Genomic DNA, 144,179 nt, shown 5'->3' on the forward strand with positions numbered 1-144,179 from the left:
CCCAGCTACTTTTGTGAAACCTAAAAACATCACTGCTTGGGGCCAGATGTAATGTGCAATAAATAATTTAGCAACAGGGCTCTTTTCATTCTATTTACAGTAAGTTAGAATTCATCTCCATGGCCAACGTGAAACACCACTTAGTGGATGGCAAAATTTAAATATATCTCCAGTGTAACCGGATGCTCACTGAAAGGGCTCCAAGAGTTCCAAAGATACATTGGAGCTTGGGATTTCTTCTGCCCTCACATCACGATCTGTGTCCTCTTTTTCCTCCTGGATGCGTTGACTCCAAATTACCTCAATGCCTGACATGTACATCAATTTGTTTGTATCTTCAAATGCATTTTTCACCTCCTAAAATGCTTTGCCTAGAAATTGTGGCACCTCAGTCCCCCACAGTGTGTTCATGTTTTGCATCTAAGGAGCTTTCAGATTCCACAAGTCCTCACCATAACAGTACAATTGGCCAGGGAGATCCTTCCTTATTTATGGAAAGCAAGGCTCAGAGAGCTGAGGGTTTCCCCGAGGTGACTTCATTTGTGCCTTCTTTCATTCAAAATATTTTAATAAGCACCTTCTACATGTAAGGTGTTATAATCACAATCGATCCTGGGTCCCAGTGTTAAAAAAGATGAGATTATCCCTGACCTCATCAATTTATTTATTTTTTTTAATTAATTTTTTTTTTTTTTTTTTTTTTAGCAGAGACATAGAGGGAGAAGTAGGCTCCCTATGGGGAGCCTGATGCAGGACTCAATACCCAGACCCTCGGATCACGACCTGAGCCAAAGGCCAACGCTCAATCCCTGAGCCACCCAGGTGCCCCCTCATCAAACTTAATCCTAACGGAAAGGACATTTACTAACTATTTATGCAAATGATAATTTGGTCACAGCTGTGCAGTGCCAGTGGAGATTCATGGGGTGACATCTAAGCACAGAGCAGGAGACCTCAGGCAGTCCTGGAGGCCTGGGGAAGTAGCAGGTGCACTTAGAATTAACTGGTTCAAAGAGGGAAGGGGAGAGTATGTCAAGTAGAGAGACCAGCAAGTACAAAGACCTCGAGGAAGGACTTGTTTGAACATGGAAAGAAGACTTGTATCAAGTGGCAGAGGTCTCCTTCAGATCCATGCCTTCCCATGCCTACCGCCAGCCTCTTCCACTGTTCTAATGGAAAGTTTTTGTAGTTGCAGCTGACCTGCCTGTGGTCTGAGAAGAACACCTCTACCTCCCAGAGAAAGACTCTAACCTCAGCTTTAGTGCACAGGCTGATCTGTTACGGTCAAAAACAGTTCATGGCAAATGCACCTGGGCTATATGAATTAAATGTATTTCCTGGAATGGGATGGAAGCATTAATGTGATAACATTACCCAATGAGTAACATTAGCTCACAGTTTGATTGCATTTTCACATGTTGATTGCCTCTCAGCCTCTCAACAACCATAGGAATGGATACAATCATCCCCATTTTATAGTTGATGTTCAGAAGGTTAAGTTTCTTGCTCACATGGCTCCTCCACTGAGAGGCAGAACTTTGAATCCAATCCCTTTGCCTCAATGATTTTATTTTTTATAATCCAGTGTGAATCCTTGGGCTCCCCCATCACAGCTCTGTGATGTTGCAGGAATTACTTAACCTCTATGCACATCAATGTTCAGTTTTGTGGAAGAGGATGGCACCAATACTGACTCACAGGGTTAGTGTGGTGATTAAATGAGTTCGTATGTGATAACTAGGACTTAGTGCTTAGGACAGAGCTGAGCACATAGTAAAAGCCAAGCAAGTGTTAGCCATACTATGGTTACTCATTGCTGCTATTATTGTTTCCAGAAGAACTTGGTTTAATATTTTAATTTTATACTGATAGCATCTGACCCTTCTATTGGCTCACTCTGAAACTAAAAATGAATTAAGATGATCAGGGGAAAAAAGGTATTCTTTCTTCTTTTTTGATAAATGGGATCTATTAAAATTGGATTAATGGACCTTGAACTTCAAGAAAGGTGTGAGCCTTTCTGCTGAAGTGATTGCTCTGTTTTCTAACAAAACTGCTAGCCACAACACAGGTACTTAATGCCTCTCCTCATCCATCCATCCATCCATCCATCCATCCATCCATCCATCCAACCATTCCTTCTTCTACAATCTAACATACATGGAATAGCTAAGGTTTGACAGGTGTTGTTCTAGATACAGCAATGAGCAAGACAGGCAAAATTCTTGCCTTTGTGAGGCATACATTTTAGTCAGGGAGAGAAAGAAAGAAAAAGAAAGAAAGAAAGAAAGAAAGAAAGAAAGAAAGAAAGAAAGAGAAAGAAAGAAGAAAGGAAGGAAGGAAGGAAGGAAGGAAGGAAGGAAGGAAGGAAGGAAGAAAGAAAGAAAGAAAGAAAGAAAGAAAGAAAGAAAGAAAGAAAGAAAGAAAGAAAGAAAAGGGGGGAGGAAGAAGGTGGGTGAGAGGGGGAGGGAGAAAACAATGTTACATGATAACAGTGGCTTCAGAGAGAAATGAAGCTGGAAAGGAGAATGTGGAGCATAGGATGAAGGTACTGTAAATGCAGTGACCAGTCTACCTACCAGGAAGGTGACATTTGGGCCAAGACTTGAGAGGTTGGGAAGTGGCCCACACAGCTCCCTGGGTTAATAGCATCCTAGTCCAGTAGTCCCCAGTGTGTTCTCTAATGGCTTTATATTGATTTCTCTGGGGAAAGAGCCCTACCTTTACACTTAATTAATTAAGTAATGATTTTCATTCATTTATTAAGCATTTGATGATTACCTGCTTTGTTCTAAGCCTTGCCCTGGGTGCTGTGGCTTTGGATGAACAATGTACCATCCTGGCAATTATTGTGTGACACACAGTGTAGCTAGCTGGGAGGCAGAAAGTAAATCTTCAATGACCATGTTCTATGATGGGGTCTATGGTTCAGGGAACAAGGGGAATGATGGGAGATATTCCTAAAACCCAAAGGTGAGGCTGAGAGAGCCAGGGCCTTGGGCCCGGGAAAGAGTCACAAGGAAGTGACAGTCAAATGAGCCTTGATAATTGAAGGGGACTTTATCAGTAGGACTCAGGGAGGAAGAGTATTCCAGGCAGAGGGCTATGCACACTCAGTGACACAGTGGTGTCCTCTGGTGGCAGGAGTCAAAGATGAGAGGAGTGGTGTGGTAGGAAAGAGTGTGGTAGGAAAGAGGCCTAAGACACAGGGGCTGGAGCTCATGGGGTCTTTGCAAATCATGATGAAGGGTGTGACCTCTTTCCTGGAGCAGGACAGGGGCAGAGAAGATTTTGAGCAAGAGTAGGGTGTGATCATGTTTGTTAGAACGGCCACTTCCATGGCCATGAAGGGGGGAAGGACTGGTTTTCTGCCAGCACCAGGCCATAGGACTGGAGACAAGGTCTGCTGGCAATGTGAAGGTTCTGAAGCCTCCCTGGCAGAGGGATGGGAGAGTCAGTGTTGGGTTCTAGATGTCATGAGGAGGTCAGTTCAGCAGGACTAATGATCACTTTGCTCAGAGCATGAGACAGGAGACCAGGAAGTATCTTGGACTTCTGACATGGGTGGCCTATGTTGTCCCTGACCAAGGTAGGGACTCTGGAAGATTATGGGTTCAAATCTGGACATGCTGAATTTGAAGTTCTCCAGGGGCATCTACCAGGCAGTTAAGGACAGCTGTGGATTAGGGTCTGGAGCTCATTTCAACAAGCAGCATCACTGTGTGTGATGACTGTATCCCACAGGAGCAGTTTGCCCTGACCCGGGTCCTGTTTAAGGGTCGTTACAAAACCCCGTGGCCTGGTGCCTTCTCACAGTGTGAAGGTGGAGGAGGCCTGTCTTAAATGTTCAGGCGTTACTTTCACAGTGACAGTTTGTAGAGCATTAGGCACGTGCTGGACACTGTTTTGAGAACTTGACATTAACTTTACATTTTGATCTTCAATTTCTCTCCGAAGGGCAGGTACTCACGTATTTCTATTTTATAGATAAGGAGACCAAGGCTCAGAGCGGTAAGTTAACTTGCCCAGGGTCACTCCACTAACAGAGTTAGGACTTAAGCCCAGATCAAGTAATAGGACCTACACTCTTAGCTACACTTTACTACTTAAGATTTTGTTGTTGTTTTGTGTTTCTTTTTTTTCTTTTTCTTTTTTTTTTTTTTTGACAGTTTCCCTTAAAAGCAGGGGGCAGAGTAGCAACTTCCATTATGTGAAAATGAAGTGTCGTTGAGATATTCACTAAAGAAAGAGCACTTAAAGGAATATTAGTCTCACTTAACAAGGATTTGATATTAAGTTCATGGACTCAGAACATAAGGCTTTGGTTTCCTTCCAGGGTTTCCCCAGCATATTTATTAATCAGCAGGCACGAGGTAATGCTGGAAATAGAGTAGTAGACAACCTAGACCAGCACTCATGCCCTTACCAGAATGAGAAACCAAAAGTGAGTTTATTGTATTGTCCCCAAGATGAGGTCCTTTCTACTACATTTAGAAACTGAAACCTCAAGACCAATTTCCCTAGATTGTGCTTGGTAACCTAAGACCATACACCATTCTCTGACAGGCCTAATGTCAAGGGTCACTGTCCAAATCCAACAGACCTCTGGCGGGAAGGTGGAGTAGGCAGGGAAAAAGAATCTGGAATGGAAAAGATGATATTCAAATCGATGACTGTTGTTTTATTATCATTAATAATGATAATGAACACTTTCATTATACTTCAGAGGTCACAAAAAAAGGGCATTCTCTTAGAGCAAGGCTGTAGGATTGCTATCATTCCCATTTCATGGATGGGGACAGTGAAGCTCACCGATGTAAAGTGATTCACTAGTTAGTAGCAAAGCTGGGGTGCAGGTTTTACATCCCCAAGCCCCTTGTCCTGGCGGGGTACCTGGCTGCCTTTCTGTTCCAAAGGTCTTGCTGAGGTTGCCTTCCTATGCAATGCTTTCAAGGCTGTGAGGGGGAGGAAGATGTGTGAGAAACTTTTGAAAAGTTTGCTGGGGAATGTTACCAGTACTTTTCAGCTTCCATGGCCCCAGCTCCAGCCGCCCACATAGAAAACAAAGGGTGTTGGGAATAAGTTGTCTCCACTGTTTCAGAGGCTGACGACAGAGGAGCATCATGTCTCTGGCCTTTATAGTTTTTGCTTTTTCTTTTCTGGAGAAGACATGTTGACTTGCTCTGGGGCAGATATTCCCTTGATGAGGTATATCCCACTCCAGGAAGCTCATGGCTCAATTCAGAAGCAGGGTAGGCCATGCAAAATGAGGTATATGATGACTCTTCCTGGATTGTCACAGCAGGTGCTTGGCTTCTCCTGAAGATGCCACCACCAAGACTGGGAAAGTAGCTGGGGTCCCTCCAACCAAGATCTGTCACATCATGTACCACTGTGGCTAGATCCAGGGAGGCCCCTGGAGCTGGCACATCCCCCCTGCAACCAGGGGTGTTGGGAGGACAGCTTCTCTGTGGTGTTACATGGCAGGGGCCTTCCCCTAAGGCACATGAGGCAATGCACAAGGTCTCAATTTTCCTGCTTTCAGAATAATAGGAAACTCACTTCACCCCAGAACTCTATTCTTGGTGGCAAAGGGAAGCAAGAGTTCTCAGTTTTCCATTAAAATGTGGTTCTTTTTTGTCTTTTCTCTTGCTAGTGTTCATGAATACATATGTATGCTTGCTGAGATGGAAGAGCTGGAGAAGCTTCAAAATTGTGTTACAATCCAACACATAAGCCAGAAAAATCCCCAGGGAACAGTGGGAGAGTGCCACAGGGCAAGGCTTCATTCAGCAAGAGTTTGGGTAGAGCACATGAAATTTATCGTTCCATTCCTGTGCTAAATATTTCATACCCAAATATATACCAAGAGAAGTCCTCCTGGTGGTTATGTTCCAGATAACAGGGTGATTCCCCTTGTTTTTCACTGTGTGGCTGCTGATCCAACCCAGCAGCAGAATGATAGTCTGGATGGGCAAGAATTATCTGTACACCCTCTGTGTCCTGGCAAAATAAGAATTGCTATATGAGCTGGTGAAGAAGTGGAGCCCACAGTCCCCACAAACAAGATTACATCTGGTTAGAATTGTGCAACCCGCTCTTAGAAAGTCATTACACCAACTCTAAGTCCCTGTAGGTCAGGACTCACATCGTATTTGCATTTATATTCTCAACAGCTAAGGAGGAAACTAGATCCTAATTCACACTCAGTGACTATTCCTTGCATAAATATACAGTGAATGAGAACCTAGCATGTTAATGTTATATTCAACACTGCTTTCTACTAGTACGCTACATTTAACATTAAAATGTTGAAAGATACAGTCCAATCCGAGTGGAGACACACAACGGTTTAACATAAGACCCATAATAGTCCTCTGATAAGAATCGTTATAGAAAGGCTCTCAGGGAATTGGATATTTGAATTGATTTCTAAAGGGGTATGTGAGTTTTGGTATATTGTTCCAATTTGGGATGGATTTATATATGTTTGCCTGTCCCAGTTGACTGTCATTTCCTGGGAGGTGAGGAATTGAATGTGATTTAACTTTTTTTTGTTTCCAAAGCACCTCCCAAAGGCAGCCCTGTGAGTCAGTGTGTTGTACTAGAAAGAGCTGCCATTTGAATCATACTTCCACTGTGTCCTGGTTGCCAGTTGTCTTGTCACCACCAAAATGGGTTCTGAATGCAAATACAAAGATTGTCGTCTTCTCCATTTTGGCTAGTTTTTCCTGGATTTCTGTCTTAAGTACTGTCACCTTCCCAGGGTGAAGGACACCAATGACCACTTGTTTCAATTGAAGTAGTTGGTTGGTCATGAACTTCCTGGTCCAGATGGTTACTGTTTCACTCATGATGGTGGCCAAGCTTCAAGCAGCCATGAAGGAAAAGAGCTGAATGGCATTTATTTAATGATCTATTTTTTCCATTGCCTAGAAGCTCCTCGAGGGTGGCAGTGACTAGTTCTGATGAAGCTCAGCAACACCCTCCACCGTTTGCTTAGGAAAGGCCTGCCATCCAGCACATATGCTAATGAATTAAGTTTACGATATCATTTACGTTCCAGTTGACCTATAGAAAATAATGATGGGGTATCCATGTCTTCCATCTTTTTCTCCTAGAAATTTAATTGTAAGGTTTTTTTGTGTGTCCGAAAGAGGAGGGAGTTGAAAGGACAATAGCTTTTTCCCTAAATTTGGAAATAAATTCACAGACGTGCTGTAGATGAATAATTTTTTTAATAATGGAAGTTCTCCACTGTTAAATTGAATAATGTATAGTTACTGACAAAGAAAGGTTAGAAATGTTAATTAAATCCAAATCTAGATATTCAATCAGATACCTATTATGTAAGCTTAATTATTTAACTTTTTTTAGTTACCTCATGCTGACTCATGTTCTCCATTAGCTGTCTTTCAAATCACAAGCTCTTCTGCTTGTCAAACTTTTCAACGCCTGGAGACTTTTCTATTTCATCTGCCTTCTCTTGTCAGATTCTTTGCAGTTTTCTCTGTCTCCCAATTAAGCACTAACACTGATTCTTAGATAATTCATTCAACTGCACAGGAACTCAGCAGTCTAGGAAGGAATTTTAATGACAACGGAACACAATCCTCATTTTCTTCCTCTCATCTCTGAACATTTGGATTCACCAGGCTTTCTGTGAAACTATGTGGCCTTTCCTTAATGCTGGAGAGTTGGTGCCTAACGACATGAGCTGGAAGGGAAGAGAGAAATGAAAATGACCCAGTAGTTAAAAATTCAGAGAAATGCAGATCTTGAAACAATTTCAGAGATTCACTGGTGCAGCCTCATCTTTTAAAAGTAGGTTGCTGAGACCCCACTAGATGGAAAGATATCCAGGCTCACACAGGATTTCTAATTCTCAGCCTGGGGACCTTTTGTCAACCAGCTGTTGTTTTGGTGCAGTGGGGGTGTAATATTGGGCCTCTTGCTTTGAGATCTTTTATGATTTTCCCCTCCATCTTTCATCGTGTCTAGGATCCCTTTCTGGAGTAGTATTCTGTGGTCTAGACAGAGCACAGATTTGAAACTCAAGCTCAGAAAAAAAACATTCAGTTGAAACCAAATAGATAGCAGCCATGTTGAGAAATTATCTCCAGTCCCCCCTGGAGCTGACAACTTAAAACTTTTCATAAAGTTATTTTACTCTTAAGCACCCAACTGAAAAGACTTATTTTTAAAAGATGTTTTCATTTAAATAGTTCAAAACAGAGTTGGCCTGAGAGAAGTGAACAATGCCACTCATCCACCTGCTACTGGCTATTGGCTGAGGTTCCTTGAGTACAAATTATTTAGAGAAATCCAAGTGGTGACGGACATAACTTTGGCTGTGAATTGAGAGCTTACCTGGGGCATTTCTGAGCAAGACCAGAAAAAGTCATTTAAATAAAACCAAACATAAAACTTCTTAAACTCACTACTAAATTTTCCAATATTTCACACCGTTTTATAAAGACAGATTCTGATTTAACATCTTTTAAGACCGTTGAATGAATAAGACCCATCTTTTATTGAGCATCTATTTACATGCCGGACACTGTTGGTACTTTGTATAAACACGAATCCTTGTAAACTCTTTAGGTAAATATTTTCTTTCCCACTGTCTAGATGAAAAATTTGAGGTGCAGTGTATTTCATCATTTCAGAGTAAAGAGGCCTTGCTGAGCTGGAGCTCAAACTCAGATCCCATCTTTCTCCAGAGTTATCTGATGTTAGCATTCTTTCCATTGATAAGACTTAGTCTTTTCCAAGGCAAACCTCCCCTGTGGCTCTGAAATTTCAGGTTGGAGGCTTTTTTCTCAAGAGAATCTCAAGTGCATGTTTGGGTCACTTATGTGTTACTTAACACACGCATTCACAAATCATTCATTTATTTGCTTTCCACAGAGTGTGTGCATGTTCCCGCCACTGTGCTAGATTCCAGAGATGGATCAGAAATGATTTCTGTCCTCAAGAAGCTCAGTGTCTTAAGCTGGATTAGATAAAGTTTCACTTTTCATTCATTTTTTTAAAATTTGTTCATTTGTTCTTTAGTTTGTTCATTCACTTGTGGCCTCTGGGTGTCTAATTGCTTCAGAAATTATTGAAAAGTCTCTCTCTCCTTTATTGATTTGCTTTTGCCTTTCTGTCAAAAATCAACTGACTCTCTTTGTGCAGGTCATTACAGGGTTCTCTGTTCCATTCCAGTAATCTACAAATTTGTCCCCTCACTAGTACTGTACTGCTTTAAATACTGTAGCTCGTTGGTAATCCTGATCATAGGGAGGAGTGGTTCCTCCCACTTTATTTGTCTTGTTCAAGATTGCTTTACTTGTTCCAGGGCTTATGCCTTTCCATTTACATTTTAGAGTAATTTTGTCTAAGTCTACAAAAAGCTTGCTGGAATTTTTATAGAGATTGAATTAAATTTATAGATCAACTTTTGGAAAATTGACATTTTTACTGAGACTTCCAATCCATTTACATTGAATCTTGCAATCCATTTATTCAGGTCTTCTTTGTTTTTTTTTGTTTTTTTTTTTTTTTCACTAACAATTTACAATTTCCAGCATGCAAGTTCTGTGCTTAAGTGCATGTTTAAATATTTTATTTCCTTTGGGCCAATTGTAAATAATATTGTGTTTGTATTTGGCTCTCACATTTTCATTGTTAGTACGTATAAATATGATTTTCTTTCTGTTGATTTTGTATCTTGTGACCTTGCTGGAATCACTTATTAATTCTTTTTTTTTTTTTTCTTGTAGATTCCTTGGGACTTTCTATGTAGAAAATAATTTCATCTGCAAATATAGGGAGTTTCCTTTTCTGATTTTCCAATTTGTGTGCAAGTATTTTTTTCTTATCAATCATATTGCAGAGAATAGACCTTCTAGGACCCCCTTACGACAGATGTGCCTGTAAGCACCCAACACCAAATGCTGGTGAGGATTTGGAGAAATTGGATAAGCATATATTGTTAGTGGTAATGCAAAATGGTATAGCTGCTCTGATAACAGTTTGGTAGCCCCTTAAAAAATTAAACATGCAGCTATCAGACAACCAGTAATTGTTCACTAGGCATTTCTTTCAGGGAAATGAAATTTTATTTTCACATAAAATCAATATATTAATGTTCATTGGCACATAATTTATAACTAAAAACTGAAAATAACTCAGATGTCCTTAAATAAGTAGATGATTATACAAACTCTTGTTCACACATGCCATCATAGCCATCATATATGCATCAATAATTAAAAAAAAAAACTGTTGACACATGTCACAACTCAGGTGCATCTATAGGGAATTACGTGAAATGAAAAAAGCCAATTCCAAAAGGTCGTGTACTATATATTTCCATTCATATAAGATTCTTGAAGTAATATTTAGAACAGATGAGTGGACCAGGGGTTAAAAGGGGATTGGATGGGGTGTAGTGTGGCTATAAAAGGGCCTCATGAAGAATTTTCATGGTGATGGAAATGTTTGTGTCTTGACTGTATCAACGTCAATATCCAGGTTGTGATATTGTACCATTGTTTTGCAATGTCATGGCAAAATTGTAAAGTCTTGGGGAATAGTGGGTAAAGGTATATGAGATGAGATCTCAGAATCATTTCCTATAATTGCATGTGAGTCAAAATTATCTTAAAATAAGGGTGCCTGGGTGGCTCAGTTACCTAATTGTCCAGCTCTTGATTTCAGCTCAGGTCATGATCTCAGGGTCGTGAGATCAAGCCCCATGTCGGGCTCCATGCTCAACAGAGAGTCTGCTTGAGATTCTCTCTCTCCCTTTGCTTCTCCCCCCAACTCAGGCACTCTGTCTCTCTCCCTCTCTCAAATAAATAAATAAATAAATAAATAAATAAATAAATAAATAAATAAAATGTTTTTAAAAATTATTTCAGGGGTACCTGGGGGGCTCAGTCAGTTAAGTGTTTGCCTGCAGCTCTGGTCATAATCCCAAGGTTCTGGGATTGAGCCCCACATTGGGCTCCCTACTCAGTGAAGAACCTAATTCTCCCTCTGCTTCTCCCCCTGCTTGTGGTCTCTCACTTTCTATCAAATAAGTAAATAAAATCTTTAAAAAATATTTCAGATTAAAAGTTGAACTTGGAAAATCCAGTGTCTGAATGTGATAAAATTGTACAATGCAAACATTAATTATAGGTTTTTCTTTTATCACTGCTACTAGCACAAGTAACATTAAAGACAGGGGTTATGGAGAGTAAACATTAAGAATGATAAAGAATTCAAAGTACAGATACCATCACAAAGCCTTGGGATGACATTTTTGATAGATGGTTGGAAATGGAGGGAGGCTAGCTGGAGAGGTCTTCTGGAGTTGGCTGTGGTCTCCTGAGGACTCCATGGACATTCCTAGTTCATGGGAATAGAAACTCGTGAAAGGTGGGCTTAGGGTGCTCATTTTTAATTAAGCCACATGAGGAATGCTAATAAAGTTTGCCCAGACATTTCTTTCCTAAAGTAAGGGAAGGAAGGTATGAATTAACAAAGGCATGCATGTATTCAAGCATGGCAGTGTCAGATCATATGACAGACTCTAAGAAGTATGGGCTTTTGGAGACAATGAGGAATGACAGAGGCAGGGAGTGACCCAAGAAAACCACATCCCGCAGTCTGTGCTGTGAAGACAGAGAGTGGACAGGAGCAGATCTGAGGGTTGAGTCATGAATCAGAGATTATGCAGAATTCAGGTAAGTGATAAAAGGGGATGGGAGGTTTCTGTTTCTGAAGAAGGGGACCTGTTTCTTATAGGTGTTTGTAAATAGACAAAGGAGAGAGTGAGTCTATTGCATGTTGAGGAGATTATCTAGGATTTCTTACAATGTTGGGGACAGGGAATTCCAGAAGATTCAATTAAAAGGCAGATATTAGAAGAATTAGAAAGGGAGGTGGGTAGTTAATGGTTGGGTGGGATCCAGAGTTAAGAAGTTGGGTTAATCTAAGACAAAAAAAAAAAAAATGCTGTCTCTTCCTCTGGGAGATGGAGGATGCATGAACCGTGAAAGATAACCCAGGGAAAGGCTGAAGTTGGGTAAAGTAGGCACTAGATGAGATGGAGACACTAGAACAGTGTTCTACATCATCTGTTCTTCTACTGGCAGACTCTAGCTTCTTCAAAAGATCTGAATATTCCAGTCTGAGATGCTCCAATCAGAGGAAGGAGGAAATATCATAAGAGAAATGCCTCCCAGTGGACTAGGACGATTCATTTTTCCTTTAAAAAAATAAATTAGTTTACAGCTTGTGACATTAAGAAAATCAAAGCCATTTATCATGTTTGCATAGCATTTGCTTAGATGAATAATTCTCCAGGGAGTGAAATTTCTTCATGATGAATTTGATGAGAGACATCATTAATTCAGAAAACCTTTCTCTTACCTGTCTGATCTCCCTACTTCATAAACTCAGTCAATATGGAAGCCAGAACTCAAGGTTTTTTTGAGTTCTGGCTTCCATAGCACTAGAACCTGGATTTCCTTTCCCTTTTATGATTCTTTGAATCAGTAAATTGGAAATGATTCCAATTTAATGCAGTCATGCCCATATCCTAGTTACTGACCCCTCTCAGTGAGTAAGTCCTGGGACCTCTGGGATCTGGACAATAAAGAAATGAGATCTCAAGGAGTTGGAGGTGGTAAAGGTTTCAAGGTCCACATAAGAGACATGGGGCAGCAGTGCGAAACTGGAAAAGCCAGTTGAGGGATGCATTTTGGGAAAATGAGTTCAGGGTGAAGAGGTAGAGGTTGGCATGGATGAGAGCAGGAAAACAGGTATGAAGACTTTGAAAAGTTTGTGTGTACTGGGATCCTCCTTTCAATTTCTCTTGAATCCATAAGATAGACGCTGCAGGTATAAGTCTACGTATTTTGTGCCTACAGTTTGCCAAATTTGTTGATGGTGGCAGAGAACAAAGGGCATAATTCTAGAGAGCATTAAACATTTGATTCTCTGGTTCTGATGCCTTGTTATTTGGTACAGTTGGGCAGATTTAAAACAGTCTTGGACACTCTGGGCAAATGGGACTAGACTGACCTCTGCCGCAAATTTGCTGGGTGACCTTTGGTATTTCTTTTCTCTTCTCTTGGCAAAGGAAATGAAGGTATTAAACTGGTCCCTTGGGATCTATTAATTTCTGGAATGCTCTCATTGTTTCTGGACCACAGGGGTCAGGCTGGTGAATTCCATAAACTTCATTTCCTCTTTCCCCAGGTCCCAAGTATTTCAGCCACCTTCAAGGTGATCTGGAGTGTCACCAAAAAGGGCACACTCCTCCCCCATTTTGATATTCCTCAGGGGGATTCAGAGAGCCAGCAACCTTTCTGCCCTCACTGCTACAAGGACATATTTTATTTTCCCCATGTGCTTAAAATCCTCAACGCCAGCCTCCTGAGCTGGGACGAGAGGCAGCTGCGCCCAAGAGTCAGGTGCAAGGTGTGGCTCATGCCTGATCTTTGCTTCTGCCCAATTTGCACAGGATGCCCCTGTCCTGACATCGTGCTATAGTGAGTGACCTCTGAAGTCTCCTGGTCAAGGCACAATTACATAACTGGACAAGTGATGGTGAAGGGGATGAAAACATAAGGAGAGGCACCTAGACCCTGGGATGGAGAAGTAGTGCGCACAACAGAGGGATGACACATGTCACACTGTGGATCTAGCATCCATGACATAGCACAAGTACATTTTTTTTAGGAAAATTTCCAGCATATCCAAATATGTTCTCCTGTGGTACCTCATCGCCGCCTTACTCCAAGAATACAAATGCAGTGATTTTGAACTTATGCCACATACCTTTAATTTATATTATAAAATATTAGAATTTTAAATTGTCCCTCGGATGAGATAAGTTCCTCACCATTTAACATAACTGAAGAAAATTTTTTTCAAATATTTTATTTATTTACTTGAGAGAGAGCATGAGCAGGGGAGAGCATGAGCAGGGGAGGTGGGAGAAGGAGAAGCATACTCCCCACTGAGCAGGGAACTCAACTCAGGACTCCATCCCAGGACCCTGAGATCATGACCTGAGCAGAAGGCAGACGCCCAACCAACTGAGCCACCCAGGCACCCTTGAGGAAAATCCTTAATAGATTAGGATATATATATATCTTTCACAGTTGCCCATTCCAGGCATCTAGAAATAAATTCTGTTCTGGCTCTATTGACAGGGTGATTCTGGTCAAGTTGCTTTCTCTCTCTGGACTTCAACTTCCAAATTGATGAATTAATTTATTCTCTCATTTGTTCATTTATTCATTATGTTTCTCTGGAGTGTCATCCATGTTTTAGGTGCCAGGGAAAATAAAATAAAGCTATTGCTTTCAAAGATAGTGATCTTCAATTAGGAGATGAGAGGCAGTGACAGCTAGCTTGAGAGCCACTTCTCTAACTGAAATCAAGAAGTGGCTGAGGGGTACCTGGGTGGCTGAGTGGCTCAGGTAATGATCCCACATAGGACTCCTTCCAGGGAACCTGCTTCTCCCTCTGCCTATGTCCCTGCCTCTATCTCTCATGAATAAATTAATAAAATCTTTTTTAAAAAGTGGCTAACATTATAATATTATTTTAGGTTCATAAGACATCAGTGAGCACTGAATACTATGGAAAAAAAGAGAGGCTTTGTCTCCAGGAGGGCCTGAGTTCACTCCTGGCTCTGACATCTGTTAGCAGTGCCACCTTGGACAAGGCTCATGGGCTCTGACCTGCTTTCCTTCCGTCAATCATCTGTGACACCTGCCTACCTCACAGGGCGGACATCAATGATTATGTGTATGAAAGCATCTCATAAACTGCAAAATGATGTCAAATGGCACAGGCTGTTCATATAGGAATAACCTGCTTATGATAGAGGGCAAATTGGTATCTAGGAAACGAATATCTTCCCGATTGTTAAGGTTTCCTTAATCTGCTGTGAGAAATCATCACCAATATGGTGGCTGAAAACAGGAAAAAATTTATTCTATCACATTTTTTGGAGGGCAGAAGCCTGAAATTCAGTGGGGAATGTTCTCCCTCTTGGAGCTCTAGAGGATAATCTATTTCTTGCATATTTCAGCTTCTGGTGGCTTTGCTGGTGTTCCTGGGCTTGTGGTCACCTCCCTCTAATCTCTATCTCCATCTTCACAATGCCTTTTTCATTGTATGTCTGTTTCTGTGTTTTTATTATGAGGACATTTCATTGGCTTTAGGACACATCAGAAGATCTAGGAAGATCTCCTCAAGGTCCCCAGCTGAGTTACTTCTGCAAAGATTCCTCTTCCAATTAAGGTAACATTCACAGGTCCTGGGAGTTTGGATGTGAGTGTGTATAGTTAAGACCCATCATTTAACCAACTGCAGAGTGTGTGAGGATAAAATATGTGAGCCTAGTGTCTGGCAGGTCTTGATAGCGCTCCACAAGTGTCAGTGGTCTCCAAGCCCAGAATTTACCAAAAATCTAGTTACCTAATTTTCTTTAAAAGTAGAAAGTGATTTTTACTTAGATAACTCGGTTAATGTTGAACTCAAAAGCAGCTCCTATTTATTAAGCAACTCTGGGAAGCTGGAATTTTGCACTCATTGCCCGACTAAATCTTCACAATTGTCAAACTAGAAACTGATGCTCGGAGAGGCCCAGTCCCTTGCATAGTCACAGTCTATGAGTGGCAGAGCCTAGAGTCAATCCCTGGCCAGACTGCCTACTGTCTGTGGTGGACCAGGCTGTCTCTCTCACTTAGGGAAGTAACCCATGGAACAGATCAAATAATCAGTTACTTTAGGTCCATCGAAGAGCATTCCTCCCTGAATACCTTCAGGTGTACAAATAAGGGTTCGCTGTCTGCCTTTTTATTCTGATTTCCAGAACTCCATTCATCCTAAATGGAGGAAAGGCCTCTTAAAGAATTCTGAGCTTTTTCCTGAAATGGTTATGCATCCTCTAGCTCCTGAGTCACCTGTGTGTGCAATGATTAGACAATTAATAGAATCCTTAATAAAAAGTTTTCTGAGAGAATGCACACCATGAATTATGGAACACTTGCTTTCTCTTGCCTCATCTTATTTAAAAACATGAAGCCATGATTAAACATCTCTTCCATGAGCAATTGGGCTTTTCAGAAGAGGACTCCAGTGATATTTATTGAAGTGTTTGGAGGAAATTCTAATAAAACAGTAAACTGTGGAATCTTCAGCTCAAGGAATTGAGCGGATGGAAAAAACATTCAGATGTCTGTGGGTTCCGAGGCTTGGGATAATTTTCACATCTGATGATTCCTCTCTGTATTGGTGTGCCTTATCCTCATTCTGTCTTTGGGGCCTAGTGAGTGTAAGGGAGGTACTTGTGAAGATGGGAAGGAACTACTTTAGACTAAAAGTTCATCTTCCTGGAGTCCTGTTGGCCTGAACTAGAGAGAACCATCCAGAACAAGGCAGCAACAGTTGGCTGAGCTCTGCTTTGGTCAGTGAAATGTTGGATAATTGTATATGGAGCTGAGTTCTGCACTTCTGTAGGGACATTGATGAGTGGAGCATGTTCAGAGAAGAAAAGATCAGGATTGGGTAGTAACTGGACCAGGTTACAGAAGATATCCTTGAAGAGTATGTTGGTGGTAGTCCAATATCCAAGTTCAGGAATCTGAAAGAGTAGCCAATCTGCTAAATCTCATGGGAGAAAAGGAGGACAAAAATAGATGAAAGAAAGAAGACCACACAGGGTAAACATCAACATCTGGCATGAAGGTCACACACAATTGGACCCAATGAATACTTACTCACTTAATACATTAATGAATATAAATAGAAGAGACTTTGGTGTGAAAAAATTAGGCTATGAGTCAAATAGATTCAGCTTTGATCTGCCATGACTTAGCTGGATGTACTTGGTGAGTTCCTTCAAGCTCGTAGACTCGATTCCTCTTCTTTAAAATAAGGACAAAGTTACCTCCCAATACTATGGTGAGGATTAAGATTAGACAAGATCAAGCGTGAGAAGGCAGTTTTTGAGCCATTAGGTTTGATAAGAGCACACAGGGAGGAGCTGAGGGAGGACATTCATGAGTAAAACAAGAGCAAATGTGACCAGTGTAAGAGCTGTTCCACCAGGGACACTTCATGGTGGGTGAATGGCTGAGACGGGGTCCACCAATTACTGCCACTACTAAGTAACTCATGTGTGTGATAATGTCTCTGTGCTATTCAGAAAATGTGATATTATGGCATTTTTTAACCAAAAAGAGAAACGTGTGGAATGCATGGGGGACTATTTTGTAAAAGTTGAGTTTTTTAAATTTGATTTCTTAGAATGCCTTTCATTTAGTTCGTTATTTATGCCTTAGCCCTAAACAAGATAAAAATAAGTTTTTTAATACATTTTTTTTTTTTAGGTATAACGGCTCTTCTCCAACTGAGGACTGAAACCTCAATTGTTCAATTGACTGGTTGGTGTCCACTATGATTTTGTGAGGCCAATCACTGCTTTAGTGGAATAAATGGTTTCCGTATCATGAGTGTGAAATTAGAAGAACATACTGTTAATTCTCAATGAACATCAATCACAAAATCATGTAGGTTTTTCTTTTCCTCATTAACACACGGTCAGAGTTAAAATGGAATCCAGCTAAAGGTAAGATGGTCAAGATTAACGCAGCAACCAGAATTCTTGACGACTCTACCTCCCCAGACTCAACCCCTCTTTCTGCTTGAGCTCTATACTTCAGAGATTTGAGCAGCTTCTTCTTGCCCCCTATTGGTTCTGGAAAGCTTTTCCTGACTCTGCTGAGCTGACTTAGATCCTTCTTTTCTGTTGTGGTGACTGAGTTGCCTGCCCATTTCTATTATAACACAAATAAAATAATGGTAGTTCTCTTTTACTGAGTGCCTAGGATATAACAGACACTGCATCAAAGGTTCTGTATCTATTGACTCAAGAAAGCCTTTCAATGACCTTGAGAAAATATATTATTTTCATTTTACAGATCTAAAGCCTCACAGGCTTAGGAAGCTTGCTAATAATCACTTAGCTAATGAAAGGCAGAGCCTGAATTTGAATGAAGGTTTGTCTGAACCCAGAGTCATTTTCCTCAACTTCTGCATTATACTGCATCTCTCTCCACTAGGCTGTGAACATTTTTCAGGGCAGATACTGAATCTAATTTACTTCTGTGTTCCCCGGAGGGCCTGAGTTACATTAGATGCTTAGGAAATTTCTTTAGTATCATGAAAGGTCCTTCTGAAATAGATGGTTCCTAGGAAGTTGCTGAAACACGCACACACACAGAGACACACACACAGACATACACACAGACACACACCCAAAGACAAACATATCCAAATACACACTTGCATTCGAGCATGGCCCATTAAGGGAACTTTCTGTGTATAGCCTTACAAAAGAGTATAGAAAGTCCCCGATGTCTGTCGGTGGGTCCCAGATGACTCAAGGACAGGCTTTCCGACCAGCATGGCACCTGTGATGGGAACAGGGCTACAGCACTAATGAACCTACATCACCAACCCACTGCATCCAAGGAAATATGTGCTTTTTATGGGGTGATCAGTAACTGGGAGATTTCCCTGGAGAGCCGGTGATGGAGGCTCCCATGAGAAAGAAGTAGGTGTGTTTATGTGTAAGACTGTCTATCCACATGGCCACTTCTAGCACCAGAGAGCAAAAGCAGCACACCCTGGAAGCATGTGCAGAGGGTATGCAGGGGAGGAAGAAGGTACTCTGTTCAGAGCTCAGCCTAAGACAGGGCTGGACTCCAGCTCGGCTTGGAAATTTTCTTTATGGCTGTACAATTTGCTGTGCTCTTTCTCAACAAACTCCTTCTAACAGTTGATTAGGTTTTGTTAGCCTCTGCCACCATTTCTCCTACCTCATGAAAGCAAACAAATGAAAGACAAAATTGTTGTTGGCTGGTGTTTCAGTCTCCTAGGGCTGCCGTAACAAATGGAAAAAGGTAGTTCACAACACCAGAAATGTACTCTTTCCCAGGGCTGCAGGCCAGAGGCAACAAACTATGGAGCAAGTGGGACCTCATGTGACCTGGAGGCTCTAGGGGAGTTGGTTCCTTGTCTCTGCCTGGTTCTGGTGGTCCCCAGATGTCCCTTGGCTTGTGGTCACATCACTCCGATGTCTACCTTCACAGTCAAACTGTCTCCTCCTGGGATCCCTGGGTGGCTCAGTGGTTGAGCACCTGCCTTTGGCCCAGGGTGTGATCCTGGAGTCCTGGGATCGAGTCCCACGTCGGGATCCCTGCATGGAGTCTGCTTCTCCCTCTGCCTGTCTCTTTGCCTCTCTGCGTGTCTCTCATGAATAAATAAATAAAATATTTAAAAAAAAGTCTTCTCACCTCTTGTCTTTCAGGGTATGTGTACTCTCATATAGGGCCTATCCACATAATCTAGGATAAACTGCAATGATCCTTTCTCCAAATAAAGTACCCTTCACAGGTCAGGGGGTCCAGGACATGGACATATCATTTTGGGGGGCGGGGAGAGACCATTAGGCCCACTTCAGTTATATGACTTTTTCAGAGTTACCTGGGAGCACGTTCAAAAGGCATATCTCTGGATTCAGATGTAGAGGACACAGAGTCCAGGAATCTGAATTTAGTACAAGCTCCCTGAATGATTCCAACAGTTCTGCCAAATATGGGAAACCCTGCCTTGAACTTTTAACAGTGCATAATTAATTGAAGAAGTCTCCAGGATGATCTTTCTAAGACAAAGATCAAATGCATGTCTCTTCTCAGGTTCAAGGTTCCTTGTCCCACTTCCCTCTCAGCCTTCCCCTTGACACCCCAGGTGCAGAGTGTACTCTAGCCATGCACTGCTCTGAAGGTGCAAAGCCTTCTCTTACCTCAAAATCTTTATATTTTCCCTCACCTCCATTTGGAATGGATCCTCCCACCGTTAGCTTTATTTAGTCTTCTGCATAGTTCAGCATTTATTTCAGGTAATGTCTCCCTGGTCCCTGGTGAGGTGAGGGGACCCTCCTGCTCACTCTCCCGCTCTGAGTTCACATCGCCATCACAGACCTTAGCACAGTGCGCTGTCATGACATGGGTGCTCATCCCACTCTCTCTGTCTCTCTCTGTCTCTCATCAGATTGTGAATTCGTTGAAGGCCACAACCAGTCTTACCTTCTTTCTCTAGTACTTGGCAAAGTGTGTCTGACACAAAATAGGGGTTCAGTACGTGTTTCCATGGAATAAAGAATAAATGATTACTACTTATGTACAGTTTCTCTATTTATCAAGGTCTTCACCAAATTTTCTTAACATGCTCATCCCAATGATAATTTTGTTTAAAGAGAAAAAGATCACTGAGTTTCGGATTGCACTGCATTAAAAACAAAAGTTTTATTTATTTATTTATTTATTTATTTCCATTGGTGGCTCTGTATCCTTTTCATTTGAATGGGGTTTTTTAAGTTTATGGAAAGCATTTACAAATTTCATCTCATACCAGTCAAATGAGGTAGGCAGGGTTATTAGTATCTCTATTTTACAGATGAGAACATAGACCCAAGCATCAGTGATGAAACCCATATGAACTGCCTCAAAGCCAGCAGAATTTATGCTACTCGAGTATGGAACTAAAGTTGCCTGTTAAAAAGCATATTCAGCAAATGTGACTGGAATCAAAGTGATCTGTGGTGAGTACAGAATATGCAGTAGCAGAGACCATCTGGATGATGCAAAGGGGGACTGATGATGGGTCTGAGTGGGCCATGTCTGGGCCTGTGACCCAACCACTCCTCCTTCCTGTGAGGGCATGAGGATCAAAGTAAAGGGTTGTCAACAAAGTGTGGTGTCTAGTGAGAGCTTGAGTAAGCATGTGGCCTAACACACATGTATCTTTAAGCCCCTTTACCCAAATCTACATATCTGGAGTTAGAGAAGAAAGGGAGAAGGAAACTGGTCTGTCTGAGGTCAGGCTACTACTCCAGCCAGATGTGGACAAAGCAGCAAGAGCCACACCCATGTTATACTCTTACTACACAAAGTGACCCACCCACTAGTAGAGCTGACTCAATGCATGAGCAATTAGATTAGCACCACCCACTCCTCAGAAGAGAGACAAGAAGGGGGCATACTGGGGAGTTTCCCCAACACATGCTGGATCCCAAAGACCAGTGCAGAAATTCCTTCAGTCCTGGGGAAGGTAATACCATCAGGGACGGTGCACCAGCCTCTCCCTCACAACTGTGCCATAAGTGACAGAACAGGATAGGGGACTGGGATGCAGAGGTTTGATTATGTGCCCCTTGGTTCCTTGCAACAAATAATATTCTTGGCCTCTGGAGCTATGGTCTTGAAGACGGGGTGCACTCACTCACTCAGGCAGTGTGCTCGCTCAGGATGACCCATTGTAATGGAAGGACACTATTGGAATTCTACTAATTCTTATCTTACACTCTCTCCTGTTTAAAATTTTGATATTTTGTAAAAGATTTTATTTATTCATGAGAGACAGAGAGAGAGGCAGAGACACAGACAGAGGGAGAAGCAGGCTCCTTGCAGGGAGCCTGATGTGGTACTTGATCCCAGATCCGGGAGCATGCCCTGAGCTGAAGGCAGACGCTAAACCACTGAGCCATCCAGGTGTCCCATAAAATTTTTACTTTTTTTTTTGTTTGTTTAATAATGAATATAATATTTTGGGTGCAGTAGTCTGAGCATATGATTTATAAAAAAATAAACATAGGTTAAAGCGAAGTAAAATGAAGTCATTTATAGTTTATTAGTCTAGAAATATTAATCCGGTCAACCAAGTATTCCATCTAAGCCAGGATGCCACTTCTGTAAATTCCATAGGTTCAGAGTAGGAGCCAGTCATCATTTCCTATCATCTTCCAGCTGATCAGCACACAGCCAGGGGTGTTGCTTTCTGGGCCTTCACTTTCCTGTACAATAGAGCCACTGGGCAAAAGGGAGTAGAAAGACCTCTGTGACCTTGAATCATTGTGATTCTATTAATTTGACTGACATGGAAGAAAGAGCATTGCGCCCAGAGCCTGGAAAGCTTGAGGCAGATTTCTGCATTTCCATTAATTTACCCTCTGACATTGCATCTGAGCATCTCAGTTTCCTTATCTATTGAATAGAAATAATGAAATGATTGTTGCATTTACTCAGTTCTTACTAAATGTCAGTCATTCTAAGCAGTGAATGTCTAGCAACTTTTTAATCCATCAACTTGATGAGGTCACTATCACTATTTCATAGATAGGGGAATGGAGACAGAAAAGATGAAGGGGTTTACCTAAGGACCCACAGCTGATGAGTGTTTTGTCCAGGTTACAAACCCTGTGAATTGGCCTCCAGAGCCTTTGTTCTGGGTTACAGTGGTATCAGAAACATACAGTATTAGACTATAGGAAAAATGGCTGGGCCACACCCACTCATAGAATCCAGTGGTTCAAGAACTTTGTGATTTCAAACTAAGGGAGAATAGGAAACTCTACATGCCTGTGGGATTTTCTGAGTCAGATTCACCTAATAGCCTGAGTGGGATACTGTGGGAAGGAAACAGGGCTGGGCATAGGCCCTGGATTCTAGCCCTGCCATGTCATAAAATTGGACACTCCATTGTTCTGCCTTTTAGCTGCTCTATCTGTACGACACAGAAGGTGCTTAAGCATCTTCTGGCACTAAGGCCTTCTTCTGTGTCTGATACCTGTCAGTGATTTATTTTTTAAGTGCTCATTTTAGGTGGAAACAGTGACAATACCAGTCACAGCTGGGTTGGCTTTGCAGGAAGATGTCGGACATGATTGCATATACCCATGACCAATGCCAAGATGGCTCAGGTCTGAAGCCTTGGCCACGTGGGCGTCTGCGCATCACCAGTTCCCACCTGTCAGTCTCCGTGGGGTGCAGGGGACCACAGGGCTTTAGGCAAGTTCAGCTGGTGGAAGGTGGGGCCGTTGGGAGAGGTCATAAGCCTGGCTTGTATCAGTCAGGTCGCCTGAGGCCTAAAGTCCCTTCTTGGGAACATATCCCATGATTCAAAAATGATTTTACTTTGGGGCTCTCTCTTTGTTTAACAAAACCCTTTGTCCAGTTTTGACAACGAGAGGGAGCTTTAAACCTGTGTGAGGGATAAGAAAGAATCATAAAGGCAACACTGTGACTTTGAAGAAAGAGATGTTCTGAACTCCACCATGAGTTTGAGCTTGGGCTGATCATTTTTCTCTTCTGGGCTCATAATCCTTGTAAGTTAGTAACATTTAAACAAAATAATAAATGAAGAAAGACACAGACCACGGAGCCCCGCCATCACGTCGCATACCTGTAACACAGACATCATTAGGCACACTGCTGGTGATGAAATGGGGCTCCTGCACTTAGCTGACCTAGCTCAGGCCACCCAGCAGGCAGGTAGAGATGGACGTAAGGCCAGACCTTCCCGATTCTCTCTGGAGCTTTGTCCACTGCACTCTGGCTGCCTCCCTGGAACCGGCGGGGTCAGCGAGGCCGCAGCCGTGCGCCAAGCCCTGTCTTCCCTCTCACGGAGAGGTCAGCGTGGGATGCTGTGTCATTTGACACAAAGAGCTCTTTCACCAGCTGCCCCCTCTGAGGACCACCCAGGATCAAGTCTGTTTCTGCCACAGCTGGACAAATTTAGGTCAGATCTGTAGAAGAATTTCCCGGCAGGGTGGTTGGACGATGAAGCCAGCTCCTGAGCAAGGTTGTAATTCTCATCTTTGGAGGATGTGAAAATCACAGCAATTTCCCTCCGTGTCTGAGTAGCAGAGGCATTCCCTCCACAACCCTAGATGTGGACTTGCTGCCCAGGAGACACAAACTTGCGCCAGGAAGGAAAGAAATTGCATGGAGTGGAAAGAGGTGAGTCTGCGGGTATTTATCAAACCCTGATTATATATCCAGCACCGTCTAGATGCCAGGGATGGAGCAACGAATGAGACAGAGTCCTCATCCGAACAGAGATTTGATCCCAGTGAGGGCAGACAAACCCTTAGGTAAGTAAGATGATCTCCTGTACTGGGAGAAGGGGAAGATAACTTGATAGACTGGGACTGCTTCAGCGGGGTGCTCCAGAGCTCTAGGCCCTCCACCTCGGAGGTCAGGTGCACACCCAGGAAAAGAGCATCCTCAGTAGAAGGGACAAGAAATGCAAAGATTTGAAGCCAGACAGACTGAGGATTGTGTATTCCACTTGCCAGCTGACCATAACTCTCAGAGCTTGGATTTTCTTCTTTCTTAAAAAAAAAAAAAAAATAGTGTTATTATTAAGATGTAAGTGGCATACAATGTTATATTAGTTTCAGATTCACAACATAGTGATTCAACGATTCTATACTTTATGAAAGACCCCCATCACCATATGGCATTTTTTTAAAGATTTTATTTATTTATGCATGAGAGACACACAGAGAGGCAGAGACATAGGCAGAGGGAGAAACAGGCTCCTTGCAGGGAGCCCGATGCGGGACTTGATCTCTGGACCTCGGATCATGCTCTGAGCCAAAGGCAGACACTCAACCGCTGAGCCACCCATGCATCCCTGGGGGTTGTCACCATTGTTACAGTATTATTGACTATATTTCCTTACTTTTTATCTCCATGGTTTATTTGTTTTATAACTGGAAGCTAAATCGCCTTCACCTGTTTTACCGATCTTCACAATCCTCTCCTCCCTGGCCTTTGGCAGCCCCTAGTTTGTATTTATGAGTTTGCTTTTATTGTTTGTTTGTTCATTTGTTTTTCTCAGAGCTTTAAATTCGAGATTTACTTATTTATTTCTTTACTTGAGAGAGAGAGAGGGCAAGCGAGCAGGGAGGGGAGAGGGGCAGAGGGAGAAGATCTCAAGCCGGCTCCTTGCTGAGCATGGAGCCTGATGGCAAACTCATCCCTGAGATCACTACTTGAGCTGAAGTCAAGAGTCAGCTGCTTAACCCACTGAGCCAGCCAGGTGCCCTGGCTCAACTTTTATTTCTTTATCGGTAAATGGGGACAAAATCAATATCTGCTTCATTGGCTAGCTGTGAGGACAGAGCTGACGCTCAAATATTCTCTAACTGTAGCATTTGGGCATGTAAAGGTTTGGGTTGCAACTCTGTAAAATCTGGAGTCAGAACACCAAATGGGGAGTCAGACCTTGAATTTGGGGCAGCTGTCGTTGTCAGGGTAGTTTTCTCCAAGTGAATGCTTCTCTTCCATCCTCAAATACCCCTCCTACAAAACATTGCTTTCCTTCTGAGAGTTGCTGAGAGGGATCCATTTATTTACTCAATGATTATCTCTTGAATGCTAACTCTCTGGCAGGCCCTGTTATATGAACTGTGAGGACTCAGCAGAGAAACAAACAGAGCTTCCCTCCCCAACAACTTTCCTGAAGCTTTTGTTCTACTGGAGAGTAAGAGACAAAAATAAGAAAATGCAAACGTGAGGAGATGTTCATGATCATTTTTCCCAGGGAGTGGCCTTGGGAAGCGGTGTGTCCTGGTCAGCACTCATCACGTCTGTTTCCTCCTCTGGGTGATGATGTCCACTCAGAGCTGCTGCCAAATTTCTCCTCCCCAGGACTCAGGGAGAAAACAGATTGCCTTGCAATACGCAAGTTCATGGTCGTATCCTGGCCTGAGCGCAGAGGTCAGCAGGATGGGGGCCATGCTACAGGAACTGGAGAAATGTGGTAGCTTGAACCCTGGAGCAAAGGTGAAGTCCATTTATTAGGATGAGGGTATGTGCATAGAGGGGGCAAGCTGCCAGACGGAATCAGCACCAGTGGATCCAGGCAGTGGATACGGGAGGTCCATCAAAGGCCAGAAAGCGTAAGCTGCCCCAAGCTAGGGTTGAGGACTAGACCACTCTAATTCAGGTGTAGAAGCTCCTGAGGAGGTGGGAGTAGTGCTGTGTAGGGTGGCAGCCATGGGGTGGGGGGTGCACCACCAGGATCTCCCGTCACAAGAAAAGGGCTGGTCTGCTTCAAGTCACCTTTCAAGATCTGCCTCACTTTCCAAGTCAGGGCTGTGCTCTTCCCAAGCAGCCCCAAACAATCTCTGAGCAGGGCTGTGTAGCAGGGTCGGCCCATTCTTCTCCACGCAGAATGCATCTAGAGACCATCCTTGCTCTGGAGCTCCTCATCGGGTAGCCCAAAGTGGTCAGATCTACAGCTGTTCAAGGGTGGCAAGTCTGTATCAGGCTCCTAAGGCTTCAAGGGGCCAACCCAGCATCCCCCCAACTCTTATTCCTTTTGAGCTTTCCCCTATATATTTCTGGTACCTCTAACTCCCTCTCAGAGTGGGCTTTTGCAGCATCCAGCTGACACAGGTAGAGATTGTGCAGGTAATAATCGGACCCCTGCCCTGGGTTTCCCAGGCGAGTTGGAATAGATTCATCTATCACATGCCTGCCAGGAGAGAGTAGGCCTTACTCTGTGAGCCTTCCAAACTTTCTCCTCCAGTGCTGCTCTTGGGGCCATTGGTGCCTCATTAGGCATTGAAGTAAGTGATTTTTTTGTTGGGATCCAAATGATTTCTAATGGCCCTATATCCTGGTATGTGGGAGTCTTCTTGCAAGATGGTTCCATTTTCAGAATTTCCAGAATTAGGGAACCAGAAAGACCATCCCTGCAATTATTCACTTATTTGCTATTAAAAACACTCTGTGTCATTTGCCTTTTCCTCACTTGCCTAGGTGTCGGCGAGCTCCAAATCAGTATTCAATGACCGCGTCAAGCATTTCCCCCTCTGGGCAGCCTGCCCCATCCATTTGGCAACCGTAGTTAGGGCCTTCTTTCTATTTCCAGTGTGCTCATGCATATATCTGCCCCCTCTAGGACTTCCTGGAGGGCAGGAAACTTGAACTCCTAGGATAGTGTCTGACATAGAGCAAGTGTGGTTTTAATAAACGTGTCTATTTTTAATATAAAGAAATCCAGCATTAATTGAGGGCCACTACGTAGTAGGCCTATGCTGCATGTTGAGAAATGAAAGTAAGGCACAGTGTCTGCCCTTTGGGTATTCGCAATACAGATGTTGAGAAGGAGGAGGGTCAAGCAATGAAATTTAGAAAAACACAACTGAAATATATAATCAGGAGCACCTGGGTGGCTCACTTGGTTAAGCGTTTGCCTTCAGCTCAGGTCATGATCCTGGGTCCTGGGAAAGAGCCCTGAGTGGGGTTCCATGCTCAGCGGGGAGTCTGCTTCTCTTCCCTCTGCCCTATCCTTGCTCATGCTTTCCCTTTCTCTGTGCTCTCTCTCAAATAAATAAATAAAATCTTTAAAAATGTTTAAGAAAATGTATAATCAATTATCATATAATAAAATCAATAATAGTAATAATCAGTAATTAAATCCTAAGTGCTGGTCTCTCCTTAACAAATAGGCCTACTATTGTAATCTAACATCTGCTTGTCTGAGTCACAAGCCCAAATTCTATTTGGGAACAGCTCCTTCTCATCATGGCCCGCACTCCACCCTGGGCCATCTCAAATATTCTCTCTCCCTATGAGTATATATAAATTTATATATATTCCAAATATGTAAATACACAGACACATATAGATGTATACACACAGGTACACACACGTGTGTATTTCCCAGTGTCTGTACTCCTACGAAAGACTAGGACAATTACAAAAATATATTGAAAAGCAAGAGGAACCTAAAAAAGAAGGAAAAGAAGCTTTAGCCATAAGCCCCGGTGTTTACAGTCCTAAATGATCAGCACACACTTTTCTGTGCTTCTATGGATGATCACTGCTGTCTAGTGCTTCATTTTCAAGAATGCCTCTCACCTGCCCAGGCAATTAAAAAATCTATAGTTCATGCTGATTATAGGTTTATTCTAGGGGATCCGTGTTTTAACCGCCCCAAACGGGGCATATTCCATCTTTGGATATACATGATATGACTTCTTTTGGGGGCAGTAACGAATGTCTTTATGAGAGCCTGCAGCAGTCATGGCCAGAGGGATTATATACCAGGGAGGACTGTGAAATGAACTGAAGAGTAATCTCGGAAAAACAGTGCTGCTGTAGAAGGCGGTGTAGTTGGCTGTCCTCAAATAAAGGGCCGAGCTCAGGCAGTATTTGGATGGAGAACTTTCAACCCTAACCTTGTGTGTTCCCCACTCTGGTGTTGGTGCATTGTCCTGATGGTGCTGCATGACTGCTCAGCACAGAAAGGGTCCAGGTTGCCTCCGTGTGGGCCACCTGCTTTATTTTTCCTGCACACCACCTGTGACCTTGACAGGGCCCTCCCCACCAAGGGAGGCCATGGCATTATTCCTACGTTGCTGGTCAACAACTGGAGACAGAGAGGTACGCTGGCAATGATCACAGGGGTGGTAAGGGGAGAAGCTCCTTCCTAGGCACTGTTTGGGTGTTTTTTTTTTTTTTTTCCAATGATGCAGCATTAGGATTCATATGCTAGACTATTTTGAATAAAGTGTAAGACTCAATTTAAATGCATATAAGGATGATGATAATTTAATAGGTACTATGATTGTACAGCTACTTGGTCATTACCAAGATAACTTGATCCTGTTCTGAGAATGAAAATCTTTTTCGACATGCTTTAACCGTAATTGCCTCTTTACGGGAAAGTTTTCTGTGCACTTATACATATCATCCGCTCTGCCTGACATGACCTTTCTCCTGGTACCCCTGCCTTCTGGTAAATTCATCGTTATCTTTCCTAAAAACTTCCAGGTATAGGTAATCACTCTAGCTCTGTTCCCAAAGAGCCCGCACTGATCATCACTTTGAATTGTGTGTCTTCATCATCACATACTTCAAATCCTTATAACTCAGTGACCAGTCTGCTTTGAGGTCCAGGACGGGGGCTAGTTCGCCTCTGTTTCCACATTGTCTCCTCAGGGCCTGTGCACAGAAGGCACTCGGTATGTGCTTGAAGCTGAAAGAGGGGGCAGAGGGAAAGAGGGCGTACGGTGTGTTCACCTCCTTTGTCCGCGTGGAGAGTTTAGACCAAAGACAATACCACCAGGTCCCTGAAGCGAAAGGTGGCCAGGTATGGGAACAGAGGGGTGACCAGCATATTTCAGGGTCTGCAGGAAAGCTGAGAGCCCACAGGGCAAGTGCATCCTCGGGCCAAAGAATCGCTGCTTTGTTCACAGCTGTTGACCAAATTCCAGGATGACAATCCTACAGATTGTCTATTCCAGTGGGTTTGTTACCAACCTGCTGGTGGTAGAGAAGCAAGCGAAAGCAGGTGGCCTCTATTCCTGGGGGGGCTGTTACAAATGTTGAGCACCAGCTGAGTTCTTCAAATGCATTCTCTGCAACAAAACACCATCCTTGAGCACTGTGAAGTGAAAGTGGGGAAAGGCTCTGTCTCGGAGTCCCCTCCCTGCCGGCCACCGCTGCTGGGCCCTTTACTGTCATGTGTGTGTGATCCACAGCCACCCCTGAGATGGGGATTACCAGCGGCCTGGTTTCTTCTTTCGGAAAGGGACATTCATAGAGCTTAAGTGAATCATTGCAGCTACCCAGCGAAGTCAGAATTCACACCCGGATCTTCCAAATTCCCCTGTTCTTTCCAGTTTCCCATTCGATTTCTTTGCTGGAAATGTTTTATTTCCTTTCTTAATTTGGAGGAAATGTAGTCACTAAATATTCAATGATAAAGCATTTTCTCCCAGTTCAAAATGTGTTTTTCATAATCTACTATGAGAAAACATCAAAGACATGAAGACATATGAAGACATCAAGGCACTTGGTGTTACAGTCACTTGATATGGGCTCTCCCTTTAATGTACTTACGGTAGAGGTCGGGCTTGAACAAAAGAGAGAAGATGGGAGACAATGAGTAGAGATCCTGGGGCCTGGGTCTAAGCCCCAGGAATGGGTTCAGAAGAGGTCAGTTGACAGGAATTGGAGGCCAAGGATAGGCTTCCAGAAGATCAGGACAGGCAGGAGGATGCCACATCAGGTGCCTGGCTCCATCTTCATTTTCTTGACAGTCATCAAACATTTAGCTGTTGTCATTTATTTCATTTTCCTGTAACACATCTTTATTATTTTTTGTTGTTGTTGTTTTAAAAGGAAAATACAATGTCAAGAGTGTGCTCAGAGCTTTAGGGGAAAAAAATGATTTCAAATTGTTTTGGGTTTTGCTTGGTGGCCCTCAAAGGTGGCATGACTGGTGCAGATTGTGGTGGGTTGGGTTTAGTAAGCTCGGTGGTTCTCTTTGACTCCACTGTTAGCCACCATCAGGACAGGGGGGCAGATGCCCCAAGGGCTCCACCCACTTTGGAATGTCATCTCATCCATGCCAGTAGAGATTAACTTCATTTTACAGGTGAACACAGAGCTCCAGAGAACTGACTGGCCCGAGGTCCCTCAGTGATCTTTGATTTTTATTTATTTATTTATGAGAGACACACAGAGAGAGGCAGAGATATAGGCAGATGGAGAAGCAGGCTCCCTGTGGGGAGCCCGATGTGGATGGGACTCAATCCCAGGAACCTGGGATCATGACCTGAGCCAAAAGCAGACACTCAACCACTGAGCCACCCAAGTACCCCCCCCACACACACACACACTTAGTGATCTTCGGTTCCAACCTCAACAGTTTCTGTTAAGGAAACTGAGGCCCAAAGAGAGGCAGATGCAGAGTCCAACTCTTGCTCAAGACCGTGCTACGTGCTTGGTCACCTAAAGTGTCAGTTAGACATTGTTGGCATCTGGAATGCTGGAATAAGAACTCCCCGTGCCAGTTCCTGAATCTTTGGGCTCAGAAAAGTATAATGTATGTGTATTAGCTTTCATTCCAAATTATTTTCATATTCACTACTAATCAACTCATATACATATGTATATGTGAGCGGATTAATTTATATATATATGAAACACTGAAAAATTTCATAGTTGTAATGTTGCAATATGCTATGTGCTGTTTGTTCAGACATTCTGGGGGCAGAACGATGCTTCCTGAAAGTGGTAATTTTCTAAAAAATTTGATATGCTCACATTCCTTCCTTAGGGTAAATACAACTGGATCAACTCATATTGAAAAAATGAGTACAGGCAGCCCGGGTGGCTCAGCAGTTTAGCGCCGCCTTCAGCCCAGGGTGGGAGCCTGGAGACCGGGGATCGAGTCCCACATCGGGCTCCCTTCATAGAGCCTGCTTCTCCCTCTGCCTGTGTCTCTGCCTCTCTCTCTCTCTCTCTCTCTCTGTGTGTGTGTGTGTGTGTTTCTCATGAATAAATTAATAAAATCTTAAAAAAAAAAAAGAAAATCTGAGTACCTATACAATAGAAATTGTCATGGATTGAGGTCAGAAGATCCTAGAATATATAGATTCTAGCAGAACCACTGCCAAAAAACCCCAAATCAAAAAAAAAATCAACACATTATTCCTGGAGCTCTGTGTTATCTCACAGGTAATGAATTCTTACAGTGTGTAAGCCCTTGGGTTAGGCCCTGAGCACTGATTTGGGAAGAAATATCAGCAACGAATACTGCTCATTGCATGAGACAGGAGATCTGATAATATGATTGAGATAATACGATATAGTACTAAGTAAGCTGTGCTGCAAAATATCATCCTTTTCCAAGTTAATTTTCAGATTTAACACATTTTATATCATACTCTAGTGTTTTTAAGAGGCAATATTTCTAAATTTTTTATTGAGAACCAACAAATAGGAGTAGGCAAGAAATTGAAAAACAAAAGCAAGATATAGGACCTGAATTGATCATATGTAATAATTTCTTACACAGCCACAAAATTAAAAGAGCATCTATTGCCAAAATTGGCAATACAAAGTGGGCACAGAAAACACAGAAAAAAGACTTCAGATAAGAATCCAATACGTAATCAAGGATATAAAATAAACAAGAGGGAGGGGAAGTTTTTCATCAAAATATGCTTATAGGGCAACCCGGGTGGCTCAGTGGTTTAGCGCCGCCTTCAGCCCAGGGTGTGATCCTGGAGACTCGGGATCGAGTCCCATGTTGGGCTCCCTGCATGGAGCCTGCTTCTCCCTCTGCCTGTGTCTCTGCCTCTCTCTCTCTCTTTGTGTTTGTGTCTCTCATGAATAGGTGGATAAAATCTTAAAAAAAAAAACACAACAGATTATTAAAAAAATAAAATATGCTTATAAATTTGGTGAAGAATGTTTTTAAAATCACAATTAATTCTTATCTCAGGCAGGTCATATACTAAAATATACTCTGTTGGATTTAAGAATTAATTCACAGCACACTTATAACTTAATTGAATATTTAATTGTTACTGGACTGGGAAGAGTTTCCATAGCAATGGGGGAAAAAAATCACAAAGAAAACAGATCTGAATATATACAAATTAAAATATTTTGCATATCCTAAAACTTTAAAATTCAAATTGAAAAAGGCAATGGGAAAAGATATCAAAACCACAAGGATCAAATGAAAGATTATCAGGAGGGATTTCACAGAAAATTCGAAGAATCTGTAAACTAGTTAAAAAGATGTTAAGCTACATTAAAAATCAATACATTGACAGTTATTAAATAATATTTAATGTTTGGAAATATATTTGAAATACAAACTTGAAAATATGCATACGGCAAAGATAAATATTCAGATGGTGACATTGTACGTGGTTTTAATATCTTCTTTTTATTTTACTTTCTTTTGTTAGAGCCCGAGGTGGGGCTCAAACTCATGACCCTGAGATCAAGAGTCAGACATAGTCGGGCTCCCAGTGCATGGAGCCTGCTTCTCCCTCTGCCTGTGTCTCTATCTCTCTCTCTCTGTGACTATCATTCATAAATAAATAAATAAATAAATAAATAAATAAATAAATAAAACATTGTTAAAGAGTCAGACGTTTAACCAACTGAGCCACCCAGGCACCCTTCTATTTTCGAATTTAAAAAAAAAAAACAAACACACATTAACTGATGGGTAAGAAAGAGAATACCTTTATTAAAAATGATAAACCAGATAAACCAAAAAGAAAATGAGGCACAGATGAAGTACTGGAGAAAACGAAAACTTCTAGGAAAAGTATTATTTCGATTCTCTCTCATCTCAGATTCCCCTTCCCCTGAATTCCCCCACTATCAAAATATGTCCCTCAGAGTGGCTGTGTCTCCCACCTCAACCCATCTTTCCCTTCATATGATACTTTTATTTAGGTTGAAAAACGATAACATTCAAAAGACCTCCTCCCCATAGTCACAAAATCCCAAACCTCTGTTCCTTGTCATATCATGCCGTGCTCTTCAGAAGCCTGGGTCCTGACAAGGGGGCCAAACCTCACCACCCCGATGCTGGGCAGGGAGCTTTGCGTGGCACCACACCCAGTACTCAGGAAGCGCCAGCCTGCAGGAGCGGGCCACCTGAGCTCCACTTACAAACCAAGAAGGAGCAGCTCGGAAGGTGCCAGGACTCACCGAGGTCTTCATGTAGCCGGGGAGTGGCAAAATCTTGGATGTAGCTGGTGGGAACCCCTCATGTAAGCAGGCAGGAAGGGTGGGCAGGAAATGTTCTCTGCCCCTCAGCTCACCTGTACCTGCTCCACCACGGTGTGCTCCCTCAAAGGGACAAAACGTGCACTTGTCGAGTGCCAAAGGAAGTCAGGCATTGTGCTGGGAACTTTCTACACTTAGGGCAACCTGGCAGGTTGGCAGGATAAAAGCTATTCTCAGCAGATGGATAGAAGTCCCAAGACTTGAGACACCGGCAGGCTGGTGATGTGCCCAAGGTCATGCCACCGAGAGAAGTTCCTGGTAAATCCCCAGGCTCAGAGGAATGGGGGTCTGATGACACAGAGCACCTCATTGTTAGCTCCCCTATGCAGGGATGGCAAATCCTGGACCATCCCAACCCCCCACTGCGAGCAGCCTTGGGCCTGCTTAATTTTGATTGTTTTTGTCTCCCTGTGGTGGAAGTTTCTGTGCGTTCCCACAGCCTGTTCTGTTGTGTGCTTCAGCCTTGCTACTCTCCAACTTCACCTTGCAGAAGCCCCAGAGAAGCCGGAACCATCATCCCCCCCACCCCACCCCAAAGGGAGTCAAATAACTTTGGGAGTTACCTGGGAGTGAGATGAAGCAGGGTCTCCACTTCTTGTATATGTATTTGCAAATAAATGGCCCTAAGCAGCTTCCCCAGCTAGACCTTTAAAAAAAAAAAAAATTATACATCACAATCAACACAGACAGGAAGTACCTCTCCAACTATCTCCCCATGACTCCTCTCACTTCTGACTACACCCTCCCTCACACATACATACACATGAAGACTTCACAGACAACACCAAACACAGACACCATTAGTAACTTCCTTCTTCACAGCCCCCCCCCCCACTGTTGCTAGGGGCAACTGCTGCCAACAGGTACCAGAGGTTTGAGGCCACAGGGCCAGGCTGCCTGCATGTGACAATGACAGCTCCAATAACTGTGTGTGGGTGGGAGAGGAGCCCTCACCGGATGTGTTCCATAATTAGTACTCAGAATAGCCTCTTTGTGGATCTCGGATCAAAAGAGCATGGGTGTGTCCAGATAGAAAGATAAGAGCTGAATTCATGGTGAAGTGGAAGTTCCGATTCCCACAACCCCCTTAAGTGGTCTGTGCATGAGCGGGGTGAGAAAGTACTAAGCATAAGCACCCCATCTGGAGAACCTACCATGTGCTTGGGCTGGCACCCTATATAGCAGTCCTATTCTCATTCCAGGGGCTGGACAGGCCACCTACCTAATCAACGCATGGCAGGGTTGGCACCCAAGGCCTTTCTTCCTTTCCTTACTGACTCAAAGCTTATTCTCATGACCCAGGACTGCCCTGCGGTCTTCAGAGTTCAGCTCCAGGGCAGGGCTGCACCTGGAGGAGGGGGTGCTAGGGCGGAAGTCAGGGGCAGCGCATCACACCCGTGTCTGCAGGGGTTCTGATGTGGCTTTGCTACCGGTGAGCTCTGTGACTCGGGCTTGCTCTGGACCCTTGGGCCCAAGCAGAGGGGCTTGTGGTCATCGGTCTGTCTTTATGGATCTTTAGGATGCTGCCTCCAGCCGCCTTTGCCCCACTGGGTGCTGGGTCATCCGACTTAGCTGCACCTCGTCCTGCACACGTGTCCAAGATAGCGAGTCCCCCCTTCTGTGATGTTCCAGCTTCTCATCCGTGTAACCATGAGGCAGCACTGCAGCACCCTGTCTTCTTATGACCTGTTCATCATTTAAAACAGACAAAGAAAAACCAGGGAGGCTACTATGTCCCGAAGGTTCATCCAGCTTCAAATACAACGAGGGTAAAAGGAGGTCACATGCATAAATCAGATAGCAGCAATGTAAGAATTCTGCACATGTTGTGTGTTCTACTTCTCTGGGTCCCTTCAAAGCCTTGTGCTGCCCTGGGCAGCCACGATGTAATATGTTTATAATGTCCTGTTAAATCAGCAAATGAGTTGGTGATGTCCACAGGGAACAAAGCCCCTTGGCCGTCTCGGCTCCCCCCAAGCGTAGATGGACACGCTGAAGCCCCACTCGACGACAGAAACTAGGTCAGTTTTTGTTTCTGTTGTTCACAAATGAATTCAATTGTACTCTCAATTGATCATTCTGATTGGTCTTGGTGCACAGGGAACTGTGTCCGTTCCACACAAAACCTGGGTATTTTGTCCGTCTCGGAATTAGCCGCCGTCTGATAAGTGGCCACGTGTACCCAGCAAGGGCACGACCTCAGCAAGACAGAGAAAATAGGGAGCCTGCATGTAACAGCTCCGTTTCATCATCTGTAAAAAAGGACGGACCAACTGGAAAAACAAAAAAATGATGCGATGATAATAAAAAATAAAAAATAAGCGTCATTTTGGTGAGCTGCTACCAAATGGCAGCTGGGCCTTCCAAAGAATATCGCATTTTTTTTTCTTCTTTCTCTTCTCTTTCTTTCTTCTCCTTTCCCTTCTGTGAAGGTTAACTTGATGTGGTCAACTTGGCTGGACCGCAGAGCCCAGAGATTTGGTCAAATGTTGCTCTGGATGTTTCTGTGAAGGTGTTTTTGTGGATGAGATTAACACTTAGATGGTTGAACTTGGATTGATGTAGATCGTCGTCCGTCAGGTCGACTGGCCATGGCCCATCGGTGGAAGGCATGAATGGAGGAAAAGAGTGGCCTCCCTTGAACAAGAAAGAATTCTGTCAGCAGATTGTCTTTGAAGCTCAACTGCAACTCTCGCCTGCGTGTCCTGCAGGCCTTCTCCCTCACAGTTTCAACTTGCCAAGAGTCCATAATCACAGGATCCAGTTCCTTAAAAACAGATCTCTCTCTCCTGCTGGTCTGTTTCCCTGGGGATCCCTGACTACTACACCCTCCTTTCTTCTTGATTTGCCTCCTTCCCTCCCCCTGTCCTTCTTTCCTTTTAGATGAGGAGATTGGCTCAAGGAGATAAAGAAAATTTCCCAAGATCTACTGGCTTGTGACAGTCCAAATGGGACTGAATTTCAGGTCTGTCTCTCCCCCCAGAGCCCCTGCAGCTTCCCCGACCCCGCTCTGTGAGTTGTGAGGTGCTGTGCAAACAAGCAGGCCAATCTTTTGGCAAGCCTTGGACCACAGGGCCAATCTGGCTTTTGTTTCTCTCCCTGTCAATACTACACCTGTGAGAGCTTCACTGAATCAGACTCTCCAGATCATCTGTGGCTGCACAGAGCCCAGCATGAGGTACTTATTGTCTCTCCTCTGTTTTAGTTTGCAAACAAAGCCAACATTTTATTAGTAGCAATGTATCATTTCATGGAAAAAGAAAAAAAAAATTGTGTCCTCTCCATGGGTCTGGTCCATGCACAGTGTAGTCAAAGCACTGTCTTAAGCTCTCATGGCTCTTTCCTTTGCATCCCCATCTCACCTCCTGAGCTCATACTCTCATCACCTCTTCAGAGGCAGTCTCCTTCTCTGCTCCTGCCAGCACTGTGCTGCCTACGAACCATTTTCCATAACACAGACAGGATTTGGCTAAACTATTCCTTTCTTTCACTTCCAAGAGAAGACTTACCACTTTTATAATCGTTCCTGATCTAAGCTTCTTTGTACTACAAAATCCCTCATTATCTATTTTCTGCTTGAATATCAAGTCGCATTACTCACAAGCCCTCCATCTTACCTTTGGGTCTAGTCATCATAAATAGCAGGCATTTCCCCCAGTGGTAGATGGTATTAGTTTCCAAAATACTCAATGCCTTTCCTTATTGGTCTCTTCCACATGCAGCATTAAACAAACCTAAACCTGGATGTCAGTCTTGGCCATGTGACTTGCTTTAAAAGGTAGCAGGAAGTGACAAGTGGCACTTCTGACCCATCATGCCATTCTACCGCATGTCCTGTGGCCAGAGATCCACATGTTCCAGGCAGCGGATACAGCTTCAGCCTGGATTCTGGAATAGAGATGGTGTGGAGCCAACCCTAAATCAGTCTATGATTGTCATGGGAAATGAGTAAGAAACTCAGATGTATTGTAAGTTGCTAAGATTTTAGGGTTGTCTATTATCGTCACATATCATAGTCTATGCTGACTCGACTTTCTCTTATTCTGAATCAGGTAGCACTTCTCCTAGGGCTCACTGTGCCGTGCACTCTCTTTTTCTTATAGCATGTATCACATTAAATAACATTTACTTTTTACATAGTTGGCTTCCCTATTAGCTGGAAAAAACCTCAAGGGCAAGAGATTGTGTTTGTTCACCCCTATATCTCCAGTGCCCAGAATAGCCTGGCATTGGGAACATGCTGTCTGAATGCACTGAATCAAGCTCTTGACCCACAAATCGTGCTTGAATATGAATTCATTGAATTAATAAGGATTGAAAAAATTATGATCAAAACCTAGGATCAGAGAGAGCTGTTGAGTATGTAACTAGGATGAGAAAGGTATGCATTACAGAAGTGGGCAGAGCTTGCCTCTCCCAATAAATAGAAATTATGGTGTATAGTAGTAAGGAGAGAATCCTGACCACTGAAGTCCTGGACCCTGTGGATTCACATCTCCTTTGCATTTGTCAAGCAGAAAGACAACATTCACAATTTTCTGGCTTTTAAAGGAGGAAGAGATTTGATTATAGACAAAATATTTAATGAAAAGATATCAACTCTTGTGAAGTCAGTGATTCATAAGAGCCTTGCTGACACTCATCCTTCTGCTGAGTTATGATGTTACTCACTGATATGTGCTGTTAATTCCATTTCCTTTTGCACAACTTCTCGTACTTTGTTCTATTGTTATCCTGATACCAACAATTTATATTGCCCATGCATTGGTAGAAGCTAAGACACACCAGATATACACAGAACATACAGGAGAAGACAAATTTCTTGAAAAATCAAATCCAAGAAAAAAAAATAAGAATAGATAACTGATTCATTAATTCATTACCTCATTCAAAAATCAATATTGTTGGCTTCTGGGTGTTGCTCAGCTGCTAGCAACTTTGCCTGAGGACCCTTCCTAGTCTAAGAATTGGTCATTAAGAGGATATCCTAAATCTTTTTTTTTAATTGTTATTATTATTATTATTTTTTAGTTTTGTCATTTATTTTCCCATAACATAAGACAGAGATGGGTGTACTTTTGAAATTAGCAAGCCCAAACACCTCATTTGACTGGGATTAGGTATGAAAAAAAAGACTCCTTCAAGGTCAAACAGTGAATTTGTCATCAAAACCAGGACTAGAACCAGAGTAACTTGAGTTTTAAGTTTTATTTCATTCCTTTTTATCCTTTATGTAAAAATACTCTTTTGAAGGACTTATTGAAGAGAGTCTCAAAGATAGTCAAGGAGCTTCTATCATGTTTTTCAGTAATTATGGAAATTATTTCATATTATATATGAAAATAAATCCATATAAATCCAGATTTATCTGGATTATAACTCATGTCCATATATTATCAAGAGGTACAGCTCTGGAGTGGTGGGAATCAGATAGACTTGGGCTCACAATTTGTCTCACTCCTGGACACTACAAATTCTCAGACAAGCAGCTTAACACATTGGAGCCTCAGTTTCCATTTCTGTTCAATAGGTGAAAGCTACGTATCCATTGTGAGGATTATATGAGAAAGTGCCTCATGGTACTGACAAGAGGCACAGTGCTCCAAGCCATTATCATTTCAGATATGTATTTATGCACAGGGGGTTCAGACGAATTAACATCTCTCTGTTCAACTAGGCCAAGTATAAGCTTAGAATTTCCTGAATACATAATTTCATTGTTAGACATAGTGTTAATATGTGGGATTTAAAAATACATATATTTTTTCCTTTCCTCATTAGTTACAGCATGTGATTTCTCAGTAAAAACATTTCCTTTGTGACTTTCATGAAATCACTGTGATTTCCTAATAAGGAAATATACTCGAAGTCTACCCAAGGCTTCTATTCCCTACCGCTTAGGGGTTGCAGATTATGGGAGTAATCACTGGGGCTGTCATGCTAATTGCCCACTCCAGCTTCCAACCTAAACTGATGGGCAGAACAAAGCATCCAAGAAGACAAACAAAATAAAAAAAAAAAGTTTTGTGAGGTTTTATTTTAGGCTTATATTTATTTATAAAGGCTTTAATTCCAATAGATACTGTGACAAATTCCAATGTAGACCAGAAAAAAAAAAAATGTGGTTGTTCAGCCAAAGATCAATCCTGGTTGACTCATTGATGCAACCACTTGGCACACAGTACTGGGCCCTGGGCTATGAGAATGAATTGGCATGCTGCTGAGCTCAAGGTGCTCCCAGGTCAGGGAAGGTGGGAGATGCATCATCAAGGTAGATACAAAGGTATGTCATGGGTTCTCTGGTGCAATTCTGCACAGGGAGTAGAATGTAATTCTTGGGGGGATGAGGGTATGGATGATAGGTTCAGGAAAGGATTGTAGGCCAAATAGATATTTGCCAGGAGACCTGGCCAGAAGAAGGAGCTAGATGTTTGCTCTAAAAAAAGACTAGTGGTAGCACAGACATGAGGCTACTGAAGAATTTTGGGAATGTGAAACAGATCCTAATGTCTAAAGTGCTGTAGGATAATGGTGTGAGGTACTGGAGATGAGAATTGGCAAGTCAAAAAGCGGGAGAAATAGGTTCAAGCCTTCTGAGTAAGTGAAGATAGGGACCCAAAGCAAGAGAAGAGAGAGGGGCTGGATATAAGACACATTTAGGCAGCCACATCGTGGGATGTATTCAAGCGGTAGAGGGAAGAGTCCAGGGCAACTCAGACTTTGAACTGGCATCTACTGGCAACATGGTGGCATGCAGCTGAGGAAGGAAACCTAAGAGAAAGAGACTCTTTGATTTCTTTCGATTCCAAGAGATAAAATCACTTTCTCCTATATTTGTAAATGTGAACAAATGTAAAGACACTTCTTGGCTGGTGGTTTGTGAGACCACAGAACACCTGTCCCTGTGTAAATTCACTAACCAAAAACTTGTTGACAGTAGGAGAAAGGAGTGTGGCTAGATTGGGGGAGAGAAAAATAAATGGAAAAATGTAATCTGTGGAGTGGGATAGACCCAGATCCAAATCCTGGCTGGACCACAAACTATAATTTGTCTTTGAGGAGAGTTTTTTTTTAACTTCTCATGTCAACATATATGGGTTAAGGCTGTGGTAATTAAATAGGCTGATGGATGTAAGTGTGGAAAGCGTTCAATAAATTTCCCACCTCTTCCCTCCCATCCACTCTTCCTCCCTTCTGTTGTATTTGATATAACCCAGATTCCCAGGCTGAGAGCAAAGGAATCTAACTTCTTCCCACACCCAGATAATTCCCTCCGATCCCCATCCTCCTCTCCTTCCTTCAGCAGCCTCGAAGTGATAATGAGCCCTACTACCTTCTACCAGATGGGCTTCCCTCCTCCCAGATCTCTCTCCCTGCTGATGTTCTCTCCAGCATCCCACTTGCTCACTCTCTCTCCAGCTCTCTAGCACACTTAAGTTCTTGGTTTCCTCTGACATCTTTTCCCAAACGTATACCCTGCTCATGTTCACTTTGATCGAGAAAAGACCAGTCAAAACAAACCCACATTTCCCTTAATCTTGCCAATCCTACGTCCTGCTTTTTCTCCTTGCCATTTTGTCTCAAGCACGGCAAGGCTAATAATATCCTCTGGATATCATCTCACACTTACCCCCAAACCTCCTGTACGTGTATTCTTCACTAAACCGAGGATGTCGTGGTGTGTATCTGCTACCTTCCCAGCTCAGACCGAGAAGGGGCAATCATCTGGAGGTTTGTTGTCCCAGAGCTACTAAGAGCCGAGATACAAAATGTCAGGAGGCAGATCTGAGGGAATCAGAATTGGAAGAAGCTGGAGGGGCCATCCACACTGGCCTGGGAAACAAGGAGAGAGTGGCTGGGAGGAAGCAAATGACACATTTATAAGGGAATTTTGGTTAGGGTAGTAGATACTGAGTAGTTGCCTGAAGTAGTAATAGTCTACTTTTTTTTTTTTTAATTATTATCATCAGGCAAATTGATCCCTTTTGAGAATAAAAGCCTATAGACAACAAAGTACATAAAGCCCCTGCAGGGGCTGTTCTTCTGGCACTGGTGTGAGACCAAGGGCTAGAGTCTCCCCACGGTCCACCCTGGTGGGCACCATTCCTCTGTCTCATCTCCTCCAGATCTCTACCGCTTTTAGCACAAGTTCTCTTGCCATCCATCTTTCCTCTGTATTTGCCATCTTCTGCTTTCCTGCTTTGGTCTCAAGGCTTTGGTGGCAACGCACTGCTCTGGTCACCTTCTGCTTCTCTGATCCTGAGATCCTGCTTCTCTGCACTCTGCATTCACTCCATTTGGCCTTCATCCCATGACATCAGGTGCCAGAACGCTGTGTCCCCCTCTTTACCCCATCTCTGCTGTGGAGAACTCATGCAGGTGATCACCACTGCAGGAAAATGATCCTCACTTACATCCCTAATACTGAACCAGGCTGGGAGATTCACATCCATGGAACACATGCTATATCATGCTATATTGTGACTCAGCACATGCAACACCAAACCCAATGTCTGTCCCCAAACAGTCCTTACTTTCTCCCATTGGCCTTTCTCTCCCTACTGTTTCTGTTCACACAGTCCTGCCAACCAAACTTGACCTCTGCTACTGCCCAGGCCCCTGCAGGGGTCACAGGACTGTTGCTTCATCTTCTTTTAGAATTCTTCCCTACTGTGCCATCTTCCCTCCAGTCCACTCTGCTTCTGCTGGTCTCAGCTAGAGATAACTCCCAACAGCCAGACAACGCCATGTGGGCCCTTCCCAGTGGGAAGTCAAAGGTCAAAGCAGAAGGAACAGCCAAGGGGATCCCTGGGTGCCGCAGCGGTTTGGTGCCTGCCTTTGGCCCAGGGCGCGATCCTGGAGACCCAGGATCGAATCCCATATCAGGCTCCCGGTGCATGGAGCCTGCTTCTCCCTCTGCCTGTGTCTCTGCCTCTCTCTCTTTCTGTGACTATCATAAATAAATAATAAAAAAATAAAAATAAAAAAAAATCAAGAAGGAACAGCCAAGATGGCAAGGCCCACAGGAAAACAAAAGCTGGGAGTCAGAGTTCAAAATCCAGGGTCCCCAAGGGCAAGAATGGTGCCGCTTCTCCAGCCACATAGAAGGAAAACATGTCCTTAAGGAGGTCTTTGCCCATGCATCCAAGAAGGGGCCCAGAGCCAAGGCCACTGCTCCTCCTAGGGATGGCAGGTCTAAGATAGTGCAGAACCTCAGGCCAGGAAGAAAGAGGCCCCCAAGGGCCCAAGGAGGCCAGCCATGCACACCAAGGCCTCATTGTGCCAACTGGACAGTAAGAAGGTACAGGCTGAAAGCTAGAGCTGGGGTGAAGACACGCAGATCCTGTCTGAGTTTTGTTCCCCAACAAACCATCATTCTATTTCATTGTAATCTATTTACCAATAAAGCCCCCCCACACACAAAAACACACAATCATGGTCTCTCCTGTCTAGTTCCTTCGTGCCCAGGCTCCTTCCCTCCTAATGTGTGCTAAGACCGACATTCTGCAAATGATGGACTCAGACTCAGGGAAGTTTAGGTGACGTTCTGATGGCCACCTGCCATGTAATTGACAAAGCCAGACTCAAATTCGACTTTTCTGCCTCCAGATTCTATTCTACACTTAACGTTTCTGTAATTGGGATGTTTCATGTAGTTATGCACATACACCAGCAAAGGTGGGCATCTTCTACATTTGAAATGAGCAAAAAATAAGCACTAAGTATATTCATTCAGGCTGCCGCATAAATGATAGAGCTTAAGAGGAAATGGAGCCGAAATGAGCCCAAAAAGGCATCCAGCATGAGCTTATGGAGGATTTCTGAGGAGCAGCAGGAAGTGGGCCTTCATAATTAACTTCAGACTCAGAAGTTAAGAAACCTTCCCAAGGTCACCCAGCAGAGGTGAAAAAAGCAGGTGTCCCATCCCGTCTGTCTCCAGAATTGGTTCCTTCCCAGTCTATCATCTTCTTAAAAGCTGGGATCTGTCTCGCACACACACACACACACACACACACACACCTTTGCACCTCTTTACTACTGAGTAAAATGTATCTTGTGGATTCATTTAATAATTAATAGATTATATCACCATATCTCTTTCTTAGGATTTAAATCATTTCTCCCAATTCTTATTGTATATCATGTTCTTCATGCTGTGTCCCTGGGATGACCTTGTAAGAAATGTGTCTTTTCAACAGTATAACAACCTCATCTCTCTCCTCTCCCGAATATCATGCTGAGCAAAGTCAACTTGCACATCGTTGGACTTTAAAAATGTGTGCGCATGTTGTTTTAGTCTTCTCTCACTTTGGCTGCAGAAACCCACCTGCATCATGGAGTTCAAGGTCTCAGGTTGATGCTAACAACTCTGTGATGTAGACACCATTCCTCTGACCCTCGTTCATTTTATAGTTGAGTAACTTCAGACTCAGAAGTTAAGAAACCTTCCCTTCCTTTGAGTGGTCCAGCCTTTCATCCCTGGCTCGCTGGGTGACCTGGAGTAGAAGGCAAGACGCACCTATTGCCTCCACCTCCTGAGCTGATAGGACCTTCTCCAACCTCTGCAGGGAGGGAGTTCCTGCCAGTCGGCTCATTTACATCAGAACAAGATTCTGTCTCTGTGTCTTTTTATCTTGAAACAAAAATTGAGCGCCTTTGACAGTTGTTCTTCCCTGATGAGATGTCTGATAAGCTGTCTCACCTAGACAAAAAGTTACTTTATCACAGTGTTTTACAAATAAGGAGAAGGTTGTCAAGATTCAAATAAAAGTGGTGTCTAGCTCTCTAGCTTTGACATCCCAGGGAGTGCCGGTGCTGGTTTGGCATTAGGAATGTAGGTGTGGATCACCTTCCCAAAGAGGTCGTAGCTCAAATATGTTCCCTGCATTGTCTCTGAAGTGCAGCTTCACAGACGGCTGGAGCCGAGACACAGGATGATGGAACACACCCAGAAGAGCGAGATGAAGGGTGGCCTTGATGCCGGGGGACGGGGGGCGGGCACTGACATGAAGCTCTCTTCAGGCAGAACAGCATAATGCAATGAGATGGTCAGTCTTGGACTTGGGTTCAAATCCTGAATCAATTATTCACTAACCTTGGGCTGTTAATGAAGCTTCTTTTAAAAATCTATTTAAAAGAGAAAAGAAACTATCATTTATGTGGAGCTGACTATGTCCCAGATGCTCTAAGAGTTAAACGTTTACAAATACCACCTCTCTGTGTCCTCACAAATCTACAAATTAGAGAACGTTTCCTTTCCATTTCAGATCATTGGATTTTTTTTGTTGTTTTCTCTTTTAAGATTTATTTATTTATTTATTTATTTATTTATTTATTTATTCATTCATTCATTCATTCATTTATTCATTTATTTTAGGGGGTGATTTTAGAGGGAGAGGGAGAGAAAAACATCTCAAGCAGACTCTGTGCTGAGCATGGAGCCCAATGTAAGGCTTGAATACATGACCCTGAGATCATTACCTGAGCTGAAATCAAGAGTTGGATGCTTAACGACTGAGCCACCTAGGTGCCCCTCAGACCATTGATTCTTAAAATATTTATGTATATTCACCTTATATCTTTCTTCTTTTGTCTCCAGGTGGCCCAGGAATTTTACAATCAATGTATCCCTACCTTTAATGAATAAGATTCAGGAGACCTGAATTTATTGAGCCCTTCCTAGGCTATAATTGTGTCCAGCAATTTATATCCTTATTTACATCCTTAGTTTGTTCATTGAAAAAAAAATTATATGGTAAGAGCACTTAACATGAGATCTACCCTCTTAGACATTAAGAGTACAATATATTATCATTGACTATAGTCTCATGTTTACGTTATCTGAACTGAAACTTTATGCCTGTTTATTGGTGAGTCTCCATTTCCCCCTCCCCCTAGCTTCTGGCAACCACCATTCCATTCGTAGACTCTATGCATTTGATTATCTTAGATACCTCATATAGGTGGAATTTCATGGTATTTGTCTTTCTGTGACTGACCTATTTCCCTTGGCACAATGTTCTCAAGGTTCATGCATGTTGTCATGGGGCAAAATTTCCTTCTTTTTTATGGCTGAATTATTTTCCATTGTATGAATATACCACATTTTCTTTACCCGTTTGTCCTTTGATAGACACTGAGGTCATTTCCATTTCTTGGTTGTTGGAGATAGTGCTGCAATCAACATGAGGGTCCTACAATTTCTTCAAGATCCTGATGTTTATATCAGACCTAGAGGCAAATATGATGCCCATTTGTAGAGGAAAAAAAATATTTCAAAGGACTACATCTCTAGACTGGAGTTACCCAGTTAGTGGTGGCCAGGTAGGGACTCACACTTAAGTCTGGCTTCCTCTAGAGACTTGGCCTTTTGCACAGTCCCTAGCCACCAAAATTTCATTTTCTTATCATCTCTTCCAGGCCTTCTGAAGCCATTGAAAATGTCTCATTATTTTTGATTACAGATATAATTTTATAAGTCATATCAGTCAATCATTACTAAAATCTAGAAAATTCGAGTTTGTGATACTGAATCAGTAGGAAAATTTACAGTAGCTTATTTTTTTAACTTAATTATGCTAATTGCTATTTCTAAGCATAATTAGCATTTTGAATTATTTAGTATAATTACGTCAAACAACATGTTTAATTTGTCACGTCAAGTATAATAATTAGTAATAATTCTTGAAAGGATGTCATTACAAGTTTGAGGTATTTACAGGGTGTAATTATGTCAAATGTGATAATACTAAAGAGTAAGACTAAAGCTTATAGAAAAATGTTGCTGCAAATATTTTGAAAGTTTAATGTTGTGGCCATTTTAAATATTTTTGTTCCTCAACAGAAGTCAAACTTGTCATGGTTTGGTGGTCTGCTTGCAAATTAAGAGAATGAAAACAGGGCCACAGATTATGGCTCAACTAATATTTAATCCATCAAATGTCGCCACCACCCCTCCCTTTTTTTAACTCCAAAATGAACAAAAATAGTTTTTCATATTAAATGGCTATACTTGAAAAATGACTCTGGGGAAATAAAGACAATCCAGAAACAAATGGATTTCTTCCAAATATGGAAACGAAATATCAGGCTAAAGTAAGAGGTGAGTTAAGTTAAGAAGCCCAGCTGTTTCATGGCTGTGTGGTTTGCCAACTACTGACACATTTAATTTTCAATAACCTTTGTTATAAGATGGGGATAATACACACTGTTGTGGAGGGAAATGAGATGTAGCTAAACTGCTTTATAGCTGTAGGTGGTCTACCAGTGTATGAATTTATGTTGTTATCTAGATATTCCTGACATCATCATACTCAGCAACAGGACAAAAGAATGACAAGTGGTTCAAGTTCTGCCATAGGTGGAGGTGAGCTGCTTACCAGCTCTGTGGGGTCCTGGACAAGCCATTTTACTCCTGAGTTTCAGGTACCCCACCTACCGAATGAAGGAAATCCTACAAATTTCGAGAACATGCTGAGGACAAAATGAGGCCATGAGGATAAAAACATCTAACGTAGGGTCATCCACGTGACTTTCACTCGATAAATGTTTGGATTTGCATTAAAGCAGAGCCCAGGAACCACATACTGGAAAAGCTGGATCGAGAGCCTTGTTTTCCTCTGGCCCTTACTCTCCAGTGTTTTAGAAGATTGAGTGAATGTTGTGATAAGAGCCTAGCCTTTGGGCTTAGCTATCCCTGACCTGGAATTCCAATTTTAAGTATTTACTTATTGAACGTTTAGTTAACCAAAGGACACTTTCATCCCCTCAGGTTTGTACAGTAGCCCCTTGCTACCCTTGGGGAGTGAGTTCCAAGACTCCCAGGGGAAGCCTCAGCAGGGTAGTATTGAACCCCATATATAAATGTGTCTTTTTCTCATACATATATACATATGATGAAGTTCAGTTTATAAATTAGGCATAGTTAGAAATCAACAACACTAATAGTAAAAAAAAGGGGCACCTAGGAGGCTCAGTGATTGAGCATCTGCCTTTGGTTCAGTTGGTGATCCTGGGATCTTGGGATCAAGTCCTGCATCGGGCTCCCCACAAGGAGCCTGCTTCTCCCTCTGCCTATGTCTCTGCCTCTCTCTCTGTGTCTCTCATGAATAAATAAATAAAATATTTTAAAAAACTAATAGTAAAATAGATTGTCAATATACTGTAATAAAAGTTATGTGAAAGTGGTCTGTCTCTCTCTCTTAAAATATCTTATTGCCCTGCACTCACCCTTCTTGTGATGACGTGAGATAATAAAATGCCTTCGTGATGAGATGAAGTGAACAACAGAGGTGTTGTGACATAATGTTAGGCTACTACTGACTTTCGGACCAGAGCCAGAAAGAGTCATTTACTTGTGGGTAACCGAAACCATGAAAAGCAGAAGACTGGATAAGGGGAGACTCCTGTAAGTCTTTGGGGTAGGGAGAGGAAAGTGAAAGTTTACAACAGAGGAATTCTCTTTCCTCCCAACCAAACCCGATTGGGCAATCCTTTTGCTATTTTTACTATTTGAATGATTTTGCATCAGATGGCTTTACATACCTGTTGGTGTGGGAGATTCCCACAAGGAGCCCCAAGCTCTGCAGAGCCAATTGCACTTCCACCTACATGTGGCAAGGCTGTCACCAACCCTACAGGTGACTGACAGATATCAATCTGTTGAGATTTATTGTGGGCATTACCTCTTCCATAGGATCATTCTCTAATCTCAGTCCTTCGAGGTAAAATTGGTCGCTCCCCTCTTTGTGGTCCTAATTCATCTGCAGCACAGAGATCTATGATAATATCCGTTTAACACGTTTTTATAGATCTCTGTTGTCCTTACTTGCTTGGTCTCTTCTATTGAAATAATTTAAAGTCTCTGAAGGATAGGGTCTATGTCTAGAATATTTGATGAATATCTGAACATTCCCCTGTATCTAGCATTGACACATCACATATGGTAAGAGTTCATCGAATACTCATTGGATGAGTTAAGAAATGAATAAGCTTTGGCATGTGTCTAAAATGAGAGCTAGTTAATTGGAATAGAAAATGTTTAAGATTTAAATTCAAAACGAAATGGTTAACATTCACTCATTCATTCACTTATCAATTCTACAATTATTTACTGGTCATTGGCTAAGTACCAGGGCCTTGGCTAGGGCCTGGGGATAGATCAAGAAATCACTTAACACAGATACATTTTCCTTATGGTCTAGTGCAGTAGCTCTCAGTGCATGACTGAGGAATTGCCTGTATCAAAAACTGAGGCTGTGAACAAACTTCTGACCTGATAAATTATATTCTCTTGCTATGGGCCTTGAGCTTTCCGTTTGTAACAAAGACTTAATTCTTACAGTTTTTCAAGTTATAGACTTACTGGTTTACATTTTACTAAGTTATACACTAAGTGTGGGACCCTGGAGTAGTTAGCCATCATCTCTGAACCTTGATTCCCTCATACGTAAAGTGAGACTGGTACTGTGCATCGTGGAGATTAGTGGTGAGGAATATAAGTCTTCTCTTTAAGATGCCTACTAAGTGCTCAGGTAGGGTTCAGTGATTGTTTCAAAGGAAATTGCAGGCACCTGTTTTCCTGGGAATGGCATGACCATGAAGTTTTCTTAAATCAAGTCTTGGTTTAAACATAGAAGCAAATGTCTCCATTTAAAGTGGATGATTCCTCACTTAAATGCTTAGGATGGTAAATGTTATAATAAGTGTCTTTTATTGCAATTAAGAATGAGAAAAATAGGGGTACTTGGGTGGCTCAGTTGGTTAAGTGGCTGCCTTCAGCTCTGGTCATGATCTTGGGGTCCTGCGATTAAGCCCTGTACCAGGCTCCCTGCTCCACCCCCACTCATGAGCTCTGTCTCTCTCTCTCTCAAGTAAATAAATAAAATCTTAAAAAAAAAAAAAGAATGAGAAAAGTAAAAAAGGAAGCAATGCTAAGAAAGTAAAAGAATGACTTCTCAGGGCAATTAGTTTTGTCATCTTAGAGGTCACGTAAAGTTTCAATTTCAAGGAATTTTCAATTCAGTTGGATAATAATTTGCCAAGTACCCACCCAAATGTACGTGCACAAAGATATGGGGTGGAGTTCTTGACTTCCAGCAGTTCATAATCACATCAGGGTTCAGAGCCGTGTGTCACAGGAAATTGGTTGTACAGGGACAAAGGCTGAGAAACCTACTGGGTCCCAGAGAAGCAACATAAAAATTGGGATGGCAGTAAACTACTCTTGCCCCTCCATTGGAAAGACAAAGGAAGAAGGTGGTGCAACCAGAAGCCGGGGACTGGGGTCACCTGGGTCCACCTGGCACAAGCTCCAGCTGGAGCTTCCTTGGGGGACACAGAGACACAGAGCAGACTCAGAGGATGCTGCTGCTGGGGACAACTTTTGAGGCAGAGAGAAGGAAAGAAATGTTACAGCTTTACCTTTCTCAGCCTCCTATCTCTTATCACCCCCTCACGTTGACTGGACCCAAGCTGAAGCAGCTGCATGAGGACCTGGGAAATGAAGATAGGGTCAGCCATCCTGCCACACAGAGCAGGGTGTGGGCAAGACAAGGGCCAGGTCTGCAAGCAAAGCCCAAGACTGACAAGAAAGGAAGAGTTGATGTGAGGAGGCTATACTAATGCTGGCAGAGAGGGAGAGAGGGAGGACAACAGTGTCCTCCTGTAGGAGCCAGGCTGGCTGCCCAGGCACAGACTTGCATCGAGACGGAAATGAGATGAGATCACCGTGGTTTGGCATCCTTTGCACAGATTTTTCCAGTTGAGATGCTGCATTTTGCCAAAGCACCCTTGAGTGATCAGACTCAGGGTCTGATCAAAGCTCTGTGTGACAGAGGTATCAGGCTCCCTTGTTACTGGTATGCGATGAGAAACACCCTGCCTCGGGCACCCGTGTCTACTGTTCATCTAGTCTCCCCTCTTAGCAACAGGTATTGGGGGAAGCTAAATTATAATCAGAAACTGTTCCATGAGTCTAGAGCCGGGCTGAGGAGAATTTTGAAGAATCTTAAAACTCAGTGTAGTTCAGCTTCCTGCCCTCTGTAGCATTACCTAAGGCAAGTCGTATTACCTAAGACACACCACGTACAAGAAACACCATCATCTCATGAACCACCAAGAATCAGAGGGAGGAGGAGGGGGATGGGGAGATGCCGTTATTACATCATAATGCAATGCTTCTTTATCACTTCAAGTTTTTATTTTAGACTTACTGAAAGAGCTATATTTTGAAATTTTTATTTCTTCATTTTAAAATTCCAGTATAAAAATAAATAAGTAAATACAATTCCAGTATAGTTAACATAGTGTTGTATTAGTCTCAGGCGTCCAATATCATGATTCAATAATTCTATATATCACTCAGTGCTCATCACCATAACTGTGCTCTTAATCCCCTTCATCTAGTTCACCCGTCCCCCTCTTGCCCTCTGTCAACCACCAGTTTGTTCTATATAGTTAAGAGTCTGCTTTTTTGTTTGTCTCTTTTTTCTTTGCTCGTGTGTTCCTTAGATTCCACACATGAGCAAAATCATATAGTATTTGTTTTTTACTGACTGACTTATTTCATTTATCATTATATCCTCTAGAGCCATCTATGCTATTGCAAATGACAAGATTTCATCGTGTAGATATACATACCACATGTTCTTTATCCATTCATCTGTGGACGGACACTTGGATTGCTTCCACATCTCAGCTATTGTGAATAATGCTACAAAAACATAGGGTACGTGTATCTTTTCAAATTAGTGTTTTTGTGTTCTTTGGGTAAATACCCAGTAGTGGAATTACTGGGCATATGGTAATTCTACTGTATAGTGTTTTAGATACAGAAGCGAAAACAATATGAATAGTTAAGTCCATGTTCATGAATGTTCATGCAGCGACAACTACGACAACTACATTAACACTGTCTTGCTGGCAGTAATTTTAAGACTCTGTCACTTAAGATGCATGTGGGTTTATTATATGTTAAGAAACGAAGCCCTACAGATTAGACCTGATAGAAAAATGGTAGCTTCAAGATAAAAACTGTTCTTTATTATTATTTTTTAATCAGCTAGAGATCATTTGTGTTGCATTAACTTGACCTTGCTCTGGGATTCTCTTTGAGTCCAACCCATAGGCAGATAACTCTCTGCCCACATGGAAAAGATCAATACAAACAGTTCAGTGACACTTTCCTTAGGTAAAATCACACTTCGATATCAGTGATTAGATGGGAAATGTCTAAATCTTCTAGGCCTTTGTTTATAGACCCGAACTTGGGCCACCACTAGAGGTGACTGCTAGTTTAGAATCCTCTTCATTTCAATCTTCTTTATTGCAATCAGGAATTTCTGGGGGTGCTTTCCATCAACCACATCAAGAGATCTATTTAAGTATTTTCCATTTACAGGTGTCTTACAATCTAAAAAGTTTTTTTTCCTCGAATTTTCTTATTTGACCCTCACCATAAAGTTGTAAGGAGGCCAGGCACCTAGTACGGCATTGTCATTTTTTGGCAGATGAGGAAACAAAGAATCTGCTCTTCTTTCTGTCAGGTGTCTTAATTACATGCCTCTTAAAAAAAAAAAAAAAAAAAAAAAAACAAAGCAACTGGGTGGAGTATTGTCTTAAAACATAAACCAGTTACTTTATCTGGTGGTCAACCAAATAAAGGGGTAAGGTGTCACATTGTTGGATTAGAAACAACAAAACAAAACAGGTTATGTTGGCTGTGTTGGAGTTATTAAGGAATATGTCCCTGCTATGGTACCTCCCTACATGATTTTCAAGGGCAGTTTGTCTGTATGTCACCTTCTATCTATATTCACTTCCTAATCCTACCATCACAGGTCCTTTATTATATGTCACCAGAGAACCACAGGTAGGCCTCATACAATGGATACGTCATCCTGAACTCGCTAAGTGAGGGCTGAATAGGTACCAGGCACTATGCCAAGCCCCTCTCATGCACTACCTCCAGTCCTTCTGGCCATCCTTTGAACTAGATATTTTTATTCCCATTTGACAAGGGGATGCAGAGAAGGCAAGCATCCCGCTAAGCATTGTTCAGCCTGGAAAGAGCAGAACAGGAATTTCGTGCTAGCCCTCAGGGATTCCATGACCCCTTCTATCTCTCTCAGGTCAATTCCTAGAAGCCTAGAAGCCACCATGACACTAAGAGGCTTCGGTTGTCTTCAGGACTCAGTCTGGAATCCATCCCTTGAGCCTCCTAAGAAGGTTCCTCTTCTATAAAAGGAAAGTTTGGGACTCCCAGTTGTATCGTGTGGCAGTACACATCCCAGCAGGGCAGGGTGAGTGCCTGAGACCACAGGATGGGGCGTTGGAAGTAGGCACAACCCAGAGATAATGCTCTTGACCAGCTTGCAGTTCTCTGTAGGTCTTGTCCTGAATCTCCCACTATTGTGTTACCCTCCCGGAGAACAAGGACAAGGGAGGACATGCGGGGTGAATGGTCACCTATGTTGTATGCCTGTCGCATTGAGGGTAGCATTTAATGGTGCTGGCTGGCAGAGGTGTGTGGGTGTCAGGTCTATTTCCTTTCACTGCACTGCTTGTTGAAAACATTCACTTTTAGATCACCTCTCTTTATCCTTGACTACATCGAAAGGCCAGGCCAGCCAAAACCCTGGTTTGGCTTCTGGGGAGAAATTTTCTTACAGATTCTGTTTATGTGAGAGAGAGATGGTTTATCATTCATACTCTTAAAAGATACAATGAGTTTGCCGGGCTGATGGGCGCACACATGTACCAAGAAAGACCAGAGATTCTATTGCTGACACAGGCAGTGTCATGGATCCTAGAGTTAGAGCCAAGCTTAGAGGTAAGTTAGTCAAACCCCCCCTTTCCTGGAGAAAAATAAATTAGGTCCCCTGAGCTAACAGCTTGCCCAAACCCCAGATCAAGTAGGCATTTAATTGGCATCCTCAGGGCTGCTCCAGCCACAAATCCATTCTCGCACCCCCTTCCAGCCAGCTATATTTCTTACTGTGAATTACAGAAACTTCCACTTACCACTCTCTGCTTTTGCGCTCCCATTGCTCCATGAAATGCCCCCATTTTTCTAAGCATCCTATTCTTGTTGGACTGATGAACTTCTGCTCTTTTTTCAAAGTCCAGCTGAAATGCAATCTTCTTCCCTGATGATTTGAGGGGCAAAGCTGTGGGCCCTCTCTGCTGGGCTTCTGCCGTCACTGATTTTTATATATTCGCTTTCAGCATATATAGATCATTTTGCAGTGCATCGGCTCATCCTCCTCCCTTTGATTTACACTACGTTTTTTTTTTTTCAAGGGCCTTGTTCTTTCTTCCCTTGCTCACCCCAGTGCCTATCACAGCTCCTGGGTACATTGGGAACCACCTAGTAAATTCTTGCTGACAAAGCAATTTCCCATATTTAATTTATGTATATCCTGCTTTGCTCAAAGACCTTTGAAAGCCGATTGGAAGGAAGACAAAGGAGGAAAGAAAGGAAGGAGACAGGGAAAAGGAAGATGGAGGACGAGAAAACCAGGACAGTCAAGAGACAGGAAGGAGAAGAAGGTTGGAAATAGTGAAAGAGGGAGAACAGGACCCAGGTGTTCTGAGGCCCACCTTGGGTGACCTAAGGCTTTGTGCTGTCTCTTAGCATTGGATGAATGTCCAGAGACATAGGAAAGAAGCGAGTACCAGGGTTCAGTTTTACTTCTGCCCTGAGCATGAGGTTGGCAGGGTGGGGACTCTGCCCCCCCCCACCTTTCTTTATTTTTTTTCTTTCTTTATTTATTTTCTTTCTTTCTTTGATTTTATTTATTTATTCATGAGAGATGCACACTGAGAAGCAGAGACATAGGCAGAGGGAGAAACAGTCTCCCTGTGGGGAGCCCCATGTGGGACTCCATCCCAGGACCCCAGGATCATAACCTGAGCCAAAGGCAGATGCTCAACCACTGAGCACCCAGGTGTCCCCCTGGCCTTACTGAGTTAAGTGCCCCAACCCATTATCAGAACTTGAAGCCCTTCTGTACCTCCAGTGGGGACCACTGAATCATGTGGCTGAAGGAGGCAAGACCCTTCCAGCTCTTCTTCTATTTTGAGTTGATAGTTGGATTTATTATGGCTTTTATGTCTCTGTAGCTTCTTGCTCTGCCCACCTACCATCAGGGCAGTTTCACCTGTGCCTTTCTGGAAGTCAGCAGGGCCTTCCAAGTGCTGAGAAATGCACACCAAGGAACTAGAAAGAGCTGCCTCTCCTCCCACTGTAAAATAGTTATGAGGGACACACACTTGGGTTTGGAGGGACTTTTCGCTCCGCTGAGTTCTGTTCAGTAAGCTGTCACTGTTTTTCCTTCAGGCTGTCTAGCTGTGATGCCAACCAGAACAAGCATAGCTGCTTAACAGTCATATCCTGCAGCTTATTTTGGGACAATTTAATCAATATTTCATCAGAAAATGTTTTTTCTTAGTCTTTTGGAAATGTGATTTTTAAAAGATTGATTGCACTTTTAAGTAGAGCTGTTCTTAAAAACCATACTAATTATTTTTATTTACAATTAGCTGAACAAATGTATTTAAAGTATTTGATAAGTTCTGGCAGATGTATATGCTCAGGAAACTATCATCATGGTCAAAATAATGACCATACCCATCACCTCCGAAAGGTTCCTTGTGTCCCTTTGTAATTGCCCTTTGCTTGCTTCTCTGAGCACCCTACCGTGGCATGCTGCCTCTCACCGTACATTCATTCATGTTTCTCAGAACAGTATCTAAATGGAATCGCACAGCATGTACCTCTTCCTCTACCTGCTCTCACTTGGCATCATTATTTTCAGATTCATCCATAGCATAGCAGTACTTTGTGCTTTTTGTTCCATAGTATGAATGTACCACTATTTGTTTATCCATTCACCCATTATTGGCATTGGGATTATTTCTTGTTTCGGTCTATTGCAATTAAAGCTGCCATGAAAATTTTTGAACAAATCTTTGTATGGACATATGCTTTCTCCTCTCTTGAGGAGGTAGGGAGAAGAACAATAGGTCATATAGTTGACATACCTCCCAAACTACCCCCTAAAGTGCTTTGCCATTTGATCTCATACCAGCAGTGCAGGGATCCATGTCTTCACCGACACCTGGTATGGTCATTCTTTCTAATTTCAGCAGTTTTAATAGGTGTGTAGCAGTGCCTCACTGTGCTTTCAATTTGCATTTCCTTAATGTTTAATGATATAGAGCTTATTTTCCATGTGCTTTTATCTCCTTCACCAGAGTGCTATTCAAATACTCTGCTCAGGTTTTTTGGGTTGGCTATTTTCTCTTATTGAGTTTTAAAGGTTTGTTATGTATTCTGGATACAGGTTATTTGTTAGATACATACTTCATAAATTTTCTTCTCCATTCCTGGGTTTTTCTTTGTGTTTTCTTAACAAGGTCTTTTAAAGAGTTTGAAGTTTTAAATTTTGATGAAGTCTAATCTATCAATTTGTTATTTTATAGATCCTGTTTTTAATGTCATAGCTTTGCCTAACTCAAGCACACAAAGGTTTTCTTCTTGAACTTTTTAATTTTAGCTTTTGAATTTAAGTCAATAATCTACTTTGAGTTATTTTTGTGTATGCTGCAAGACATAGATCTATCCTTATTTTATTTTTGCCATGTGGGCATCAAATTGCTGCAACATCACTTATTGGAAAAACTATCCCTTTCCCTCTGATTTACTTTTGCATCTTTGTTGAAAATCCATTATCCAAATACGTGTGGGTCAATTTCTGGACTCTGTTCTGTTCTATCGATCTGTCTTCCTATACTTGCACTAATACCATGCTGTCTCGATAACTGCATCTTTATAATAAGTATTAAAGTCATTTGTTTTCTGTCTCTCACTGATCCCTGTCTTGTGTTGCCTAATGTACACTTGAAAATCATCTTCTCCTGTATTTTGTTAGTTTGACTTCTATTTTTTTCAAGTGGGAGGGTAAATGTAGTCTTGTTATTTCACCTTGGCTCAAAGTGGGAGACAAATTATGTTACTTTTGATCCACAGAATTATATCTCCAATATTAATGAAAGCCCAAGGGCATATAAAATTTGAGATATAGTTGCATTTGGCACAACTTTCCAACATTACATGCATATGTATGCATCCAGGATGACAGTTAACAAAGTGGTAAGTTCTGAGCTAGACCTTTTGGTCTTACCTGAGTCCAGTTGAAGTATCACTATGGTTGTTCTGAGGACAATGCACTATTGATTTGTGGCATGCAAGGAATTAATTTTGTATCACATTCAGTTCCAACAATCATTAAACACGTGACCCTGTCATGGTACTTAGTTTGAGGCCCTGGGGAAATGGGACACTTTGGAGATATGGAGCCAGAGAAGTCAGTGTGTCTCGTAGACCACCTTTGGGATCACATTCACAGAAAGGGCCAATAAATGTGGTTTAATGAACAAATAAAGGAGGTCTGACTATAAAATGATGAGGCCCGTTATATATCCACATGGATGGAGAAGTCTGGTGGAAGAAAAATGCAGATTTTGAACATAGGGAGAATTAGAATCTAATTCCAGCTCCCTATTGATCTGGTGGGTAAGAGAAGTTAAAATATTCAGGTTTCAGCATCCTCATTTTTAGACTAGACATTACATTACCTATCTCCAATATTATTATGGTGATAAAATCAGATATGTGTGTTATACACCTAACATAGAGCACGGCCTAGATTAAACATCTAATTAACATAAATTCTCTGTCCTATAGAGCAGCTCACTGGGAAAGATAGAATCTTTTCATAGTTATTGCTCAGAATGTGTAAGGGACTGATTTAAGATATGGAGGAACAGACTTTACAATTTCTTCACTGATGCTGAATCTTTGAACCTTGAGAATAGATTTGATTTTTGTAAAGAGCCAAAAATCATCCAAAGGCAAGGCAAGCAGACAAATAGAGTGTCTTACCAATGGGGATACAAATAAATATACACAAAAGAATGTGACTATGAAATCACATCATACAAAGTCGAGTGGTTCATAAGCCAGTCATCCCATCAATTCCCAGTTTTGAAGTCAAAGGTGGCCTGAGGATTGCTATACCATAGGAATAAGCTTTCTTCCTTCTTGAAGGAACCTCTTGGAAAGAAATAGAGTCACATAGACATATAACTTCTGGTCTACCAAAACCAAAGAAAGCAAAGAAAAGAAAAAGTCTAATTTTATGACTATCTGATCACATCTTTTTTAATCCTTTGTTTCAGTTTGTGGAGTCCTTTTCTATTTGCTCATTTGTAACCAGACAGAACAGAGGCTGAGAGGTCTTAAGTAACTTGCCCAAGTTCTAACTATAGGTAACTCACAGAGCTTAATTTTGAACCTAAATCATGTGCTTCCCACCATGCTGCCCCTCTTTTGTGTGAACTCCAGTCTAAAAACATCTCGTTTTCAGAATAGAGTTAATAGAGTTAATCAACGGATAATACAAGAGTTAAAGAGGAAGTATTTTGAGAAGTGATGCTACCAATTTTTACTACTATTCTTCTTAATAATTTTTATTCCCAGTGTTTCCAGCTGGAGCTAAATGTAATCTGCAGGCATTCTCAAAGCGTGACTTTACTGTCACATGGCTGAGTCCTGGCAGTTGGGTAGATGCACACAGTGACTTCAGAGAGATTCCCAGTCATTACCCCAGGAGTCTCCCATGGCTGGGGTGGGGGTGGGGGCTCAAAATGTAACAGGAACTGCTTTTCCCCACCTTCTGCAAGCAAATTCAAGTTCAGAGTGCTGGGATAATCCAGCTGCATCCAATTAGACTCCTTCAGACAGGCTGGGAGAGGAGCTGCAGAAAACACTGGCTCTCAGAGTCTCTTCTCCAGAGGCTCTTTGGCCTGCTCACTGGGGCACACTTAGCCGGGTGTGGGGAAGGCTCAGGCTCTGGAACCCAGAGATTCCTACAATGAGGGCATTGTTCTTTGGAGCGGACTGTTTATTGCACTTTGAGAGTGCCCACACTGTGAGGCAAGGGGAAGCCGACCAGAGCTCCAGATCAGCTTTGCTCTGCCTTTCCTGACCCAGATTCACAAATGTCTGGTTTGAAAAATTGTGCACCTTTGAAGTCAAAGCAGGGCTGGCTCTATCCCTAACTATAATTATTAACACAAAATATCGAGGCAGATTTTGATGAAATCCGGAAGTCTAACAAAAATGAGATTATAAAGCAAGCTGCTGGGCCCTCAGTAGGAGACACGAAGTAGGTGAGAGTAGAGCCCACTGAACCACTGGCTTTCCCAGCTTTCTTTAGACCTAGGAAGAAGAAACGAATTTTCATCCAAATTGGAATGATAGGGTGCTTTTTACCTGCCTTGCCAAAGCCTGTAGCTCTCACCAATACACCCTGCTGGGTTCATTGTTTGGCAGTTTTTGCTTATCTCAGCTCCGAAGGCATGCATGGGCAAGCAGGCCAAATCATTATTGAGGCTCAATTTTAAATGGTTAATCTTATATTTGCATTTCACTAGTCAATGGTGCTATTACATCATGACAGCGGAATTAACTCCCATTGAATTAGGTTGTTAACACTTAAAGATATCCGAAAATAAAATCCCCAAGTGTATCTCCTCAAAAGCAACATAAAGATACTGCATATTCTTCTGGGGGGCCTGGAATCCAATATTCAGGTAGTTTGTTCATTCCCTAGTTAATATTAAAGACAGTGAGACCAAACTAGCAGATTTAACATATTGGGAAAAGTTTTGATGTTTAATCTTAAAAAAAAAAAAAAAAAAAACAAAGAATTATGTTCTCTACTATTTAGAAGAGAAAATTACTATTTGAAAGGAGAAGTACACACTTTGTAATTATCAGGCTAGTGAACAGTAAAGCTCAAACTTAAACTTGGGGTTCCCAGCATTTGGTATATTACTTTTTACATCCTGTGACAAGCCAACAAACATCCCTTGGTAAGTCCAGGCTAATGCTTGAAGCAGGGCCGTCCAGGAAACATCTCAGGCTGTAGATGTGTCCATATATTTACAGAAGTGGGAAAAAAAAAATGCACAACAGCTGGTAGCAGACAGGAGTAATCTCGACAGACCTACGTCCCATCTCTTATTCTCCAGTCATGGCTTAGGTCACACTAGTCAAAATAGACAAGAAAACCCTGGCGAAGTCTTTATGGGGATTAAATATGAAATGGAATGTGAGGTGCCTTGCATGGTGCCTGTATACTGTAAGGGCTGAACTTGAGGTCAGGTGGAGCTGTCAGAGGTCCTCCAAGCTGGGAGAGGTCCTCATCCTTCTTTTTATGAACTTCAGCTTGGACTGTGTGAAGGTCAGATGCCATTAGGGACATTTGTCTCTTGCAGCCATGCACAGGGAAATTGAATTGCAAATGTTTGTGCCTCCCTGGTAAGTGACACCTCTTCTGCTTGAGGGGCTCAGGGGATGTTCGCTGATCTGGCTTCCCTGTTCTTGTCCAGAGCCCCATACCCCCAAACAAAGCAGGACACCTTTGGCCACAGAGCACAGGAGGGTGACCAGAGCCTTGGGGACGGCCTTCATTGGTGGTCTGGCCTCAGCCGTGCTTGGTGATATCTAGGGCATGATGTAAGACTGAGTTGTTTGCTTAACTTTTGGTGAGAACAGTATCTGGGGCTCTCCTTGTATCTTTTTCCAGTCCCCGACGTTTGTGTTATTGATTGATATCTGTTTCTTCCTCCCTTCAAAGCTACCTCCATACAATGGAATGCTTTCACAGAGTCCCCACACTCCCTTCCCACTGCCTACTCCCTGGCTGTCCCACATCCTGGATGTCCCCCTCCTCTCCCCCCTCTCCTCCCTACACACTGAGGTTTCTAGGCTAGGACAGGCCCTCACTGACGTTCCTAGGAACCTGACATGTCCCACGTCACAGCTAAGTCTGGTGAAACTGAGTCCTGGGGTGGCAAGATGCCTGGAGTGGGGAATGCCATGTCCTGGAACCGTCATTTGGCAGAGGGTAGGATAAAAGCATCTGTGAACATACTCATGTTTCCAGAGCTCACAGAGCCTGGGTGGCTGCCCTTCTCCTGGCCAGAAACTTCATTTCTGGCTTGGAGTAAGGATCTGAGCTCATAAATATTAACGTAGAGTGATCTCCAATGTTTTCCTGGCTTCTTCACACAGCCAGTGGCTGCAGACTCTACCCTGATGTTTCACGGGCATCTCAAACCCAACAGGTCTAAATGTGAGTGCATCAGCACCCTTGTCAAAGCAGCTTCGGAAGCGTTCTCTACTGCCTAATGCCTAATGAGTAGATGCATCATCTGCTAAGCCTACAGAGCCAGAAGCTCCCCTTCCCTCACCCCTATCCAGCTAATCACACAGTTCCTCTGGCTTCCCTTGCTTGTCTCTGCCTACAGCCTCTTGTGCTGCATGTCCCCACTGTCACCATGCCTGCACTCCCCTCCCGCTTCTCGCCCTCACAATTAGTGCATACCCACTCACCACGGAAGCTGTAAAATTATGGCAATTTGGGGGCCTCGTTTTTGATCAGCTAGAATTACTGAGGGAAGGACAGAGTCTGGGGACCAGTGTTGTTGAAACAACTTGCTGGGTCATTGTGATGCATAGCTGGGGCTGGGTACAGAACAACTCTCCTGCACTCCAGCCTGACCTTGAAGCAGATGCCACCCAGGGTCCTCACCCTTGGCCGTTCCAACATTTCCTGGCTTCTGCCTTGATCAGCCTCTGCTCTCCCCTGCCTCTCCTGATTACCAGCAAAACTACCCTTTTTCATACCAAATGCTAGTGGTGCTACAGGCCAAGGCTACTGGAGCAAAAGAGAACAAATCACACTCCTATTTAATTTTGATTTCTATCTGGGCATCTCCCAGAGGGATATTTTGGAAAACCCTAGTCTGGGAGGCAGGAGACCTCGCTTCTGCCCTGGATGTGTAAACAATGTTCTGTGTGATCTTGAGTAAGTTGTTATGTCTCATTCTCTTGGCCCCCGTCGCTCATCTATAAAGTGAAAGAACTGGATTAGATGTTTTCTCACATACGAGTTACAAAATATTATGATGATCTCCATCATTGTGTGTTTCCCTCAGAGCTATTTGTGTTCCCAGAACTTCTTTCTTACCTTCAAGCATTTATTTTGTTCTGTAACTGAGCTGTGTCCAGCTCAGATTTTATCATAACTAGTCATTTTTGTCTGCTTTCTGTAAGATTGAGCCTGGCACAAATCAGTTTAGTTTTGATAAATGGATTAAAGACTTTATGATGAGAGAGAAAGAGAAGAGGAGAGGAGAGAGAGAGGGAATGATGGAGGACATGATCCCAAAACTTCCAGGAGATACTAATGCAACAAAGACAAAGGGACACTTGAGATTCACAGTTCCCCCCATATCCTTCAAAAGTACAACCATCTAAATTATCCCCAGTCCTAAAAATAAAGAAATTAGCTATTCTGGGCTTTTCTACTCATGGAGTGCATGTTGGAACACTGGCTAGATCTTTAAGGCTTTCAATCCTGTCTGCCGGCCCAACGCAGGCCACTCAGTTTTCAGATTGAGCAACCAGGTCTTTTCAAATGGAGTCCTGAGGCATCAGCAAGCTTTTTAGAAAATAATATTCCAGTGAGGACTTAAGTGTCACTGAATTACAAACAGATGATTCGTGTTGCCTCTTAAATATACATGCTTGAAATCAGGAAGAGATAGTTGACACAAGCTCATGCTGAATTTTCCAATCTTTTTATTATTATTATTATTATTGTTATTATTTTTATTTTTATATTTTATTGGAGTTCAATTTGCCAACATATAGCATATCACCCAGTGCTCATCCCGTCAAGTGCCCCCATCACCCAGTCACCCCAAACCCCGTCCACCTCCCTTTCCCAATCTTTTAATGGTTATAAGTGCCAGTGTGTTGTATTTAGTAGACTCCAAAGACCCCAAAATATGCCTCTAGCACTCAGTTTTCTTATCTGCAGAGATGAGATAAACCTCCAGGATCTTAACAGATCAGCCATATGAGCCTTGGCTATACGTTGGAATCACCTGGAAAGTTTTGAATGTCAAACTGAGGCTTTGGCTCCTCCCTTGGGAATTCTGATGTGATTGGTCTGAATGGGTCCTGGGTACTAGGTTTTATTTAAAACTGTCCAGGTGATTCTCACAGCCAGCCAAGGTGGAGCATGTCAGTGATATAGGACTCCAAGGAGCCTAGGCTTTGCGGCAAAGAGCATTTTTCTTCAAATTCTTTCAGTGAATCAGAAGGGGAAAAAAATGATATGTTCTGTGTCCATGAGAGCTAGAATTATAGGGAAAAAAATAATGATGTTTCAAGGCATCCATAGACAGAAAGATTGCCTGGGAAAGTAGTCAAGTTTCATCACTTAAACCAAACATAGGCACAGAGAGATTATAAATGGAATTCTAGCAACAACTGGAAAATAAGTGTTACAGATTGAATTGTAACCCTGCCCATTCATGAATTGAAATCCTAACCACGAGCCCTTCAGAATATGATTTTATTTGAAGACAGGTTTTTGGTAGATATAATTAGGTAAGATGGGGTCATTAGAGTGAGCTCTAATCCAGTATGCCTGGTGCCTTTATGGAAAAGGGGAAATTTGGACAAAGAGGCATGCACAAGGGAAGAACACTAGGTAAAGATGAAGACAGAGATTGGGGAGATGCCTCTACAAGCCAAAGATTGCCACCAAACCACCAGAAAACTGGAGGAAGGCATTCTGTTAGTCAGGATTCTGCAGAGAAATACAATCAATAAGATATCTGTAGAGGAGATATATATATGGGATGTATATCCCGTGCATATACATGTGTACATACATAAGCAGGTACATATGTGTATATATAACACACACATATATGTGTATATAAAAGGAGATTTATTATAAGCAATTGGATCATGCTACCGTGGAGGCTGAAAAGTCCCACAATCTGTCACCTGCAGGCTGGAGAGTCAGGAAAAGCCAGTGGTATAATTCAGTCTGAGTCTGAAGGTCTGAGACTCAAGGGAGCCAAGGATATAAATCCCAGTCTGAGGATGAGAAAAGAAGTGAAATGAGATGTCCCAGCTCAACAGTGAGGCAAAACAAAAAAGAGGAGGGTGAATTTCTCCTTGTTCCACCTTTTTTTCTATTCAGGCCCACCCACACCAGTGAGGGGAACCTGCTTTATTGAGACCACTAGGTTCAATGTGACCCTGACCTAAACACCCTCACACACACACACACACACACACCCAGAAATGACGTTTAATCTGAGCACCTCACGGCCCAGTGAAGTTGACACAAAATTAACCATCACATGCAAGGAACAGCTTCTTCTTCTTTGCCCTCAGAGAAACCAACTCTGCTGACACCTTGATCTTGGACTTCCAGCCTTCAGAAGTGTGAGACAACACATTTTTGTACTTTAAGTCCCCCCAGTTGCTGGTGCTTTGTTAGAGGAACCCTACAAACTTTTATAATATGTTTGATGGTGTGTAAGACTCCCTTTGCTCAGAGACTGTCAGAGAAGGCAATAAAAATGGGAAATAAGTCAGCATTAACTGAGCCTCTATGTGAGCACCTAGTGCTCTGTGAGGGGCTTTGTATACTCCGTCACATTTTAATACTTATGACAGGTCTTAATGACTGGTAATCATCTCCAATTCCAAATGAGAAAACTTCAGTGAAGTTCACTTAGCTAGAGAAAACCTCATAAAGAAACAAACAAAAATGAAAACAAAAGGGAAAAGATATTTTTGGGTCTGTTGAAGTGAGACATAAAATTTTACGTATCTGAAAGCCCTTACCCTCACCCTCACTTGGGTCTGGGTATATTGCAATCTTTTCCTTGTAGGAAAAGGCAAGAGAAAGAGTTGTGAGTGTGATAATGTGAGCGTCTTTGGAGCGAAAATTGCCTTTACTTGGGGTGGGGAGGGTCTGGCTATGGAGGTGGTAGTCTGCTCAGGTTGCCCTACCACAGACTGGGCGGCTGAAACATGGAGATTTCTTTCCTCACAGATCTGGAGGCTAGAAATCTCAGATCAGTGTGTCAGCAGGGTGAGGTTGTCCTGAGGCCTCTCTTTCTGGGCTTGTAGATGGCTTCCTTCCTGTCTTCACATGGTCTTTCTTCTGTATGTCTCTGCGTGTCTAATATCCTCTTATAGGGACAGCTGTCATGCTGGATTAGGGCCTACTCATATACTCTCAGTTTATCTTAATTATCTCTTTAAAGGCCCTGTCTCCAAATACGCTCACATTCTGGGTTAGGGCCCAGCAAGTTGGGAAACATGATCCAATCCATAACCAGGAAGCCAGAGAAGGCTCCAGGGAAGGAAGCATTTGCCCTGGTTCTTACAGGGCAAGAGGACTTTGGTGGCGCCTGTGACACCAGAGCGAGGTTATTGCCTGAATGATTTAGACCTCTGTCTACTATGGACAGAGGGTTGGTTCATTTGCTTTCTCTGTAGTCTGGTAGACGTTTATCTAAAAAAGTAAAGAAGAAAGACCTTTGAAATTCGCAAAGACACTGGATGCTATTTCATTTTCCTGGTTGTTCTTGTTGCTGAGTGTGAGGCTGGGTCTACCCTTGTTTCAAAGATCCTCCCCTTGACTGCAGGACCATTCAGGCACACAGATGTTCAGGACACCATTTCCATCTCCGACAAGCCCTGAAGTAAGGCAGTTTAAGCCAACAGTGAAGGTGGAGCTGTGGGTTCCACCTGTAAATGAGAATGAGGATATGAGAATAGTAGTAATAATGCTTTTATCACATGATGGATGAGAATGTTTGCTTCATCTGAAAAGACTGGTGCCAGTAGGCACTCAGTAAGCCTCCTGCCTTTCCTGTCCAAGCCAGGTGTCTGGGCACAAAGTAGTGACAAAATGGTAGCCTAGGGTAGAGTAGTGGCCAAGGCCTTCTAGAGCCTACCATTGGCAGGGTTCAATATAGTGGGAAAATAAATTATATATATATATATATATAAAATAAATTATATAAATATATAATATATAAAATATATAATATATAAAATATATAATATATAAATATAATACATAAAATATATAATAAATAATAAATAAATAATATATGATAAGTTAATATAATTAATAAATAATATATTATTTATAATTTATATATTATTAATATATTAATAAATAAATTATATATAAAATAATATATAAAATATATAATAAATTATATATATAATATATATAGATAATAAAATAGAGTCATGCAATGAATTACAGGGCCGCCTGGGGAGAGGGAGACCTGCTTTATACCAGCCACAGACACTGTTGTCTTTGGATTCTGAGCAAATTTTGTTTAACTTTTTTTTTTCCAGAAGAATGAAGAGTCAGGAAATCAAAGTGAAATATTTCTGAAGACCCTTCCATCCACTCTTGGGGAACCTTAAGCCAAAGCCTGCTAACCACAGCTGAGTGGATGTCTAGTCTCTACCCCCTGCCCAGTCCTCGGTGCCTCTGCCTTGACGGGAGGCAGTGGCTGTTGTTTGGCTGTCACTTGCTTGTACCAATGCAGCCAAGCGTGTGTCCCAGGATAGCCCTCGAGGCCAGATGGAGGCGCCACGCCACACCATGAGCGGTAGCACTTGTGCTCCTTGGTTTGTTACACAAGACTTACTTTCATTTCCTTTGGCCTCTTTTGCTGCCTGGTGCAGTGGTGGGTAAAAAGAGCACTTTCATCTGGCACATCACCAAAAGGAGGATTGAAAATCACTGAGCAGATATAACTATTTCTTTGTGCAGGACAGTAGCTGGGAAGTCTTCCTTAACTTAGAATCATGGGAAACTGTGGAGAGGGAAGATCCATTCCTGCTTTATTTTATAGCTGGAGAGCAGGGCTCAGAGAAGGAGGCTCCATCTACATAATGTGCACAGAGAACTTCGAACTATGTTAGGGTGAGAATTATCCAAGGCTTGTGGGTCCAGTTCAGTGATCCTCCCAGCAAAGTCAGGTCCTCTGTTTATCTCTCCTGGTCATTCTTCCAGCAATGCCTTTCCCCTGGGACTGTGATGTGCCCTAATACCTCAGTTCAGCCTTTATCCTCTCCAGAAGACTTCCCTGATCCACTAACCTGTTGTGATTGGTGATGGATCCATCCTCTGTTTCTCAAGCACTAGTCTCCCTGTCCTGGAACTGTGGTCCTGTATTCCCTCCAACCTGGAAGGCAGCTCTCTGAGGGTAGGGGCCCACAGGGTGGCACAGGACAGATGTTTGGTCATGTGTGCTGAGCTACACAACATAATCCCAGGAGTCCAGGATTAACTGGCTCACCTGCTGGAGAGTCCCTTTGCAACTTTGGGAATGTTGTGGTCCACTAGGATTTATGAAGTTGTCTTCCATTAAAGAGAAATAAATCCTTTCTTAAATCCAAAGATAAACTAATTCAGGGGCTCAGGAATGGGCTTTACCTTAGGATCAGGTGACTGTTTTCTAAGGAATGTTGGTACCCTAGGTAGGGTGGTCGGATACACAGCAGAGGCATGGAGTTTCCCAAGCAGGCTCCTTTAGAAGCCTTCAAAATGTTCCTCATATCTCCTGTGATTTTTGTTGCAGTTGTTGCTTTTAAGACATTGATGTCCCCCTTTTAAATAGAAATGATCTTTGAGTAGAAAAATCCAAGGAGTTAGTGCCCTGTATTGAATTAGTATCTCCATTAGCAAGGGATGAGAGGTTGAGGGAAGGTACACCGAGTGGTAAGTAGGAGAGGTCACTAAAATTGAGAGAGATAAAAGAGAAAGATGACAACATGTAATTCATCCTTGACTTTTTAATTTATATTTATTATTTTATTTTTTTTCTGTAATTCGTCTTTTAAATCATGCCTAGGCAAATGAGTTCCATGGAAGATAAGAGAATTTTCTAAATCATCGATTTTCAAACTTGCCTGCCAGTTAAATTGATTTGTAGAGATTAAAAAGAAAATTATAATGCCTAAGATACATCCCAGGCCATGAAACAGACCCTTTAGGGTGAAATGCAGGCATCAGTATTTGCTTAAATTTCTCCAAGTCAGGCCAAGGAGAGCACCACTGATGGCAACTTCAATTTAATGATGAAGGTGGACGTGCCTACCTCTTTGTAGGAGTTGAGGATCATTTATAGTTCATTGTAGTCAGAAGAGTTTATATGACATAGATCCCTTACATTTTTTTTTACTTTTTTAAAATTTTAATTTATTTATCCATGAGAGACAGAGAGAGAGAGAGAGAGGCAGAGACACAGGCAGAGGGAGAAGCAGGCTCCATGCAGGAAGTTCAATGTGGGACTCAATCCCGGGTCCCCAAGATCAGGCCCTGGGCTGAAGGTGCTAAACCGCTGAGCCACCCAGGCTGCCGGGTCCCTTATATTTGTAAGAGCACAGTACATTACTGTTTACTGTAAACACAATATTGCACAGCAGATCTCTGCTTTTACTCATCTTGCACAATGGAAACTTTATGCTCATTGAACAGCAGCTCGCCATTCTCTCCACCCCAGCAGCTGGCAACCACCATTCTAGACTCTACTTCAATATGTTTGACTGTATTAGATACCTCATATAGTGGAATCATGCAGTATTTGTTTTTCGAGGACTGATTCTTTAATTTAGTCTTATGACCTCCAGGTTGATCCATGTTGTGACATATGGTAGTATTTCCTTCCTTTTTAAGGATGAATAATATTCCACTGTGTGTATAAACCACATTTTCTTTATCCATTCATTCAATAACTTGTTCCCATCTCTTGACTATTATGAATAGTGCTGCAGAGAACATGAGGGTACAGATATCTTTTTGAGGCCCTGATTTCAATTCTTTAGGATATATATCCAGAAGTGAAATAGCTGGATCATATGATAGTTCTATTTTTATTTTTTTAGATTTTATTTATTTATTCATAATAGATATATATATAGAGAGAGGGGCAGAGATACAAGCAGAGGGAGAAGCAGGTTCCATGCCAGGAGCCTGATGCGGGACTCGATCCCAGGACTCCAGGATCATGCCCTGGGCCAAAGGCAGGCGCCAAACCACTGAGCCACCCAGGGATCCCTTATTTTTAATTTTTTTTCAGAACTTTTGTACTGTTTTCTTTTAAGGTTGTATCATTTTATATTCTCACCAACAATGAACAATTTCTCCACACTCTTGCCACCAAGAATAATAACTATCCTAACAGATGTGACTCTCATTGTGGTTTTGATTTGCATTTCTCTGATGATTAGGGATGTTGAGCATGTTTTCATATACATTTTGAGTGTCTTTTGAGTGTCTTCTGAAATTTGACTCTTATCTTACACCACCCACAAAAATAGATTAAAGATTTAAACATAAAATCTGAAAATGCTCCTAGAAGAAAATTGGGGAACAGTTTCATGACATTAGTCTCTGTAATGACACCAAAAACATAAGCAACAAATGAAAAAGATGAGTGAGTCTATAATAAACTAAAATCTTCGGCAAAGTAAAGAAAAGCAATTGCCTGAGTGAACAAGCAACCTACGGAAGACTACATTTGCAAATGATAGATTGAATAAGGATTTAAAATGCAAAATATATAAAGAACTTCTACAACTCAGTAGCAAGAAGAAAGAAGAAGAAGAAGAAGAAAGAAGAAGAAGAAGAAGAAGAAGAAGAAGAAGAAGAAGAAGAAGAAGAAGAAAAAAGAAAGAGAAGGAGAAGGAGAAGGAGAAGAACTTGATTTGAAAATGGACAAAAGATTGAATAGACATTTCTCTAAATGAATAGTTGAAATTCATCTTCAAAACTTAGAATTGGGGAACCCCAGGTGGCTCAGCGGTTTAGCGCCGCCTTGGGCCCAGAGCGTGATCCTGGGGTTCTGGGATCAAGTCCCACGTCGGGCTCCCTGCATGGAGCCTGCTTCTCCCTCTGCCTGTGTCTCTGCCTCTCTCTGTGTGTCTCTCATGAATAAATAAATAAAATCTAAAAAAAAAAAAGACTTAGAATTGGCCTTTGGATCTGTTAACCCATTGTAAGTACCTTGTTGAGGGGAGTTGGGTTGACTGAACTTTTGGAATCTGCCCACGTCTCGATATCAACATCCGTTTTAGAGAGAAGTGATGCAGACTCTCCTGGGCACCCATGTTCCTTTTGCTCATACTGGTTTGCTGTGAAAAGAGTGGACCCATCCATGAGTCTGCCAAGCCCATGCTATCCACATCTGTCTTTGAGCACAAGAACCAAAAAGAGAGCTTGGAGTGGCTACAGCCTCCCCTCAGATTAAATCCTCTTAAATGTAGCGTAAGTGATGCCATCAAGGACAAGGACACTTCACTCAGCTTTGGAGAGAGCATAGGGGTGAGTTAAGAGAGCAGAGATTTTGGAACCAAATGTACCTGGCTTTAAGTCCCAGCACCAATATTTCCTGGTCATGTATCTTGTGGATACATCTAGAAATCTGAGCTCCAATTTCATTTTCTATAAGTTGGAGGCAGTAGCACCTGTCTCAAATGGTGGTGAGGAGAATGTCAATGAAATAGCATTTGCCATTTAGTAAGCGCTCCCCAGAGGTGGTTCCTTCCCTCACCCCTCTGCCTTATCCTCAGTACCCGCCAAAGTTTAGGCATGTTGTGGGTTGGTGAAGAAATGGGCTGCTTCAAGAATTGATAAAATATATGAATTGATTCCAAATGTGCCGTGATCTACAAAGCACGAACGTCTTGGCTTTCCTTGTTGAATAATAAATGGATTTTTTAAAGTCATATATTATGGAGTTTTTAATTATCATTTATTGGAAACATTCCTATAAGATGGGGAATTGTGTTAAGGTGAATACACAGCATGAAAACACCTATTATCTTGATAACCAGATCCAAACACAACTTACTGGACAGATGTGAAAAAAAGAGACTGCCTATCAATCCAGCATTTGTTAGACCCAGTTGTGTCAGGAAATGCCCATCCACAGAGTGGGCCCTGCCATTTCCTCCCCTGAGACCTTTCACTGTAGACTGCAAGTCTGGGGGTTAGTTAGAACAACTCCCTTTTATTGGACACCTTCCCAGCGCCAGGCATACACACTTCCCCACCCATCTAATATTAATCCCCCCACCTCCCCTCACCCTCTTCTATCAACGAAAAACTGAGACTCAGAGATTAAGTGATGCCCCAACCGCTTACTAAGTGTCGGGGAAGTTCTTGTAAGTTGTGTACTGAATGCCATCTTGTCTTCCCTTAAAAGAATACAGAATCTTCTAGATAGAGGAGGTGGTGAGTTGTGGTCTTCCTCTCAGGCCAGACCTGGATTTACAGGCTGCGTGGACCCAAAGCTCCACATCCTGTGGAAAGACAGATCTTAGAGAACGAGATTTGAAGGAGTCTGGAGAAAAGATGTGAAAGAGCCAGAGATACACGCAGATGTGTCACAGAATATAATGTAACTATTGATATATTCAGACAATAGTTTCAGGCGACATTTTCTGATTTCTCTGGGACAGAAGGCTGATGACAACAACGAAGGTCCTTAGGAGCTTGCTCCAAATCTCTCTACAAGGAGAGAAAGCTTCCCAGCTTACAAGCCTAGAGGTAATATGGTCTACCACCTGCACCCTCATATTGCCACTAAGACCTGCAACAGATATTCAAAATGATAATCTCTATGAAGTTTAAATGACTTGGGAAATTCCAGATACTACACTTCCTATCACTTGTGTATTATTTGTGTTTTAGTCCTGGCCATAGTGAGCTTGTTTTTGCTCCTATACCTACTGTGCTCTATGCTCTTTCTTGTCCCTACACATAGGCTGCTCCCCTCCAGACCCATCTGCCCTATATCCTAATAACGCCTATTTTCCCTCTAGTTTCTTTTCATGCATTCTTCCTTCCAGTGCCCGAGATTTGATTAGGTTCATTTTTGTAATTGCTTTGTCTGCATCTTCCTGCCTTGCTAGGTAGGTTTCACCTCTTGCATTGCTCATTTTTTTCTCCCAGGACCTAGCATGTGCCTGAAAGCATAGAAACCCAGCCACATCGAATGAGCGAATGCATGTTAAGTTTCAAGAGCAGGATGTGAATAGTATGTGTATGCATGCATTCTATCATCTTCTCTCAACAATATGCTTTACAGACCCCCAGACATAGAAAACACAGGGTATAAGATATTTACCATTAGGGTTTAAGACTATAGGTATATTTTTGCTTATTTTTTATTTGTATTATCTGTATTTTCCATAAAAATCAAATATGATTTCTTATGATTAGATCATATAATCAAATAGTAAAAAACAAAATGATGATTGCCCTAAGACTTGGTGAAGAATATAAACCAATACATATATCACTTTCTTATCAATGCTTTTTTGTATAAAATGTGTATTTCCATTTGCTGAAAAATAATAATGTCATCTACATATTCATTGCAGTGTTTCACAGCTTTGAGGTGGTTTTATATCTACCTCCATATGTGACCTTCGACAACCTTTGACAGTACTAGCAGAGAGTTTGCTTTTCACTTTACAGACAGATGCAGAGACCCCGGTCACATGCAGGAGGAGAGTTGGAGCGTGGGTATTTCAGGCCGAGTGCCCACTTGGGAAGCACTTGGGAAGGGTATTTGATTTCTCTTGGCTTCAGTTTCTTCATTAGTAAATTCACCAGAGAGGTATTGACCTCACAGAACCAAAGTACCATGCTAGCATCGCTGCTTGCACATGGAAGATGCTCAGAAACGTGCCCAACCCACATGGGGATTGTCACCAGTCCACACCAGGAGCTGGTTTGGAAGCCAGTCTCGTTCGCTCCTTTTCCATGCACTCTATTGTTAATTGTAAATCAGTCAACCCCTCTTCCACCACCCCTGGCTTAGGCTACAATATTTGGGATCTTACTTGTTGGGATAAAGGATTGGGATGTATCTTGCAAAGAATGGGCTTATGGTGACCTCTGTCTCCTCGGGATGGCAATGGTTCTTGGCTGCTGTAAGTTGATCACTGTGCACATCAGTGGCTGTGAGCCTCCTCCTTCCACTGGACTCTTGGGCATCATTGCTTATGCCATCTTTATATCACCATGTAGGTGTTGAAGTCAGAGTCTGAGAAGTCCTGGGCCTGTGAAATGAACAGCTGGAGGGCAATGAAAGTCATGGGAACAGCTGACGCAACGGTATAGCCATCATCATATAATCAAACGACAAGGATAACTTTTCTTCCACAGATGCCTAGACCAGAGCAGCTGCCACCCTGGACTATGTACCATCTACTGTCTGTCTATCCCTGGAAGTTCCTCAACCAGGCGACAGATTTAGCTAAATGACCTTCTACAAAATGTCTATGACATAGAAGACTCTGCCTTGCTGGGGAGATAGAAATGAGAAGCAAATACCTATCTTGGCACATCTGTGCATTCCTGGCATCGTGCAGTGGGTGTGGTACCCAGTAGGGCCTCACTGGATGGTGTGAGGTGTGAATGGACGAACGTGTGAGAGCCTTCCCCCAGCTGCTGACTCTGCTGCATTTAGAGATCTCTGTTTCATCAGTTTTAAATGCATATTTTAAAGAATCTGGGGAAGATGCCCACTCCTGAAGGTCTTTAACAATGACATTTGAAATGTCTCTTGAGGGGGGTTTCATGGGCCTGTGTCCTGTGTCATCACATAAAACCCTGCCCTTAGAATGGCCCCCATGTATGATATAATGGTCTTTTGTCACCCTCTTGAAATTCTTAACAGTTTCTGAATAAAGGCTGCTCATTGGCACTGGGCCTTGCAAAATACGTAGTTGGTCCTGTGTCTCTTTCTCCTTCAAAAAAAAGACCCATGATACTGGAGGGTGTTTTCAGTATTAAATTATTTAGACAAAACATGTTGATGAACTAAGTGTGACTGAGTCAGAAACACGTGTGAAAAAAAAAAAAAAGGAGATGAAAGAGAGATCTGTGTAAATACGTTTGAAGTTCAGTTGACCAGCAAATACTTAAAAAAAACAACACCTTTGCTACAGAGAAGTTGCTCTGTTCCTCCCCCATGTCTCCAGTCTTAGATTCTGAACGCCTTCCCCGAGTTCTTTTCATCTATGGAGGGAGTAAGCTTCTTGAACCTCAGCTGGATAGGTTTGCTTCAAAATAAACCAGGCCTTCAACACTGTCCCTTTGTAACTATATGAGCCCAGGGAGCATTATTAACCAGGGCAGGTATTCTGCTCAGAGACTGAGGGAATGACAAGTCTGGCGGTGGGGACAGGAGGGCCCCTTAGCGCAGAGGAAGTTTCTGGGAGTCCGAGCTCTGGCTTTCTGGGTATATATAAGAACAGAAATGTGCTGCGGTTCTCTGGTGCCCCATTCTGTTTCAAGAGCTCGAAAACAATCGCTGGTGAGCTGACTGGTGTCTGTGGTCCTGTTCTCAGATGAGTCAGACTTACAAGAGCCAACAATAGGACCGGCAGCCAAAGGGGAGCCCCAGACAGGGGTCACCCAACTGTGGGGAGGTGGGGCTGAAAATTCCAAATTTTTGAATACTCTCGGCCATGAAACCCTGGCATGATGCTTGGCCTCAGACTTTAATCTCTTCTTTTTCTCAGGTCTCTGTGTATAGCCCTGCCATTGGGGCAGTCTGCAAGTCACCTTCCCAACCGTGAGGGGATCTATCTCTTAAAGAAAAGGAGAGAGAAATTCATATTTGTTGGGAACGTGGCTTACATGGAAATATTTTACTGGCATGTTAGCATTTGTATCTTTCGGAAGTCCCGTGAGAAGAGCGTCATCATTATCCTTTTATAAATAAATTAACTGAGTTCCAGAGATGTTAAGTCACATCAGGAGTAAACTATGGAACGACGGTCTGAACCCAGTGTTAACCCACCCTAAATACATTGCTCTTTTTCACACATCAGCCCCACAGCCTTGGGAGAAAGCTCTGTTTTGAGGTGACCCTGCAGGAGGTGGTTGTCTTAAGGTCCTCTTTCTGCCCAGTCTGAGAGCCAGGACCTTGGTCATCCAGACGAAGCTGCTTCACCTCTGTGTGGTTTCATTGTTCCCAGTGGGCCAGGGTGAACAGCAATGCCTTGGTGGCTCGCCTCCATGGACTCTTTGGAGTTAGAGGGACCCCGCTGCAGGCAGAAGTGCTCAGAAAGAAGTAAATGGCACGCGATTGCAAGGTTATTGTTGGTGATGTAATCTGTTTTTGCAGAGAGCTGACTAGGTTTATTCTGGAGGTGATAATTGGGAAGGGCTGTCCCCATGCCGCCAGGCACCGTGGGCCGCCAGGTTGAGCTCTTTAAATTCAGAATTTCACGAACAAGGCAGAGGAAGACGTTTAGCTTCTGCACGTGCAGAAGGAGGCAACAGCGTTAATTAATGGGGAAAAGGAAGGATGGGCTCTGGTTCTTAAAGAAGGGGCCTCTCTGAAGCTTGTTTTCTTGTCTGGCATCTCTAGAAAATGCAGAGAGCTGAGGCTCCCACGGAGTGAACAGGCCCCAGCTCCCTCCCTTCCCTTCCTCAGCCAGCTGACTCCCAGCCTTGGGATCTGGGGTGCAGGAAGATCAGGTTCACGTCCTAAGCCCTGGGAAACTTTACCTCAGCTCACCAGGTTCATTCCAACCAGGAGGTGAAAGGAAACGAAGAGTTAGCTGAGCCAAGAGAGGCAATCACACCAACCCAGACCAGGACCAGGTTAGGTCACTCTGGGCTTTCTGCACCGCTGCCACCATTAACACCTGGAAAGCCTTTGATTCTCACATTAGCAAAACATGCCATAAAGCCAGTGCTTCCCCTCTTCCCACAGAGCCTGGCCCCACCGCAAGGGGGAGGGGGTGGTCACAAAGGCGCCATTCAACACGAGCGAAGCTTCCTGGTTAGGCCTTTGAGGGGAGACTTGAACTGAGTCTTCCCCTGGAATGTATAGGCAGTTCCTGCATGCATGCGACCCTGGCAGCTGCTGGTGACAGGCTCTTGCAATGTGCGAGCCCAGGGGGCCAGTGGCGATGGGGATGGGGATCAGATCACCTGGTCTCAAGGAGAAGGAGGCAGACCCCTCAGGTGAGGATTTTAGTTTGCAACATGAATTTTTATATCCACCATGTGTCAGACACTATGCAAGATGTTGAGGATGCAATGATCCCTAACTTCCGCTAGTTCCGGACCCTGCCAGTCAGGTGCATGGTCCTGGGAATGTTCGCAGCAGAGGGCTGAATGCAAAATAGCTAGGGATGCAATGAGAGCCCTAGGTTCCCAATTAGAAAGCCCAGATTAGGGTTGCACACGTGTGTGAGTGCACACACACACACACACATGCACATTCTGTGTACGAGCAGCTAAGTGGGCCAAATACTCCATAAAGTATTTAAATTTCAAATTAGGTATACACATTTACATTTGCATAGTTTATAAACTATGTTAAATCTTTCTGCTCTCCTTCCACGATGCAAGTTTATTCAGACTCTTCCCGTGGCCCCTTGGTGTCAACATCCCCTCATCATGAGTACATGTTCAGTGAACATGTGACACCTCCACGTCCATCTGTTGGACAGCTCTTCTTGAATCTTTATAAGGTTTTGTCACTGGAAGTTATCTCAAGCCACAGCTACCATTCAGTATTCATGACCTGCCCAACAAAAATCTCCTTCTTGCTTTTTACAATTTATTTATTTTTTATTTGTCCCTTAAGATCTTACTTATTTGAGAGAGAGCTCGCACACAAACATGTAGGTGAGCTGGGGGAGGGGCAGAGGGACTGGGGGAAAGAATCTCAAGCAGATTCCAGGCTGAGTGGGGAGCCTGACTCAGTGCTCAATCTCACAAGCCTGAGATCGTGCCCTGAGCTGAAGTCATTTGTCAGACGCTCAACCAACTAAGCCACCCAGGTGCCCCTCTTGCTTTTCTTAAGGTGACCTTTTAAAGCCTTGTTTGCGACAACATGGCAGAAATGGACTTCAGATGTCAGAGCCTATCCCCAGTCTGGAGGAATTACACCTAAATTAAAATTTCTTTGCCCCCTTTGTTAGTAATTCCATTTAGGTGACTTCTACGGGGAGCCGATACCAACATTTATTGAGATTGCTTTGTACTAATGTCTCTTCCCCAAATAAAATAAAAAAATATTTTATTTGAAAAATAAAATTTTCAAATTCAAAATTTTTTATTTATTTTTTATTTGTCCCTTAAGATCTTACTTATTTGAGAGAGAGCTCGCACACAAACATGTAGGTGAGCTGGGGGAGGGGCAGAGGGACTGGGGGAAAGAATCTCAAGCAGATTCCAGGCTGAGTGGGGAATTTTCAAATTCAAATAAATTCAAAATTTATTTGAAAAATAAAATATTGGGAGGAATCCCCTATGATAGACTTTGTATGGAATCGGATATAGCACAACTCCCTGTTTGCAAAAGAATGTTGTCTTGGAAGATATTTTGCCTTTTAATCTGGCCTTTGTGGTCAATGAGCATAAATTAAAAGGTGGTGTGTGGAGGAAAAGCGTGATTGACTTTTTCTAGGGAAGAGAGTAGATGTGTTAAGAAATCTTCCAAGGAAAAGAAGTGATGCCCCAGAGAGATTTGGAAGAGCCAGAGGTTGAGCTGCTAAGGAAATGCAGTGGGGAGAATCACTCACTACAAAGGCAGAAACAGCATATGGCACTGTGGGGAAATGTTAAGAACCATGAAGAGTCTGAGACTTTATCCTCTTTGCAAGCTAACAAGGTAGCTGCCCCAGTTTCATAGATGCTGGCAGAAGAAACGTGACTCCGAGGCTGGAGACAAAGGGTTTTGTTACTTACGACACACAGGAAGCGACAGGAAGCTCCCAGTTCTGCAGCTTCCCCTCTGCCCTTATTCTCATGGGGGAGTACAGATGGCCCCAGGGGGGGACTGCATCCACAGTAGGTTTGCACCACAGATGCAGAGCCCCAAGTTCAAGAAAAGAGCGTGTTTTCTATTGGGCCCCAAGCAAATTTCACAACTTTGACTCTGGAGGGTGATAGTATCTTTATTTTACTCAATAGTAAGCAAACCTGTTCTCTGCTCCACAGGGTGATACTATCTCCAAGGCTGTCGCAAAGACAGTTCCGAACAAAACTGTTAGTGCTTCTGCTTGCAACACATACTGAAATGTGAGAACTCAGTGGAGAATTATCTCCCAATAGGAGAAACAAATGTACATGACGCAATTTGCTTGAGGTCACAAAGCTGACCAGATGGGCTCCTGTCCTGGAATGGTCACACACAGTACAATCCCTACATCCACCGCTTCCATCAGTGTTCTGTGAGATCAAAGGCTTCCCCATGTAAGTTTATGGGAAAAGGGAAGAGCCCGTGCGGTAGTCAGAATTCTAAGATGACTCCCAATGACCATTCCCTGTATAACCTCTATCCCCTGAGTATGGAAAAGACCTGTGTCTGTGAAGGGTGTCAAACCTGTAATTAGATCACATTTATGGTAAATGTGAAGAGTCTGAAGATGTAATTAAGTCCCCATTGTCTTTGAGGTGACCTAAAGAAGAATTATCCTTAGTGGGCCTGGCCTAATCAGGTGAGCCCTTTAAAACTGTCTAGAAGCAGCAGCAAGCTTTCTCTTCACTCTCCTATCAGTCTTGAAGAAGCAGACCACCTTGTGGTGGAAGGAGTGACATAGCAGGGAATGGTGGGTGGCCTCTAAGAGCCAGGTGTCTCAGTCCCTCAACCACAGGAACTGAATTCTGATACCAACCAGTGAGCTTGGAAGAGGACTTCAGGCCATCTGTGCTTCTGGGAGAGCAGAATGCAGTCATATCCATTACTGAACACTAAACACATGTAGGAGACTAAATAGGTGCTGTGAATATTAAAAGGTCACCCTCTCGGGGCACCTGGGTAGCTCAGTTGAATAAGCGTCAGACTCTTGATTTCGACTCAGGTCACAGTCAAGCCCTGGGTCAGGCTCTGCACTCAGTGGGGAGTCTGCTCAAGATTCTCTCTCTCCCTCTGCCCCTCCCTCACCTCAAAAATAATAAATATTAAAAAAAAAAGGGTCATAGTCTCTGCAGTACCTGCCCTCATCCTCCTTTGACCATTGTGAGAGAAGGCAGTGCATTCGTGAGAAACCATCTCCTAAATCACAGTCTACCCTGGTATTTGTTGTCCATTCAGTAACATGAGCTGAACACCAAGTATGTATCAGTCAATGTGCTAATCTAATCCTTCTAGAAAACTCTCGACTTCATTCTTAGTATATTTCTGCTTCTGTCTTTCCTCTCCACCAGTAGAGCTAATTAGATTTCCCTGCAAGCTTCCCTATATGAGACCACAGCAGCTGTCCTACGTGGTTGTTCCCATGATCACGTATGGAGCTTCAAGGCAATACTCAGGCCCGTTCCCCTAACCAATTAAGTCAGGATATCTGGTGGTGGATCCCAAGCAACAGACTTCTTCTTCTTTTTTATTAGGCTATTTTTTTTTAAAGCCTCCTATGTGATGCTAGTGTACAGCTGAGGCTAAGAAGCATTGATCTAAATTCTAGCTGGGAAAGAGTTAAGATCCAGAGGCTGGTTGCTCAGTAGAGAATAATTCCTATTTCAATTGTTCAGGTTAAAAATCTTGCTCAGCTTTTCTCAGACTCTTCCTTGTCGTGAAACCACTGTGCCATAACTTCAAAATATATTCAAACTATCACCTCCGCCCCCACACCAACCCTGCTCAAGCTAACATCATCTCTCACACAGGTTATTGCAATATTGCAAGAGTTTCCAACTGGTCTCTATGCCCACATGCTTTCATCCTACAGACGATTCTCAGCAGGGTAGCCCCATCCCACCACCCACTGCTCAGTCTTCCACTTCACTCAGAGTCATTTCAGTTTCTTAAAAGGTTTTCTACATGCGTTGGCTCCTGTTAGTTCTCTGTTCCTCTCTCCTGCTACTATCCTCATCCCCTGCTCATCTCCAGGAGTTACAGCTTCCTTGCTACTGTCAGACACACTGGGGATGCTCATGCTGTAGAGCCTTTGCTGTTCCCTCTGCTTGGAATCTTCCTCCCAAGATATTCACATCAATCATTCTCTTACCAATTATACATCATCACTCAAGTTTCTTCTCCCAAGGTTCTCTCTAATAGTCAAATGTATTTTATTTTTTAAAAGATGTATTTATTTGATAAATAGAGACAGCGTGAGCAGGAGGAGGGGCAGGGGAGAGAGAATCTCAAGCAGACTCCTGACTGAGCCCAGAGCCCAGTATGGGGCTTGATCTCATGACCTTGAGATCATAACTCCAGCTGAAACCAAGAGTCAGACACCCAACCGATTGCACCACCTGGACACCCATGGCCATCAAATTCAAAATGGCAACTTTGGTTATAAATGAGGCCCCTTTCTCCACCTTCTGAAAAGAGTGGGAGGGATGGAGATATGGGAGTAGATAGGGAAAATAAGAGAAAAGTGACATTCTCTGAGTAAACTTCTTATACAGTTCTGGCATTTAGGACTATGTTAATATCTCATGTGTTCAAAAATAATTAAATTAATTAGAGTATCAGGGAAAAAATACTCAAATGGGATATTTAACATTTTCACTTGTTCGTATATTTCTCAATTTTTGGATTTTTTTTTTAAAAATCCATGATCAGAGATTAGTATGATTCTAACTGCCACTGTGTGTTTTATTCTATTTTTTCTTTAATCTCTTTTATTCCTTGAGTTTGATTTTATATCTGTTTTGACAACTCTTGTTTCTCTGTAACTTTCCACATTTAATGGATATGATGTGAAATCATCTAGTGTTTAGTTTTCTGACTTCTGCATTTTTGATTGTTTATTTTCGATTCGATGTCTTGGTCACCCTGAAGACAATGAGGTTCTTCTGGAGACTAACGTGAGAGGCAGTAATGGGTCCTTAAGCATCTGAGAAAGCCTTTGCCTTTGCAAGTGATTATTTGGCAGCTTACAAATTATGTAGACAATCTCTTCTCTTTTGGAGTTAGTGACGTAAAAAGGAATCCTGAGATTAGTCTGATTGTATTTCTTTACAAGTAACCTTCCCCTCCAACCTTCTCTTGCCTCAGTGCCCAAAGAATTTTCTCTTCTTCTTTCTTTTCTTTTATGTTTCAACGCTCACAAAGGAATAGTTCTCTTTTCATTCATGCTTTCCTGGGACATGGTGTACTCTTGTTCTGTACTCACAGTTTATTTATTTATTTATTTGTATTTGAGGAGGGCAAATCTTCTCCTATGACTCTCCAATGACAACATTTGCATCACCACTGTGTGAAAAGATTGTCAAAAGCGTCCCAATTTTTGCATTCTACCTGTAATAGCTATTCTCCTCTTTCCTGTAATTTTAATGATTTTTTTCTTTTCCTCTGCAGAGGCAGGTTTCTCTCATTAAGAGTCCTCTCTGTCAGAAGTTGGCAAATCTTCTCTGTAAAGGGACAGATAGTAAGTATTTTAGGCTTTGCACACTACAGGATCTCTGCACGAATACTCTGCCTCCGTATCAAGAACGCAGCCACAGATCATATGTAAATGATGGGGAAGGATGCCAGTGTGCCAATAAAACTTTATACATTACATCAAAATTAGAAATTCCAGTGTTTCATACACCACAAAATTTTTTTCTTCTTGGATATTTTTTCCTTAACTGTTTAAAAGTATAGAAATCATTCTTAGCTCAAGGACAATACAAACCAAGGGATGGGTCAAATTTAGCCCATTATTTGCTGACCCCTGTATTATTAGATCATTGGTTCTACAAGTGTTGATTCAGCTTTGAAATACCTCCAATGTATAGTTTAATTTTCGACATTGCATTTTTGGTTTAACCATATTTTCCCCTCCTGGGTCTTTACAACTTCATCTGCCACCAGAACATCATATTTTCCGTCTAACTTCATGCACTGATATTTTCTTATATGCTGAGAACACAAAGCAGACACATCCTGATTTTTTCTGCCATTTGTATTGAATTATCTTTGTAACTATGCTTTTACTCTGAATCTTTATAGCTGTGTCTTACCTTCTTATGTGTTAGAATCTTTTCGTACGGCCCACGATGTTTTTCTGTTGCTGTCTGTAGTTTTTCCTCTATGAGGTGAGATCTGTGTGTGTCTGCAGTTTGCCAACAGACATGAGTATGTATCAACTTTGATCTTTTTTTATTGTCCACCTGGGTGCCGTCTTGATATTCCCTGCACTTCTTAAACTGTGCTGTAAGCACGGTCCCTCGCCACATGTTTAGTATCTGGTAGGCCGTTAGCATGGGTTGCTTTGCTGTAAGTTGGGATTCTTTGCCCTGATCCCTTCAATATGGCTTTCCGACTATCCTCCCAGCCTACCTCTGGCATATTTGAAAGAATCTGCATTTTTTGTTGATTTTGTAAGTGGGGGGCATGTGAAAATATGGGACTATATGAAAATATAGTACTTCTAATTCTCTGCTTCCCTTCATGGATTTGCTCTGGACAATGTTCTGCACTGTGATGCACTCTCCATAGCTGGACTCACTGAGGTCAGAGGTGATGAGCATACATGGGAAGTGGGGTGGGGTAGGAGGGAAGGAAACACGCCTGGTCTCACCTGGTAGGGGAGGATCACTTGCAGTGGGCCCATAAGTTCTTTGTGAGGGAGGGATAGATCATGGAAGTGGCTGTATCCTCCAGCCTCTCCTCTTCTTGGTTCACAGGTCAAGGTCGGAGTCACTCAATGACCCCCTTCCCCAGTTAGGTGGATTCCAGCGGAGGTTGAGAAAAATCCCTTCCAAGACTGGTGTGCCATTCATCAAAATCTTCATATCTAACTACAGTGTATCTTTTTCTACTAAAAATGTGTTTAGAGAATGGATCTGGGAACGCTAAGTGACATGCCTAAGGAATGGAAACAAGATTGAAACCCGCTTCTACCTACTGAAAACACGCTCCTTGTACCATATATCTTACCTCCAGGGGTTACACTATCAAGAAGTTATCAACTGACAAAAAATAACACAGAAATACATAGTATGATATTGCAAAAAAGGAGACATATTTCCTCAATGGACTAGCAGATCAGTTGCACTCTATGTGTTTTATGGCGGGGGGGGGGGCACTCTATGTGTTTTATGAGAGGTTGTCTTATCTCATCTATGACTCTTCCGTCAACATCGTCATGAAGATGCAACTCAGAAGAGAACCCTATCTTGTCACGATTCCAAGTTTTCTCGCTATTTGATTTATAAGTCTGAGGCAGTTTGGGGAGTGCTGGCGCCCGTGATGCATATTGTAATCCATAAATTAATGAGTGATTAAAATCTTACTAAGGCAAACACATAGCCACAAATCTGAATGATGCACGATTATTGCCAGCCATAGCCAGCAGATGTATAGAAATAATTGGCTTTTAATGCTCATTAGTCAGTTTTATTACAAATAATGCATTTGCATGATGTTTGTAAATTTATGCTCCAGTGGGAAGACATGTGACAGCACAGTATAAACAAGCAGAGTGATTACGAAAAGCGCATCCAAAATTTATTAACGTGCCCCGAGTTCTGTTTATTTATATGTTTACTTGTTTTTAACCTTGCCTCCTTCCAAAACAAAATAATTTAAGGCAATTTGAAGAAATGCAGCCATTGTAAGAATCTGTAAATGAAGACATTACGGAGAAAAGCAAAAGGAAGTTCACAAAATACAACACGCAGCAGAGTTAGCATGCAAGATGAGTGTCATCATATTCTGTGCACATGATAAAAATGGAGTGTGGAGCAACCTCTGCATTTATTAGCATACCGAGTGAAAGACTGAGAACTGATTAGTGTAAGATTCATTGTGTTTGCCAGGAAAATGTAAAAGCAACAACAACAAAAAAGGTTTTTCTCAAGGGAAATAGAACATTTCTTGGTAAAATGACCAGAGGGGAATTTACCTTACAGTTGTTCATAAAGGTGACGTGAGCATAAGAGGAAACTAATCTTCAAACGTTTCTCTAAAGCAAATACGGTGGAGGCCTTTCTGATAAGGTTCCAGCAGGTGGGCTGATAACTTTCTGCCAAATCACACTTTAATAAAAATTAGGTCCCTGAAGGTGAGAATTTACCTCTCTTTCATATCCCTTCCCTGCCCTATTCAGGCACGCTTCCCGGCCCACCACCCTCCAACCTATCTTTATTATAATTTTATTTGGATAAAATTTAGTGTTTACCTTATGACTGTAAAAGCTTATTCACAATCAAGAGATACACTGCACTCTAATGAACTTCCTTGCACCTCTTTGTTTTCCCTAACATTGCCTTACTCCTTTTTTGTCTATTAATTATTACTGATTCAAGCCCCAAATCTTCCCCAGAAATAAAATCCACTTGTAAATACAGTAATACAAAAACCTCATCTGCTTGAAGACATTTCTCCCAGAGGCCCTGTCCAGACTGGCATCTTGCCGAGCCTGTTTTACAGCATCCTGGGATCTCCTGCCCTTCTCACCCCAGAGATCCCGCTTGGCTCTCTGGTATAGAATTCCTAATTTAATGAATTGGTATCTTCTCCTTTATTGGTAAAATGTGTCCTCGAGTAGCTATCTAGAAAAGAGTATTTGAAGATAATTTTTGTGAGGCTGTAAATATGTCAAATGATTATATTATAATCATGCATCATTGATCGTAAGGATGGTATAGAATACTGGTTAGAAATGATTTTCTCAGAATTTTCAAGGAGATGCCATTTCTGCTTCTACCTCATGTTTCTGGCCCCATGTTTCCTTCATAGCATCATATTCACAGGATTATATAGAGACGCGGCTTCCCTACATGTACTGCTTCCTGGAGTTGGTGCTCTATCTTTCACCAGTCTCTGAGCTGGTGCTTTAGCTGTAGTTCTTGCTGTTCCAAAGCTCTTTCAAGTCAGCAGTCTCTGCTGTGTATATTTGTTATGAACAGTTCTATGGTCATCGGTCCATGCTCCCACCAGCACTGGTCACCAGTGGGTTTTTGCACTTTTATGTAAGATCCCATGCAAGTGGATGCCACACTCCACCAGTGGTGCTGCCCAGGACCCTGCAGGCCAGAAAACATAATCCATACCTGAAATATCCATAAATTCCTCTTAGAAGAAATTGTTAGCCCTTGCAGTATGGGAAAGGCTCAGTTGGTCAACTGCCACTCAGTGGCCTGCTAGGTCTGCTGAAGGAACGACAGATGCTGCATCAGAGAATCAGGGTTGGTCTCTATTTTTGACATGACATTCAATGGTAAGGCTAGCTAGTTTAGCCTTGGTAAGTGGGAGATCCTGCTGTTGGATCCATCTGCAGGCTCTCCATCTCAGTCACCATGGCCACTTTGGTTGGCCAAAGTGAGCTGGTCTATGACAAAGGCCCACACTCAGCTGGTCTATGACAATGGCTGACATGGATGGTCTCAGTCATGTGTCTACTTGGTTCTTTTGTGCCTTTTCTGAGTACATGTTCTCTAACAAGTATCAACATGTGATACCCAAATCTTCATACATCATTACCACTTCCAAATATCCATCCATATACCTCTACCTCATACCTCCTTGTCCCATCTTCTTCCAAAATTAGTTCTTCAAGATTGGTCAGACTATTCACTACTGCCGGTATAGGAATCTGTACATTCTAACTGTAGGGCACTTTTCTTGGCACAATGAAAACATCACTATTGCTCTTCCTAAAGCAGTACCCAGTGAAGGGGGTGGACTTTTCCTCACTATTGTCTTTCAAGGTTGCCTCTAAATGAGAGTATTATTTCTGACTTGGACTCATATTCAGACTCTATCTGTGAAAGAACTCTTCTATGAAGGATTTTTCCTGCTTCGTCAGCTGGAATAGGCATCTCCCCACATGGCCATGGTGTCAATGTGTGCACCCACTGATGTATCAGTGGTGGATGACATGGTTATCAGTGGTACGTGCTCATGAAGCTTATTGTGCTTTCTCACATACCACTTCTTTCTTACAGTGTATCGTAGTTGGGCATGTACAATTTTATGACATGGAGTGTTTTGACAGAATCCAGCTCATTGCAGACAGTTCAGTGCCTAGAGTAACAAACAATCCCATGGACGGGTGCTCTATTATCCTACCAGGGTGAAGAACAAGCCAGAAGTCATTTTTCAAAAGGTGTTTATTTCTCCACTGCATGTATGCTGCTTATGTCCACTGGGATTTTTGCTCCAGAATCTCAAAGCTTGCTCTGTGATTCTTTTACTTGGTCTTGTCTTTGGCTTTTCAAGGCATCTTTTCCCAGAACTGGTGTATTTAATATCTTAGGGTCTGCTTGTCATGTGGCCCAAGTGGAAGGGCTGTTCCCTTCCACAACTATAATCTACTTGTTACGGAGAACTTTCCTGTTCTGAACCTCACTCAAAGCTGATGGCATCTCATGTTATCCATTACACAGACCACAGTAGTATCCTTAGGTGGCAATTATGCTGTCTCGAGAATGTGAAGAGGCCTACTAGATGGCATGCTTCTTTTTTTGTGTGCTAAGAAGAATATTATGGAATAATTTGTCTTTTAATTTGGATGGGGTAGTAGGCTGAATGATGGCTCTCTGAAAGATACATCTATTTCTTAATCCTCATAATTTATGAAGGTTATCTTTTTTGAAAAAGGATCCTTGCAGATATAATTAAGTTTAGGACCTAGAGATAAAGAGATCACCCTGGATTGTCTTGGTATGCCCCAAATCCAATGACAAGTGTTCTTACAAGAGACGCAAGGGGGATTTTGCAGATACAGGAGATGGAGGCAATCTGATCATGGAGGCAGAGATTGGAGTAATGCAGTCACAACTCAAAGAATGCCTGGGGCCAGAAGCAGGAACAGGTAAGAAATGAAATTTTCCTTAAAACCTTTGGAAGAAGTATGGCCATATCAACCCTATAAATTTGGACTTGTGGCCTCCAGAACTGAGAAAATAATTTTCTGCTGTTTTAAATTATTCATTTTATGGTAATTCACTATAGCAGCCACACAATACCAATACATATGGAATCCTCATTTGTCCCCAAACCAGAATATTTTACTCATATGGTATCCCATCAGTCTTTGTGGAGTTTATCTCTCCCCTCAATCGTAGATGCATTTTATTAAGGCTTAAACAAGGCAGTCACTTTTGCTCATCTGGTTTGATAAGCATGTTTTATTAATGTTGTGATTCAATGTGATGATCTATGGGATGTCAGGTGGCCTAGGATCCCTACAGGCTACAGTATTGACAAGATGGAGGAGTGAAGGAGTTAGCATCACCTTGGGGACAAGTATGAACCTATAGTTGTACTATTCGGTGTAATACAAACTATGTTTGGTCTTCTTTTCTGATGAGGATAGAAAAGAATAACCATAATCAAGGGCCACAAATCCTACATTAAGACCATGTTCACCCATGGTATCAAAGATATTTAATCTGCAACAAAAACTGCAATTTCAGTTGGGATGACTACTTGGTGAATATGGAAAGGCCATTTCTGGAGGCTCAGAGATTTGGGGAATCTGAGATTTTATGGTGGTACGTTATCTTTATCCAAGATTCAGCTGGTTTCTGCAAAAGCCTGATGAATTAATTGAGGATTTGATGAGGACTACTCCCTAAGCATCATTTAGTGACTTGAGATTGAAACTAATTTTTGCTAGACACCTGCCCTATGATACTGCTTTTTTTTTTTTTTACTATCTGCAGTTGGTGGGAGGATCAGTTTCAGAAGGGTCTGGAAAAGGGAGAAGATTTTGTACACCCACATTGATTGGACATTGATTGGACATTGGTCAGGATTTGGCTTATTTATTTGGACCCATTCCAACATGGGGGCTGTGATGACTTTTTGGGTCTCTAATATCAATGTCAATTTGGGTTTTTGTAAAAAAGTAAAGGGGTTCTTAGTTCTAAAACTGGCTCAGGTTCAGAAGCTATGCAGGGTGTGTGTGTGTGTGTGTCTATACACACACCCATATATACATACACATACATACAGATGCACACACACATACACACACACACACACATATGTGGAGCCAACTGTTTTCAGGCTCCAGGTAATTCATCCTTGATTTCTTCTGATGAGACAAGCTGAGTATTCTACTTATTGGCTTTCCATCTGTTTTGACTCTAAGGACCCTGTTTTCTTGATTATCTTTATAACTCTCTGTGGGTAAGGCCTTCTTGCTTGTTACCACAATCTTGGCACTTGTTATAATAGTTGTGTTTTATCTGTATTTAAACAATGAAGTGCTACAACCTGGACTCATTGGGGATCCTATCATCCTCATTGCCATGAGTGAGTCTATTTCTGTGATGCCCTCTCCCACTGTCAACCCTGCCTACAAAGGGGAGCCACCAATTAACTTCTTGCTGATGTTGGTGGCCCATCATCAGCACATTCCTTGTTTCTTCTGGAATTTCTTGTGGAATATAACTGTACTGTGAGTTTTTCATACATTGTAGATCTCCTTCAGCATGTCCACTTCTTGAGACTTTTAATCCCATTAGACATAGAAAGTCTGGTATTTAGAAGATTTATTTATTTATTTGTTTATTCATGATAGACATAGAGAGAGAGAGAGAGGCAGAGACACAGGCAGAGGGAGAAGCAGGCTCTATGTGGGGAGCCTGATGTGGGACTCGATCCCGGGTCTCCAGGATCACGCCCTGAGCCGAAGGCAGACGCTTAACTGCTGAGCCACCCAGGCGTCCCGAAATTATGGTATTTAGACCTCACTTCCTAGGTATGATATTTTCCGTGCTTCTAAGAATTGGTCTGCATGATTTCAAGAACCAGTTTTCCTGTCACCGGGTTTTGCTAAGTGTTATATGCTGCAAGTTGGGAGAGTGGTCCCAAACAACTAAAGCCACCGTTATCCACTGTTATACTTCAGCCTCCTCAATCAAGCACCTTCATAATCCAATTCCCCACTAGTCACCTGGCCTCAGCTGGTCCATGTTAGCAGGTCTTACAACTTCTTTGGGATATACTCTTTTTCTTCCCTTATCAGGCTCAGCATATTCCTGGCTGGATTACGCTGCCGTTTACATCAGTAAACATCCTGAAGGGGCACCTGCTGTCTTGCAGGGGAGAGACTTCTGAGTGGGTTAAGAGAGAGGGAAAGGCCATTTCTGGAGGCTCAGAGATTTAGGGACTCTGAGATTTTAAAATACTTAAATTTTCAGGGATTTCAACCCACATGTTTCTGATTCCATGTATCTAAGTCCCGTTTTTCCCCGATCAGACCCTTCACCTAGCATAAACAGTGCTTGGTTATGAGTTTACCCTTCTTTGTAGCTCAGCTACCATGATGATTCATTTATGGGTGGCTCTCCAGCTTTCTCTGCTGTTCTGCTGCAAGAGATTAGAGCCCTTTTATTTACCACCACAGACACTGTGGCTTTCACACTTGGCTTCTTAATCAATCTTAATTTTATTATTATGTTTTTCCAGATCTTAAACAGCATCTAATGATAGCAATATAGTATCACTGACCTTATATACTTTATTTTCTCCATCCCTTTCAGGTGCCTGATGAACTATGCCAGCTAATACCGTCCCTTCTGTTGGTATAGCATCCCAACTCCCCTTCAGGGAATGTCTCAACAAGTGGCTACTATCTGGTGCTGGGACTATATGTGCATCACCAACAACAAATGACTGCATCCTAATTATCACCTGGGTGGTGAGTAATACAGCTACCAAATCCCAACTTAGTCCTGCCTACGTTAATCAACTCTTTGGATTCACCAGGGTACAGACACCAAAATAAAGTTTAATGTTCAGCAAGTTTATTAGAGTAAGCTGGTAATCAATCTCCATGGAAGGGAAGCATAAAAAGTAGGATTGGAGAAAATGGAAAGTTGAGCTAGTATGCAGGTGCAGTCTCAGCCAGTTCCATGCAGATCTCAGGAACTAAAATGGTCCATCAGAATTGCCCTGAATTGGACTGAAATGGTTGGGTCTTTATGCCCCTCCCTTTGATTGACATGGATTAAGTCATTGGATGTAAGTCATTCTTGGAAGAGCATGACCTTGGGCAACGTGGCTGTCTGTGGCTGAGGCAGTCCTTGAACAAGATAATGGCTGAGGGTAATCTTCCAACAGCTCTACCAAGAGCTGGAGGACTGACTCCTTTAGCTCAGGAGGGATACGAGTACCACATCTCTTTGGCTACCATGCCTTGACTCTGCCTAAGGAAGATGGGGGGAGGAAATTAGGATTCCTTCCATCTCCTGAAGGACCAGCTTTACCCTGCTATTGAAAAGTCCTAATAAATCCAAGAATAATTACTGAAAATGATTATCCTTAGGTATAAGTAGGGAATATGGAAGCTATTATATTTTTTTAGTTTTTAATCTATTTATTTTTTAAGATTTATTTATTTATTCATGAGAGACACAGAGAGAGGCAGAAACACAGGCAGAGGGAGAAGCGGGTTCCATGCAGGGAGCCTGATGCGGGATTTGATCCTGGGACCCAAGGATCATGTCCTGAGCCAAAGACAGACACTCAACTGCTGAGCCACCCAGGCATCCCTTAGTTTTTTAGAACATGAAAGAATAGTTTCAAAATGATCCACTCGATGGAAACTGATTGTCTCCGAACTGTTAAATACTATGCCAGGTGGCAGTGATTCCAAGATACATGCATCAAATCCAGTAGGGGAGACAGACAAAAACACACTTGGCATTAATATTGTTCAATATGTGCTATAATTAAATAATATCTCGATTAGAGTGAGAGCTCAGAAAAGAGAGCACCCAAGGAAAGCTTCAAGAAGAAAAGGTCCTCTGAGCTGAGACCCATTCACTGGATGCTTGTTGAATAAATTCTGTGGATGATACAGAAGTTGAGTGGATAAGAGAATTCCAAGCCGACTTTGAAGGTCTTCAAATGATTTCCCCCATGTAGAAATCCATGTGTAGTCCAGTATGAGAATTTATTAGGCGAGGTTAGAAATAAAAGGTGCTATCATACTGCCTCCCATTCTTTTGTAAGGAGTATTGACAACAGTCTATGGAGAGTAACAGAGGGCATGGGCTCCTTGAAGATATTTGAGCTGGTAGGTGAGCACCTTTTAGTGGTTTGCATTAGGTCCCCCTGTAGAGGTGAGATGAATGGAATGGATAAGGCAAGAATGTATGTCCATCTCCACAGCCAAGTGAGTCAGTATCATGGTTTCCCACCACATATAGATGAGAACACTGATCGTGGGAACCTTGGATGACAAGCAGAGGTAGGATTTGAACTCAGTCCTGGCTGTCTCCCAAACCCGGCTGGTTTCCCTGCTATATCATGCATGTGATCAAGGTGACACTACTTCAACTAGCTACACTTATTTCTGTCATAATAACTAGGCAGCAGTAACTATATTTTTGTCTCTTCCCTTTTTTGGTAATATTATAAGATATTTAGGAAGTGAAGACACTCGCTGGACTGTGAGGCAATTTGTCATGACCAACTATTAGGTCTGAGCTGTCCCAGACCCTCTGACTGTACAGTGTTCTGAGGACTCCACGGGAGGTAACGACAAGGACATGCATATGGAACAAGGCAGCTCATGGTGGTGCATTTCGGCACTGTGTCAAAATACACTAACTTATTGATTTGTTGCTCTCTGAGCCCAAATTAGCTCCCGCTGGTAAGCAAGGTCACTGGTTCTGTTGTCCTCTTCCCACCCCCTGGGAACATCTTTTCCAGATACTGCTATCACCTGGAACCAGATCTGGTTTCAGTTACCTGCTCCTTGACTATCTCTGAGCTATGGAAAGAGTCTTTTAGCAGGAAGAGGGTAGCTGTGTTTGTCACGGGGTTTCCTGTGCACAGCTGCGAAAGCCTTCTCTGTAATAGTCTGATAACTTGGACAGAAATTTGCAAAAATTCTCAGTGGAGCCCCCTGAGCTGTTGCCCAGTGTAAAATCGTCCCCTGGTGTAAGCCTAGAAGGATTTTATTATTATCACTCTTATTTTAAGGAATTACCAAAGATTAGCTCGGCGTATGCCTTCTGCTGTAAACCCACCAGTGCCCTCATGCCCCAGTCCTTGCAATTCACCGAAAAGTGTTCTTCATCACCTGCTGTTGGCAACCAGCCCCCAGCAGATCTGACTGTTGGAGGAAGAGATCTGCTTCTAGGAAATAAGGAAATCCTTGTTTTGCAGGCAGATGGATTTGCCTGTGAATTCCAGCACCTCTATTGTCTAGCTCCCCAAATTCCTTTATATGCCTCTTCTGGTCTCTCCTGTGTAGGGTGAGAGCCTTGCTCTCCCCAAACGTGCCACCCAAGCTAGGCCACAGCATGTCTCAACCCCAATCGCTCTACATCTTGGAGGGCACAAGGAGACTGTGAGAGACAGCAGGACATTCTCAGAGGAGGAGAGTAGGTGCGTTGAACACAAATGGGCAAGAGGCAGTTTCTGCAGGGCCTGGGTCCTCTTCCGGTTTGCTTCTATGTGTAAGGGACCTGGTGTTGTTTGATGTGTAACATTACCTGATTTGCCTTCCTTGTGAACCTACTTCTCTTCCCCAAAAAGAAATAACAATCTGGGGATCCCTGGGTGGCGCAGCGGTTTGGCGCCTGCCTTTGGCCCAGGGCGCGATCCTGGAGACCCGGGATCGAATCCCACATCGGGCTCCCGGTGCATGGAGCCTGCTTCTCCCTCTGCCTGTGTCTCTGCCTTTCTCTCTCTCTCTCTGTGACTATCATAAATAAATAAAAATAAATAAAAAAAAAAAGAAATAACAATCTGAACTCCTCACAATCATGATGAAAATTAAGAGAAATCATGTATTTAAGGCGCCAACCCTAGAGCCTGGCACATAGAAGGGGCTCAACAATTGGATAGTCAAGGAGTCTCCTTTTTCTTCACTCTATATGGATTTTAGAATTCACCAGGTGATTTTATAGACATCTGTCTTTAATAGTTCAAAGTCCTGGTGAAGAAATTAGAATCTGTGTTTATATGCTTACTTAACAGATGGGGAAAATCAAGGCCCGGAAAATTGGCCAAAGCCCGATAATCCACACATGTACTCTTCCTCCCTCAAAGCGTGGTGGGATGACGGGCAAAAATTTCTTCCTCTTTCATGAATTTCAGATGGGGTGAGTCTCATCAGGGAGCTTTAAAATGTTGATTAATTTTGAATTGCCACTTTTCAGAACCTTGCACTCTGGAGAGATGAGAAGTTCCCTGTTGCATTCTTTCATCGTATTTGGAGCCTCCCTCCACAGCCTGTGAGTTTCAATATCATCTACTCTGAACCCTTCTACTCTCCTCTGCTGAGAAGCCAAACTGAATATGATTTATTGCATAAAAATCAACATCTATTAAGTGATTTACAAATCTACTTTCCATTCATTCCACTCATTCCTTTCCACTTCGACAAGAACATCACATATGGGATGCTCTCAATAGAAAGTAATTTGAGAAAATTGACATTAAAAAAAAAAAAAAGGCCCTTGTGCCTGTGGCTTTCTAGGTGCTGTGAGTGTAAAAATGGACATTTATGGACTGGGACCCTCAGAAAACTGAGACCTTCACAAGGCTGAGACCCCCACAAGGCTGGGACCCACAGAAAGTTGTCCTCACAAAGCTGTCCCTGGATACTCAGAAAGAATGATTTAGCACTGCTTACCCAGGCCCAGGGATTGGAGAGGGAACCTTCTAGCACACAACTGCTACTGAGCTATTGAGCGAGCAACAGAACAGTCCTGTCATGCCTGGGGAGGTGCAGTGGGTTGATGGCAGGGATCATGCTGAGAGTCACATCCTGAGCTGTAGCAGGGAAGGCGTAGAAGCCAGAGGTTAAAGAGTGATTGAAGCCAAGTCTGCCTTGGAATAAAAGAAATTGTCATGTTAAAATAGAAGACTATGCTTTCCCTTTTTGAAATTTTATTTAACATTTGTTAAATCTTTGATTAATATCTCCATCAAAAGAGAAGTAAGAATAACACTGGCTCATTGGCGTCCACAAATGTGTGCATTTGGGAGAAATCATTATGTCTACTTTGGGTCAATGCCTCTGTGGATGCCGACAAAGCTCCTCGTAGGCCATCGACTGCCTTTGGAAGCACTCATCTTAGCCAGCCCGACTTTGTTCCTCGCCAAGTCTGGTTGCACAATTTTCTGGGCTGACTGCAAAATTAAAAAAAAAAATAAAATAAAAAAAATATGGGACCTCTGGTTTAAAAAGCAGGAATAAGAGTATCATTACAATTACAAATAAACGTGTATTCTTTTTCTTTATTCTGTGGTTTCTGTACTTGTGAGGGTGTTCTTGATTTGTCATTTGATGCCATTCTAAGTAAGGAAAACTTGAATTTGCACTTTGCAGTATAGCATTAGGTAACACGTGAGACACATTCAGCATCTATGTACAATCGCTGGCTCCCACATGCACGTCTATTTCATTTTTATGGAACAGTGGAAAGATGGCATGAAATAAACTCAATTTTTTAAATCTCACTTCTTGATATTTGCACATTCTATCCTGCTCCACCTTTTTTAAAAATTATTATTGTTTTTATTTTTTTAAGTAATCTCCATGCAACACAGGGCTTGAACTCACAACCCAGAAATCAACAGTTACATGCTCCACTGACTAAGCGGGCCTGGTGTCCTTCCCCCTTTGACTTACAGATGAGAAGGGCAGACTGGAAGGACGGGGCAGGGGTGGGGGGCAGCAGGGGGGTGCCTTATCTCCCCCTTTCTTTCCATGTCATCATTAGCCTCATATGTGATAGGCTAATACAGGGAAGTAATGTGGCCATGAGAAGACATAATTTCTTAGACCACCACTGCCTTTTTTCTGCATTCGACGCATGTCCTGGTTTGAAAGTGTGGCCTTTCACCGCTGCTCACTCAGCAGTAGACATAACAGGATCCCTTGTAGGCACTTGGGGACCCATTGAGCTCCCGTGCAGGGCGGGTCCATTGGAACTCTGTGCCTATGGGGCGTCCCAAACATGTTTGCGAATTAAGGCATGGGGAAAGGTGGACACACATTGTGCAAATCTGCTCTCAAACATGCTCCATCATTGCATCTGATTTCACTTAGGGAGCATAGGTACAAAAATAATTTTTTTCAGAATTTCAAAATGGCAAGTCCAGGAAAGCATTAAACAAAGCATGGGTCCTTTCAGATATGGGCCTTAGGGGCTCTATCTGGACTTTCAAGGTCCACCATGACTTGCTTTCCCTCCTATTTGTGTCTCTGACCTGAAGTTACATATATGATGCATTTCTAGATCCTCCTTGGTCATGTTCTGCAGCAACATGTTGATTACATTTTATCCAGCTTTTTTGGGTAGTCATTCAAGGATTTCAGACAGTCCCCCGGGACCATCACCTGACCAGGATATGCATGGGCAGAGGACTCACAAATGGAACCAAGGCTTTATAGCTCACTGTTAATGCATGCACGAGAGCCCAGCAACATTTAGAAATTCTTTAATTTATTGACTTTCTTCTCTTCCTTCCCAGCCACTAATGCAACTCTTTCCTCTCTCTTTCCTACTATGCCAATTCTTACAAATATCCACATGACTAACGAGAATCTCAATTTCTTTCTTTTTGTGCTTCTCACCCTCTGGGGATGATGCTAATGGACACTGGAATGCAGACAGATGGGCAGTGGGGGAGAGCACCAGCAGAAGTCTGAGTCTTGGATCATCACCAGTTGTCAAATAATAAACTGCCGAAGGACCAGTGCCCATCGTGTGCCTGTATCCAGAATAGAGGATGTCACATCAAAATGAAGTTCCTGGGTAATGACCATTCTCTTCCAAAGCCCTTTGGGGAAATAAAAACATGTTTTAAATTTTATTTATGCTTCTTTTTAATTTTGGTGGAAATCTAATCATTTAAATATGTGCTCATTGTCACCCCTTAGGAAAGTCCTTCAAACCCCTGTCAAAATACCCATTACACAAGAGAGAGTACATTTTCCCTTCTGTCATCCCAGCATTGTATTCAAACTTTGATCTATCATTTTTCTTACATTATGCTTTTACAACGTTCAGGATGCCTTGTAAATAATCCAAATAGATTCGCAGAAAGCAAATCAGTTGTTCCTGTCAGCGTGGCATCAAGCAATCCCCAGGAGTCAAATGCTCATTAGCAGTTATTACTTTGATGACATCATCAGTAATTTGCCTCATTCACTTTCTAACATGTTGTAATTTTGCTTTGAAAATGCTGCCCATAACAAAGAGTTATTGGCAAGGGCTTTGAACTACCACATCTCAAGCCGTCTTACACTTTAACTCTTCCAGCACTGATACTTTCTTGCCAGCCTGTGGCTTGAGGGAATGGCTGTGGCATCCGAGGATCCCAAGTGTGTGCAACTATCATCTCGAGTCCCATGGTTGCAGATCACGACAGCCTCCTATCAAAACCCAGGCATCTGCAAAACTGTGAAGCTCTAAGCAACAAGAGGGTAGTGAGAGGAACACACAACTTTGAGTCAGAAGATCCACATCTGGCCTTGAGCCTCGCACACGTTATTTGAAATCTTTGGGTCACCTACGACTATGGTAGCCACACAGCAGCATAGGCAAAATGGGGATTTGTACACATTGTCCATAGTCGCTGAAGTATAACAAATACAGTAAAGGTGTAAAATTCACAAGGCTGTTGCTTGGTGAATTTTACTAAGGAGACAAGTCCGTGAGGCCCACGGAAATTAGGACATGGGACCTTGCCAGGACCCCAGTGGCCATCCTCTTGTTCTATTCCAGTTATTATGCTCGCTCCCCCAAACTAACAACTAACCTCTATTCTTACTTCAATTATTAGGTCAGTTTTGCTTGTTTGTGGAGCTTGATGAAATTAAACCATACTTTTTGTGCTGATTTGCATTCATATTCTTGCACTCAATATTATGTCTGTTCTAGTCAATCCTGATGTTTCTTGTAGCAATAGTTAAAAGTTGGCCATGGCAGCATAACTGTGGACTGTGTGCATTTGGAACAATTGACCAATTGATAATTGTATTGTTTCCATCTTGGAGCTTTTATGAAATATGTTTCTAGGAGTGTTTCTGTGCATGTATTGTGTGTGTGTATATTTCTGTGGGGCACATCTCTAATGTTGAAATGGTTGGATCACGGGCTATATGCAGATGCTTAGTTTTAGGTGATATTACCAAAAACTTTTCTAAATTGATTGTGTACATTCACCTTTCTACCAACAAGAGTTGCTCACTTCCTCACCGTCACTTGGTCTTGATAGATTTTTTTTGTTCCCTTGAGTGTGTGGTTTTCTTTTTTCAAATTCAATCTTTCAGATAGTGGTGTCTTATGTTTTAGATTTTAATTTTTATTTACATCACCCTGTTCGTCCAAATTCTGAAGGGTTTTTTAATAAGCTCTTTTGAGAAAATATTTTATAAGAATATTTATTCTATGACTTAGTGTATGCCCTTTTTCTAGAAGAAATTTTTAAAATTTCATACACTATCTTTCTTTCTTGTACTTATTTTTCTCTTCTGTGATTTTTGAAAGTAGCAGGATATTTATTTACTTATTTACTTATTTATTTATTTTTATTTTTATTTTTATTTTTATTTTTTTACTTTACTAATCTTTAATACTGGCAACATTAGTAGATACTTTTCTTTGCCCCAGTATAGCATATACAAATTCTTGATTACCTGCCTGTCTTCGTGGAAGTTTCTTTTATCTTTCTCTTGAGCTTCACTTTGTGGACTGGTGACTCCTGGTGTCCCTTGGCGGATGCTTCTGTTTTCTTAAGGAGCTTCACATGCAGTCATGACTGTTTTGATTGGTGAATGTTTTCTTACAATTTTATATAGTTGTGTTATTATAAAAGATTTTTTGCTGACTAGTCCAGGGTGTAACCTTCTTATGTAGGCAGAGAAAGTGTGTTTGTGTTGGATTGCTCTCCCAATATGGATGGCCTGACAAACACAACAGTTTGATGCCACCATTCCCTTGGGCTCTCCTTTACTGTTGTTTCTCTCCCTCTCCAGCCAGAGGAGGGGCAATGAGTGGAATTCATTGTTTAAACAAGCATTACAGAAAAAGAGGCCATAGAAAGCTTCTTTTTCTATTTCCTTCTAGATTATTCCCTGTCTCAGGAGATGACCAAATCCCATCAAGTTTTCATCTTGTTTTGTTGTTGCTGTTTAGTGGAAACAATTAGTTGTGATCTGTTTCTACTCTACCCTTCTCTGAAGTGTACGGGGTGAATTGCTGAGGACTCACAGTTTTTCCTTCTTTGGAGAATTTCCCATCTATGGTGTTGGGAAGAGGCATGGAGGCTTCAGAACAGCTGCATTTCTTATGTGATGGATCAGGGCTCCAAAGTGAGTTTTCTGGGAGGCACAGAGAGAAAGGAAGAGTCTATACCACCTTTGCACATCAAGCTTCAGAAGTCACATTCATCCTTCTTGACACCTTGCCCTTACTGGGCCAGCCATCAAGCTTACCAAGACTTGAGGTGAGCATACATATGCTCTGCCTCCTGACAAGGTCCTAGAGAGACATGTAGAGACAGAAGAATTGGTGTGACCATTTTTTAGAGAGTATAATCTGCCACACCGAGTCCAACCTATTATTCAACGTTTCTAGAAGAAGAACACTGTGGCATAAGCAGATTGAAAGTGAGAATGTTGGTGGTATGCTGAGCCTTATCCCTCAAACACAAAGATGAGCTCAGGACCCTCTCAGAAGGGAGTTAGGAACTCCAGGGCAGGAATTATAGCTGTAAAGACTTTGCAAGTTGCTAAAACTTTGCCACTCACCCTGTGTATTGCCATCACAGAGGACCCTGGGACTTGACTTTAGGATTAATGAGGAAGAGTGTTAGTTATAGTGTTAGTTGTAGACGGATTCATGCTGCAACTGTTCCTAGAGATGAGTCTGGAAGGAAATCATGAAAGGTGTCTGCTCTCAAAGGAAGTGCAAAGAGCAAAATCTTGGGTCCTGCAGCAAAGGATCACCATGCAGGATGGTGGGTGGCTAGGATAGCCAAGCAACAATGATAACCTGGTGACCGGTGGGTCCAGCTAACTCCTATCCAACCATGCTCTTTTAAACGGGGGGGTGGAGGGATGGCGGTTGGGAGGGTGGGGAGGTACTTTCTGCTGTTGGTTAGCTGATTTACACTCAGAAAGATGCAGATTAGTCACTAAAGAGCAATAAAAATAGTTTAGCACTTACTTTAGTGCCCCTCACCTGTGCTAGGTGCTTCGAGTTCCTTACTTAACATTTCACAGCATCTCCTTAAATAAAATAAAATAAAATAAAATAAAATAAAATAAAATAAAATAAAATAAAATAAAAATAAAATTTCACAGCATGGATTTAAGGTAGTAGCTATCTATCCATTTCATAGGCAGGGAAGCTGTTTCAAAGGGTTAATCATCTTGCCAACATCACATAAATAGCAAATGGAAGAGTCAAGACTTATGCCAAAGTGATTCTGATCTAAAGCGATTCAGAGATCTCCAAATGTGAATTGAGAGATGGGCTACACTGGTTGGGAAGAGATTGAGGAAGAAGGTCTCTGGTTGCCCAGGGACTATTGGGCCAGCTGAGATCCCTGGAATCCTTGCACTGTAATAAATGTGGAGGGGATCATAGCAATAGTGAACAGAGCTTTACACCATCCTCATGGGGGCTCAGACTGTGCATCATGCCTGCAGACACTCCTTCGAGTTTGTTAACTAGAGGTTTAGAAACCTCTGTCAAGATTTGTTTTCATCCATTGTTTTAAGGCAAAGAATGATTTAATGATTCATCGATAAATTGATACACCAAGCTAAGGGCTTCACACATTCAACATCAGTTCTTCCTCACAATGGCTCAGGGATGCTTCCTGTTGTCCTTGTGAACAGGCATGAAAATTAAGGACCAGAGAAGGTAAGTAACTCCCAGGCTTCTGTGCACAGCAAATTCTGGTGGAGGCTGAATTAAGATGCAAGTTTGCTTGCCTCCAAAACCTGAGCTCCTTCCATCCTACCGTGATTCTGCTGGGAAGACCCCTCCTCCCTTTAGCCTCCCTGACCCACATGGAGGGTAATGCATCCTTCAGAGCTCACATCCTCTTTTCCTGGAGGACTGTTTTTTCAGAAATCCATTTGTCTTGGCTCCTTGGGGCTGCTTCCTCCTGACTTGTGACACAAGCTTTTCAGCTCATTTGTCCCTCGAACCTCTTATTAGGGAATCCAGGGTGGAAAGAGTTCTAGGTACAGTTATAGTGCTCCCCCCACCTTCCTATTTTGCTTTTATTTTTAACTGCACTCCTTTCTGACAGGAACTCTGTTTGTCCTGACTTGAGTCTGATGTTATGAGTCATCGAAGAGATATCATATGCTGATTGCTGAACCACGTTATTATTTTTCCTTTTTCTATGACTCATTCTCTTCAAAATCTCTAATTTATGATAAAAGTCAGTAAGATGTAAGCACAGAAAATGTTTCTAATGGGCTATCTTATTATGTTTGGGCCCACTTTGTCTAGTCTAATTCTTGAGGTGAACAGTGTACATCAGCACGCCTCTTAGAAAGAGCTAGAGCCTGTGGTCAGGACTTGGCCCTATACCTCAGCAGGCAGGGCAACTACAAAGCAGCATGGAGCTTGGATCATAGGGCAAGTTCAACCTATGGCCTCTGTTGAAAGAAGGGAGAGGCTTTAATGAGATATTATTAATGCTTCTTATATATGTACGACAAAATGGCAAAGAGCCATGAACCTTTTTTTGATGTACGACGTGCCTAATGAAGGAAGCTTGTAAGCTGTTTTCCTCTTAAAATGCCTCTGAAAAATGAAGCAAACTCAGAAGTAAAATAATAGCATGGTTCTTAGGATTATGGTGTAAACTAAAAATGTACTTGGGCATGAAAAAAGATGGGAGGGTTGCTTTTTGTTTTTTGTTTGTTTTTTGTTTTTCTGGTTCACTTTATTAGGTGAACAAGGAGTCATAATACTAGACCAGGACAGGAACTGTGAAGGTGTTATCCAAAACATCACCACCTTCCACAGCTTCTGGGATGGACGCAGCCTCTGCACGAAGGGTGTGCAGTTACGGGGAGCTCACCACACACTCATGCACACAACCACCTGAAATTCACTGACTAATGACTGAACACTGACTCTGTGTCCTGATCTCAACTAGGAAGCAAAGATTCAAAAGTGACAACCATGCCTCTGGGCCATCCTGGTCTTAGGGGGACAGACTCCCTACTCAATGCCACCCTCCCCTGCTATTTATTCCGACTCCCCAGCCTCACCCTCGCCTTCTCCTGGAGCCTGTGCTGTGGCCAAAGCAGGTGACCGAGGCAGCTTCAGAGAGCTATGGACATGGCTTTTCATCCCCTGGGTGGCTCATCTGCATCACCCTCTATCAGGCAACATGTCAGTGCCACCACCTGGGAGCTCCCCGGAAGCCCCAGGACAAGCATTTCTGGCAGAGTTGCTGTGGTTCAGTGGCTGGATGGCTTCCAGTCTTCTTCCTTCAACATAGAGTTGAGCTGTTTCCCTCCTGTTAGGGACTGAATTGTGTCACCCTACAAATTCGTATGTGATTGTATTTAGAGAAGGGACCTTTAAGGAAGTAACGAAGGCTAAGTGAAGTCACAAGGATGGAGTTCTGATCCGATAGGGCCATGTCCTTATAAGAAGAGGAACCAGGAATGTGAATGCTTTGAGCAGAGGCCATGTGAGCCAGATCTTGAAGGGGAGCCAGGAGCTCACAGATGGACCAGAGGAGGCAGAGAGTCCCAGCGGGACGAGTGGTATGTGTGGCCTGAGGAGATGTTGGAAGCGAGGTGTGTCTGAGGAAAGGCAGGTGCTGGTGTGTTTACAGCCCCTGCTTCTAGGTGATGACAGGGAGGGCCATGGCGGGTGGCATCAGGTAGGATGTGGTCAGTGGATCTCCTGGCACAGGCAGCCAGCTGCCCCCAGAAGAGCTGGGCCAGTTCCTGGGCTCTCTGAACCCACATTCTTTCTGAGAAAGTCTTTAAGCCATGACAAATGAAAGGCAGAATGGTTTTTTTTTTTTTAATTTAATTTAAATTCAACTAATTAACATACAGTGAGTGTATCATTATTTTCAAAGATAGAGGTCGGTGATTCATCAGTTGCATACAACACCCACCGCTCATTCCATCAAGTGCCCTCTTTAATGCCCATCAGTCACCCAGTTACCCCGTCCCGCCCACCTCCCCTGCAGAGACCTTCAGTTTGTTTCCTAGGGTTAACAGTCTATGGCCAAACCACCCTGAACTCTCCCTATCTTGTCTGATCTCAGAATCTAAGCAGGGTCAGACCTGGTTAGTACTTGGATGGGAGGCATAATGTTTTTTTCACCAGCAGTGGCCAAGGGAGTCCCAGGTAAAACACAGCCTTCCCTCTTCTGAACTTCAGGTTTGGGGAAATGGCCCTCTGAAATAAAGAAATTAAACTTTGGTTCCTACGGATGTGTCCTCACTGACATTTTCACTATCCAGTCGCGGCAGAATGAGGAGACTCTGTATGCAGCTTTGTAAGATCATCTGGTAAACAACAGAACGTGCATTTAGTCTCAGGTCTTTGCAGGTCCAAAGCTATTTTCCTCAACCCTGTTCCTTCCATCAAATGCTGAACTTTTATAACAAAATAAAAGCAATTCAACATACTGTGAGAACTTATTTTTCTGAACTTCGGAAACTGTCCAACAACTACCTAAATTACCTATGACAAAATTTGGAATTAGTGACTCTGTCTTCCCTGAGTGAGTTAATTGAATTACCTTATGGGGTAAATGCATGTATGTGTTTTGAAAAATAATATGCATAAGTGCTTAGACCAATACCTTGCATACAGTTATCACTCAGTAAATGTTGGCTAGTATTCATACGAATGAATAACAGTATTTTCCTGATTATACATATCTCTAGATATTAAATTCAATTATTGTATGTGCTAAATTAATATAGAGAAAAGTATATACGATATACAAAATTTATTAATTTTAATATATGAAAATAAATGTATTTTCTAGGTATTAAATTCACATATTCCCTGAGCTTCAATATCCTCTAGGCTCTCAGATCAGTTTACATCTTTAAGGAAAGAGTTTACATTCCATAGCTATGAATCAATGAGCCTTTGTTTACAAAATAGGATGGCAAATCGTATAATCTTTGATAACTTTGTCATCTTTTCTCCAAAGCAGAGAAAAGGATAATTCAGCCTCTCTTCTCGCAAAGCTAATTGATTTATTTTAGTTATTAATAGTTCAGACAAACTTTCAGCATCATGACTTTTTATCAGCAATGCCATGGAAATAGTTACTGTGGTCAAATTTGGCAAAACCACCATCACATTTCCTTTATCTAAAAGCTCTAAGATTTCAGGTCTTTTCAAGTTTTTCAAGTTTCTTTTAAAAACTTTGAATTCGGAGACAACATTCATTAACCAGCTGGTCATACTGCTTTGGTCACAAAGGTGTATTGTGAGTTTGTTATTTTTGATGACGTTGGTATTTTTAGTCACATTGACAAGAATTTAAAGTGATTTTAATAATTCTGTTTCATTCGATTCTCTTCTAAAAAGAAAAAATATGGGGTATTTTGATTGTATATGCTGTGCTATCAAATATATTCCTGGGAAGGATGGAACTTCTGTTTCAAATTATCTGCTTATAATTTTACATGTTTGATGATTGAAAGGATTTCCACAGATTAGCTTCTGGCTATGTTCATCTTGAGACCTGTTTCTCCACTGTGCCTTGCACACTTCTGTGGCTGTGGAGTAAGTTTATGTTGTGAACCAGCCTCTGGTCCTGCACTTTTGTGTCAGCCACTGAGTGAGTCAACACAGTGGGTGGTGGGAATATTTCTAGAATTCATTTCCACACCCGAATGATTACAAGAACTCAACTGCTCTGGAAGTGACTGAGACATATGCATTCGTTTCAATAAACCCAAACTAACCCCAACTCACATTCTTCCCAGTGAGATCCTCAGAATGCCCATGGCCACTGTAACACCACCCAACACAAGGGTAAGTTTGGCAGAGAAGATAGAAGGGGAAGACAGCAGTTTTAGTTGATTGTGATTAAAGTATCTCACTTTTACAAATTTTATAAAACCATATGACTCCAAACAACACTGTCAGGGCCCCTCTGAGGGCCCTGGATTTTGGGAGGGGCCCATGCACATCAGGGCTCTAGGGCTTAAGTTTCACTAAATGTGCAACACACCCTTGGTTCCATGTTTGGAGACTTTGTAGAATGACAGTCTGATTTACTTCCCTCTGGAAAGCCCTGAAAGGGATAACAAGACCACATACTAAGCCCCAAACCATTACTGGATATCTAGATCTTTCTATGAAGATCTCTTGTGACCATGAAGCCTAGAAGGTCTGGACATAGATGTCATCTTTGAGTCCATGTGCTTTTTGGCATCCATACTGTCTACTTACAGCTTTAGTCATTCAAATGGTTCTGGGTCAAGAATAACGGTTTCACACCACCAATCCACCTGCCCTCACCTACAGTTCCTGGACACTGGTCTGATCAAAAGCAGAGACTTGGAAAAACCATGGCCCCCACAGGGGCCCAAACTGACTGTAAGATCATCAGATGTCAGTAGGGAGGGCTGAGTTGGGCTCTGACGAATAAGAGGGTCTGATGGTTGGGAGGTGGAACACGTGACTCCCAGATATGTGGAGGTTTAGCTTAATGCTCCAAGGAGTTGTTCCCTTGAGGGTCACACTCTCCTAAATCTAGGTTCCTTGGAGATTCATGCTCCACAGTCCTACAACCAGGGCAGTTTTCAAAAAAATAAAATAGGACCATTTCACTCCTCTCCCTTAAAAGCCGAGGTTCTGATGAACGTTAGAATAGAGTCCCAAAGCCTTCAGCTGATATCAGAGCCCTTCACAGTCTAGCCTCAGCCACCAACAGCATCACCTCACGTGCTAGTCAAGGCACCTGCAGGAGTCAGGGTTCTCCAGGGAAACAGAGCCAATAGACTATTCCCACCTGCATCATTTCTATAATTTGTATCTCTGTCTATAGCGATTTCTATCTTTTGAGACATTTAAATTACCCATCACCATACCCTTCCCAGTTTGGTTTATAAGGCTTATTTCTACTTTTGCCCATATCCTATTGCTCTACGGTTTGGGTCTACTGAGAGAGGCTTTAAACTCCTTTAAGATTCTGTTAGTCAGTGTCCAATAAGAAACCACTTTAGGTGTTTCAAGAGAAAGAGTTTAAAACAGGGAAGAGGGTATTACAAGGGCAGGGAGAACAGAAGAGAAAACACAGGATGTGGAGGGGGGAAAGGAAGGATGATTTTACCTGGAGAGCAGGACACACTGACACCATGGAACTGAAGTCCTCAGGTCCACCTCTGTTACTGAGCTTTTAGAGACACTTCTAGCAGCCAATCCTGAGTCTCTCCCCAGGGCACCCTGTGGGCCATGGCTGAAGCTACAAAAAAGAGTCCGCTTCTAGTCCAGCCCCTGGAATCTGCAATCCCCTGACGATCATGCCCATCCAGCAGCTTCACCACTGTCAGAGGCACAGACCTCCTGTTTCTCTCCCTTGCCGGGCAGTCCGCAGCCAGCACCTCTCACTGTCTGAATCTAACGGGAAACCCACTGGCCAGGGTGCTTGGCAAATGCGGTTTGCAAACTCACAGCTTCAGCATGTAGGCCAGTGAGTCTTCTACTTCGGAGGGTCACCTGGGAGTTCTGATCCTGAGGATTCTACTGTTGCCTTCATATTTCTTTTTTCAGCCTGTTTGTCAAAGCAGCGGTAAAAGTTTTAAATAAGTTAATCTGTTGCCAAGCAACTCACTTTTATATCAGCACACTTCCCATCGCCAGTGCTGGCATTTTTAATTTCTTCAGTGACAAAGTACTGGCAGGTTTTAAGGAATGAGACATACACCTACGATGCTCAGGGCTTTTTTTTTCCCCCTAAAAAAGTGCTTGTTTTCATTACTTTAGATACAGGCCTCTATGAAGCTGAGGAGTGAAGTATCTGTCTTTTCAATCATGTATTTTCAAGAGGGATTGGTTACACCATTTTATAGGCTTTTCACTGCTTTTTTTTTTTTGGAATGAAGTAATCTTAGTGGCTTAGAGCACTCTTCTCTTTCTTCCTCCTCTTCCCGTTCCTCCTCTCCCTCATCCTCCTTCTCCATCTCCTTCCTTTTCCTTTCTCCTTCTCCCCTTCTTCTTCTTCTTCTGTGTTTTTTTCTGCTAAGTATTAATCATATTCCAGATTTGCCTTTATTTCTTGAGAAAAACAATGCTCACCGCTAGATGACAAATCAGAGACTTGGGACAGTGCCATTCAGCTGCTATTTGGTCTTTCAATTAGAAAAGTTTCCATGTATTCTTCACCAGGATGCTCTTTCTCTCTCTCACACACACACACATACACACAAACACAAATACACATGGATGTGTGCATTTTTTTCAACCTGATAACTGACGGTTGGAGATTTGTTGAATATTCTGTTGCTGATAAATGCTATTTCCAGCACTTCCAAACATGAGTTCAGCCCTGTGTGGGTGGTTCATGTTTTCCTTTTGGTCATGTTGAACCCATTTTACAGATGAAAAGTGAAGATCACAGAAGTTAAGGAACTTGCCCAAGTCACTCCTGTCACTGTGGAAGAAGGAACCAAGCCCAGGTGCACTGGCGTTAAGGTCTGAGACCTTGTCACCGTCCTAAGATGGTCTCATGTCACAGGGGCCCATGTAGTGCATGTCTCACACTTATGCTCATGGTGAAGCTGATGAACCCCAAGATCTTTTAAAATATGAATGTTGAAAATATCATACTATTTTAGTTTTGTTTAAAGTTATTACTTTCCTTGCTGTGCTCCAAACCAAAATACTCTCACATGCTCAATTACAGCGTAACAGTGAGTCTCCAGAAATGAGAGGATGGAGCTATGAACAATCACTCAAGAATTCCCATCCTTGCTACAGAGTCTGTCAGAGCAGCAGTTTCAAAGTAAATCTACTTCACAAGCATTTTAAAGATGGCATTGAGCGATGGCAACGTGGCAGCCCATATAGTTGTCCTACCGAGTGGACATTTTGACCTAATATTCTGGAAGGGAAAATAGATTGCATCATTCCACTGTCTTCAATGTCCACACACTCAGCTAAAATTAACCTTATCTTTGACTTACTCTATCTCTGATCTATGTTTTTTCACTTTGCTGCTACAACTGCATAGTTTGAGGACAATGCCTAAAACAGGAGCAATATTTCCTTCTTCTTTTTTTTTCCCCCCCTTATTGGAAAGACCAACACTTAAGAGACAGGGGAAGCAAGGCCATCCTTTGGTTATGTGTATTAGGATCCGGCGACAAAAATATCAACCTTGCTGCCTATTGCCACCTACTGCTACTTCCATCACCCTAGTGGAACCAATGTCAATTGTCCCTTAAGGTACTTCATATCACATTTATTTCAAGGTATTAAAATTGCTTGTAACCTAGGAGATGTGAGAATGTAGCTATAAACCCTTTGAACCTTGAGAGGGAAGTTGATGAGTCCTTTTACATGCACATGGTGGAAGAAGAAAGTGTCCTTGTCAAAGTGGATTAGGACACCTTGAATCCAATGCCAAAATTCAAAATTCCCCCTTTCAGACCTGATGCCATTTTTTATCTCTAATTCACACCTTTGAAATGCAAAAGTCTGAAATGTGTTCTGCAGAAACAGCAGGCATCGGATAAAATGCATGTTGCAGAAAAGGAAAAGGCTGTTATGCAGAAGGTCAGGTATACACTTACAGAAACACCTTCCCCCTGCCCTGGGCCTGGGCTCTGAGGAAGGTAAGCTGGAGGCTTTCTTTCCATATTAAATTTCTTTATATTTGATCAGTGTCCTTTATATCTCATGAAGCATTTGAAAGTGCATTAAAATGTCATCAGTATCTTTAGGGACGGGCACCTGGGTGGCTGAGTTGGCTAAACCGCCAACTCTTGATTTGGGTTTAGTCATGATCTCAGGGTCGTGGGATCGAGCCCCATGTCTTGGGCTCTGTGCTCAGCGGGGAGTCCGTTTGAGATTCTCTCTCTCCCTCTCCTTCTGCCCCTCCCCTCATTTGTGCTCTGTCTCTAACAAATAAATAAATCTTAAAAATAAAATAATAAAATAAAATAGATGCATCAGCATTTTTTTTCAGGATAATTATTCACTCAAGTCTAGCAGCAGTCTTATCCCTCCAGGCTGTGAATTGTCCAAGTAGGGAAGAAGTCCCACTGTGTCTTCCTCCACTGGCCCTGCACTCTCCATACAGCCCCCAGCACAAGCAGGCACTCTGCTGGTCATTTTAGCAGGAGCTGAGAATGGCCTCCTCCTCTCTCCTTTCTTTTCAGATCTGCCTACCTGCAGACAGGATGGGCTCATAGGAGTCGGCTGTGTCCTCGCACGAAGCTGCCGTTCACTGGCAGTGATTGGGTGAGTAAGTCTGTCCAATTTTAGGACAGAAGCCCCCAGTTGCCCAAACCTAAGTCATATTCTCCAGTGTGGCCTTTCCCAGTATATCTGAATTGTCACCTCCCCAGCTCCTGTGACTGTCTCTCCATTGATTCAGAACTTTTTTGAAGAGACAGCTGTTGACTTCTCCAACTCTGAAGTGCCAGCCATGAGCCCATCATGGTACTAATTCCATACATCTGCTCATTTAATGCTTATAAAAGTTCTGCAAGTCCCAAATGGTGAGAAGATACTTCAAGGACTTAAGGGAGGAACATGCCAGAGTTAAAGGGCTAATTAGTGGGAGAGCTGAGTGTTCCATTGAGTGTTGCCTGACTGCAAACCCCGTGTCATTTCTACCCCCATCTAAGACCTCTGGATGAGCACTGACTCTGTGCCATCTCTCCATTCGTGTTTCTTGGTGGACCAGGATACCTCACCCAGATGTGTTGGAAGAAAATCTCTGCTGGGATTTACTTCATGTGAACCTTTCAATACCATGTTCTTTTCGTGGTACCATTAGGCAGGATGTGTAGAGGGGCACCAGGACTCTGGGCTCTCCTCCAGCTTTTTTCATTCTGTGGGTAATCTCAGATTTGGTCTATGAGTAATCCAGGGTTGCCTCTTTATTTCTCTTCACAACCAAGGACCTGTGTTATATCACGGTGCTTCTTACTCTTGTAAATACAATCTGTAGCAGATTCTGATGGGAAAGAAGCCCTCGCAAGGAGCAGAGTGATCTTCTGTAGCCCATTACTATGCCTAGGTTTGTGCATTTCTTTTCCATTCGTTTATTATCTCCTTGTAAAAAAAATATGTTGAGCTTATTTAATAGAAAATGCTCTGTAAATTCAAACTTAAAATAATAACATGTGAGGGACTAAATGCCTGTGTCCCCTCAAAATGTATATGTCGAAATTCTAACCCTCGGTGTCAGGGCATTTGGAGGTGGGGCCTTCAGGGGGTTATTAGGTCATGAGGTTGGGTTGGAGTGCTTATGAATGAGGTGAGTGCCCTTATAAAAGGAACCTCAGAGAGCTTTTTCACCCTCCTCGTGCCATGTGAGGACATAAAGAGAAGTTAGCAGCTGAAACAGGGTAGAGAACCTGCCTCCCCAGAACCCTGAACAGCCTGATCTCAGACCTCCAGCCTCTACAACTGGGAGAAATAAATTTATGCTGTTAACAAGCCATCCGGTCTATGATACTTTATTATAGCAGCCTGCACAGAATAAGAGGGAGCGACTTTCACAATTGTTTCTATTCCTTTTCTTAAATTAAAATGGAATCTGAATATAATTTCCAGATCTCTTGAGAACTCTGACCTGCCAAAAGCAGATAAAATTCCTGATGTCTTTTTCAGAAAAACAGTTAGGAGGGGGAGTTAAGGTTGGAGTTAGCTGTCCCTCTCTTGGCCTAAAAACCACGTCACTAGACTAGGATTGGAGTGAAATCAGATACTGTGTTCCTTCCCTTTGAGGATACACCTCGAAGCTGCTAGTTACATTCCATAATACAAAAAACAGTCTGCAGATTATAAGAATCTAGAGTAGGAGAAATAGTCCAGATCTCTTTGCCGGATGAGACTTTCACCAGCCATGTGGAACCACTTTGGGTTGCTCAATCACAGCAGCACTGAAATATTTTAAAATTCCGAGCCATGTGTTGCCACATACTAAACACAGATTCAGCAAACCATGCGCTGAGGCGTTCTCATGGAATCATCTATGGATTGTCAGAGGTTCTGAATTTGCAAACCAGAAAAAGCAGCACTTCATCAGGGCTTTGAGAAGGCCCCTGGGGAAGGGAGACATTCCTGCTTTCTTTTTCCCTTTCTAGGTAAACTCCCAACACACTTATTTCAGTCACCTGGATAATGAGTTATTGCACGTGAGTTTCGTCAACATGACGTTTAATGAGAATCACATAGGTTGTTGGAAGAGCTTGAGAAGAGGCAGAGGACCAGAGGGAAGCAGAACAATGGGGGCGGGCCCTCCTTGGGAATGGTCCCCACTCAGAGAGACAATGATCATTGTGTTTCTGGGCTAAGAAAACAGATTTTCGTAGTAGAATATTTTCTTATGCTGATATTTTTATTTAGGGCTGAGTGCCAATCCTAACATAGATGCTTCAAAAATTTTATTTTTTTGCATACTCAGGTCCCTCTTCCTAAACTGCTGTTCCTATCCATACCTACCCCATTAATTTCCTATCTGCAATACTCAGCTCAAATATTATCTCAAAGAAACATTCATTATATGGCACATATCCTGCTCCTGTGCTCTCTGGTGTCTTGTATAAGCATCTATCAGGTGGAATTTTAGCTAATAGTACACTCCTAGGCTCCAACTCTGTGAGGGAATCGCTCTGTATTATTAATTTCTGAGCCCTGGGGAGCCAGTATAGTACCTGGAAAAGAGCAGTTGCTCAGAAAGTATTAATTGAATAAATTAGTGGATGAATGACTGCAATTGAGAAGTTATTACCTGCATGTGTATTTCTGTTGTACGATCCAAATGTGTAACAGTTTTATCCAACTTACTCAAATTCTCAGTATCACAATTGTAATAGATCTGACGTCTAGAGTTTGCCAGTCCTCATGAGATTCACGGTTAGAATCATGGATCATCACCTCTCGACCTGCCTAATAAAATTAAGTTTTTTTTAATTAAATATTTTATTTATTTATTTGACACATACAGAGAGAGAGAGAGAGAGAGAGAGAGAGCACAAGTAGGCAGAAAGGCAGGCAGAGAGAAGGAGAGGGAGAAGGACCCCAGGACCCCAGGATACCTGAGCCAAAGGCAGACATTTAACTAAATGAGCCACCCAGGTGTCCCTAATATTACATTTGGATAAACTTCTTCTCAGTTCTGATACTACGTTTATGGGATTTTTATTATTTTTAAATTTAACATACATAAAAGAGTATATGTAATGTTTCTGTACGACTTAAGGGATGATACTTGTTAAATGATCATAATGAAATAAATACTTACAAACCTCCTACCTAGCTTAGGAAATAATGAGTTGTGGTCTTTACCAACTTGGACATGAAGTTTGAACATTTGGCTCTATCTCAATGATAATCAGTTTGTGAAAAGTTTACATTTTGTTTAGCAAGCATGATTAACATCAGCAAAACAATATAGAATCATTTAAGACTATTATTAAACCCAGGAGAGCCAATGTAATACTCTTGTTCTCTTTGAGATATCCATTGTGTTTTAGGCTTTATTTTCATGCTTTCCTAGTGTGTTGATTGCTTTCAGGTGTATGTGTGAGTGTATGTGTGAGTCAAGTGTGTGTGTGTGTGTGTGTGTGTGTGTGTGTGTGTGTGTCTTAACCACCTATATAGCCTTTTGCCTGAACCCTATACCTGCATGTATCTAACTGTCTGATGGACATTTATATCTGTAGATACCACAGGTCCTCAAACTCAATGTAACAAAAATCCTCTCAGGACCTCCCATAACCTAACCCTCCTTCTCCATATCCTGGTTGGGTCACTAACTCTCCCACACTACACATTTGGAGTCATCATGAATTTCTCCCTCTCTTTTCAAAAATGTAACGCATCACAAAATCCTTTTCTCCTCATGGCTTTTTTGTTCGAGATACCCTGCACACAATTTTTGGGATAACTTTTTAAAAGAAATTTCTAGCTAACGACTTCCCAGGTTAAGCAATAAACAAACCACAAATTGTGATGGGTCTCTGGGGCCTACGGTCTGAAGAGACCAAGGTGATAACTCAAGAGCCATCGTGAAGGAAACCCAGTGAATAAGGTGGGTGTGGCTTTCTGACCTTGGGCTGAGATGCCTAGCCTGTTTACTTGGATCTAGCTAGTCCAGAAAGCATAGAGGCAAGAGAGCCATCGTGCAGGGGAACAAGGAGCAATGGCTGGTCAGGACCACAAACTTGAGGAAAAACAGTGCTCAGAATCACTGAGTCACTCCTATCACGTTCTATCATAGCACACATTTTGCCAACACATTGCTCCTCCTTCTTCTAGAATGTATGTAGTCCTAATTTCATACAAAATATCCTGAACTTTCTCCTCACTCAAATTTAGCAAAGACATATAACGACTGGTTATTCATTTTGTATACTTGATACAGAAGAAACTCTGCAAAGAAGTTGAAGTATTTCCCTTGAAGAGATTTCTGTAAGTTATTTTTTTATTTGTAATTCAATGATTACCTGCCCCGATCAATCTCACCATTCCCCCAAAGGTAAGAACACCTCTATTGGCTTCTCGGACCAATAGAGTGTTTGACAGTTCACTGGGAGGTTTCATATGCATTAGTTCCACATATTCCTCTAAAGGAAGAGGGGCCCCTATGATTATTTCTGTTTAATAGACTTTTCAAAAAAAAATGGAGATTTCCAGGCTTCCACTGTTTGGGGAAGTGCTGCACTGCTAATACCTAAGAGACATCAGATGAGAAGCCAGCTGTCTGGACTTTCTAGTGCTCTTGATTAGATCCTGCTATGTTTTTTGCTTCTTTTTTCCTAAAGAAAAAAAAAAGCACAAAAAAGCATTGGATCCTGTTGTCTTTGCCTCACACTTTATTCAAGACAACACTGTTTGTCTGAAAGGGTTATGGTTTGTAGAAACCTGGATTAAAGTCATGGTCTTGCTATATATTTGCTGGCGACATTGGACGTTTTATTTAACATCACTGAACTTCAGTTTCTCATTTGTAAAAGAGAAGTATTATAATCAGCATCTTGATGCTGTGATGAGGATCACACAGGACACTACAAGAATACTTGGAAACACTATGTGCATTGCCTATGCCGGGTATTGTCACCATGATGGCAACTCTCAACCAGTGTGTCCGTAAGCAATCATCACTCAGCTTGTCCCTAACTTCTAGATTCCTGCTTTCCATTTGAGCCATATTCAGTGAAATTCAGTACCTTTAAGGGGACTTCTATGTGATACCACCTTGGGGTGTGCCTTATTCCCTAGTTCACAATTAGACTTAAGCCTTAACCGAAAGACTACTTTATTAGATGTCATTAGAAGACAACCATCTGATTGGTGTTAAATTACAGGAATGATTTAGTTTGATTCAACAAATATTCACTGAGCACCAGACACTGCCTGCATAAAAATAAATAAGTCAGGGTTTCTGTCCTCAAAAGAACAATGTATATGTGATTAGGAAGATAGATGTAAAAAATTTTATAACAGCATGTGACAAATACTCTATGTGCAACAAAAGGCTATGAACACACAGAGGAAAGAAGTATAAATGGCTCTGGCTGGTCAAAGGACAGGTTTCAGGAAAGCCATACAGAGGAGATGCATTGGACCAGGATGGTGGAAAATGAGAGGAGGTTGCTTGGGCAGAAAGGAATAGGACAAAAAATTATAGGCAGAGAGAACAATACCTAAAATATCAACCAAGGTGTTTTAGTTGGAATCAGAACCAGTTTTGGTCCTGGTTTCTCACTTCTTACTCTCTATTTCACTTTGAGCGAATTATTGACTCATTATCTACTTTTCTTATTTGTGAGCTGATTCTATAATGTCTACCAAAAAGGTCTTGATATAGATGAAATGATACTATGAAATTTCACCAGTTTAATGCCTGGTACACAGAACTTACTCCATAAATGTCGGGTCTATTCAATGGGCAGATGCGTGACTTATTCATAGAGCACAAGGAACATGATGACAGACGCATGGTTTGGCATTCTACTGAAGGTTTCTGGGGTTAAAGTCCTCTGGAGACAACCAGTGTAGATGGTTGGCTGCATGTTGAAGCCTGGGAGAGCAGCAGTTATGACCAGGTTTGGTCATATGTTTGTTTCTCATTTAGACCACCCAACTACATCACTGGGATGCACCTCTCTCCTCTCCCCCAGGGACTATTCCCTGTTCACATCACTGAGGACTTGGTTGTGTTTCTCAGAGCTGAGGTCCTTGGTCTCACTTGGTATGGTGGCCATGACTTTCTCAGCACAGCAACACATCAACTGTGACAGCGTTCATGTCACCAGCCCAACAGCACAGTTGGAGAAGCTCTGCCGTCGAAGTCCACTGTCCACCCTGGGTTAATATTTCACGCGATTGAGGTTATATTAGTGAAGCCAAATTCCAAAAGGATTGAATTATGCACAACTGTTGCCAAATGCAGTTGTCCAAACTTCTGTGCTGGGGCCATTCCCCTTTCCTCCATCCATGTGCAACCCGATGAAGTTGTAGTCCTGTCCCAGGAAAGACTCCTCCAGGACACAAAGTGTGAAGTAATACCTCCTCCCAGACCCCTGATGGAAGACAAGTGAACTGCTCATGCTCACTGGGCAGCTCTCTTCGATTTTAAATCATCCTCCTGAGCAGCAAAACGGGCCACAGAGCAAACTTCCCCAATCCATGGTATGAAGTCACCATTAAAGTGCGGCCTTCAGACTACTGCACAGTGAACTGGCCCTCTGGCTTGTGGTTTTGTTTTTTAACTCCCAGCTCAGGTTGGGAGCAATAAGGTTAGCCACCTGAAACAACAACTTTTGCCTAATCTAGAGTGATCTATTTCCTCAGTGAAGATTGCCTTTTTGCGCTATTTTTATTTTTAAGGGGAGTTAACATTTAACATGCATGTTAGCTGGTTCCTGGCTGCCTGAATAGGTCTGTTTGTTTGGGCATGTCCGGCTGCCTGGCCGTTGAGCCCTGCTTTCCCCAAGGTTCAGGAAGCCCTAAATATTAATGAGGGCCAAAGCCCCGTGCTTTTGGCAACTCCTTCCCCACCACGCACTCCATTAAGCACAATTTCCGAGGGTATTTCATAACGTAGAAAACCTGCCCGGGATAAGCACAGCAGCATTACAATTCTGCATGAAGGTGATTTCCGAAATGTCATTTGTGCCCAAGGAACTGGTGATCTGATAGATGATCGGTCTGTGGTTTACACTGAGAATCTCAGAGCACTTGGGGAGATGAGTGGCTCTCACGATGTAGTCTCCAGGTCAGGGCAGCAGCACTGCCTGGAAAATCTGTTGGAAATGAAAGTTTCTGGGCCCTGCCACCAATCTGCTGAGTCAGAAACTCATCAGAAATCCTGGGGTGGGACCCAACCCTCTAATGATTGCACAACTCCGGGTGCAAATACTGCCTCCCTACTCTGTGGGACCATAGTTGTCAGTGTGAGATAAGTGTCCTTCAGGAGTTCAGGATTGGGGAGTTCAGGAGTGGGGTCCAGGCAGCCATAGATTCCATCCCCAGTTCTTCCACTGATTAGATACTTACCTCAGTAACATTTCTCAGTACCTTTGATTAGAGACTTACCTTAGTGACATTACCTTGGTAACATCTCACATTGCTCATTCGTAAAATGGTGGCAGTGATACGATCTGCTCTATTTGACTCCTTGAGTCGTGATGTTGTTAATAATAAATAAGAACTAAATTTTTTAGATCTGAAGAATAAAATAAATATCAGTGAAGTGCCTTGAAACCCTGAGAGTGTTTCACATAGTTTATACTAATGTCGGCGCCTTGGTGCCAGGATTTCCTTAATCAGCCTCACCGGCTATATTGGGATATCTGAGACACAGGACTCGGAATCCTACCACAGTGTAATATTACTGTCCTATCAATGATGACAAGAAACATTCATTCCAGGTGTCCATTAGATGACCAAACGAAGAAAGTGTTCAGTGGAAGCCAAGGAGACTGGAAAGATGAGGTAGGCAAGCAGAGGAACAGCAGGTGCCTCTTCAGCAAGAGAGCAAGACGTATTCATCACCGGCAGAGCTGAGCGTATCTAGGGCAGAAAGCATGTGTGAGTGTGTTTCAATGCCTCTGCGTGTGTGTGTATGTGTGTGGACACACGTGACTGATAGAAGACAGCGGTAGACAGAGGGCTGTGGGAGAGGTGGGAGGGGGAAAGAAAGAAAAGAACAGAGATGGAGTGAGAGGTGCCTGGGGGCTCAGTCGGTTGAGTGTCCAACTCTTGGTTTCAGCTCAGGTCATGCTCTCAGGGTCCTGGGACTGAGCCCCACGTCAGGCTCTGCGCTAAGCGGGGAGTCTGCTTGGGATTCTCTCTCTCTCTCTATCCCTTGCCCTGAGTCCCTCCCCAACCCCCCCACCTACACACACACACAAAAAAAACAGAGATGGAGAGCAACTGAGACAGAGATTGAGAGAGACAGAGACTGACAAAGAGAGATAACAGGGAGGAAGTGGGGGAAGAAGGGGCATGAAAATATAAGAAAGTAGAGGCCTTTTTAAGGCATCTTAAAAGTGTTGGCACAAGTATCAGTATCAACCCCTATTTGTATCTATCTGTGCTCCACTGAATCCTCACACTGAGCCTATGACGTCGACCTGGGAGGAAACTGAGACCCAGAGGTCATAGTTTCCTCTCTCACCCATACCGGCATGAGAAGATCTGAGGCAGATGCCCAAGGAATGACCACAGGAGCCGAGGCTGAGCACAGGGCACCTGGTGCTCCTGGCTCTGCTGTGAGGACCCCACATCAGCTGTGTGCAGCTGGAGGTGGCTGGGTCAGGGCGCCAGCTGGCATGCAAGCAGGCCTGGCCCTGGCCAGCTCTGTGGGTGCTCATCCCAGTTCAGGCCACCCGGAGTGCTTATCCACCATGATACTCCAGGAGGCACTCCTTGCAACACCTGCAGGACACTTTTTTTTTTTTTTAAGTCAAACATTGAGAAAAGTCAGGGAGAGTTTTTAATTTTGCTCCTCTGTCTCTATCCATTCTTACTGCAATGATAATGTAATAGTTAAACTATTTAAATGAAAAACTCTGTGCTCCCATCACCCTGAATATACATTTTTTTTTTTTGCCCTACTTCCCTCCACCCTTTTCTTACAATTGTTTTGCACACAGTTGTAATCGTAATATATGTACTATGGTGATATATCATTTGACCCTGGCTTTTTTTCATTATTACTGCATAATAAACAATTTTACTTGTTGCTATGGTGTTTCCACAATGTTCGTTTTAATAGCTACATAATATTTTATTCAGGGAATGTGCCATAAATTATTGAACCATTTCTGTTGTTTTCTCAGTTAAATCCCCATTCTGTGATAAAACATTCATGTCAATACACATAATAATTCATTCCATTTTTACTATGCCTTTCGGTCCTTTGGCTCTTGTTTATTTTCTCTTATAGTTGGATAGCTTTTGGAAGGTAAGAACCCCACTTTTAATAGGATGCTCATGGTTATCTTAAGACATTCCACAAACATTCCAAATACTGTGATCTTCTATTTATATCCATCTACTCAAGCACACCAGCACCGGTCTCCCCTTTTATGGAGTTTTGTGCACGTTGGCTGTCTTCCTTCACCTTCTCCTTTCTCATTCTGCCCTGGTTTAGTCTGGGGGGTCTGACAGTCTCCTTAAAAAAAAAAAAAGAAACCAAACCCAACTTGCTGCTTGTGTTTTATTTTTTTCCAACAAGGAAATGAGCTAGGTTGCCAGAGGTTTCCTTCTCTCTCCCTCAGTATGCTTTTTTCTCTCCTTGCCATAATAATTTCCCAGCTCATCCCTTTCTCTTTAAATTCAGTACTTGATTTAATCCCTCACATAAGTATTCTCTTCAGGAGCGTCCCTTCTATTCAATCCTTGTTATTAATGAGTTTGAAGACACTTGGGAGCCTCTGTCAGGAAACAGATCATCAGACCAGAATGCTCCGTAAGGGGGGAGCAGGCAGGTGGAGCTCTGGCTTTGTCCCTACCCCCCTTTCTGGGCAGTTGGAAAAAAAGTTTTCACTTATAGGAAGTTTGGCAGTTTCCTTCACCCTAAACATAGAAGTTGAGCAAAAAAGTCAGGCCTCTCTGTGTTAGTGGGGAGGAGGAGGGCGGTCTCCAGCAGACTCTGGGCCTGGGGCCCCGGGAACCTACAGCCTTATCTTCCCAGAGCAAAGTCTGCCTTCTCCCACTCCCCCTCCCTCCGGCCCTCCCCCAATATGGCCCAACACTGGGACACGACATGGGTTCTTTGGGGGGTGGGAACTGGAGCCCTTTTGCTGATCCCATCAGGGCACGTGTCCCCAGCACCCCACCCAGGCCACAGGCTGCAAAGCCAGCAAGAGAATGCCATGGGTGGGGAAAAACCCCAACACCCAGATCCCAAACTTCTTCCTCCTGCCCAATACTGTTCTCTAGATTAAAAAATAAAATACACACCATCGGAGAGCAGCGGTCCCGGGCAGCCCTCGGCAGCACCAGGACTAAAGGATTATGTGCAACCATTAGGTGACTGTGCACAATGTTGGAGGCTCCCTTCCTTAGTTTGGCCACCATTATATGAGCCCACATAGACCCCTCCACTTCACCTTTTTAGAGACACACATGTGTATATTAAATACAGTACCTGCACTTCTAGCTCCTTTAACTTTGCTATCAAGAATGTTACCTTTTCAAGTTCCTGGCTTTGTTATTCTCTTACTGGATTTTGTGTAGCTTACAGGCTGCTTCAACTTACCTCATGAAAGAAGTAGAAAGATAAATGAGTGAATTTCTACATGGTGGGATACACAAAGATTTGAAAGTCAAAAAAAAAATCATAGAAAGACATTGCCTGGTGGGGCAACTCAGATAAAGTTGACTTCCAACGCTATTTTAGCTGAAGGCCAGTCATTATTATTCATAATACCTGAACCCTCGCCCAGCCCATGGTACTCTGGATGGAAGTCCCATTTTTGATACTCACTAGTCTCTAGATAAGGGACTCCCTGATGAGGGTCTGATAGTTCAGTTCCTGGGATCGCTGCTGAAAATTAATCCTAAATGCCAAGTGCAAGCTGAATGCATATGAACTATGGTGCTTGCCGTGTTTTCTGATTGGTAGAGGAGAGATGTCAAAATTAAGGGTTATCTTCTTTCCTTTGGGGTGGCAGAGACTGGCTGGCTAGGCACCAAACCCATTTCTTATTTTCCCTGAACACACAGCAAGGAGACTTTTCCAACTTTCCTTGAAGTTAGGTAAGGTTATGTGACTGAATTCCAGCCAGCGGGCTATGTGCAGAGGTGCTAAGGGCCACTTCCATCCTGGTCCCCGGAGGACTACTGCATATGCTTTCCTGTGCTCTTTCCTTTTTTTTTTTTTTTTTTTCCACCTTCATACAGATGGATCTGCTCATTGTTTTGGAAAGCACGTATTGAAGATAGCAGAGCCACAGCATGGGAACATATCAGGTCCCAGAAAGTCTATGCTACTAATGAGGACATAAATTTTGGGATGTATGTGAGCAAAAAAAAAGATTTCCATCACGTTGCTACTCATGCATTTTTTTCACTTGTTTGGGACATGTAGCGCTACTCTAACAAACTACACCGTCAACACAGTAACTTAAAGGAGTCTCTTCATGAATTCTAAGTCATTTGTTGTCATCTTTGTTCAAATCCAGCCTTTTGGTGGAAGGCCGTTGTAAATACCTTTCAGAACCTGAAGAGCATAATTTTGGTCACTTATTGAGGGTTCTGCTGAGGAACCCGCACCTTTTGTTTTCTTCTGAATGATTTCATGAACATTATTATATAAAGTAAAGAGAAGAGGTCTCCAGAGTTTTCAATGCCTCTCCATCTTCCCAGGAGCCCTATATAATAATCATTTAAAATACAAGACAATCCAATAAAATGACATGAAGATTTCCATGAACCCAAGAAACCAATGAGAACAGACTTTTATATAATATTTGCAAGCAGATGAATGCTTGCCGGAGTCAGGACAATGCCTTTTAATTTAATTATTGTACTGACCAGGCATCCTATTTTCTTTTGTGTTTCACTGCTTCTCCCTGGCAAGTTCAACTGAAGCATTTTTCTTTTTTTAAGTAACAAGTCTGGCTTTTAAAATGTGTATTTCTAGCTTGACACATGACTTTCTCTCTCATTTGTCATGTATAAATGTAGCAGTTTATTTTCTTTGGAATCCCTATATAAATCCTCATTTTTTGCTCGTGCTGGTGGTGTGCATGCACACACACGCTCACACGAGTGTCTGTGCTGAGGAATTCCGTGAATGTGAAGCTTTCTCCACCAGTGCAGACCGCAGTTGATGAGAGTTGATGAGGTGCACCTTCTCTTAGGGTTATCAGCCACCAAAAGAGGCACGAAGAGGGGAGCCAGTGAATTTGCGGGTGTTGAGCTGTGGATATTCTGGATGCAGGTCTTTTTAAATTTACAGTTTAATAAAACCCAGCTGACACCAAGTCTTTTTTTGTAAATCATGTTTATGAGATATGAGTCAATGATGACATATCCCTAAGCTATTCCAATGAAAGGAAAGCCTCTAAGGCAAGCAGCCGTTGGTTTTGTGGGAAGCTGAGCCAAGCATGTAGCTTGAGCCTGTGGGGTGGATTCTTTCCTCATTTCAGGGAGACTAGGAAATCTTCAGAGTAAGTTCCAAGGCGGATTTTTTTTTTTCCTGTCAGAAAGTGCAGTCAGAGACCAATTTGGTCAGTCCATAGTCATACTGACCCTCCTCTCTGTCAAAGCAAGGACTTGGCTGTGAACAGTTATCTTGAGGGTGAATCAAGCTCAGGGATCAGTGGGCCTTTGTTTAGGTGTTGTTTATGTATTCTAAGCTTTTGGAAGTCTTTCCTAAAAGAGGTCCCGTGTAATGAAGGAAGACGGCTTTGCAAAACCAAAGATGCTTTCCTTGTGCTGCCATTTAATTCCTGGCAGGGATATTTGTTCTCCTCAGAGTCCTCTTACTGTGTCATCATAGGTGATGCATGGCCTCATGGCATATGAGGTTGGAAACACACATGGAGTTAAGAAGCACAGGAAATAGTAAATTCTCTTCATCTTCTCTTAATTAGCTGAACATTTCCCTGGAAGGCAAATATTGCAGGTACTCACCTTGAGGAAGAACACACCCTCTCTAAATTAAAACTTCATTAGGAGCTGGAAATAAGACCAGCTTTCTCCTTGGACCTGAAGATATAGAGTGACAGGCACATCCCAGGCACACACTGATGAATGTTCGAGTAGAGTTTCTTTATAAAAGCTTACTTGCAGACTGGAGGTACCCAGCTTGACTCAGTTGTAAGATACTTCTTCTCATGATTACATACAGCGTTACATTAGTAGTCTAACCTCCACTAGACACAGTATGATGCAGGGGATCAAACGTATCATCAATGAGCATGGTGAGAACCAAGGAATTTTAATGGTAAGTCTACTTTTAGGAAAGCTCTTTCCAAGTATATGTATAATACATTATTTGGAATTCATATTTAATGACTTCTATTATTCAGAGGGCCAGCTTCCAGCAAAGCCAGTTATATACAAAATATAACTGAAGACAAAGAGGTCTAAAAGAGAAAGAGAGAAGATGAAGACAAAGATGAAGAAGAGGAAGAGGGGTTGTCTGGGTGGCTCAGTCTGTTAAGAGGCTGCCTTTGGCTCAGGTCATGGTCCCAGAGTCCTGGGATGGAGTCCTGCTCAGCAGGCAGTCTGTTTCTCCCTCTCCCTCTGTCCCTCCCCTGCTTGTGTGCTCTCTCTATCTCTTCAGTACATAAGTAAAAATTTTTTAAGAAAAGGAAGAAGAGCAGGAAAGGGAAGAAGGGAGAATGGGAGGGAGGGAGAGAAGAAGGAGAAGCAGGGGGAAAAAAAGAAGCAGGGAGGGGTAGGGGGAAGGAAGGGAGACAGAGGGAAGGAGAGAGAGTGTCAGCTGCAATAACACCGTTGTTCTTTACCCCACAGAAAAGCCCTGGAGCTGATCTTGGCCTTCTTGACCTCATGCCAGGAGTGATTACAGCAACAGAGTGAGACCATGTGACACAGTCACTGGAGGTGAACTCAGCTGCTTCCTGCATTAGTTTGCTCCATGACCTATACCAAGTACATCCTACCCGGCCCTGAGCAAAGAAGTTAAAAAACAAGATTGACAAATAGAAGTTTGTCCAGAGAAGAGCAACTCGTATATGAAGTATTATGAGGCCACAAAACCACATTTAATGAGATAAAAACCTTGAGAGATAAAGAAGTATTTAGCTGAAGAAAGAAAACTCAGCAGAGACCTGACTTCTGCTTGCATGTGTGAGGAAGCTGTCAAGGGAGAACAACTGTTGACTCACTCTGGGTGAGCTTCACTAGGCAGGCGATTCAAACAGGGAGAGTTCAGCTTACTGGGATGATGACTCAGTAATCCAAGATGAAACGATCTGTCCTATAAATCCCTTATCACCAGATCAACAGGAGATGCTTGGTAATCCAGGCAAGGAAACCGTGGGTGAAATTCACAGTGGAAGTGTGTGATCAGATGTTTTCTATGTTCCCTTTCTGCTCTAAACCTCTGTGGTTTTAACGAATGAACTGTTTTTTTGTTTTTTGTTTGTTTTCTTAAGACTACTCTGCTGATTTGATGGAGAAAGGGCCAAGCTTTAGAGGCAGATCTAAACTTTATGTCAAGAATGGCCTATCAATAGATTCACTGACATGTTAGACTTCATAGGGCAAAAGCAAGAATTTAAGCTCCCTATTCCTATTAGTTCTTGATATTGACTTAATATTGCCCAACTTCCTCTGTGTAGACAGCTAACCTATACAGGGCTTTGGAGGTTTACTACCACCACCACCCCCACATGCACTACAATGTCATTAAAAGAAGATTCCATAGCGTCTAAGCAAAGAAATAAAATTCTCCGTAACTCATCATCTGAAATGATGATGCTACATACAAGGGGCACCTGGGTGGCTCAGTTAGTTGAGTCACTGACCCTTTACAGCTCAGGTCATGGTCTTGGGATCATGAGATGGAGCTCCTTGGAATCTATTTGAGATTCTCTCTCTCCCTCTCCTCTGCTTCTCCCCTTGCCTTTTTTCTAAATAAATAAATAAATAAATAAATAAATAAATAAATAAATAAACAAACAAGCAAATAAATAGAATCTTTATAAAAAATGAAGTCCTATATACAACTGATTCGTACATTTGCCACTTAAACCTTACAAAAATCATACTGGGTTGTTACCATCCCTTTTTCTGCAAATGAGACACTGAGAGAAATTGGAGCTTGTCTCCCTATAGCATTTTAATATGCCAAATATTTTGGAATGGAAAGGAAGGAAGGTTTTTCTGTTTTCTGTAATGTTCATTCAACAAGTCCATGGAGTGCCTGTTCTGTGTCACTTGCTCAGTAGGTCCTGCAGAGAATTTATAAATGTGCAGATGGTCTAACTGCAAGAAAATTACTTGAAAAGCAAAACTAAAAGAACACCTCATAGGCATGATAGAAAAAGGTGTATCTTTATCTGGAATAATTTTGCCTGTGTTATCTATGCCTTTAGGACTTTATACCTCAGTAAATCACCTGTACTAAAGCCAAGTTTCATTTTTGAATCGCTCAAAATGTGTGATGGGTTTATAATACCATAAAAAATATGGAATTTTGGGGACAGATCTGGTAAAAGATATGTAATTCTTATACACTGAAAATGACAAAACATTGCCAAGAGAAGGTAAGGAAGATTTATTTATTTATTTTTATTTTTTATTTTTTATTTATTTATTTTTTTTGGTAAGGAAGATTTAAATGAATGGAACAATATACCATGTCCATCTACTGGAAGACTCAATATTACAAAGTATATCAGACCAAGGTAGGCTGTATCCTCTGCACAGTTTTGATAAAAATCTAGTCAGGATTTTTCTAGAAATTGACAAGCTGGTTCTACGACTCAAGGAGAAAACCACAAATTGCTGTGATGGTAAGAGATAAGGACAGAACTGTGGGCTTTGGGAATCCAGTCCATTATCTTATCTGTGTATTCCCAAACCCAGCATGGTGTCCGCCTCACAGAAAATAATCAGTAAGTGTTTCATGAATGGATCCATGTGTTCACTTTTTTATTGTTACTTTTTTCCTAACCAAGCTAGATTAGATGGTGAGACATTGGATTCAGTTAACATCTGCTCTTTGGCAATTTCAGTTAGTTAGTAGAAACACAGAGGGAGAATCTTGTCAAGATGTGTGTTATGGATGTTCAACTCCTAGACCCAAAGTGGGAAAAGTAACATCAAATGGTTCTTCTAGAAATATTCCCTTTCAAAGGAAAGATGGCCTGCTCAGAGTGAGTGCTATGCTGTCAGGCAGTGCAGACAGGGGACGTAATGCTTCAAAAACAGAAGGCTGGATTTGGGTCACAACCTGAGTTTTTAGTGTCCTAACGAATTCAATGTCCATGATCCTTCTCCTGGCCAAGATCTGATCAGAACCTTCCAGACACCCTCAATCATGCATTCTTCTCAGCCTCAGCCTCTTCCTTGGTTCCCTGTCTTTGGCTCTCACACACATCCCTTTAGACCCTCAATGCTCATGGCACTGGTGATGTCTCCCTTCACCTTTTTTTTTTTTGGCTAATTTTCTGGAAATGAATGAGGAAAGAGCCTATATATAAATGCCCAGTGGGTTTTAAAGAGTTTTTTTTTTTTCCTTCTGCATTCTGTTTTGTTTCGAATCAATATTATTACCTACTTATCTACCCCTATGAATTATGTTGACCCACAAATACAAATGTTGTAGTCCCAAGCTCCAATATCTCAGAAGGCCTATATCCAGTGACAAGGTCTTTAAAGAGACAGTTAATGTAAAATGAGGTTGCATGAGTGGGGCTTAATCCACTGACTCATGTCCTCATAGAATAAAGAGATTAAGACACAGACTCACAAAGAGGGAAGAACCTCATGGAGACAGGGAAGAGGTGGCCATCACCAAGCCAGGGAGAGAGACCTTAGCGGGGAAACAAACCTGCTGACACCTGGGTCTCAACTTCCAGCCTCCAGAACTTTAAGAGTTAATCTGTTGCTTAAGAGCCATCCCCATGTCCTGCCCTCCACCTCCACCCACCAACCTCCACCTCCCACCCTCCCCTGCCTCCTGGGTCTTGAGACCTTATTACAGCAGCCCTGGTTAACTAATGCATCTGGTGTATGTTTTTTATTTTCCCCTGGCAAGTTAAAAATCCAATCCTTGATAATTTTATGTCCCTAATAACCAAAAACAAATAAAATATATAGAGAAAAAAGTAAAACGGCTAAAATCCTACCTTCCTCTGATAACTATCCTAATACTCTGGTGGTTACATGTTTTTTTTTTTTTCTCTCAGCACTCCCATACAGCACATCTATCATTTTATATTAAAGATTATATATATACCGCTTCAAAATATTGCTTTTTCTTCTTTCTTCCCCATTTATCCTCATCTTTGCACCAAACTAGGTGTTTATCCTTCATGTTTATATAATCATAGACAAACAGGCCTGTGAGTGTGTCTGTTTAAATTCATGTGTGTCCACATATCTATTTATTTTTTTTATTTTATTGGGATTTATTTTGTTGTTACTTTCATTGTGGCTCTCACCAAATTGGAATTATGTTATATAAATCTCTCCTCCTCTTGCTTTTTTCACTTATCTTTTTATGAAGAGCTAACTCTCAAAACATATAGATCTAACTTATTTTTAATGGCTGAAAAAAACATTTCATTTTATACATATCTATGACTTTAATCAAATTACTTGTTATGATGACTCACTCCATGTTTTTGCTTTTATTTAAAGAGTGAGATTTTCCTTTGTTATGCAATATTTCTCTGATTATTCTGATAGGATTACAGCCACACTAACACAGTGAGTGATTCTTTATTTTTCCATTCTATAGATCAATTTGGATAATATTGGAAATGATGTTTCATGGAACTAATCCTGATGTCAGAATGGACTCTATAAATATAAATTACAACTATGACATTTATGACAATTATATATATATATATATCTTGGATTTGATTTGTGTTTTTCTGGACTCAAAATCCATATAAAACTGTGTGAAATTGTGATTACTACATATTCTGAGGCCTTGACTATTTAAAAACATCTTTCTTTTGCTTTCTTTAATTTCTTTAGCAAATTTCTAACTCTATTTTCCTTTTTGTTGTAAGTTGTGGTTGGTTAACTGTTTTCTGAAACACTGTGTTGTCAAAATCATTTGAAAATACTGTATTTATCATTTATTTTATTTGCATTGTTTATCTTCTGTCTGTGGCAATGTGACTCTTTTCATGCTGGATGCTGTTTATTTGTGCCTCATCTTTCATTTATTTAACTATACTCCTTATAAACTTTTCTCCTCTTGATCTCCTCAGAGAACCAAATTTGCCATTAAGAATCCTCACTCCTGTATCTTTCAGCTGTTGAGGATGACTTTCTATTTAAATACTTAGTTTCTCCATTCTTATACACGATTTGGATTAAGTGTCATTATTTTTCTAGCTTTTTGGTAACATAGCTTTTTAATGGTTCATTCTTTCCCTCTTTTTCTGGGTTATCAGTGCACCCATTTGAGGATACTACATTTCCCCAACACACTAACTCTCTCTGTATCTAATAGATTTTTGACAGGTGGTGCAGTACACATTGATAGATCTTTGTGTCCAAAATCCCAACAGCTTTTTATTTGATCTATGCATTTAAGCATGTGTTCTCCTTAGTATTTACTTTTTGTTGACAGAAGAGGTTTGAGTTAATCCAATTCACAGCCCCCACTGTTACAGGTCAGCACAAGGCATTTTATCTTATTTTATGCAATTTCTCCCTTTTATCCCCATTCCCAAACTCATGCTCCTTCCACCAGCTACTATTATTCTCACAGTTTGATTGGCATCCTTTTGTTTACTTGTGTTTTCTAAAACATCTATTGTTGTTTTGTGCTCTCGTATATCTCCATGTACGGAGGTGGCATTTTTTCAAATACTGATCATTGTGTCCTCTGTTCTTTTACTAAGTATGACGTTCACGTATCCACCCATGTTTCTGCGTATCCCCCAGCCCCCAGTTCTGTGTATCCATAGTGGACCCCTGCAGATTTTACCTAACCACCTCCCACATGTACACACCCAGATTTTCCTCAAGCCCCTGACACAGCCACAATCCTGTGATGAGTCTTGTGCAGAACCTGTCCCAATACAGACCTGTGTGTGAGAATTTCTGCCTCGGAGAGGGAGGGGTGTAAGGGATGCCATGTAGGATTTGATGGTCCTGCCAGGCTGTTTTCTAGGATGGCTCCATCGGTCTTCCTCTCTACCATCAGGGCATGGGGGCTCCTACTCACAGCTGGCACGAGCCCCTCCCCAGCTCCTGGAGCCTTATGTTTGTACGGGATGGCCTCATTTTTCTTGAACTTTGGTTTGTCCCATCACTGCAGAGTATCCCTTCTTGGATTACATTTTTATTTTTCTAGAGTCCAAATTTGAATGAAACTTGCAGAAACCACCTGTGTGTGCTACATGGTCTGAAGCCTTAGCTGTAGAAAGCACCTTTATTTTGCATTTATGTGGGAATGCTGGGTGGGCTTATTGGGAATAAAATTCTAAATGCGTCACTGATATTCTCAGAATGGGAAACATCAGTGTCCATCACTTTTCCTCAACCTGGATGGCAGGGATAATCTTTCTGTGAAACCCATCATCATTTGTTAGTAACCTGGATTTTCTCTCTAGCTCTTGCATTTCTACTGAAGTCACACCACGTGGGATTACTTGCAAGTGTGTCCATGCCCTTTCATCTTATATGGCATTTTCCCTTGTTTCTTTAATTCTGGAGTCTCTGGGAAAATTCTTTCTCTCTTGCTTGTTCTTTCTATGATGTTTGATGTGCTTAGAATGCCTATTAGAAGGATGATGGATTTCCTGGGTGCATCCTTTATGTTTCTAAACTTTTTAAAACTATTTCATGTCCTTTTAATCCCTTTGGGCTGCACTCTGGTGCTAATTTTCTCATAAGGAGTCTGCTGTCTGCTATGAAGACCTACCAATTTTTGTTTCAAGATTACACTTTTAATGTCCAAGACCACAAAGGAATCTTTTTAAAAAATTTTATGTATTTAAATAATCTCTACACTCAAAGAGGAGCTCAAATTCACAACTCCAAGAGTAGCCTGCTCTTCGGCTGAGTCAGCTAGGTGCCCCAAATGAATCTTTTTCTTAAAAGGCTGATTTTTTTTTTGACTCCTGTTTATTTGAAACTATTAATTTTTACTATCCTCTTTCTTTTCCTATGTGAATTCTCATTTTGGGGCTGTGACTTCCTCATTTCGAGTTTGGCATCTTTTATTTACTTTCCTAAAATGTTAGTTTATTCTTATTTCTCCATTTATCTTGTTTGAGAATCCCTGTCTGACCACAGAAACTTGTATTTCAAGGATTTTTGTTTAGCTCATGGCACTCTTTGATTTCTAGTACAGCTATGATTTTATTTATTTTTATTTTTTTTTTCCTGTCCTTCTTAGGGATCTGGGACAAAAGGGCAAGCATGTTGATTTAATCTCCTCTCCAATATTCTCTAATTGAGTAAGTTTTAATGTTTATTATGCTAACGTGAATTTCAGACTGTGTCTTCCTTCTTTGTCTGGGGCTCAGCTATGAGAACAGAGACCAATTTCTTTGTAGATCTGAGAGACTGAGCCACCCGATAGATCCATGTAAGAGCTGCTGTACTGAAAGGCATGTCGTCCAGGTTGGAGGAGTTTCAGAGAGAGATTTGGGCGGTCCACCAGCTCAGAGACATGGGACGCTTCTGCAGGGCTGTATTTAAAATGTACAATTCCTGACAGCCTCGTTAGTCCTTTGTCTGATTTCCACTGCTCCTGCACCTCCTAACACTTTATCAACATGATAGAGATCTCTGGAAGATTTATAGGAAATACTAGCCATCTTAAGTTAATAATTTAAAATTCAGATATAATTCTGAAATTCCCTGAAAGGTAAAAGAAAAAATACTGAGAATGTGGTAAATAAAAAGTTATAGTGGAATTATGGAAAAATCATTTAAAAAAGTAGTTGATGGGGTGCCTAGGTCATTTAGCTGGTTGAGCATCCAACTCTTGATCTTGGCTCAGGTCATGATCGTAGGGTCATGAGATGGAATCCTCATCGAGCTCTGTGCTAGGTGTGGAGTCTGCTTGAGATACTCTCTTTGCCCCTTCCCCCACTTGCATGCATGTACTCTCTCTCTCTCTCTCCTTCTCTCAACTCTCTTTCTCAAATAAATAAATAAATCTTAAAATAAATTAGAAGTTCATGCAATCAATATATGTGCCACATGTGGGGAACCTGAGTGACTCAGTGGGTTAAGCATCTGCCTTTGGCCTAGGTAATGATCCCAAGGTCCTGGGATGGAACCTCGAATCTGATACCCTGCTGAGTGAGGAGTCTGCTTCTCCCTCTCCTTCTGCCCCTCCTCCCACTCTTTCTTTCTCTCTCTCAAATAAGCAAATGAATTCATATACATATATATTCATATAATATATTTAATTAATATATAAATTCATATAACATATATGAATATTATATATACATATATGTATATATATTTGTATATATAATTATAAATAAGGACCCTCAAATAATTTGAGATATAGTATCTTATTGGAAAATGACCAAGTCATAAACAGGATTTCTTATTTTGAGGTACCATTTTCTGACAAAATACTTATTATATAAATGTAGTTAATGGGTAAAGAGAATAGGGTTAACATTTCCTGTCTGAGGAAATCAATGTTTTACACGTGTTAACTTCCATTTAATAAAAACCATATCTTGAGAGATGAAATATTTTTCAAAAAACAATGTGCTTCTCCAAATTTGTGAAATCAAATTCATAATCACTTTCAATTTCAACATCAAGTGCAAGGGGATTCTATAAATATAATCTGGAAGATGAAGAATTAAATGTCAAGTCAATAAAGTATAACCTCTCTGTGTTTTTAAAAATATTTTCAGTTTAGTTAGAAGCAAACTAACACTTTTTTGTTAAAAAATGAAAAATATATTTTAGATGCAATGCAGATTTAAACACCTGTTAATGTGCCACATTTTGGTACTTTTCTTGAAATCATTGGACACTGACTGACACTCACCAGAGGCTTTCCTGAACCTTTGGATTCCTCTCTTACAGCTTTCCTTCTGGTTTAGCTCTGACCCCAGAAATAGCACCTAAAGACAAAGCAATTCGCCATCAGTACCTTCTGACCTTTATCACATTGTGCCATAACTTCTGGATAGCCGTTCTCCACTCTTCTTCCTCATCAATTGTTTAAAACAAAATGTGAGTTTAGATTATTTTTTTGTTGTTGTTTTACTAGAAGGAGCCTAAAGACTAAAATTTGAAATGATATCTTGCAAGATCTATTTCCTATTAATTCTGAGATGCACTTTTGGTTATATAATCCATCCATCCTGACACCAATAAAGTTTGGAAGCATCTTAGAACTGCAGTTGCCCAGACCCATATCATTATATTCGCACTGGCAAAAGTTGGTTAATATTCTGATAACATGACAAGACAATGGCAACTCTTTGATGTTTCAGCCAACAGGCATTTAAAGACTATTTGAAGAATGAATGTGATTCCTGGTGATTGTCTGAATAATTCTTCTTGACACTTTTTGGTAATACCAAATATCTACCAGGATTAGAAGTTGCAGAATTCATGTAAGTGGCTTGGATATAAGTCTTGAAAAAATAGCGGAAAGTTCCGGTTAGCACAGAGGATGATATTGTTCGACAGTGTGAGAAAAAGAAAAAAAAAGGACATCAGTAAGTAGTTGAAGATTATTTCAGATTAGTGATTCTGAGTAGGAAATAAGTTTAGTACCCCTTAATCAATTAACTTTACTTATATTTTCTTTTTCATGTTTGCATAAATGGCATAAGATTAAAAGCAATACCTCACATGTCTAAAGTAACTTTTCCAATAAATATAAAATATAAATTTTCTATGATAAAAAGCTATATGCCATTGTTGAATCACCAGAAAATAAATATCTGGTGCATTGGATTCTTTGAAATGTGGTTATTAAGCTAAAAGCAGAACATGCAATCGTTCGAAAGGTTTAAAAAATATTTTTACACAAAATGTATATAGCCTTTATCCTATTTAAGTCCCAACACTTGACCTGATGAAAGTACAGACAAGTTGTGTAAACCAAATTAAAAGCCACTTACAAAGAAGTGAGTGTAAATAAATACTTTTAGTAGCATGAAAATTATAAGTGCTTTGCAAAGAGCCATCTATGTACTATGAAGCATTCAAAGATAGGATGATGTCCAGCCTAAACTGAAGATAAACCTTAATGAAGTCACTTGAGCTCAGTGTAACCTACAGGTAGGATTTTCACAAACATAGATGGTAGAAGAGGTATCACAGGGGAAGAGAGATCACTTTTAGTTATATAAGTCTGTCACGCTGACTGATAGTTATTTTGGGGGAAGGCAAGTTTGCCCACTACAAGGGTGTGAGCTTGGCCCGGGTGCCCTATCAGGCATAGGGCGCTCCTCTCATCAGAGACTTTTCAGTAAATACCTTGAAGTCAATGCATCATCAGAGGAGAGTGAGGTCACTCAAGGTCAGGGAGCACCTAGTGTTTGGGTGAAGTGAAATGAAATGTTCTCATTCATTTGGGGAATATAAATAATAGTGGAAGGGAATATAAGGGAAGGGAGAAGAATGTGTGGGAAATATCAGAAAGGGAGACAGAACATAAAGACTCCTAACTCTGGAAAACGAACTAGGGGTGGTGGAAGGGGAGGAGGGTGGGAGGTGGGGGTGACTGGGTGATGGGCACTGAGGGGGGCACTTGACGGGATGAGCACTGGGTGTTATTCTGTATGTTGGTAAATTGAACACCAATAAAAAATAAATTTATTATAAAAAAAAAAGAAATGAAATGGAGAGGCTCCCCGAAGGACAAATATGGCTTCAACATGAGTAGTGTTTGTTTTGACCCGAGGCTAGTCACTTGTTTTCTCTGATCCTCAGATCATTTAACTGTAAAAGAATTGCATTAGTATTGCTAACAGGATTTCATTAGTTTATGGTATCTGCACATAGTAGGTACTCAACCCTAGTCTGGCCAGATATCTCTGCCACTGTGAGGAGGCTTCACTTTCGGCCTCTGTTGCAACTGGGTTCTCACATTTTCCCTCAGCACTTCTCGCATGTTCTGATGTTATCTCATGCAGCACAGATAGCTGCTGGGAGCTGACCTTCATCTTCAACTGTCAGGTTTTTTAGAACAGTTATCCCTCGGAACATAGCAAGTCATTTAAACCAAGTTCAGACAGAAGAGACACCACCCACCCATCCACATGTAGTGTGAGCTTGGGTGTATCTCTCGATTTTTGAGGCTCTTTGCTGACAATTTATGGAATCTGGTAGGAGAATGAAGGAAGAAAAAGTAACACACACACACACACACACACACACACACACACACACACTGCATCTTCATCTGTTAAGAGTACATCTTCCAGAGAACAAATTGAATGTTCTGTCTTAGGATCAATTAAAACCCATTTAAGCACTCCTTATGAATATTCTATGTAGTGGTACTTGAACACTTTCTAGTAAAAGTGATGGGATTCAGTTAAACCTCAAGCCAGATTTTGGTACCGTTGTCTTCATGCTGATGGACTCTAGAGAGCTCAACTCTGGTGGCAAGTTTCTTCCATCACATGCCTCTAGAGAAGAAACAGCATTTCAAGCCTATCCACCTCGATGAATCTGATTGAGATCAGATTTTAAGTCTTATTTCTGGTTTTCTTCTTCTAAGTATCTGTGTTGTCCTGGTGTCCCCTTCCCTCCCCAGTGATGTATTTCAGCATCCCCAGCTGACTCTGAGGATTAGTTGTACATCCTCCACTGAGGCTCTACTTGTTGAAAATAACTGGTTCCAAATGCAGATGCTTTGGATAGAGATTTGCTTCTTGTGGATCTGGACCACACACATACTCCCTGGCATATTCCAGGGAGTATGATGGAATATGATGCCATATTCCAGTGGTCGAAACAACAACAGCTAATGTTTCTATTCATTTCATTCAGCAAACTGAATTAGACTCCATGCTAGGCTCTGAGGTGGGGCAGGACAATGGGTACAATGGGAATGACATGCACTCCTTGCCTTGGAAGAGATTCTATTTGAAGTCCTATGACTAGTGCAGGGAGTACAATAGCAGCCCTGCACCCTCCAGCTTATAGCATAGTGAGGACAGGGGTCATTGAACAAGCAAGTGCGATGAGTACTGTGGAAGGGGGAGGCACTCAGGGATGAGGACTTTATAGCAAGTTGGACATATAATCTAAGGTAGCTCAGGCTAGATACAGTGGTGGCCTGAACAGGTGAGCGGTTTCCAGGGCAAGAAAGGAAGAAATAGGAGGAATAGTTAGGAGGTAGAGACAAAGGGTTTTGTGATTCACTATATGTAGGGGATGAGGGCAAAGAAAAGTTGTAGGCCTTATGCACCAACAGCAGGTAGATGTCGTCATGAATCGAACAGAAATGCAAGCCAGTCTTCTGGCCTCACCATGTGGTTTAGGGACCGCCCCCAAATCAAGTGGGCTGGTCAATGCCATGTTATCTAAGAATACATGGTATTCCTGCTGGTTGCATCGGGGAAAGTTCCAGCTGCTAGAGCCAGTGGTAGTAGTAGCGCCAGAATCAGAACTTCTCTGTGGGGGCTTGGGTTACTATCTTCATGGGACCATCTGTGCAGATGCATTTGTCCCTAGGACTTGGCCCATGGGCACTGAAGCCAACTTTAGAGTTTTCCTCAGAACAGTGGATCCAGGATGATGACACCCTAGTACAGAGATACCCTTATCAGAGCAAGACATAGGCATAGATTAGAAGATATGAGGAACTTGACATGCTTTGAGGGGATGGGGTTGACATTTTGATATTCAGGACTTGAAGATCTGGATTCTGGTTCTAGTTCTTGCTAACATTTCAGCATTGAAATGTTAACCCACTCTTTTACCCACTATTAATAACCCACTATTTTACCTTCTTGGTTAAGAATATGCCCCTTTTAGCTTCATTTTATCCTGCAAACTGAAAAATTGAACCAGATAAGAACATCAGGGAACCCGTACCAACCTGATTGTCTATGTTTTTGTTTTATAATTAGCAGATGACAGAAAGATGCTGTTTATTGTCACAGGCCTGACTCCAACAGCTATATTTGTGTACTTATATTGGAGGCATTTGTGAATGTATACACAGGGACATTCTAGAAAGCCAACTCAGGATAGCCAAAGAATAGAGCCTATTCTAATTAATTTCTATTGAGAAATTAATCATTAGCAGTTGTGATTTCTGAGCTTAGAGAAAAACTGGCTGGGGTGGGGTGGTGGGAATTCAACTCTCAAGAATGAAGTGGCTAATATTTACTTTTTTTTTTTTTTTTTTTTTTTGATTTGGGAAGTAACCACAATTCTGAACCACAACTAAGGACATAGTTTTTAATAATGAGGCAAATATTTGTTATTTGGACTATTCTTTAAAAATCTGGAATGCATTATTTACATTTCCAGAGTTGATAAAGTTATAATAAGAACCTAGTCGGGGCAAGGCAATCTTCTAAGCGCTCTGATAGTTTTCTGTAATCCATACGGCACACATCATTTCCAGTAAATAGCTGAGGAAACAAAGTCGCAGAGACTCACACAGTTCCTTCCTATCAGAACTGGTATGTGCAGCCCCGTTGAAACCAAAGCCACCACGTTTCTTCCCAAAGACTCAGAGGCAGCACTAGAGGTCCTGACATAATCTCTCCTTATTTTCCATTTAAGAATTTTCGGTATTAGGGTGCCTGGTGGGCTCAGCCTGAAGAGCATGTGACTCTTAATCTCAAGGTCATAAATTTGAGTCCACGTCGCTTGTAGAGATTACTTAAATAAATTTTAAAAATTTATCAAAAGAATAATTTCATAAACAAAACCAACCAAAAAGAAGAAATAGAAAAAGAAGCCTTGGCTAATGCAGTGATCTCAAAAGAAACAAAGGCAAACATCTCTTATTGAAATCGGGCTGGAATACTCAAGTGGCAGGCAGCTGTGTTCTCCCCAGGAAGGGGTCTATGAAGATGTCCCAGAGGCTGATGTAGTTGTGATGCAGCTGTGTAGATAAGACTGCTGGAGGACTTGGTTCTGATGCATTTGGTCAACAGTCATGATCTCTCTGGGTAGTTAAAAACCAAAGAAAGCGCTCTCCTCCTAGCTAGTTTGAAGGGCTGCACCAATCTGAAGCTGGATCAGGTTATTATACGCTTGTGGCCTCACCATCTTCATCCTTAAAAAGGGGATGACACGGGATAGTTACAGATATTGCATGAAAATTTGTAAGCAATACCACATTGCATAGTACATTCATGCTAGCTGCTATTGTTTTTTGGATTTAAATATTATTTTCAGCATCCAAGAAAGACTAAGGATGAGTAGAAGGTAGTCCAGTCAAGACTCTCCAAAACAGGTAATCATGGAGCTGGGATGTGAAGGTGGTGGGGCTTGAGCCAGCCCACAGTGCTTCTTTCCTCATCAAGGGGGCCCACCACAAAGCACTTCTGTGTGCCCGGATGTGTGTGGCTGCACATTTCAACCCATCATATTCAATTTGGAAAACTGGAATACTGACCAAATGAGGCAATGAGGGTGGGGGGGAAGGATAACAAGAAAGGCTTGTTGAAAATCCGCATTGATTATGAGGAACATATGACACGTGTGTGATTTGGACAAATAGTTTAAACTCTCTGAATGATGGGGTTCCTACCTGTAGAGTAGGGGCAATGAGGATATAAATTACAAATGTTGGGAATTATTATAGCCTCTAGCCAGAGAGTTAGTTATAGTGTGTATGGAAAAAGTCAGCTTCTCATTCACTAATGTCATAGTTCCCCCACATACAAAGGTAGCAATGGAACATGCTTCTCTGATAAGACATATGAAAGCAGCAGACAGGAAGTACATGAAGTTCCCAGGCATCAGACTGTAATTTGTGCCTACAAATAGTTTATTCTGTGCATAGCTCTTTAATTCAAAGGTGGACACCACATTTCCTCTTTGTCAGCCCTTTCCTGTAGGTTCCAGGGATTTGTTGTATGAATCCTTCCTCTTGGCTCTTGTAATGAGTGTCTAGTACATCAGTCTCCCTGCAAAGGCTAAATGAAAGCTGGGTGAAATTGGGTCCTTGAACTTAAGAAAGCTAAGACTTCCTGACTCTTAGGCTGATGAACTATATTCTGAAGTGATAGGAAACCAAGCTGGGTGCAGAGAAAAATCCAGATTCCCTGTACAGACATTTTTCCCCCAAATGGGACACCAGGGTGATGTCATCCTGGAGTCTTGGGATCAAGTCCTGCATTGGGATCCCTGCATGGAGCCTGCTTCTCCCTCTGCCTGTCTCTCTGTCTCTCTTTTTCTCTCTCATGAATAAGTAAATAAAATCTTTAAAAAAAAAACATTAAAAAGTCCTGTTTCTCTGCTGAATGTTGATTCCAGATCTTATGGTTGATATTAACAAAATGACATTCACTTACAGTTTTGACATGCACTGTCCAGTATGGTAGCTACCAGCTACAAGTTTATTTAATTTAACGTTAAATACAATTAGACATTGAGTTTCTGAGTCACAGAGGCCACAATACAAGAGCTCCATCCACATATACAACTAGTAGTTGTCACATTGTATAGTGCAAATATAGAAATTTTCATCACTGTGGAGAGTTCTTTAGGAGAACACTAATCTAGGCCAAAACATGAAGTCATAAAAAATCATGAAGAGAGGAATTTTTAAAAGGAATGATATCATTTCTGTAAAAGACATTTCCTCCTTTTAAGCCAATCTATTTTAGCTCACCTGTAAAATAACACCATGAAGGACACTGAACCTGGACTTTGGCCCCTAACTTACCGGCCAACAAATCTTAGGCCAGGTGGGAGTTTGAGAGAATGTTCCCAGATCTGAAGACTGGTGGTACTCACCCCCTTTCTTCTTCCTTTCCTCCAAAGTCACATTTTGGGGAAACCTTACATTACATCTGGTCTCTGGAAATTCCTCACCTGGTTCATAAATTCACTGATGACTCAGTGAGCTTGAGAACATGAAATCTTCCAAGGTCAGACTCATGGTTTCCTTTCAGACTTGTTTAGCCTTTCGTTGCAAAACCAATGCATCTGCTAACCACAAGGACATGGCTGGTGTGCACTGGAGACAGAAAAGCTTAGTATCATTGCTCCTGAGATGTGGCTGTGGACCAGAAGTCACAGTCAATGTGGGAGGATGCTTTTGTGGCTTCTGAAGAGTGTTCTTCCTGCAGAAAGTACTGAGTCTTCCCACCAGATCATTCTTCTACATCTACTTGGCCAATACTCAGAAGCAGACTTTCTCTCTCTTTTTTTTTTTTTTTTAGAACCAGTCTTTTTTGAAATTAGTACAATATGTAATTATCAATTATTTAAAAGACACCGTGAAAAACCTCTGCCAAAAGAAGTCACCTTTTACTGCTGTACTAGAATGCCACAAATTTGCCATTCCATTAACTCAGGTTATTGAAAGATCTTGGATTCATGTGACCTGCAAACATTTCTCTGGTAGGGCAGTATAATTTGAACCCCTTCAAAATGAAAAGTTCCTGCTGGGATTCAATAAAGCAAGGCTCCTTTGGAAATAAATTGTGCAGACATCATACCCTCATGTCCTTCAGCCTAGTGAGCTCTGAGGGAGGCATTGCTTCTAGGTGTCCCCCCAGCATTTTTGAGTCATATTCTAGTGCATGTGCTAGGCTGTCATTGTCTATTGCTTGACTCTCTTAGTAGATTGTGCAAACTCCTTGAAAGCACTGACTTCATTCAAATCTCTAAATATGGAGGCCCAGGACTTGACACTAAATAAACACTCTGGCATGGCTTAGGGAAAATGAGAGAAGGACAGGGAGTACGAGGATAAGAAAACAAACTTTGAGTGGATCATTTAATGTTCTCAGTTAATTTCCCAAGACACAAATTTTCACTTATTTTTTTAAGTCAAGAGGAAAGCAGGAACAGATGGGTACAATGATCCAGAAGCAGGTTTGGAAAACCAGTGTTTGAATTTTAGCTCAGCCCCTCCTCCCATATTGCCGTAAGGAAAGAAATTGAAATTATTTATGTGCCATTCAAATTTTTGCTGTCTGGGTACAAAGTTTGAATTCAAACTTATACCATTTTCCACTATCATATTCCTAAAGCATCATCCAAGATAAAGTTTTCATTAGTATCTGGTCCTTGAGATGGGTACACAATTTTTCTTCTTCCTATATGTTCTCATTAGAGATCAAAAATACCTTCAACAAATGCCTTAAAAATTGCTTCCACCTTGAAACCTCCCCAGGCACAGTTAGTTTCCCTCTGTCTGTATTCCCATTACTCTTTGCACTTACATTCATTACAGTGCTTGCCAACATCCTTTTTAATCACTGATCTTTCTAGTTTTTCTACTAGGCAGTGTGTGGTGTTTTTTTTTCCCCCTAGCACAAATTCTATCTTATATATTTCCATCTTCTGTAGAGAATTTCTGTGACTCTGGTAGAAAGCAAATACTCATTGAAATGTTGAATAAATAAATGCTGAACAAAGATTACCTTGGATAAAATCCCCCCCAAAGCTAGAGAAATCTGAAAAAGCCACGGGAAACAAGAAAGGTGATGGGGCACACATCATCTGGAGAGAGATAAAATTTCCATGTAGGGTAAGATACGTCTCCAGAATTTGAAGCTCACCAAAGATGGTAATAATTACAGTTAGCAGAAAAGAAAAGGCACAGGAACCTAGTCCACTACCTTGGAGGTAATCCTTAAGACCCATATGACTTCAGGATGCAGTCCTGGAGAGGACCTTGCGCTTGTCACTGGAATAATTATGTGGAAATCCTAGCTCACATCCTCACAAGGTGTACTGACAAATCAAGATGATTATTGACAGAAACTTCCAAATGTCTGTTAAAACCACAAAAAGCACTCTGTCCATCCTCTTGGACACGCAGTTGGGTAACCTGTTCCGTCAGCCTTACACCACATGTAACTCTGTCCTTGAATTCTAGATGATGGGCTTTTGGTAGAAGCCATATTTTCTGCTTCCTGGACTGGACAAGTGAAGCCTCTTGTGGGATTCTCCATATACCATGTCTTCCTTCATCTGCTAGACAGGCACAGGGATGGCAGGGACTGCAAGGAGATTGAAGAGAGTTACACCAAAGGAGCCTGGATCTCTGCATGGAGAAGAATCCTGTCCACTGTCCCACTGAAGACCTACATCAGACTACGAAATGAATGACAAAGACCCCACATCTCAACAGCTTTCCATATGAAAGTTTCCTTCTGGTAGCAATGTGCCTACAATACTGACAAAAAACAATTATTTAATCTCCGGTCCCTCGTTTGACAAACGGAGACCATAGTTTCTGTACTGCCTTCTTCATTGGATTAGTGTGAGGATCGGGATAAGGTTTTGTTCCATGTAACATTCTTCATAAATGCCGACTGACCTTATTGTTGCCCTTATGTCATAGAAGTTGGGCAGAGGGAAGGAAATTATTTCAGAGCAATTCTAGTCCACCGTGAGAGACCAATCTGGAAAGTGTAGATCCAACCTTTGCTGTATTGGAAACACTCCCTTATATTTTACTGAAACGTTTGGGCTGAATATTCTGTGCTTTGGTAGTATCATCTCTCAAATCTGTTCAGGGCAGCCTTGGGGTCTGGTAAAGATGCTCTAGAAACTTCCCTTAATCATCTGGGGACATAGTACTTGGTGTGTGATCCTGGGTAACATATCCTTTCTTTGGACCTCAGAGTCATTATCGACAAAATGAAGGGTTGAATCTGGGGCGCTCCATGACTCTACTATCTTGTTGACCATCCCCTTAAGCAGTCAAGTCTCTGTCCCTGGACATGTTTGAGGAGAGTACCGGATATTTGGGAGACAAATACAGAGGAGAGTCCAACATCAGGAGGATCACCTGATCTGTTGTCCTTCAAAGTCTTTTTCAGGCCTGAGATTTTTGAGATGACTTTGGGACTAGGAGGATTATGAGTCACACAGTTTTCGCATTCTATTTCAGGAAACCCGTGGGAGGCAGTGTGGTGTTGTGGGAAGGAATAAAGGCATTGGAGTCACCCAGACCCAGGTTTAGAATCTGACTCTAAAACTCACAAGCAGTGCAATACGGAAAGGTTGCTCTGACTCTGAGACTCAGTCCCCCTCTCTGTAAAATGGGAGCAATGGCTCCCACTTCCAAGTTGTGTTGAACACTCACAGAGGTTGCACAGGCAAGCACTAGCACAGCGTCTGACACGCTGACAATGCACAGCACTCTCTCTGGCACATGTTGGTAAGGAATTACCTGGCAACGTTCTCGAATCTCCACAGATTCTGAATATAGAGCAAACACCACCTTTTTTCTAACATAATAAGTTCACCTCTGTTAGTGTTTCTAGCATACATCCATATATTCACCTTCACGGTTCAAAGCCACCAAATGTATTATCCAGAAAAAGACATTTCTGGCATCCCAACAGGGCCTCAGTTTACTCTTATGCATATTAGAAATAAATTGTTTTGTTTGAAATATTTTTTTTGTTTAAATTAAATTCTATAAAATAAGGTTCTGGGATGTCAGTAGGACATGTCAATAGTCCAATAGTTATTAAGTGTTTAATGTATTTTATTTTACATCCTGTGCCCCATGATGGGATTCAATATGGCATATGAATCAGAGCTAGAATATCATAACTAGCAGTTATCAAGTACCTACTAAGTACCAGGCACTGTGCTAAGTGCTTTTTCATTTATTCTTCAAAACAAAGTAATAGATAGGCACTGTTGCTCTAATTTTCGAGATGAGGAAAATTGTTGTATATTTCCAGGTTACAAATTGTTGGAACTGGGATCCAACCCAGGATCTTCAGCTACAAAGTCTGTTCGGTGACCGGTGTCCAAATTCCAACTCCTATCTTTCTGAATTATGTAGCAGAATGGGTGAGGATTCCTCTGTTTGAGGAGAGGTGAGGATCCCACAGGTGGAGCTGGCTAGGGGGGCACCTGTTCGGACAGTGTCAACAAATGTCCAGCTAGGAGTATCCTCCAGTATTTCTCTGAGTTTCCCCAGTTAGAGGACTGAAGGCAGAGAATTCACCATGAAATCCCTTCTACTCTCGTAAAATAATTAATTCATGGAATGGAAAAAACACATCACTCATAAAAGAAGAAGCAACCGTTGTCTTTCCAGACAGCCCTCTTGATTTAATAGTAGGCCCCTACTGAGGCCTCTGAGAATGTGGGGGGCTGGTTGTCTAATGGAAAAGCAAGTGAGGGTTGCCATACTCATGGTGTTGCATCATTATATGATACCACTATCTAGAGGGCATGGGTGAAAATAAGCCCAACTCATCTGCTTCCTTTTCCTGGGATTTTTGGGTGATTCTTTTTACAACTATGAGTCCCACTGACAGGCGTGTGGTTTTGGAGCTGTCATTGGTGAACCTCAAACCAGATGTTTCACGTGGGAAGCAGCAGCTAGGGGAGGCATGGGTGGCAGTTAGGTGAAGAGACAGGTTGAATCAGCAAAGATTTCTCGGCTGTGCTCTCACATTCAAATGTGAGGTAGGGGAAGAGCCGAACCAGGAACCAGGAGCGTTGACTCCTTGGGCCGGGCTCTGGTGCTGTCTCGCTGTGTGCCTCCGAGCTGGCCAGTCACTTCCTCGGCCTCGGGCTCTGCTTCTTTCATTTTAAAGCTTTCTACCATCTGCCAATTCTTGGGTTCTCTCTTCAATTCCAAATTTTCTGACTTCAATTTAGTGTTCCCTTTTCCCCCTCCCAGAATATTCTCACATCTACTTACATCTGCTAACATGTGTCTTGAATTTCTGAGTTCTCAAGTCTCTAATCGGCAATGTTTCCTCCCATCTCCTGAGTCCACCCAGTCTCCAACGCTCAGACACCACTTGTCTCAGAGAAAAACCTTGAATGGCTAATGGTCCTGTTCTATCCCACCAGTCTGCATTTTGCTTCTCTAAGAAATCAGAATTGAGCAAATGTGAGTTTTCTGTAGGGCTCTCAAAACCCCCTAGTTTTGCACATGGACTAACTGAGGGCTGATAGAGTTATTGTGTGTACACTTGATACATAATAGACTCTCCAGAATTTTTTCAATTGTGTCGCATATTTCCAGACCATAATAGAAACCATCTATTTAGAGTTTCCCTCCTGGAGATGACTTTTATCTCTCCTGCAGCACTACCTCTTCACCATTACAGCTCACAGTAACCCTGAAAAAAACCCATATGTTGGTAAAGCCCATACCCTCACCTCCATCTAGACCATAGTGGTGTGAAGAACACTGGAGTCAAACCCCATGTTCTGCCTCTAGCATTCGCTGGCTGTGCCGGCCTTGAGAGAAATCAATTCTCTTGTAGGGACAGGACTTCTGTTTCCTTATCCCTATTTTCCTGTTTCATGCCTATGTGAGGAAGCATTGACTAAGGCTTATGAACACTGTGTAGTAACTGTAAGGAGCTGTACAAATGCAAGGTACTTTTAAGACTCATTGATGCTGAATCCCTGCATATGGTGTAGCAGTTGTGTATGTGTGTAAAGGGGGGGAGGGTGTGATCTTTTTTTATAACAGCTTTATTGAGATATAATTCACATACCATACAATTCCTCTGTTTCAAGTGTATTTGTGATTACTGAGATGTGCACTTTTGCCAAGTTTACACGGCTCCAAGTCTTGGTCTTATTTATTTTATTGGCTTTTTGAATAGCTGGTTCTACCTAAGCTGAGAGAAGCAAGAGCCCTGCCAGGTGACCTTGATCTGTCGGGGCCTGGGCTCCCTGGGCTTTCGGTATGAGTCGTCCTGACCTTCTCTTGCTTGTTCAACCCGTGGAGGGGCAGGAAGGGGAAGGGTGGAGGGAGCTCCCACCCTTTCCTGCAAAACAGCAGAGACCTCAAACCCGCACCAGCAACCCAACCAGAGAACAAAGGAAGAAGGGTTTTTGTGCATTTTATATTCCTTTTTGCCTGATACCCAACTGAAACCATCTTTTCATCTCAAATTGTCCATCTTTTGTTCTCTCTCTCTCTCTCTCTCTCTTTTTTTTTCCATTTTTCTTTTAACAAGCTCAAAGTGCCTGGTTACTTGCAAAGGCACACTGGTAATCCAAAAACACTACTACCAGGAAAGAAAGCTGCATCGATAAATATTGGCACCCTCTTCAGCTTTAGACAGTGATTGTTGAAATTACCCATTTTCACTAATTTAACATATTATCTCTGACATGAAGTACCTTTCCTCCCTGCTGGGATAAAACACTACTCCAATTGGTCTTGATGGGACATGAGATGTTTTTATTTGGACATGGCACTATTATTATTTTTTTTTAAATAACCTTGTTTATCACATTTAAAGTGGCTCCAGACCAAAAAACAAGAGAGCTGCCAATCGATGACTCATCAGCAGCTCTGGCTGGTGCCCTAGGGAAGAAGACACGCTGGGGCAAAGCCAAGGGGCATTGTGGATGCGAAGGGGCCTGCGCCTAGGACCTGGGAGCTCAACTTTCCATTCCTTTCATTTTCTCTGGCTGGGATGACTCAGTTCCCTCACCTGAACATCAGAAAGGATCTGAAGTCTCCTAAGTGTCTTTGGAGCTGTGGGAATATGTATTCTTACAATTCTAAGGTCCAGCAGATAAAGAAGAGGTAGAAGCCCCCATCCTTCCATAACACAGCAAATCCCCCTTTGGCATGAGGTGTCAGACCTGTCAGGATTTCTCCAATCCCTTCTCCTTCACCTCCTTTTAGAAATTCAAGGAAAATTCTCGAGCTCCTGCATATATATAAATTAAGTGGCAAAGTCAATTTACCTGATCGGATCTCATTTTGGTGAGACATATCCCTCCCCTGCCCCTCCACCCCCTCAGATTTTATTTATCATTAACAGAGCATTTATCATTACTCTATCCAAGTCTATACCAACAACAGCTACTGTGAGTTTGTGGCAGGGATGCAAAGCCGACCCATGCTCTTTGACCTTGAGCAGCAAGTGAAAAAGGAACACGCATTTTTTAATAGGGAAGAAGGCATTTTTATATCAATTATTTTGTTAGATCCTTCTTGCAACTTCATGAGGTTATCTTATAAATGAGTGAGTGGAAGCTCAAACCGGTGAGGGAACCAGGGTCCTGCAATCTTTCCAGTCCATCTTCCTTCTTTCAGATGCCCAGCAAAGTACCTAAAACACAGATGTGGTAAACGGAACCAAAGTATGTTGGGAGCCCCAAGGGGAGGTTAAACCCAGCAGGCTCCTCTCGAAAATGCCTAACCCTATAGTTAAGTTTATATCTGCAGCACTTGGGCAGAGCCTGAAATGTGAGGGCTTCCTGAATATTTGCTGAGGAGGTGATGAGCCCCAGTTGAGGGGAAGAAAGCCTGACAGTCAGGATCAGGGAAGGGCCATCTGTTCTGAGTGCAAACTATGCACAGGAAATAGATCCTCCCGAGGGCAGAGGGTGAGTCCATGTG

General features: G+C 42.1%; 1 long non-coding RNA gene across 4 annotated transcripts; it reads left to right on the plus strand.

The window, feature by feature from the left end:
* The first annotated feature begins 23,391 nt into the window (after positions 1 to 23,391).
* On the plus strand, positions 23,392 to 107,773 carry LOC112927765 (uncharacterized). Of its 4 annotated transcripts, none has more exons than XR_012003231.1 (5): positions 23,392 to 23,861; positions 51,056 to 51,195; positions 88,862 to 89,019; positions 92,495 to 92,569; positions 94,957 to 95,159. It is a non-coding gene; the product is annotated as an uncharacterized lncRNA (long non-coding RNA). The 4 variants fall into 4 exon arrangements; XR_012003230.1 differs by lacking the exon at positions 51,056 to 51,195 and adding an exon at positions 107,698 to 107,773 and having other exon boundaries at positions 23,450 to 23,995; positions 94,957 to 95,101; XR_012003232.1 differs by lacking the exon at positions 51,056 to 51,195 and having other exon boundaries at positions 23,471 to 23,861.
* The last annotated feature ends 36,406 nt before the right edge of the window (positions 107,774 to 144,179 follow it).

This window comes from Vulpes vulpes, chromosome 8, assembly GCF_048418805.1.
Source record: "Vulpes vulpes isolate BD-2025 chromosome 8, VulVul3, whole genome shotgun sequence".
NCBI lineage: Eukaryota > Metazoa > Chordata > Mammalia > Carnivora > Canidae > Vulpes > Vulpes vulpes.